The sequence below is a fragment of the Thamnophis elegans genome, chromosome 7 (genome assembly GCF_009769535.1).
Source record: "Thamnophis elegans isolate rThaEle1 chromosome 7, rThaEle1.pri, whole genome shotgun sequence".
Lineage (NCBI taxonomy): Eukaryota > Metazoa > Chordata > Lepidosauria > Squamata > Colubridae > Thamnophis > Thamnophis elegans.
The window spans coordinates 35715028-35843213 of record NC_045547.1 but is presented as its reverse complement, the minus strand read 5'-3'; the positions used below and the strand labels follow the sequence as shown (position 1 = coordinate 35843213).

The 128186-nt window shown below is 38.6% G+C and overlaps 1 protein-coding gene across 1 annotated transcript; it reads left to right on the top strand.

Moving 5' to 3' along the window:
• Positions 1–11096: 11096 nt before the first annotated feature.
• On the top strand, positions 11097–120049 carry ANO4 (anoctamin 4). Its single transcript, XM_032221164.1, is given in 35 exon segments — positions 11097–11214; positions 12932–13009; positions 15242–15475; positions 43038–43226; positions 55158–55268; positions 57038–57058; positions 57061–57173; positions 58567–58725; positions 66909–67006; positions 72325–72369; positions 75836–75906; positions 75909–75969; positions 78335–78359; positions 78361–78396; positions 78398–78439; positions 79183–79242; positions 81690–81741; positions 81744–81811; positions 84490–84601; positions 84604–84622; positions 87643–87739; positions 88781–88841; positions 90388–90470; positions 91694–91834; positions 94467–94631; positions 96292–96328; positions 104130–104241; positions 107080–107137; positions 109099–109196; positions 111775–111917; positions 112519–112671; positions 114265–114412; positions 116696–116815; positions 118776–118881; positions 119858–120049. Coding segments are annotated over 35 exon segments (3426 nt in total).
• The last annotated feature ends 8137 nt before the right edge of the window (positions 120050–128186 follow it).

Sequence of the window (128186 nt, the reverse complement as noted above, 5' to 3'; positions counted from 1 at the left end):
TCATTACAATATAATGGGGTGTGATAGGGTTATGACCCTCTGCATATAAAGTTTGTGAAGCTGAGTGGGGAATGAGATCCTCCTGCTGCATTGACCTTGTATTTTATAGCAGAACAGGAAAATAATTACTGAGAATTTGATTAAATATCTGTCCAGAGTAGAAAATCCAAAGGGATCTCTTACTACTAGATTATTTACACTGGCGTTCTTCAGCCAGAGTTAGCACCCAGAAAAATCAGATGCTGGAATTGTAGACATTGAATGTTGCAGAATATACAAAATGGATGGAGTTCAAAAGCTACATTTAGTCAGGCAAAAAGAAGAAAAACATGCAAACACGCTGCAAGTGATGGAGCAAGAAATATTCTGACTGCCCCGTCATCTGATCCTAGTCTACAGATATTTTATGGTAAATTAATGAAATTGACTACTGCAACGTGCTCTACATGGGGCAGCCCTTGAAGAGCATTCGGAGACTTCAGCTTGTCCAGAATGCAGCCGCGCGAGCGATCGTGGGTGCACCTCGGTTCACCTACGTAACACCTATCCTCCGCGAGCTGCACTGGCTGCTTATTGGTCTTCGGATACGCTTCAAGGCGCTAGTCGTCACTTATAAAGCCCTTCATGGTATTGGGCCTGGGTACTTGAGAGACCGCCTGGTGCCAATTACCTCAAATAGACCAATTAGATCCCACAGATTAGGCCTCCTCCGAATTCCATCCGCCGGCCAATGCCGACTGGCGACTACCTGGAGGAGAGCCTTCTCTGTGGCTGCTCCGACCCTCTGGAACGAGCTCCCCGTGGAGATTCGAACCCTCACCACCCTCCAGGCCTTCCGCAAAGCCCTTAAAACCTGGCTGTTCTGACAGGCCTGGGGCTAAAGAGCTTTCCCCCCCCCCTCGAATGGTATGGTTGTTGTGTGCTTTTAAATTGTGTATTGTTCTGTTCGTCTTTTTTATCCCTTATCTGTACCCCCTTCCCTGACTTGGATTGTGAGCCGCCCTGAGTCCCCTTCGGGGAAAAGGGCGGCATATAAATGCAATAAATTCAATTCAATTCAAATAAAAATATAAATTCAGTAGAATCAGCTTCAAACCTAAATCATAATTTCTAAGAATATCTTTTACATAATTATAAAATGTGTTGTAAAGAGAACAATTGTAACAATATTTATTACCCCAGCAACCACCACCTTGCCCCACATGCATAATCAATGAATTGCTACAAATAACAGTAGCACTTAGACTTATATACTGCATCATGGTGCTTTACAGCTCGCTCTTTACAACGTCAGCATATTGCCCTCAACTATTTGGGTCCTCATTTTACCGACCTCAGAAAGATGGAAGGCTGAGTAAACCATGAGCTGGTGAGAATCGAACTGCCAGCAGTCAGCAGAATTAGTCTGCAATACTGCATTCTAACCACTGCCACCACGGCTCAAATGGTTAGAAAGTTATCCTTCCTTTGTTGTGTTACGGCTAAACAAGTTGAAACTTCTCTGCTACCAATGAGTTCCATGTCCAAAATATGAAGGGAAATAAAGAGGTCCAAATGTTTACATAAGATTTATACGCATGTGCACACAGCCATTGAGTGTGGTATAGTAATTAAGGAGTTGAACAGGAAAATCCAAGTCCTAGTCTACCTTCAAGTATGGAAGAGTTTCTGGTCAAAAGCTATCCTGCCAAAAGCTATCTCATGCCCAAGGAGGGACTAGAATTCATATTTATGTGATGTCTAGCCTAGCACCTTACCCATTACATCAAAGTCTATTGTGATTACCTTAATATTTTTAGAATTTCTGATTATGCAACCAAGTTATTTTAAAGGCAAAATAGAAGAAAAGAACAGGGCATCTTAGGGCATAACTCTATCAGTTTAACAAAGAAGAGTGCATATGGTTAATAGCCACTCTTTGAGATTGCATACATTTTATCAATCTTAAATATAAAACTTTGAAGCAATTTCTACCATGTTAACATAGACTTCCTACATTTCCAAGAAAACATCAAATTATTATAGCTCTGGATCTTGCCTATTTTATGCTATTGTCTGATATTGTTAGAAATTTGACAGCCCTGTATAAATCTATTGTAGGTTGAAGGCACTGCCATTAGAACATTGTGCTATATTTAGAATATCTGTGATAGCTCATTAAAATTTGAAAGTCAGGGACTTACTGAAAAAGGTTTACCATGCAATTCTAGCAAGGTATGAAAGACAAAAGTCCTATATACTTTTAAACAAATCCAATGGAAACTATTCACCAGTTTTATAGGTTTATTTGTAATAACATATTTTTTAAAGTGAATTTAGTCCTGAATAAGTCCTGATATCTATATGATAAAACTATTTAGTGCAAAAGAAAATCTTAACTAATCTTTTGCTTAATTAGTGTTTTGAATAAAGTTCAAAAAAGTTAATGACGCATTCCACTGTGTACCCTAAATAGATTGGCACAATATTATTTTACTAATTTGTTTTAAACCTGAAAACTGATAATAGAATTTACTCCCTTTCCACAATATTGTTGCTTTGTGTAAAGTATGAAAATATATGTATACCAAACATCTATATCGATTCGGCAATGGATCTGAACAATCCTAATTGTTTTACTTTCTTTTTTGCAATCTCATATCAATGTTCTGGTAGAGTAGATGTACTCCAGATAACAATGCTGTCTAGCTGGTCCCCCAAAACATGCCTTCTATTTATGATACCTGTCGTGTGAATTGGCCTTCACCCTGAAATATGAGTGGCCCCTACTCTATAGGCCTTATGCAAGGCCATGAGGACCTGGCTTTTCCATCGGACATTGATGGTGGGATGTTAGTTGGGTGTGGGGAGTTTCTAACAGTTTATGATTTTACTGAGCTTTCTTGATGTGATATCATCTGCCATATTGGGACTTTCCCCCCCATCGCTAAACCAGGTTTGGGCGCAGTCAACACGTGATGCATCCGGCCCATGGGCTATGAGTTTGACAGTCCTGATATAGCAGAATAATTCTTCCCTCAGATTACTGAGCATTTTCCCCATGATTAGAGTATACATGACCTCAAGTGCTTCAGCTGTAGTTACGTACAGAACTTTAATGGTTGTCTGTATCTGTATTCTCAAACGCTTTTCTTGGTGTCACTCAGCTTAGCTCACCCTGGGACTCATCCAGCTGTTCTTTATTTCACAAGCCTTTTGTAACCTTTTGCAAATTCTTTAGCTCACAGACCACAAGCCATTTTCTTAAAGGCCTCAGTATTCAATTATGTGTTATCGCTTTCTGGGCAGCTTGAACTTATCCTATTTTCGGTCTTCAATCTACCCCATTTTTTCCATACAGTTCAGTACAATTCAGTTTACTTGCAACTTTGACTTCACTTATCACTGTTCCCCCTCATGCAAAATTTTCCTATTCATTCCCCATTCATGCTCTAAAATGTTTATATTTTCAGCTATCAGTGAATATAGAAGTTACAGTAATAATATAAATGAATAATTGTGATTACAAAAATTAGAAAAAAAAAACAAAGTAGAAATGTAAATCTAGAGAACGTGTCCCATCTAGTGGTGACCATGCATTAATGTACCTTTATTTACATAATTCTAAGAAACCCTCTGTGAAGAAACAAGGCTGTGCTTTGCGCTAAGAGACATTTATTTAACTATGGTTTTATTGAAGAAGCCTAATTGATCCAGTTGCCCCAGAATACACATTATGGCACTGATGGAACAAGACATCAGACAGTAGTTTTACCCTCTGTTCAGTACAAGTTTTCTTTACAGCAGTTCTATCTCCTGAGCTGCATCTATAGCCATGAAAAATATGAATCAGAGCTATAAAGATCCCAAGTCACAGCTTACTGTATTCTTATTGTAACATAACACATCCCAAATTCTTGCATCTGATTTGTATTATATTGGGTTCCAATATAGGGATAGAAATCAGGTTTCTACAATAGGCTTTAATTAGTTAATAACTTCATAAGCTGCACTGCTTAGAAGTGAGTTTACAGGCAAAAGGTGTGTGTGTGTGTGTGTGTGTGTGTGTGTGTGTGTGTATGTATGTATGTATGTATGTATGTATGTATGTATGTATGTATGTATATTGTATACAGTTTCCACTAAATTTACTACTAAAGTTAAGACTAAAAAAAATAATCTCCAAGCCCTTTTTCAGACTACCATCTTGACGGAAAATGTTTTCTTAGAGATGCAAAAGTGTGCTTTAAAAAAATCCTTTAGTTAGCTTAAAACAGATATTGCCCATAGAAAGATCCTGGCACCCTTCATTCATCCCTACTCTGTGATGCTTGCTTTAGGTCCACTGAGTGCCTCTAAAGATTATATGCTTCTATCTGCTCAGTGCACTAAATTTTAATTTATCATTTGAACATACCTATGTTCTGATCTTACAATTTGAAAGATTTTTCTTGAAGTGACAGAAATATTTTCATACCTCCTTCATTCCTACACAGCCCATGACATACTGCTTAAACATTCAGATACTACCTAAATAATAACGGTAACATTGCAAAACTAGTAATGGACTCTGCTGTCATCTGTTTCTCTTTCTTGCTCACTAAATATCACTAAATATCCAAAGTTTTTTTTAAGTAAAATGACAGCTTCTTGATAGTCTGGGGACCTCTAGTGGACAACACGAGTTATGAAACAATTGGGAAGAATTCTAGAAGTCATATTTAGCATGCTTACTTTTTTTTAAACAGAAGTTGCATATTGTTGGCCATGTGAAGCAAAGCATTTTACTAAGAAGTCTATCTTCACCTGCAACTCTTACTTCTACTGTTACAATTATTATTCATAATAATAAAAAGAATACATAGAAAGAAACACCCTGACATTGCTTAGTAAGAACAAGTTGTAGTTCATGAGCCACTCTTTAGGCTGTCTTCTCTTATCCCTATTTAAAAGTACGTGTAGAAAAAGTTACATTTTCTTTTCTTTTTTGTAAAAAGTTTTTTATTTTTGCTTTCAAATTCATTCCTAAATATACATTCTTATAATTGCTATTTAATATTTGTCAATTCATATCATTTTTTCCGCCTGTATATTTACATTTTCATATTTTTTTTATTTCCCCTCCCCATTTAATCATGTGTCATCTAAGATATTTATTTCATGTTTTGTTCCTTTTTCTATTTATATCTTTTTTCAAGCCACTCATAAAATCGCCCCATGTCCTGTAGTACACTGATTCCTCTTTGTCCTTTATTCTCAATGTCAACCTGTTCATTTCTGCACAATATCTTCTTTATTACCTCCTCTTCCGATGGGATTTTGTCTGCTTTCCAATTTTGTGCAAATACAATTCTAGCTGCTGTTATTATTTGTACAATCAAATATGAATCTTCTTTACAATATTTCTCTGGTAGAATACCCAATAAGAATACCTCTGGCTTAAACTCTATGGGCTGATGTATCATTTTCTTTAACCATGTTTGTATTTTAACCCAACAGCTTTTTGCGTCCCTACACGTCCACCACATATGATAATATGTTCCTGGCAATTGGTAACATTTCGAACATTTAGCTGATTTATCCTTAGTACCACTGTTGCTAAATGAATATGGTTTACCCATTGATTTTGCTTGCCAGAAGGTTGCAAAAGGTGATCATATGATCCCAGTCATAAATACATGCCAGCTGCGAAGCTTCCGAATTTTGATCACATGTCCATGGGAATGCTGCAACGGTGTTGAGTGTAAAAAAATGGTCATAAGCCACTTTTTTCAGTGCTATCGTAACTTTGAATGGTCACTAAATGAACTGTTGTAAGTCAAGCACTACCTGTGGTTACAGGCTATGCTAACATTGACTTTGAATTGTTGCATTTCTTGCTGTTCAAGTGTAGCCACTGAGGAGAAATGCTTGGAGCTGTAATTTAGCAACACTTTGAGGCCAGCAATTATCTAATCCTATCTTGAAGAATGCAGTTATCTAAGAAAATAAAATGAAATACAGTAAAAACAACTGTAAACAATTTAAACCTGATTTATTTGAATGAAGAGAAACTGGAATCTTTTTCTGCCCCAAAGCACCTACTTTGTAAGCAGAACAATCCTTTGAGAGGCATCTTCTGAATATAGCAACATATCTGACCATTTGTCCAGAGTCATCAACGTTTTCTTTAGGAGTTCTACACTGAGGTTATCTTGAGTAAATTCTAGGTTTACACCCTATATCTGTGATGGTGAACCTATGGCACTCAGGCCAGAGGTGGCATGTAGAGCCCTCTCTGTTGGCATGCATGCCATTGTCAGGTGCTCTTCTGGGTTCCGGTGCACACGTGCGCACCGGCCAGCTACTCTCTTCCGGGTTCTGGTGCTCCGGCGCGTGCATGTGCTCCAGTTTCAGCACTCAGTGCCGAAAAGGTTAACCATCACTCCCCTATATGATTTTTGTTTGATATTATTTTTACACTTTCTGGGTATTGATGCTTTGCAAACTATCTTGGAGATTTTAAAAAGTATTAAATATTAAATATTTTAATATTGTAATAATTTAATAAAGATCAATTTCATTTTATCTGCGCATATAATGTTTTATTACAAATCGGTCTATTTGATAGGATGGGGGGTAGGGGAACCCACTTTCTTTCAAGTTGTTTCTACCAATGTAGTCAGAATGATGCAATAATCTTTCTGTACAAAAAACACTATGAGTCATTCTGTATTGGTCCCTATGATGGCCACTGGAAAAATATAATTATTACCAAGTGTTATTCTGATGAATAGTATGCCTAATGGAGCTCTGTTCTGCTGAGTCTAGCATTGAAATAAGGGCATCATAAATTATGTGTACACATTACAGAACTAAAACCTTTGTAATACCTGAAAAGTACTTATTACCGGTGTCAAAACAGCATTGCACCCACAGCGTTTTTAAAAAAAAATAATTATCAGCATTTTTGTTACTTCAAAGACTCCTTGTATTAACTTTGAGAGTGCCATGTAAAAAACACTATGAATGTTACATTTATTTTGCTGGATGCAGACTAGAATTTCCATGAATAAAATATTTGATAATATTCATGGCTGATATCAGGAATGTAAGGTCAGCTTTTTGATTCATTAAATATTACCAACAATGGCAATTTAATAAGTGATCTCAAAATATGAGAGAGACTGAAAAGTCTTTATTAGATGCTGATCTGTCTGCTCAGATAAGAATGATGATGTAGCATGGCTAAGCATGCAGCTTATCAGGAAAAGGTGAGCCAAGAATATATTAAGAACAAGTGTTCAGCTTAGGTGTCAGTCTAGATGACTACTTTTTATACAGATTGTTTTGCCTTAGCAAGGTAGTAGTTTTAATTAAGCTTCAAAGGAGAAACTGAGGGAAAAATTCAGGGATTTTATTAAATGAAACAAATAGTAAGGGTCCCCTCCCTTTATGCCTATCAGAAGGATAATAAGGAATGCAGTACTACAAATTATGTAACTTAAACATGTATACCTTAAACCTAAACAATGTTTTACCAAATAAAACATGACCACCATTTGTTAATCATAAAACTATTCAATACAATTAGTACACATTTTAAAAAAAATGGAGCTCTGAGGGCACTTTTGTGGTCGCCATATTCAATTTTGAATCACAGTCCCCTGTTCATGATCAGACTGGAGTCAGTCAGATCTCCTCTTAAGCAGATATTCAGGGTCAAAGGGACAAAATGCAAGTAGTGAAGATTTTCTTCCCTCCAATAGATACTGTATGCTCCCATGTGCAGACTTCTGCTTGTGGAAGTCTCATATCCGGATCATTTTTTAAAATTCTATTTCCTTTTAGAAATTTTGGAGCAATATGCTTGATTGAACTCTACCAGCTTATCTACATAACAATTCTGTGAGAGAGTAAATTGTACAAGGTCACCTATTGAGCGACAAGGAGGAAACACTGGTTCTCTAAGCCAAAAATAAAGGTTGATTTTCCTTGGTTTCCCTCTTAGGCTGGCTTTCCAGGCCTCTAATTCAAGACCAGACATTGCAGGGGTGCGATCCTACCAGTTTAGCAATTGGTTTGCTGAGTGCACGCTTCACACATGCACACTTGTTACACTTGCACATGCACCTAATGTGCCTGATGTGCACTGCACGTGCATACACAATTCACAGGAAAACAGCTGAGGCGCGGCAATCCATTCTGCCACGCCTATCAGCTGGGTTAAAAAACAAGGAAATATAGGTGAGTATAGCCCAGGGGCAGGCAGGCGGGCCCATCTGAAGGTCAGAGTGAACCGGTTCGCTCTCAGCTGATCTTCGGAGCTACCAGTTCACCCAAACCGGGCCAAACCCGTAGAATCCCACATTTCATTCTCAGGTGGCGTGTTCTGATCACAACAGGCTGCTCTTTGAAGCAAGAGGAATCATATCAATTATTTGAATGTGTAGAGGACCTAGGAGGAGCTATGGAAAAAAAAAACATTTTTTCCTTTAGAAATTTAGGCTACTGGATAATTGCTATTAAAAAATGAACTAATAAAATATCCTTCTTAAATGTCCATTTCTGCTTGTGGAAGTCTCATATCAAATGTGTACAGCCACACTGTACCAAAGAAGGGTATGATCAAAAAGGGCTTTGGTATTTTTTTATTATATTACATGTATCTAAGTGGATTATTTTTCATTCCTTTTCTATTTCAGGGCAGAATGCATGTCTATGTAGAGTGTTGAAACATCTGTGACCTATTTATTCACCCAAAATGAAGAAGATGTATTGGGGAGGGGGGGAGAAAATTAATCTTGTTGACTTGCTTCCAAAAGTTTCTGGCATTGTACTTTTTCTGTTCAGTTCATTGGATACACTTCTTTATGCCCCAGTTTCTTTTAAAGCTTTACATAGGTTTTTCTTTTTAATTAAAACAATCCACACCAAATAAACATGTATTGTGTTAGCAGTTTGGGACTGAAATATTCTTAGTTACCTTTTTCCAATTCTTGGGGAAAAGGAGTATTCATTGGCTACAGCTGCCCAAACAGTTGGGATAGTCTCAGAACAGACAACAGCACTTAGCCAGCTTTAGATAAACTTAGCTGAACCAAGTGAGATAAAAACTAGTTGCTGCTTCTATATTGTTGCAAGATAACTGTGATGACCTGGGGCATGGTACAAAAGCAACACAACCAGAGAACATGTCCAAATCCAAATAGTGAGAGTCAGATTTGAGTTGCAGAAGACTACACCCTTATTCAGGGACATTTATAAATTGGTCAAGAGTATCAAACTGGCAAGCATAACCAGAAGATTTAAAATACATGACACACAAGCAAAAGGGAATTAGCTTTTGATCATTTGGTCATGCCCACAGTTGGCTTGCACTGTTGACCCCATATCCCACATGGATGTTTCAACCTTTATGTTAACATAATAGAAATGAATTATTTCCTTCATGCTCATGGCAATGCCTGTTTTGATATATAATAAAACAGAAGTTTAAAAGAAAACTAGATAAGTGAGGTCAGTGTGTCTAATGTTTGGCCAATGAAAAATCTCCTTTAATAAAAAATTCACAACTAAGCATTTATGATTAGAAATCTCATTATTTACTTAAGAACCACTGTAGGAAAATATTTTTACTGTATTTGAAAGTAAACATGCATGGTTGCATCAGATGTGATGGGAATGGTTGACCGAAATGAATAACCATAGTTCACAGTATATTAACCTTGCCCAAGGTATAATGTTGTACGTTTCAGGGATCTGTGGAATCTCCCATCGTAAATTGCTTAGAATAGTAGCCATCTAAGGATGAGTACTTTTTTTTGAGTACATCATGCAAACAATATTGAAATATTGCTGTTTATACATAACAGCAAAGAATCCATTTGCTATTGCTTGTCTCATTCAGCATTCTACTTAGGACAGCATCATTATTCATAGCATTATATTGTAGATGGCTAGGATATTACTAGGACTCTGAAAAGCAGCCTTGTGTAAATAATGCATCAGAGCTGTTAATAATAGTCATATAAGTTGCCATTTTTATTTTTCATTTTTTCAGGGGGATTTTTTGTCTTATTTGCTTGTGTTTGTACTTTGATGTTTTCTTTTGAAGCTATAAATGGGAACTCTGAATGCTGAAGATTAGCATATAAATGGTTAAATCTTGACAAAAATAAGGAATCTCCTTAAGCCAGCACTTTGAATACCTTAAAAATAAAGGAACACATAAATATCTTATTCCTTTAGTTAGCGTAGACCTTTTTCCTTGATTAACCTTTGTTCTGATAAAGCTACCTTGCCACTTCTAATCTTTGTGGAAACCTATATTCACAAGAAAGAGCTCTACATGGAAACTCTGTAGTGACCATCTTGCAAACAAATCTTGTTTCTAATCCACAGCATCATCATTTTCTTTTTGCATAGGAAAAAAATTGGACACAGTAAAATTATGGCTGAATTCACACTTATTGCTAAACCAGAATATACTGCAGCTTGTTGGATTTTGGCTTAGTGTGTTATGTGACCTTACTAATTGTGATTTATAAGCCATGGTTTATAGATTAGCATGTTGGGTAAACCTGGGCATTTATTCTGTGATCCACATTTAAACAAACCATGTTTTAATGCAACATGCCCTTATCTAGACAAGAAACCACCTTATTTGGCTCACTGAGCTTTGTGCTGGATTTGTTGCTCAAGTGTGTGTTTATTCTGATTATAAAAATGGCCTGAGGGGGGATTTTACATTGGGAATATTGTTTAAGGATACTGCTTACCTTTCTTTCCTAATTGTCCTTCATATATCTATGCAGCTGAAACAGCTAAAAGCCTGCTGTTTCTATTGCTCCCAGGTAGAAATGAGCATTCTGAAGAACTTTGCAAAAATGAATCCACTCTAGTGTCGGTTTCGGAACAGCAGCAGAAGCAGCATGTGGAACAAAAGCAGCCTGTGTGTTAGCTAGCATGCTGGAGGAAGAACAACTTCCAGTTGTTTCAACAGAGAGGGGCAATACCTTTGAGGTGCTTCGCTTAGAATGTGGGCCATCTGCACATTGCCACTTCCAGAAGCAGAGGGGAACTTGCAGAGAAAACTTCAACCAAGCCAATGCACAAGGAATCTGATCTGCTGCAAAATGGGAGCTATTCAGAAAGCAGAACTGCAAACATCACTGAAAGATGTGACTATATTTTGTACCCCTGTCAATAACACCATCGAGAAAGGCAGCAGAAAGGTCTCCCTGCCTGAATACGGTAAAATATATCTTTGTATTATATATTTCATCAGCAGTGAGGATCTTATATTTGTAAAAAAAAATAGGATCGTTATGGTATCTTACTCTGTGTGGAACAAAGTATTAGGTTTCCAGGTTCCTTGCTTCAGTAGGAAGAAGCAGCATTATGGAAAATCACCTTGCTGTCTTTTTATTAACTCCCCCCAAGACTGTATGACTATGTTCATATGAAACATGGCACATTACTATCTAGCCAGTCACATTTTAGCCTAGCATGTTTATGTGCCCAGTTTACTGTGAGTTCACTGTGTAGAGTGACCCCAGAGAATTAGGTTAAAATAGGAAATTAAATGATTTGCCAACTATAAGGTAAGCATGTTGTGTGAAGGAGACCATTGGATGCCTAAGATAGACTCACTTTTGTTGGCTGAAGAGAAAATGCTTCATTGTACTTTTAAGACATTTTTTACAGTTTTGGTTTCAGATGCAGTGAAATGCTAGAACTGAATATGAGAATTCCAGAAAGAATAATTTAGCCTGAACTTTTATACATATTACGACAGAAGTAGTTTTGGATGGAACTGGATTTATTTCTGAGTATTACACGTAGGAACTCTTTGCAAATGTGCATTGGGACTCATGCTTCTATTCTGGTCTCTCTGTTAGTACTGTTAAAAGTTAATCTTAAAATTTACAGCAAACATCTATCACATTTTATCTGCTGCCATTTAAAACATTGGGGTATCACTTGATCTTTTATTTGCAAAGAAAGCATACATTTTTTAAAAAGAATCTCAAAAATAATAATTTATAAACACTAGTGCCATTAATGCAGACTAAAATTACTATCAGTGGTCATTTGGAAGAATTGGAAAGTATGTGTATCTATTGCATAGAAAAGGAAGAACAACATTTCCACAAATCAAGGTTTTATTAATTGCTATTTTCCTTTCTGGCACATACCGGTAAATGTTGATATACTATTTATGAGTGGTAGAGCCACAAGATGTTATTTAAGATGAGATTCTCACCAGTAGAAAAACAAATAACTAATAATCAGTAAAAAAATATAGAGACTAATTATAGCAAAAATTGCATTTGATCCCTACATTTTGAAGTATTTCCCTTTCACAAATGGATTTCTGAACAAATTACTCAGTAATATAATTAATTACAGTAATTGTTGAAATGCATTAGTCCAAATCAGAACCTTCATACCAAAACAGATAGCATGAATCCACACATATCCACACACATATCATATAAGTTGGATTGTCATCATCATAATTCCATTATTTAAAGGGAAAAGTACTGCTGTTTAAAGAATAGAGTAGCTTACCATTCTGAGATAACTATATTAAGTGCAGAAAAAATTATATATTTGCACACACATACACACACACACACGCATATAAACATTTCAACCTATATGTTTGAAGTTTGTCCAATCTTTGTCCTTTTGATTATGCATTTCCACTTTATTGTAGTGTCTAAATGTGCAGCCCAAAGAGGATTTATAGGAATGCTTAAGATTCTAATATTCATAAAGTTTTAATTACAACCATTGTGTTGTATGTGTGTTTGTGTGTGTGTTTATGTGTATGTATGTATGTATGTATGTATGTATGTATGTATGTATGTATGTATATGTATATGTATATGTATATGTATATGTATATGTATATGTATATGTATATGTATATGTATATGTATATTCTCCTGCCTTTTTATTTTAGATAATAATATTTCTCAAGGCAGCAGCAGTCTTTCTGTTGGAACCAGCTACCATAGTTGCATCAGCCAAATTACAGTAGGTAAGAAATTGAATACACTTTGTTTTCCTTTTAGTTTATAGAAAAATTAATGTTGACACTTGTGAGTTCACCAATTTACAGTAGATATTATAACAACGTTATGCACAAGCTTTGCGACAAAAAATGTGCTTATATTCTATAAAAATTGTACAAAGAAGATAAATAAATTTGGAGAGCTGCTACACTAACTTTTCTTCCGAAGCTTGGATTTGATTTCCCATATTAAGCCTAAAACAGTTGCAATTTTTATAGTTAACAATTGTTATGACAAGATGACTGTAGCTCAAGAAAAGTTATTAATCAACTGAATAAGGTATTTTGGATTTAGATAAGGACCAGACACATAATACATTACAATTTGTGTTGATTGTGAGATCAATGATTCTGACTGGTGATGTGGTCTATGTAGATGAGCAATGGATATCCTTGACTCATGCCAAGGGGTCCATGTTGCCCCTTGCAGAGATTCAGAAGTCCTTTGTCTTAATACTGTGGAAATTTAGTGATTTAATATCAAGTTTAAGATCTTTGGCACCACTGGTCAAATGCCTTATATGACCAATACCTGTAAATAGGAATTAGCCAAAAATTGAGGCATGCTTCTCTATCTAGAAAACCAGCAAAAAACTGTCAGTTGATAAATTTTCCATATAAATTTCAAGAAGGTGCAAACATTCCAGTGTGATATAAAAAGACCCTTAAGAAATGAAACATGGGTGGTTTAAGTGATTGGGAGAATAGTAAAGCCACCAAACATTTCCTGCAATCAACCACTTTGAAGAAAGAGCTTCTAGAAGAACCTGAGGCAGAAGGTTGCTTTATATTTGCTACAATAAATTTTGAGGAAGTATCTAATCAAAACTCTATAAATAAGTATATTTAATCTCAAGTCTTTAAGAACCGGATGCTTAAATCATCTTTTTGAATTTTCTGTTTTATAAAGAGTTTTATTTTGTTCATTTTACAACTTTAGTAACTACTCCTGCCTGTGTTTTCACTATAGGTAGTCTTCAACGTATGTGGATTTAAATTGTGCCAAGTGGGTCACCGTGTGATTGTGCCCGATTTTATTATCTTTTTCGTGGTCATTAAGCAAATATGGTGGTTGTAGAATGAACACAGTGGTTATTAAACAATCCACCTTAAGCAATGAGTGGTTTTTTGCTGGAAATTGGAAGTAAATGCCAATTTCTGGCCAAAAAAACCCATCTTAAATTACAATCATATAACCCTAGGATGCTACAAACAGCCATACATGTAATCACATGACTTTGCATGGGACCCATCTGTCAGAACTTCAAATCTGGATTGTGAGTAACTCTGGGGAGGTCTGTTGGAACATTGAATGGTCACTAGGCAGCCAGTCATAAATTGAGGACCATGTATATAGAAGCCAAATAGCCAAGTTTCTATATACCACTAAAGATTAATTTTATTAACAATACCACAATTAGAATCAATATTATTATAACCAGCGTGTTAGAATTATTGGAAAAAAATATTTTCACATTAGAAAGGGAATTCTAAAACTTAATCTTCAGGTCTGTAGGAAACAAGATTCTATTGTTTTTTTAGATTCTGTACATATATTTGCATGATCTTTCATGAGTTTTATACATTCTGAAATTGCTTTGCATAACTGGTTTCAAACTGAATTATTGTAAACGTGACTAGTTTAAAAAAAATCAGTTACTGGGCACACATATGAAGGTGCTCCAAGCTGTATTTAGTGTCATGTGCATATTTCTGTTTACTCAGCAAAAATTTCTCTTACTTTCTTCTAGCCTGGAGCAAATCTGGAAGTGAACATAGAAAAAGGGAGATATCCACTACACATTTCTAAGGGCAAATAAACAATTTTAAATAAGATCAAATAATTATCTAGCTAGCTAGCTGGTTTATTAGAGCCAGTTTGGTCTTCTGTTTAAGTGGGAGACCATGAGTTCTGGTGTTGCTTTCTCTCAGCCCAACTCACTTTACAGAACTGTTATTGTGGGGAAAATAGAAGAAGGAAGGAATATTACTTATGTTTGCCATCTTGAGTTATTTGTAAAAATAGTAAAGGATGTATACAAAAAAATAAATCTCTAAATTTCTCCCTAAACAGAAGAGAGTGGTGAATTATTCCCGATTCCCAAATCTGTTAGTCTTTCAAAGAGAATATTCTGTCAAATAGGGCTGTTTATCCAGTGAGACTCTTCCTATATTAATGCATAGCTTGTTTTATTTCAGGTTTTGATGCTTCTGGCCAGTTCTCAATTGGACTTTCTCATTGGAAAAATTGCTGCTCTCAAGCTTTCCATCCTCTCCCTTTCCCTTTCTATGAAGAGGCTGGCATAAGTCAGTATGATGTCCCACAGGCCAATTTATCTGCTCCTTTGTCCTGTCCAGCTTCACTTTCTGTCACTCCGGTGCCTTCTTACAGTAACAGCAGCAGTGAGGATTCGCTTAATGAAAACCTCACAGGTAAAAGGATTTGGGGAAAGGGATCATAGCTTTTATGTTGGCATTGGGGTTCTTGGCTTAAAGTTTATAGAATAAGTACATAATCTGATGCCTCATATATGAACATTAAAATTTTGGGCGTAGTCTCCTAGGGTCTCTTCAAGAAATACCTAAAATTATTTGTTTTACAAAAGGAGAAAATTATTAAATAACCAGAAATAATTAGTGACATCTAATTGGACTCAATTTTAATTTAATCAAACATCTTTTGTCCTATCCCCATGATGGCCAACCTATGGCACGTGTGCCCAAAGTGGCAGGCAAAGCCATGTTGCCCAACATGCGCGGACCTGCCTGTTTGTCTTCCAGGTTTTTGGTGTGCATGCACACATGATGATCAGCTGTCCTTCGCTCACACGGCAGTGCTGAAAACCAGTGTGTATGCACGCCAGCCAGCTGATTGTTGAGTACACATGCACACCAGATCCCAGAAGTTCAGCTTTTCTGGAGCATGATCCCTTTACATGTGTGGCAGTGCCAAAAACCGGCCAGTACATATGCCCCAGCCAGCTGATCGTTGGGCACACATGCATGCTAGAACCCAGAAGTTCAGCTTTTTCGGCGCATGGCTCCGACCAGTGTGTGCGTGCGACATTTCCGCACCTTTTTGGCACTTGGTGCCAAAAACGTTCACCATCACTGTTCTATTCCATCCATCATTTAGTGTACTATTCCTAACATTCTGCCAAAGGACAGGCATGGTTCTTGATCCACAAAAGATTGCACATCATTGATCAGAGCCACTTTCCAAAGTGTACCCCACATGAAAATTGACCAAATAAAGTGTAGTGTGATGATTATTGGAAAGTGAAAGTTTTATAAGGAATGGACAATGGTTTGTTAAGATGATTTTGAGGCATTGTCAATATCAAAGAGAAAGTAAAAACAAGTGGAATAATAGAGAATGAAAGTTAACAAGCAGGAAGAACTTCATGATTCAGATAGAAAAGCAAACCAAGCCAGATATGAGTTCGTGATCAGGGAAGTGCATACTGGAGAAAAAGGATACAAATACTTTTCTAGAAGCCTTTCTCTTGAAATTCTGCTATTAGTACTTAGTTATCAGGTTTTGCCAAAAATAATAATAATAAGATATTAAAATGAAATTTGTATGCATTAGCAGAGTGCTCTATCAGGTCCTCTATCTTATTCTTGTATGTGTCTAAAGAATAAGTATATTATAAAATGTGAAAATACAGCCCACTGCAGAAAAAGAATAATTGATTCTAAACAGACCAAGCTTCTTTTATTCATGAATTTTCATTTAAAGAAATAATTATCCTAAACCAAAAGGAACCAGATGTTGCAAAACTCCCAGCTAGACAAAGAGGCGGCATTAAGGGGGGAACTAGCCTTGAGACGTTGTGCAGCAATAAGAGACATAAGCCGGACCCCTGGTATTTTCTGTCTTTCAAGGGAAAAAGGGATGCAAATCTATGGACAGTTTTCATCTTACCAAATAAGTTTTGTGAAGGTGCTAAGATTTGTTGGGACAAGTTCTGAGTTTGATGATTATAGTATTCAACCTGTTAGCTTATTATTTCTTATTAGAACAACTAATGAAAACATGAAATAACGATGGTAAATGCAAAAATTCCAAAATAAATGTTTTAATTATGAATAATTATGAACTAAACATTAAATTATCAAGTCCCTTTTCTTGTTCCATGCAGGAATTCAAATTAAAATTTCTAAGATAGATGACTGTTCACCTAAGCTTGAATATAAGCTGGAAATGGGAGGCCATCACTTCTATAGATAATTGATTCCATTATCAAATTCCTCTCACTATTAGGTATTCTTTCTAAAATTAAATTAGAATCTACCTTCCTGTAACATAAATCCATTACTACATAAACTCCACTTTACAATGACAGAAAATCAGTCTTGACCTTCTGGGTGACTGCTTTCAGTTGAAGAGCATTGTTGCCAGAGTTATAGGAACGCTAAAGTCAATATTCTTTCCTTTTCATATCTCATACTGTAGGAATGAGTGGATCTTGTCTCTTTCATTTAGCTGGTATCTTTACAATACTTATCTCCATTATTTAGTATAGCTTATTGTTCTCAGTTGTAAAGGAGAAAATATAACAGGCTTTCTCCTATTAACTTTATTACAGGAGAAAAAACAATATTGGAAGGAAGCCTATAAATCGCTTTTTGCAATCTTTCCTTCCTCTTTGCCCAGTCCTAATGAGAAGCTTAACTGCAAAAAGTTTCTGGAATGTACCATCTTTGTTCTTACCAGCCAGTCCTCTTGTAAATTCCCTAGGCTGGAAAACCAATTGTTTCCTTCATTTTCAATTTCTCTTTTCCCAAATTCCATATACATACATACATACTACATACACACACACACACACACACACACACAAATACATTATATATATATATGTGTGTGTGTGTGTGTGTGTGTGTGTGCGTGTGTATGTGTATGTGTATGTGTATATGTGTATGTATGTATGTATGTATGTATGTATGTATGTTGTATTTGTGCTGATAAATAAATAAAGGGAGACTAGTATAGATCTATTTCAAGCTATTTAGCTCTCATCAGCTAGCCATACCCTTACTGGGATTAGAACCTGTGCTGTATTACATCTTAGGCAGATGTGTTAACCATTAAGCCACAAGGTTCTCCTCCTTATCAGCTGAGCCAGGGAAATAGGTATGTATTTAGAGTCATATATACATACATACATATACATACACACACACACACATACACACACACACACACATACAAATACAAAAACATAGGCATAGTCTACATTTATATGACACACTGGAACTTCATGTTCCTTATAGCAGTTTCAAATCAATACGGACATTCATTATTTGAATTTTACTTTTAATTTTAACCCTCTTGTTATCTTTTACTTATCTATCTAGTATTTTGGCTGTTTGCCTCCATTTATCCTTAACTTGTAATTTTTATCTTTCTTAGGTTCTTATCATTAATCTTTGTTTCTTTCCTCCAACCACCTATACCATTTTTCCCATATCAGATAGTATTCTGTCTCTTCCTTTCCCTGCATTTCTTTTGTTAACTTATCCATCTCGGCACAGTCCCGAATCTTTCTTATTATTTCGTCTTCATTTGGTGTCAGTTTGTTTTTCCATTTCTAGCCATTTTTTTCTCCCCCTTTGCTCTTGCTTCTTCCTTTTCAGATCTAGCTGCTAAATCATCAAAGAAAGGCTGTAAAAATTCACAATTTGCCATTGCCGCATTTTCCTTCCTGTAGTTATATTTCCCCTTCTCTTCTCAAGACTAAATATTTTTTCAGGCACTATAACTAGATCATTGATCATCTTCATTGCCCTTCCCTGACATTCATAGGTAATTAATTTTTCATGCCATTTATAATAAAGGAAAAGAATCCATTTATTTTTTTAAAAAAGTACTGGAAATGCTAATTATTTGGCTCAGTCAGGACTTTTTCTATTTGTATTAGTTGCTGCACTGTACTAAAATAGCTTTCAAATGCAATTGTTCAGTCTTCACCTAGCCAATATTTGGGCTCATTTTCTTTATGTACTTATGGAACAAGCAGCTTTCATTTGATTTCGATAATATGAACAATGTTAAGGAGAAGAACCATTAATGGATTCATTGATTTTCCTATTAAAGCTATTATTTTCTGGGTATGTGATAAGGGAAGAAGCTATTAAACCTTCCTTTAATAGCTTTTATACTGGTTGACATCCTATGATGCTTGTAGAATGGTTCTGTACCTGATTTGACCCCAGTAGGCCCATCCAGTTTCTTATCCTCTGATGAAGCTGAAGCAAATCTAGAAAGGTTTCATGGATTAGAATGGATGCCTGTCCCATTTACAAGCCTTTTGTAGGTTCTGTATAATAAACAAAGCTGAGCTATAATGTTTTCTTTTCTAATATATTTCATATGCAAATTAATTGATGCAATTTATCGCTAAAACGGTATTAAATGCTCATGTAGTTTCTCACAGAACTATCTGGCCATTACAATGTTAATGCAAGAAAACTTCTAGAAGTCTGGTATTCTGATATATCAACCATCAATAGATATATAGAAATAAACTTCATTATAAGTTATTTTTTAAAAAAAAGCAAACTAAAGCCAAGACTGAAGAAGACATTCTGGGACACATCTTCCCCTATCACATACCCAGAAAATAATACATAGATAAGTAAAGCCCAACACAACAGTCAGAAACAATCTTAGATTAATCACTACAACTAATTGAGTCTGGTATGTGAACCATAAACAAGTACCATCAACTACGATCCCTACCAAGATGAGTAGAACAATCTGTCATATGTAAAAGGCAGCAAACCCCATTCTTGCCTATCAGAGTACTGACAATCTTAACTAGTTTGGTAAAGAAATGCTTTCAAGAAAAAAAATCAAGTTTAGTGAATACCAAGATCTCAATGTTTCAACTCTGAGCTACTCTTTTCTATTTTGAACATTTACATGTGAGCTACTACCCTTCGCTCAACCCTACTCAAAGCTGTTCCTTTTGTGGTGGCAATATCACAATGCACAGCAATTAATGTTGTCAAGATGTTTTTCCCAGTGCTCAGAAGCTGTTGAATCTGAATGGGTAAGAACATGCTTTAGCTCAACGTAAGCAAGACTGAATGGCTATGAGTTTTAGTTCCAGGAGTAGGAGGCCTGCCCATGATCTCTCATTCTTGCGCACCTCCCAATTAGACCATTGCAATATATTCTATATGAGGTTGCCTTTGAAGACCATCTGGAACTAGAACTGGTCTAGAATGCAGTTGTACAAATAGATAAATATCCTTTGAGATGTTTTAACATCGTTTTGGGAACTATCACTCTTATAGGTCTTTTCCGATGTGATGACTCCCTTAGTAATTAACTTCAGGCACACCAACATTTCTGTGCTTAAGCAATGAACAAAATAATTTTATTTTCAATTTCTTAATTGCCAAATTATCACAAGTCTGAAAGAAAATCTGCTTCTTGCTTTAAAATGCATTTATGTAATTAAAACTGATAAGGCAGCGTATTTAAAGTAAGCACTGTATTCAACTTTTTAAAATATTATTAGTCTAAATATACTACAAAGGGATGAGTTTATACCATACTTATAGTATTCAAACATTATCATATACTGGAGGCTATCGAGATAATTACATCTGTACACAATTTGTATGGGATCTTTCTTGTTTCTGATCTATATATGTGCAGTTATAACAATCAATTATGCATTTACTCATGATTTGCATGGCATTATTCTTCTTCTATATAGGAAACGCCAACATTATTTATAAAATGACATAGTGACATTCAATCATTATTTTTTTTCTGTCAGTGTTTCTATCAACAGCCTGATAGCACTGTTCCCAAATAACACATTTTCTTAAAAGGCATAAGCTTTTGAGACATTTGCAATCATTTGCCAGGAATGCTCCTCTGCATTATATGTAGAACAAATGGTGCAAACCTTGCACAAAATAGTTAATGGACACAAATTTGATATCACGACTCAAAACAAGGATAAAGTAATCTTCTTGTACCATATTCGCCATTAGATGTTGGCAATCATGTTGGCGATCCTATTTTTACCAACAGCGGCATGAAAAAGTGCTATTATGTTTTGTCCAAACCAGTTCCTTAGATTTTTAAGTGATGATATTCTTCTTCTGTCTGCACTTGTTTGCCTTCAATCTTTCCTTGGAGGATTAAGTGAAGTATGCCGTATTTTTCTGGGTGTCACATCACATGTCCAAAATATTATAACTTTTGCTTTTTTATGGTTTTGATGATTTCCCTTAGCTTTCCCAGGCATCTTAAAGTAATAAAGTGTTTCAACTTCCCAGGACACTTAAAGCAGACCTCAAAGTGACTGTTTAGAAAAGTGGGACTTTAACATTATCATTGAGAAATTGTTGAACTCTTGTTCAACAAGAGTCAAAAGGTTTCTGGAAAGCTCAGAAAGTTTCAACAAACAGAATGGATTAAAAAAGGTGCAGAAATTAGGCTTCATTAGATATTGTGATGTTTGCATTCAGCACTTTTTTGAGGAATGCTAATATAAAAAAACGCAAAACAAAGATTGATTATACATCTGGTTTAGAAAGAATTTATTATAGTCATTGTGATTATGGCACTTTTGCTCCCCATCCTACTCAGCAACTTTTTATTTTGTAATCTACTACTTATCAGGAGTAAAAACACTGTTCTATAGTTTTATATTTATGAAAGTTACTGTAAGTGTTCAACAGTGGAATAGGACCTTCTATCTTAACGTCTACATTATGGCCATCTAAGAGAGCTAGTATACTATTAATCTAAATCAATGTATTTCAAATTGTTACCCTGAAAACTTGCAGTTATGCCTTTAAGTGATTTTTAAAAATAGGATTATTACTTAAAGACAACCATGCAAGTACATTGATTCTAGTAAAAGTCAAGAATATGCATATTTCCAGAATACAGAATGTGCATGCACATGTGTAGGTGTATTATGAATATTCATCTATCTTAGCTTTTCCTGCATGCACTTATTTATAAATTATGTATTTTAATTACTTCTGTATGTAAATATGATGGAATATGCAGCTGCAGGAGCTGAGGGGGAGACTTTTGGCAACATAATAGCTTTTCCTAGAGAGAGAGATCTAGGAGAGATTGTGCTGTCCCAATCTGGAGGTGGGACAAGGGAAGAAGTTCAGGGTAGACAAACCTAGAATTTCTCACGGAAATATTTAGTAGCATAGAAAGTTATAGCTTTTATTTGGCAAGATTTTGTCCAGATGTAAACAAATAAATGACTGAACTCAATTGGATTTCACTGTTTCGTCTCTAGGTTTCGATCTGACGGTAAGAATAATTTCAGATTTTTTACTGAAATATTACAAATATATTTTCTTAAGTGTCAGATCTCTGATTGCAAAATTATTCCATTAGCCTTTGAAACTGATGAATCACTATTTTAGGAATTGCACCTGCAGCAATATGGAAACTATTTTTCATGTGTCAAAACATTCTATTTTAGATTTAAATTCAGATACTTTTGCAAATATTATTAAGTTTATTTTTAAGTGAGTGAAACATACTACTATATTGTAAAAAGTTATTCAGAATCTGAAATTCTAACCTTTTACCCTACACCTGAAAAGCAAGATTCTAGTTATAGTTATATAAATTTTTTAAAGTATCAGATAACTTTAAAAAAATAAATCTATTTTTTAATGATACCAATATACTTTTATTCATGACATGGACTGAAAACATACACGCTTTTCTTATTTTTCCAGTAAAAATAATTTTATTTTGCATGCAAATGTGTAAACCATGTTCTCATTTTAGTTTCCATGGTATATAAAATAAGAATTAAACCGAATCCAGGCTTTCTGGATGAACTCAATTGGAAATACATGCATACATATTGCATCAGGACTGAAGGATGCATAGTTTCTTATGACCCTGGATCTCTGGTTGTGATGTGATTGCAGGAACTGTATTTGCAGGGCAAAAAGAAAAACAAAGCCTAACGTCCCTACTGTAAGGTGTGTATTTATTTCCTGTAAGATATTTAAACGCGCTCATTCTTCTTTTCTGCCTTTAACACTTTGTCCTCTCCGCGACTCCAGGATGACTGTCGCGTGGGGGAGAAATAGTGCGGTTGACACCAAACCGTTCGGACCGCGGGGGCTTCTGATCCCCTCCTCAGATAGAAGGCCAGCAAACGCCTCCGGGAGGCCGCGAAAGCGGCGCCTCAGCAGTCTTCTCACCCCAGCCCGGGAAAGGTGTGCGCGGAGTTTGCTCGCCTCAGTGCCAAGCTTCCACGGCTCTTGGCAACGGCCGGCCGAGCAAGAAGCCCGGTGCTGGCGGGGTCGCTCAAATCACTTTTTTCCCCGCTCCACAGAGGGGGGCGCGCCCCCGCCTCTCCCCTACACTCACACATACATAGAGAAACGCAGGCGCGCGCAAATAGTCGCGAGCTTAGGAAGGCGGCAGGGCAAAGCGAGAATCCCCACAGCGGAGCTTCGGTGTGTGTCCCGGCGAGGGAGGACCCAATTGCCTGCTTTTAGCTGCAGTGCTCCAGGGGCAGAGCCGTGCGCCCCACGTTGGCCGCTGCCGCACCACGAATCGCCCGCTGACAGGTTTGGTAGATAGTGTAAATGCTTCCCTGTTGCCGCGCGGTGTGTGCATGTGCATGTTGAGTCTCGCATCTCGCCCCCTTCGCTTTGCCTCTGTCCTCCAGATGACTATTTGCCGGAGCTTTGCTTGAATCCCGTCCTGTTAAGATCGCCTTTCTAAAGGACGCCTCCTTTCCTATGCTGCTTCCCCCCCCCTCCGATGTTCCGATTCGTGTGGTAAGTGGCGGGTGTGCATAGATGGAGGTGTATTTGCTGCAGTGCTCCCTAGCTCTACCCACCCTTCCTCCTCTTCGCTCTCATCCCTCCAGATCACTTAAGCCTCGCGCCCTTCGTTTGCTGGCCCATTTTCTCCAGGTGCTTGATTGAAGTCGGTGCGGTTTTCTTCTGATTTTTGTTCCTCGCAACCTCGCCGAAGCCCCTTGCCTGAAATCCCGTTTGTCCTTGACGGAGGAGGCATGGAACAGGCGCCGGTTTGTTGTGCTAGAACAATACAGAGAAATCCCGCGGAAATAAAATGGTGTGTTTGGGGGGTTGCTGGTGGTTTCTGTATGCCAGATTACAGCCCATTCCCCAGAGCAAAATAGCCTCGAACTGTAAAAGAACATGCAAGGAAAGCAACTCGCGTAATTCCAAGACATTAAGAAGTGGGGAGGGTGGGAAAATATGCGCGCGCGCGCGCACACACACACGTGTGTTCTGATCGGCACTTGGTCCCTGTCATTAAAGGCAGTTCCTTAACGCGGCTGCAGTACTGCGAGTATCGGGAAAATTTACCAGGCATTTAATGGACGTGTATGCATGTGTGTCTGTGAGTGTGGGTGAAGTCAATATTAAAAAGCAAAGCTTATTTGATGAAGTAGATTTATAATCCTGCGGTTGTTTTGTTTTTAATCTGAAAAGTTGGAATATGTTGCCAGCTCCATGAAGAAAGAAAAGGGTATATAATGGAATGGTAATGGAGAATGTAATTATTTTGACCCTACTTTGTCAGTTGGTACAACTTTAACTTGAATATCAGGGGTGTTTAGTAAAAAGCAGAATTGAATCATTATACAGTATGGAACAGCAACTTTTTGGAATAGTAAACCATCACATTTTCCTTCTTCCTGTTTTAAAAAAATAAACGGGCACATAATTTACTATGAATCATATATCACAATATTTTTTCATTATGTATTAACAATTTCAATGAGATCATTTATCATAAACAGTAATAAATCTTCAAAGTGCCACAAAATAAAAACATGGATATTATGAGTTTAATGTGCAGTACTTGGATCAAATATATGTTGATAGAAATCCATGTGCTTTCTGTCAAAAGTATTTATTGTTTTTCATATGAATAATTCTTCCACCAACATAATTGGCTCCAGGGCAATTGAGGGTCATATTGTACTGGCTGCTTTCCAGAAGACTACAGCTGCAGCTTGGATAGCGTACATCACAGTTAGGAAAAGAAACGCCTACCCATATTTTACCTATATTTGATTTCCTTTTTCTCTTCAGGCTTGAAGGCAGAGTTGCAAGATTTGGTTGCAGACATTCAGACAATCACTAAATTACATCAAAGGGACAGAAAACACCAACTCTTCGTTGCCATTTAGTGATCTCTTGGATTTGTGCTGTGGAAACTCAGTAGCTACACTGTACTGTATGGTAAAAGTAAATATTTCCCCTAGTTAGCATCAACTAGTGGTTATTCATAATCCAAGTCATGTTCTTGGCTCCACTACAAAATGGGTTTGCCCCTGCCGCCTTCCAGATTTTTTGATGGTTAGGTTGAAAAAGCCATGGTTAAATTGTCATGCATACTTAACCATTCCAGGTAAAATGGGAAATTAGTGTTGAATAATTGTAAATAGGATACAAATGTACATTGAAGCAAGGTGTTTTATTAGTCTTGCTATAAGATTGTTTTATTTTTAAGAACATTTCTTCAGAAAAAGATTGTTGCTTGAAAAATGGGATTAGAGATGTTTTAAAATTTGAATTGCAGTAGTAATTTTAACATTAATGTAGAAAGGGGATGGTGGTGTTAGCAAGGCATGTAACAATTTTGCAAAACAAAAAGTAGGATCAGATCTGACCAACAGTTATACTGTTGTGGCAAATTTAAGCGAGCATGTTCATGTACTTCAGAAAAATCACATTTTAAACTATAAATACTATCTAAAATATAACTCCTAAATTGTAGATATGTAGAAACAGCCTTTAGAGTTTGTTTGATAGGATTAGTAGAATTTTAGCTAGTGTATCTCCAATTTACACTAGGTATAGTGTGAAAGCATTATTTTCAGTGTATTTATTTGTCAGAATACTAACAAAATGAATAGTTCATATGCTTCAGGCATGTTTTATATCACAGAAGTCCTCTTTAGTCCCAACAAGAAATGTGTATATGTACTTCACAGTTTGTGCATGGGATGAAAATTGTGTTTTGCTCAGGTGAATTATATCTGTTTTATGTTATACTCAAAGGATTGCTCTGTATCTCTATATTTTATACTCCATTACTGAAACCCAGAGAAATTTAGAACAACCCATCAACATGATCTCTTAAAATAGTAACAGATAAAATTTCATCTAAAGAGCCTATTTTGTATAACTTTTATTAAAACACTATTGAGTTAGAGAAACACCTGCAGGAGATTGTCAAGATCAAATGAAGCATCCTGTCAAAATCAATAAAATTATTTTTATATAATCAAAATGATTTATCATATAATCGTTTACTGAAAGACAGAAAACTATGGCATGTTCTCTTCCTATTGCATGTAGTGACCAGCTAGTAAGTATAATAGCAGCAATATGTATATAAGCAAAAAACTCCTTGTTTCTCTTTTTAACAGCTACCTTTGTTATATTTAAATACAACAAAGCCTTCTCCTGTACAATTAATTTATGTGTTAAACTATGATTCCTATTAACCATAAAACAACATGGGTCATGATGGCTAGAGATTATGGGAACTGTGACCCAAAATGCATGGAGGGCACCAGTTTGGAGAAGAGTCTTCAAATAAAAGAATGCTTTGTCAGGTCAGGCAGATGAGTGGATTGGGAAAAAAACGTGAACAGTGATTCCTTTTGAGTGAAATGAAGTTCATTGTTATTATGGGCACAGTTGACAGCTCTTCGTTCACTATTTATTTGATTAGTATAGCCACTCATCTCACATTTGTGTCTCTGGGCAGTTCATATAATTAAGCAACGAAACAAATAAGAATGGCCATTATAACTCTTCAGCTACTTCAATACTAGCTTGTGTCTAGTTGTACAGACAGTCCTCAACTTACAATAGTTCATTTTTAGTTACTGTTCAAAGTTATGACGCCACTGAAAAAACTCAGTTATAACCATTTTTCACACTTATGATCATTGCAGCATCTCCATGGTCACATGATCAAAATTCAGATGTTTGGGCAACTGACTCATATTTATGATGGTTGCAGTGTTTGGGGGTCATGTGATCACTTTTTTCAATCTTCTGACAAGCAAAGTCAATGGGGAAGCCAGATTCACTTAACAACCAAGTTACTATCTTAACAACTGCAGAGATTGACTTAACAACTGGCAGAAAAAGTCCTAAAATGGGGCAAAATTAACAACTGACCCACTTAACAACATAAATTTTGGTCTCAATTGTGGTTGTAAATCAAAGACTACCTGCACTAAACACAAGCTAGTATTATGTGGTACATTGTTAGCCCAACTCCAGCTCTTTTGAGTATATATTCTTTATTTAATTATTTTAAGTGTTCAAATGCTAGCCTCTAGAAACATGCTACTTAATATACAGTTGTATATGCTTTAAGGGGTGGGAGTGAGGCTGAAGAGAAGGAACAAACTGTAGTCTTTCAGTTATTGTTGGACTCCAGTTCTCTTGAGCTCCATCATATCTGACCAAGTTTAAAAAGATGAAAAAAATATCAACAACACATGGATTTATGTAGATCTTTCATTCCGTATGTATTGCACACATTGTATTCTAGAAAAATGTTGATCAAATAGATCTCTATATGTCAATCCAACTCTAGGTTTTTGTACTCTTTGGTTTTACTATGTTAGGGGACTCTGATCACTAAGTTGTTTTTGGAACTACAAGCTGGAACAAAATGGCTCATCCTCTTTTAAGCTTCTTCCTTAAGTCCACATTTGCCCAGTGAACTAAAACAGAAAGGTGGTATCTAGTGAGGCTAAAAGAAATAGGATCATAATCCAGCAATAACAACAGCAACCAGTTAGGGTTCTGCTTCCATCAGAAGCTCTAGAAGAATGTGTGAGACATGACGATAGAGCGTTTATTTCATAAAATCTGTCCTACAATGGTATTGTAGCTTTTTATGTTGGAAATGCAAAAAGTAAAAACAACATCCATCACAGAGTTTAATGCTTTGTTTGACAATGGCAGAAAAACACTAGTCCAGTCCCTAAACTCAGGGAGATGATAATTCAAGCTGATAACAGATACCATATCTGTAGCAGCGCTCACTGAGAGATAAGCCTTCATTAAATATGAAAGCAAAAGCAAAACCAATGGGGGTTACTATAATAGTATTATTTAAATATTTATTGGCATCAGTGCTTTTAATTGACAGATAGCTTCAGAGGACCTACTGTAGGTTTTAGCTCTCACAACACATAAGGTAGTGATTTGCTGCACAGCATGGTGTTAATTCTTTCTGCAAGTTGCACAGATTGCTGTTACAGAAATAATGAAGAACCTATGTTTTTCTGGGGGAATTTGCAGGATTAGCCAGGATTGTGTATTATGATGTCCAATTGGCCTCAAGACAGAGTTAAAACTGAAGCCATGCCTCTGTGCTCCTTGCTTCTGGTTCCCAGTTTCAACTCTGTCTGGCTGAAGAAGGACGAGTTGCTTTTGGTTCCAGTGATTTCCAAACACAATCCAGTGCCATCCTAAAAATTCCTTCTCCCTGCCTTCCCCCCTTTTGATTCCATCTGCTTCTCAAAAGGGTTTTACAAGTTGTTTGTTGGGGCTATTAGAGGCGGGATGCCATTCCGGTGGCCATTTTGGGCCTCATGTTCCGACGGGCCGCATGGGTTGAGGCAGAGGCTGCTATGGAGCCTCGATCTCATCCCTGCATCCTGGGGGGCCATCCCTTCTACAGTGGCAGTTGCAGCAAGGCCCTGTGGGCCCGGAGCGAGGCCAAGAGGCCCAGAGCGGTGTGGGACGAGGATTGCATGGTGCACCGCGTGGTGCTGCCGGCAGCCGCACAGCTTGAAAAGGGGCCGGAAAGGTCTACCGGCAGCTGAAATCATCGTGTGGAGGCCATGAGTGACTGGGGGGAGCTGTTTTTTGCTACTGGTCGGGTGGGCTGAGCCTGGAGGAGCCCCGACCTGGTACCATAGCGTATGGAGAGGAGAAGCCTGATTCCCCCTCCCATTGTCTCCTGGGGAGAGACCTTCCAGTGGGGCCTGAGAAAGCCTCTGCAAGGCTGCGAAAGACCATGGCTGCTGGGAAGCCTTCCAAGGCCTTACAGAGGGATGAAGAAAGGAGGCACAGGGCCCTGGAAAAGTAGGTGTCCAGGGCTGAACAGAGGGGTAGGTCTAGTTCTCCCCTGAGGTCCAAATCACCTATCAGATCGAGGTCGAGGTCCCCTTCCAGGGGGGATTACCCATTATATGTCAGATAATATGCAGGGGATATTTCTCCTCCCCCCCTCTCCATGGTAGAACAGGGCCCCTATCTGAGGAATCCATTTCAATGCAGGGGGGAAAGTCCCATTAGGCCATCCTTGGCTCCACAGTCTGATGACTGTGAACAGATTGGGGAGGAGGTGGATTCCTTCATCAGGGACATGGAATAGCTTCCTGCAAGCATTCAGAAGTTTATTTCCTCTGCAATTTCATATGAAATTGGTTCTGGTTGGTACTGGTTTAAAGAAGAGGACTGCAAGCCCTGCAACTGGGGCAAAGTCACTGGGGGGGGGGGAAAGCACTGCTCAGGCCAGGCCTAGACCCTCCCCCGCAGAAGTGCACTGGCCAATTTCATCTTCTCTGGCTAGCAAAAGTTCCATTGCTGGGATCAGGTCCAAAGAGAAGTAAGTATGTCCAATGATGAGGACCCCTCAAAGCCTGAAACAACAGCATTCTCAGGATTGTTTCTCCTAGATTTGTTCAAATCTCTGTTACGCAAGGCGAGGGCCGCAGTACAACTGGGTGAGACAGAGAGCACCAAGGAAGGTGCCAAAGAAGGTGGCCCGGAAAAGAAACCAGAAGGCCGGGTTTACTCAGAACCTCCTCCAGAGAAGGAGGAAATCCCTGCCCCTAAGTTATTCTTGTAAGTTGTTAAGAAACAGAGGGAAAAGCCAGGGACTTTTCCTAACCCTAGTAGCAGTGATAGGAGATTCTTTAACATAGAGCCTAGTTTTTCTGAGGCTTTGCAGGTGCCCACAGTTGACCCTCCAGCTTCTACGTCTATGGTCGGGTCCGGCGATGTGGCTGATTACTTGACAACCGATGACAAGAAGGCGGAGCTGACTCTTTGCAAAACATTCCAGTCTTCTGTGTGGATAATCAAGGCAGCTGCCTCAGCGTCGTTCTTCAGCCGCACTGCTATCCTTTGGCTCCAGCAGATGCAGGAACGGATTCCGCCCAGAGGAGGTGCGTACTCATCAGGATCTCAACAAGCTGATTGCTGTCACACAGTTCTCTGCTGATGCCACTCTGCATGCCATGAAGTATGCCTCCCGGGCGTTGGCCTCCTTGGTGACCTCCCGACATCTCCTGTGGCTGCGGGGGTGGCAAGCTGAGAACAAGGCAAAGTGGCATCTGGCCTCATCCCCTTATGCTGGGGGCTCCCTTTTCGGTGCCCCGTTGGACCCGATCCTCGTTGAGGACAAGAATAAGAAGAAGGTCATGCCCACGCCCACGAAGAAGTCGGAGCAAAAGTCTGTACCTTATTTTTGGAAGCAGCCCTATCGTCAGTCAGATCAGAAAGTTCAACAAAGCAGGTATTTTTCAAGATCAGACAGGCAGTCGGATAGACACTACCCGAGGGATAGGACTAGGTTCCAACCCCAGGGGAAGGGGCCTTTTCGGGGGGAGGTGGCTGTCCCTACTGCCGGGGCAGATAGGTCAATAGCGACCTCACCCATAGGCAGCAAACTGATCTTGTTTGCCGACACCTGGGCTGAGCTTACCACAGATGCCTGGGTTCTGAACACCATCAGATTTGGCCTGCGCCTGGAATTCGTTTTCATTCCCCCGAACCACTTTTGGACGTTTTCAGTCACCAAGAGTAGGGATAAATGCTCTCTCATGAGACAGGCCATTCGACATCTCTTAGATATTAGGGTGGTGGAACTGGTTCCACCGGGCCAAGTAGGGTCAGGATTCTATTCTAACCTCTTTGTCGTTCTGAAAAGTTTGGGGGGATGAGGGTGATACTAGATCTAAAACTTCTAAATGTTCATTTGGTCTATAGGAGATTCAAGATGGCATCCCTTAAATCCATCTTGGCGGGGATCAGGCGTAATGACTTCATTGCCTCCATCGATCTGACGGAGGCTTATTTCCATATCCCGATCTTCCCTGGCCATCATAAATACATCAGGTTCTCCTATTTAGGTAGGCATTATCAGTATAGGGCCCTACCATTTGGACTGGCGTCTGCACCTCGGACCTTCACTAAGGTCCTGGCTGTGGTGGCGGCTTCCCTCCGAGAGCACTCCGTCAGGATCCAATGTTATCTTGATGACATCTTGATCCAGGCGGCAGCATTTGAGCGTGTGAGAGAGGATATTTCGTTAGTAGTGTCTCCGCTCCAACAGTTAGAGTTTTCAGTGAACTTGGATTAGAGTTTCCTGGTCCCCAGGACCAGGATTCTTCACCTAGGGACTATCATAGATTCCAGGTTGGGGAAGGTGTTCCTCTTCCACGACCGTAAAGTTAGTTTGTTAGCTTTAGTTAGATAAGTTAGACGTCAGCGTTTTGTTCCTGTAGTGGTGCTTTCCAGCTTACTGGGGAAATTCATTTCTTGCATAGACATGGTGCCTTGGCCTCTGCATGTGAGGCCGCTTCAATGGCGTTTCCTGCCGCATCAGAGGTCCAACTCCAGCAATTCCGAGGCAAAGGTTCCAGTGATGCCGCAGGTGCAGCTGTCATTGAGGTGGTGGCTCTCCCCAGCGCTACACAAGGGCTGCAAGTTCAGGGAGCCGGAGCCCCTCATCCTGACAACGGACGCCAGCTTGTATGGTGGGGAGCTCTCTTGGAGTCCCGGATGGTGCAGGGCCATTGGACCTGGTTGGACCTCCAACACAATATCAACTGGCTGGAGCAGCGAGCGATTCACTTGGCACTGTGGCACTTCAAGAGCCATGTTCGAGACCAGAACGTCTTGGTGCTAACCGACAATGTGGCAGCGAAGGCCCACATCAACCAGCAAGGTGGCACACACTCCATGGTTCTTCGAACCGATCGCTCAGGGTGGAGCACATCATGAGAGTGAACAATCATCAAGCCAACTGGCTCAGTCGGGCCATGGTCAACCACGGAGAGTGGAGCCTTCTCCCAGAACTGTTCCAGATCATCTGCTCCAGGTTCGACCGTCCGGAGGTGGATCTCACTGCAGAACGCTCAGGTGGAACGGTTATGCTCTCGGTTCCCAACTCGGGGGACAGAAGGGGTCGATACTCTTCGGACTCCATAGTCAGAGGGCCTGCTCTATGCTTTCCCTCCCCTTCCCCTTCTCCCTGGCGTAGTTCGGAAGGTGATCTCAGAAAGGGCGAAGCTCATCTTAGTGGCACCTTACTGGCCGCGCCGGGCATGGTTTGTGGACCTCATGTGCCTGTCGGTGTCACATTCGTGGAGGATCCCAGGGAGAGATGTAGACCTCAGGCAGGGGAATCTGGTGCATTCCAAGTCACAGTGGCTGCAACTAGCCCTATGGAGATTGAGCGGGAGCGCCTGAGGGACGCCCAGCTTTCCCAGAGGGTAATCTCCACCATTGAGGCCTCACGCAGGGGTTCCGCCACCAGGATCTATGATTCCACCTGGCGGGTTATTGCAGAGTGGTGCTGGGTCTCAGGAGCGAATCCCCGCGAGATTTCATTACTGCACATCTTGTAGTTCTTCCAAGATGGGTTGGATAAGGGGCTCTCACATGGCACCCTTAGGAGGCAGGTGGCGGCCCTATCGACAATCATTTGGGGAGAAGGGCTCCTTCCACTTTCCCAGCTTCCGTTAGTTAAGAGGTTCCTGAGTGGTGCGGGCAACCTCCACTCCCCGGTAGTCCACAGATTTCCAACATGGAGCCTCACTATGGTTCTCCAAGCCATGACAGGGCACCCTTCGAACCTCTGAGGACGGTTGACCTGAAGTTCGTGACCCTTAAGGTAGTGTTCCTCGTGGTATTACCTCGGCGTGTCGCATCTCCAAACTGGGGTCGTTGTCCTCCAGGTCGGATCTTTGCACATTCCACAATAATTGGATTGTCCTGCGACTGGATCTGACTTTTCTCCCCAAGGTAAACTCCCTTTTTCACAGATCGCAGGTGGTGGTGCCGGATTTTTGCCTGGACCCATCACATGATAGGGAACGTCTTTGGTACAGGTTGATGTCAGGCGTGCCTTGCACATTTACCTGAGGTGCACAGAGAGTCTCAGGAAATCTGAGGCACTTTTCGTTTCCTTCTACTCATCTTCCTTGGGGAAGAGGGTGTCTTCCTCTGCTATAGGGAGGTAGATCAGATTGGCCATTGCACTGGCCTATGAAGTTCAGCACCTACCGGTTCTCCAGGGCATCCCAGCACACTCCACCAGGAGCGTGGCTACCTCAGCGGCCTGGGCTACACAGGCGCCTATTGCAAAGATTTGTAGGGCTGCTACATGGACATCCCCATCTCCCTTTATCAGGCATTACAGGTTAGACACTTTTGCATCGGCTGATGCAGCGTTTGGTCATAGAGTGTTACAACAGGTGGTAGCACATGGGGATCCCAGGACCAATAGTGCCCCCACTGAGGGACATTAACTTGGGTATGTCCCAATCCTGGTTAACCATGCAAATTCCTCCAGAAAATGACAGTTGGTCTTACCTGAACTGTTACTTTGGGAAGTTTGCAGTATTAGCCAGGTTCCTGCCCTAGCATTGGTCCATGGGGTTGGGGAGTTCAGGGGGTAGGGTGTGTCCCCTTATGACTTGTTTTCAGGTGTTTTTCAGTGGACATGACTGTTGAAACTGGGAACCAGGAGCACAGAGGCGTGGCTTCAGTTTTAATTCTGTCTCGAGGCCAATCGGACATTATAATACCCAATCCTGGCTAATCCTGCAAACCTCCCAAAATAACAGTTCAGGTAAGACCAACTGTCATTTACATTTAGTGAGCAAATTGAAATCACTGTAAATAAATAGCCAAGTTTTACTTTAAAAATCAATTTATATTGGTTCATAATTTAGAATCAGAATTCTAAAGACACTGAAAAACAATCAATTGATCCTTGTAGGACTTGCTTTTTAAATGAACACACTTAAATGCCCTTGTAATCATTGTGGGATTTGTGGGATTTGTGCTGATGTTGTCTTCATAGATAAAGCTTTAGTTGTATTTTAGTATAAGCAATTATTTTTGCACTTTAACAGCATTATGTATTTCCAAACTAAACTGTTTGCTTTTTTGATCTGAAATGACATTATGAACAATCAGATTTCATGTCCTCAGACTCTGTCAGATCAGTCCAATTCAGCTTGACTCAACCACACATCCAAAGTAAGATTTGGAAATGAAAGTTTTAATTTCTTATTGACGATCATAATAAATTCATAAAAGACTGATATTTATTAGCCCTAATGGCATTTATCTACCAAATGTCAAAGAAGTATGCATGAGTATTTAGGTGATAGGCTTTTCCACACTTGGATTTATTTTTAAGAGAAAGAATTATAACTTGTGTCCAACCCTCTATAGTTTTGGTATATTATATATTTCTTTCTCCTATTCAATCCTATTTGATTTTCAGAGACTGTCTGGACAAGTCCCTGAAGTTTTATTGGCAAGGTTTTTAAAAGTGGTTTGCCATTGGCTCCTTCCAAGGGCTGAGAGAAAGTGACTGGCCCAAGGGATCCTCCATAAAGAGTTTGTGACTGTAGAAATTGATCTTGGTGGCCACATGCAGCCCATTATCTCCTGCAACAGAGTTTTAAGGAATACCGTAGCTAATTATGCATTTTTTTTTCATTTGGAGGGATTGAAATACGTCTGGTTCATAATTTATCTGAAGCCAATCAGCTCACGTAATAATATTGGGTTTCATCTAAGAAAGATGAAAAACAAAGCTTTTTAAAGGTTTTAGTTTAGAGCATAGATGTAAGATGTTTTATAAAGCCAATTGAGGTGTATAGTGAGAGAGAAGGTTGCTATTTATTATTCAAATAAGGAAACATAACAACTACTAAAAAACTGAATGATTTTTTTCAATATACATCAACAAGCAGAGTAGGCATCAGCAGAAAGAGAAAGTGAAACTTTATTCCCAACAAAAAGGAAAAATTGCAGGACAAAAAATTGAGGGATTCCCAAGAGGAACTTAGTTTGGTATTGGTTATTGCAATTATGAGTTAGTATTCATTAATGCATATAGGATTAAGGTTTTGCAAATAGCCTCTCTTCTTTGGCCGTATTTCCAAAGGTTAAATCCATGCAAATGCATTCAGCCCAATATGACACAAATGCAGCATGGAAATTAAGGATGTAGCCAGAAATTCTACCCTGTTTGCATCTTCAGTGAACATAGGTATTTTTCTGAGAAAAGAAATAGTTTTGTATCAAAATAATCAGGCCCTTAGGATATGTAGCAGCAGCCACAGCTGTGTGTTTTGATTTTGGAGACAAGGCAGGAAATCAGCTCAAATATTTCTTCTTATAGGCTTGGTGCTATTGCTAATATTTAATGTGTGCATTTTTAGTGATTATTATTTATGACCAATATTGGTTCTTTTAATTGGTTCTTTTGTCGCCATAATTATTTTACAGTACTTGAATTAAGGCAAATTCTAAGTTTTATAGAAACGTAAAACTTTTTTAGTTTAAGGTTAAATTTTATCTCTGTGTTGACAGGCACATGAAAATTTATTGCACTCAGTGAAAAAAGTAGGTTGCAAAGATCAGTAAATTTAATGATAATTTTTGTCACTCCATTAAATTATCTAAGTGCTTTAAATTATGTTACAGTTTCAAAAATGTACATATATAAACCTAGGAAAAGAGATTGAAAGTCTTTGCAAAGTATTGCAAAGTATTAATGTGACGATTTAATTTTCATCATTCATATTTTTTTATCATTGAAAGACCTAAGAGAGGTAACAGAGTTCATCAGGAAGAAAATCTCTATAGTCACTACCAATCAATATCAACTTGGTGGCATATGGTAATTAAATTAAATTAAACCTTAATGCATTCATCTCTTTTCAGAAAAGATAATTATAGGTAGTTTTATTATTTGTACTTTTTATCCACAGTTTCATATATCTGTATGTAAGGGATATCTTTATGTGATACCTACCAAAAATGGCAGGCCTTTGTAGATGTGTAAAATATATTTTTAATATATCTTTATTTACAGTCTTATTATTTGTAATTATTCAGCTGAAACAAAACCCCGTAATTAGTGAGGGTTGCTTTCTCAGTCCATGGACTGATAAAAACAACTGATAAAAAACAGCTGAATGTAGTTCTTTTTAACATAATATATTTCCCCCCATTGAAAAATCTGAGCCTTTACCACAAAATGTTTTGACACTAAACGATTAACTTTTAATATTTATTATCAGATACTTTCTACTTGAACAGACTTTAATATTCACAAATCCATCAGTGAAATGGCAATGAAGTATTAAGATTTTAGTACTGTGGAAATAACTTTTCAGTAGACACCTCACCTTTTCCTGTTTAAGTATCTTTATATCATAGTCTGTTGCTCAGATTTAGTATAGCCAATAGCATCCTAAGTACTTATTTATTTTAGTCATTTGTACTGGTCTCTGTACAAAAAAATCCTTGAGGTTCTAGTGTAATGTTAACTTATAATGCCACTTTTTCCTCTTTCTTCATCCATAGTAAAATTGGGGAGAAGAGTATGCATTATTGCAGTACCTTTTCCAAATAATTACACAGTTCTTTTGATTAAGTGGATGTTCACATAAGTTTGCCATAATATGAAATGACTTATTTTGTATACTTGGGTATAATCTCAGGTAATTCTAAACCTTTGCTTAAACTGTTAAGTGATTTTGGAGGGGAAAAAAATTAAAAATGGAGTACAGAAATAATATGCATAGACCTACCGGTAGTACTTCAATCCTGTTCAAGATTATTTGAAATTCCCACTGAACATATGGCACTTAATTGTGACCAAAAAGCACACAGACAAGCTCTTTCAGTAACAGAATGAATTGACAGTTGCTTGTATGCGTGTTATTAAAACTAAACTTTTTATTTATTTCATAAATACAGAATTTTTATTCAATATCTGATTGGAAATGCTTCAATTGAAATAAATCCTTAGAGGATGTATATTGCATATATTGCAATATAATAAAAATTAATGATATAAACTCTTGAATAAATTATGAAGAAAATCAACTGCTGTTATTAGAATGCTGGAATCATCCTGTACAATGACAATTTTGCAAATTGCGTCTTTTTTACCTTTATTATTTATGTATCCAAGTTTTTTTTTGCTTAATTAGCTGAATTTTAGCCCAAATCTAGTTACTTTCAAAGGTCTTAAACAAGCTGAAATGCTATATGTTGCTTATGAGATTACTGTTTAAATTTGATAGCCTTTGAAGCAAATATAAAACCTTATTTCTGATATTCCGGTTTGCTTCTGATTGTGTTAAATTTTTAGTAACTGAACATAAACTGAGTTCTATATTTAATACTGAAGGTTAATTCGGTAGTTTTTCGTTCTAAGTGCTGTAAAAATATTGGGAGAAGTACATCTGAACCCTGGGTTTATACGTCTGCTTTTTTTTACTTAATGTCAAAGATGAAGCATTTCTGGACAGTATCTAGAAACACAACTGAAATTTGGTGGTGTGCTCAAACAGGACTATGGGCTACAAAGCTAAACATAACTTAAATAATATTTACTTTTTAAGGTATTTTTAGAAACTAACTCTTATTTGATTATAATTTTGACAAGATTTCAATATGTAAAAGAGGCAAATAATAACATTTATGGACAACATTGCTATGAGTGTAAGAGAATGGGCAACTTCTGTAATATATAACAATATTCTCTGGGGTTAGAAAAATAGGAAATCCTGCTAGATTTATTTGCAAATCATTTTATTAGTAGACTAAATAATTGTACAGGAGAATAATAATGCTTATAAGTTAACTCATAAGTTGGAAATATACCGGTAATTTATAAGTTGGAAATGCTGATAAATACAAATTCAGATAATAAAATTTGGTTGTTGAAAATAGGAGAAATTGAGAAATTCTCTGAATGTATTTTAATTTAAAAATTCAGAGCATGAGTATAAGCCTTCTATTCATCTTCTGGAAAATTATGGTATATATTCCTTTCCCCAATTTTTGAATCAATTTTACTTTTCAAGGCAGTTAATAAATTAATGGAGTCATAGGCTAATTCTGAGAGAGTAGGTCCCTGAGAAAGAAATCATGTTATAGGTCTAAAGGTGGCTCGGTTAATGGCATACAAGATCCTTTTTTGGAAGAGGTTGTTAATCTTCGAACTCATCTTACGTTTTTACACATATAGTATCCATATTCAATGTAAAAAGGACATAAACTCTGATTTCTAATATATTATTTTACACAAATACAGAGTTATTACAAATTAAATTGAAGTCAGGTAAACAGCAATATAGCAGTAAGAAGGCTTTATAAAGAGTAACAATACATACCTGTGAACATACTTTAACGATAATAAACTTGGTTACTGTATAGCTCAGTTTTCCTAGTCAGCAACTGAACCTGTTTTTGTCTATGCAGGAATTGCATGTAGTTAAAACATTTGTCCCAAAGGTGCTTTTTCAGGAGGCAACTGGACTTCTTGTTTTTTCTTTGAAGACGTTTCGCTTCTCATCAGAAAAAATTGCAGACTACAGGAACCAGGAACACTACTCAGGTGACCCTGAGGACACAGATAAACCTCCAAGTGCTTCAACAAACCTCTAAAAGGATGCAAATGACCAGCTGCAAGGAATATAAATCCTCCCATTCACCACTATCATGTCACAGCTGAAGAAGCTTCTTGGATGAGAAGTGAAATGTCTTCAAAGAATAAACAAGAAAGTCCAGTTGCCTCCTGAAAAAGCACCTTTGGGACAACCATGACCTGGATGACTGAGAATCTCTGTAGACTTTAATAAAAGCATTGTTTTTTGTTTTTTTTAAAGGGAAGCTCCTTAGGCTTACAAAGTTTTATTTATGTTTTGAAGATGATAAAGATAGCATGGCATTTAAAAATCTACACAGATATTAAAGTTAGTCTAGAAAAGTAATAATGTAAAGGGTGCCCTGTTCGATCAGGCCATAGTCCTATCTGGTCCAGCATTTTGTGTTGCACAAAGGACATTTGTATGCATTGGGAAGCCCGGACTAAAGGACACTAAACTTCTTCCAATGTCAATCAGTATTTAAGACAGGTTATGCATAATTTAGAAGGTACTGTAGTAAACAGCTACCAGCATTACTAGATATTTAATCTGGCCAGTATTCATGTTTCTGCAGGGACCAGTCCAGGTAGTGTCCAGGAATTCGACACAATTGAATGGAAGGGAAAAAATATCTCTACCATATATCCTATTACCCTTTCTTTCAAACTAAAGAGCCTTGATTGCTGTAATCTTTCTTCATAAGGGATCTGTTTCAGTTCGCTAAAAAATGTGTTGTTAATTTTTGAATATTTTTAGGTCTGTTATATATCTCATTCAGCCCTCAAACAAGGCAATCTATGTACAAATTTAAGAAACACTAGCCCTTCTCCCCCCCCCCCACCTTCTTTAGTCATTACCCATTAATTTCTCCTTTCCGTTCTGTTTTCTTAGTAATTGCCAGTTCACAAAACACATATCCTTTTATTCCATTATGGTTGAATTTGTTTAGGAGCCTTAAGAGGTCTTTTTAAAAAGTTTTTTTTTAAATCCCAAGCAATATCTATCGGGTTGTCGTTATTTCAGTGAAAAGCATTTACATGCTACATTTGTAACTGCTCTATGAACCAGATGAGCTCAGGTCAAATACATGAAACCAGATATTTCCTATTTATCCCCTAATCATAGGCAGCAATATATTAGAACCAGTTTTGTTATAATTTCTAAAATGCTCAGTTTTGTTCAGATTAACTAGTGCAAATATTTTAAGTGAAGGCTTCATATGATTCTGTTGTTACCAGTTTGCTAGTACCAGTTTCCCTAATCCATAGAGATTTAGTGGGAATAATAGGATTTGTAGTCAAAGACATCTAGCATCTTTACTTTGGGAAGAACTGATATAAAAAGTGAATGGAAGCATAAATTCCATTTTTAATTTACATCTATAGATTCATCGCTCCCTTAAGAAATATTGTAAATTATTTTCCACTATACAATCAGAATAGTTTGTCATTTTTCTTCAAAGCATTAAAATGCTTTAGAAAAATTTAAAGTATTTTCATCCAAGCTGCTGAATTCATTCAAGAGTTGAAAAATGTTTGTCCTTGAATAAATATATCATAAAGTGGAAAGGAAAACTAGTGTTGTGGTCTACTGGCGGCCTGCGGAGCTGACAGCAGAGTCGCACAGTGAGGAGGTTGAGGAGGAACATGGGCCAGTCCTGGAGTCTGGGGAAGGCTCGGATGAGGGTTCTGCATTGGCAGCAGAGAGGGGGGCAGGGCCATCTGGGAGTTATGTGCTGCCCCCGGAGCTGCCAGAGTTGGACATCAGTGAGGCAGAGGAACAGGGGGAGCCTGTTCCCAGTGCGCGTATGCACAGAGCTGCCAGAAGGCAAGAACAGTTAAGACAAGAGAGGCGACTCGGGAGTAAGGCTTGGAGTTGATTGGCCCCTCCCATAAGACATAAAGGAGGAGCAAAGGCATATGAGCCTTTGCAGGAAGCAACTTTGTTCGTTCTGGTTGGTTTAAAGTCTAAAGTTCTGTTTTGACTCTGTGCTCCATGTAGCTTTGCAAAGCTAATTGCCAATTAGGTCTTTCGCAATATTTAAAGGGAGATAAAGGTGGGTGCTTATCAACCTTATCCTGAAGGACTTTGGCAGACGTCTGTCAGACTCTTTACAAACTATTTGTGACTCATTATGCTGTGAATGAACATAATTCACACCTGTTGAAATAAAAAGAGGGTATTTGGGACTAAGTGGGTACTTTTTACTGTCTCAGGAAGCCTTGGTCAGAACAACTAAGCTCACCTTTGTAACTACAGCGGGGCAAAAAAGTATTTAGTCAGCCACCAATTGTGCAAGTTCTCCCACTTAAAAAGATGAGAGAGGCCTGTAATTGACATCATAGGTAGACCTCAACTATGAGAGACAAAAGGAGAAAACAAATCCAGACAATCACATTGTCTGATCTGGAAAGAATTTATTTGCAAATTATGGTGGAAAATAAGCATTTGGTCAATATCAGAAGTTAATCTCAATACTTTGTTATATATCCTTTGTTGGCAATGACAGAGGTCAAACAATGTCTGTAAGTCTTCACAAGGTTGGCACACACTGTTGCTGGTATGTTGGCCCATTCCTCCATGCAGATCTCCTCTAGAGCAGTGGTGTTTTGGGGCTGTCGCTGGGTAACAGACTTTCAAGTCCCTCCAAAGGTTTTCTATGGGGTTGAGATCTGGAGACTGGCTAGGCCACTCCAGGACCTTGAAATGCTTGTTATAAAGCCGCTCCTTCGTTGCCCAGGTGGTGTGTTTGGGATCATTGTCCTGCTGAAAGACCCAGCCACGTTTCATCTTCAATGCTCTTGCTGATGGAAGGAGGTTTGCACTCAAAATCTCACGATACATGGCCACATTCATTCTTTCCTGTACATGGATCAGTTGTCCTGGTCCCTTTGCAGAGAAACAGCCCCAAAGCATGATGTTGCCACCCCCGTGCTTCACAGTAGGTATGGTGTTCTTTGGATGCAACTCAGCATTCTCTTTCGTCCAAACAACGACGAGTTGTGTTTCTACAAAACAGTTCTACTTTGGTTTCATCTGACCATATGACATTCTCCCAATCCTCTTCTCGATCATCCAAATGCTCTCTAGCAAACTTCAGATGGGCCTGGACATGTACTGGCTTAAGCAGGGGGACACGTTTGGCACTGCAGGATCTGAGTCCCTGGCAGGGTAGTGTGTTACTGATGGTAGCCTTTGTTACGTTGGTCCCAGCTGTCTGCAGGTCATTCACTAGGTCCCCCCGTGTGGTTCTGGGATTTTTGCTCACCGTTCTTGTGATCATTTTGACCCCAAAGGGTGAGATCTTGTGTGGAGCCCCAGTCTTCCATTTTCTAATTATTGCTCCCACAGTTGATTTCTTCACACCAAGCTGATTGCCTATTGCAGATTCAGTCTTCCCTGTCTGGTGCAGGTCTACAATTTTGTTTCTGGTGTCCTTCGACAGCTGTTTGGTTTTCACCATAGTAGAGTTTGGAGTGTGACTGTTTAAGGTTGTGGACAGGTGTCTTTTATACTACTACAAGTTCAAACAGGTGCCATTAATACAGGTAATGAATGGACAGAGGAGCCTCTTAAAGGAGAAGTTACAGGTCTATGAGAGCCAGAAATCTTGCTTGTTTGTAGGTGACCAAATGCTTATTTTCCACCATAATTTGCAAATAAATTCTTTCCAAATCAGACAATGTGATTGTCTGGATTTGTTTCCTCATTTTGTCCTCATAGTTGAGGTCTACCTATGATGTCAATTACAGGCCTCTCTCATCTTTTTAAGTGGGAGAACTTGCACAATTGGTGGCTGACTAAATACTTTTTTGCCCCACTGTAGATAAATTATTCCTCTACCATCTCTTAAAACCACTAAGGGGGTAATGATAAGATATAAAAAGATAGGGTCTTGTATCTTTAATATTTGCACAGATGTGGGAATTTTATTAGCTGCGAATAAACTATTATTATTTTGCCAGTTTCCCATCCCCCTTTTTTCATACTGAAGAGAGCCCATTACTTGGTACTATTAGGAACTATTAATCTGGAAGTACCTTAAGAGCCTCCATAACAAGGTGATACTTAATAATATATCGCAATAATAACTCTCAAAACTGGGAAATGTTCAAATTTAAATTGTGAATCCAGATTAGCATAAAATTTAGACATTTCTTTCAACTTTTCATTTCAGATTGTACACCAAAATTTGTACTAGTTATTCAAAGTTTGCCTCCTATGAACTTTTATCTTTTCCTTTTTGATAGGTAAAAGCTTGTGTATTCATGGGGCTGAAAATTGTACACAGGTCTACCACAGGAGAAGTACAGCAAATAATTGGCTATTACAACATCCATCTGTGGTTAGGCATTCTTCATTTCCACAAGTTAGAAAGTCTATAAACATGGAAGCTTCCTCTTCTGGATTTGTTACATCACCAATTTCTCATCCCACAGGTATTTAGTTCTATTGTTTTCCTAAGTGCTTTACAAAGTTATCCCTGCTGTGAAATACTATATTTAGAATATCTATCAACCTCCATAGAATTTCTCTCTATATCAATTAATAGAATGATTTTCTTTTAAAAAAAAAAACTACAGTTATTTGCAATTGTCATAATGATTGATAAGGAGAGCAGGAACAGAGATGGTTGGAAGATCTTAGAAAAACTGAAGTATTTCATTTTGTTTCTAAGATACTCTGTTATCATCATCTAGTATTGTTCTGTCCACTTTTGTATTTAAAGAAAGCCATGCCACAATAGCTACCGTATTTTTCAGAGTATAAGACACACCTTTTTTCCTCAAAAAAGAGGCTGAAAATCTGGGTGTGTCTTATACATCGAATGTAGCATTTTTGCCTCCTGAAGCCCCGCCCTCCTCACCAACATGGCCGTGGATACCCTTATGGAGGCTTTCAGAGAGTTCCTGGGGGCTGGGGAGGGGAGAAATGTTCACAAAATGGCCTGTTTTTTGCCCCCCCCCCCAGCTCCCAGCAGCACTCTATAAGCCTCCATAAGGCTATGCACGCAATTTTGTTTTTTACAAAAAATGGGGGCGTTTTCATGAAAAATGGGCCTTTTTTGGGAGGTTTGCAGAGTGCAAACCTTTTTTTTCCTTTTGGAAAGCTCTTTAACTGATTGATGAGAATTACATTGATCAAGTGCTGTGCCACCAGAAACGAAGTCTTAAGTGCTGCAGATTGTCAGCGATTTCCTTCTCCAGCACATGGATAAATATACCTGGAAACATCTACCTACCTACCTACCTACTATCTGTCTCTCCCTACCTACCTATTGTATTTCTCTCTCTCTCTCTCTCTCTCTCTCTCTCTCTCTCTCTATATATATATATATATATATATATATATATATATATATATATATATATATATACACCTTTATCTACCTACCTACCTACCTACCTACCTACCTACCTACTCTCTCTCCCTACCTACCTACTGTATTTCTCTCTCCCTCTCTATCCCTCTATCTACCTACTTTTTTAAAAAAATTGCCTCTTCAAAACCTTGGTGCGTCTTATACTCCGGTGCGTCTTATACTCCGAAAAATACGAATATTTCTTCTCTGAATACAAACAAATTAGATAATTGTAAGTTTATCTGTATATTATGTTTGAAATATACAGATAAATTCACAATAATCTAATTTATGGGTATAATTGCTTGTTACTTCAAACATGCATCAAAAGGATTTTCACATCAGTGAAACAACAGTAGCTGCTTGAAAACTTTTTTTGAAATATTATTGGGCTTTCTGGCTATTCTGGCGATTCTGAGTTCTTGAGCAGCAAGAGCATTTATTTTTATTTATTTCAAAATCACTTTCAAATTACTGACACTCAAAATATTCATAAGCATCCAATTGTTCTGCAGTTGTTAGAGAGTCACCTCAGTCTAATGTTTTGAATCTATGTAGGAATAATTTAAATTATATTCTCATATACCCAGGTGTATGTATATCAGTGGTGGGTTTAAAAAATTTTTAGAACCTATTCTGTAGTTATGGCCTGTTTTGTGGGAGTGGCTCGGCAGTCATGTGACCAGGTGGGTGTGGCCAACTTGGAAAATGTGATGAAACTCACTTAACAATGCTCTTGCTTAGCAACCAAAATTTTGGGCTCAATTGTAGTCATAAGTTCTCTCTCTCTTTCTCTCTTTCTTTTTCTCTCTCGCTCTTCTTCCTTCTTTTGCCTCTCTCTCCCTTTTTTTCTTTCTTTCATCTCTCTTTCCCACTTTCTTTTTTTCTTCCTTTCTTTCTCTTTCTCTTTCTGTCTCTCTCTCTCTGTGTCTTTCTGTCTGTCTCTGTGTGTGGCTCTTTGTCTCTCCCTCCCTCCCTCTCTCTCTGTCATTCTCTCTCTGTGTCTGTCTGTCTGTCTCTCTCTCTCTCTCTGTGTATCTATCTCTTCCCTCCCTCTGTTTGTGTATGTGTCTGTCTATCTCATCCCCCCTCTCTCTCTGCCTCTTTCTGTCTGTCTGTCTCTCACACTCAGACACAGACACAAAAACAGACACACATACATACTGTGGTCACCATGTTGAGTGTTCCAATCACAATTGAAACACTCAACAACTGGCCTGTATTTATGGTTTTTTGCAGCATTCTGCAGTTATAGGACCAAAATATATGGTTAAAAGTACCTGGCAGCGGCATTTTTACCTGGGGGGCTCCGCAGAACATCCCAAGACCAATGCCACCACATCTGCCCTTTTCGGGGACAAATCCTCTTCAGAAGGATGAGGCCCTGCTGGTCCCCCTTGCGTTCCTCGTCTTCCGGCCGCGGCCCCATGCCGTGGAAAAGAGGGATGGAATCTTCGCTGCAGGACAGTAAAGCTCCATCCTCCAGAGGCAGCAGGACCAAAGCCCCTCTCCCAACTTGCCCTTCCTCCCTCTGAGGGCGAGAGACCCCTCTGCCCCGCTGCCTCTGGCTTCCCTCTGAGAGTCTCCGCTCTCCGGGGCTGTAATTGTGCAGGCTGTTGCGCACAGGCCTATGTTTTCCATGGGGAGTTGCGGATGGGCTCCAGAGTCGCTCCACGCCTTGGAAAACATAGGTGTGTGCGCACAGCCTGCACAATTATAGAGAGTGGAGACTCTTGGAGGGAAGGCAGAGGCAGCAGGGCAGCCAGGACAAGGGAGCGCTACCCGTGTGGCGTGTACAAACAGCAAAAGAAGGAACAGGATGGGAGTTTGGCTGTTTGAAAAACCTCGCGTGTAACTCTTGTCATGTTCCTTCTTTTGCTGTTTGTACGCGCTACGCGGGTCGCACTCCCTTGTCTTTCACAGCTGCCTCGTTTCCAATTGGGGCAGGGATCCATGGAGAGGGACGGAAAAGATGGATTTCTTCCCCCCCCCATTGGAAACGAGGCGGCTATGAAAGACAAGGGAGCGCGACTCACACAGCTTTTCAAACAGCAGAAGAAGGAACAGGAGGGGAGGATTCGTTGGACAAGCCCACGGGCACACGCTGCTCTCTCCTCTGACAGCTGCCTCGTTTCCAACGAAGGGGGTGGGGAATCCATGCAATTTTCTCCCTCTGTTTCCCTACCCTCCTTCGGTGCGTCCGCCAGCCAAAACCTCCCGGAAGGCTTCTGCTGGTGGGCGAGCGGGGGGAGGCAGGCCAGGGGAGGGACTGTTCCGGTACCGGGCTCCTGGAAGCCCCAGTATGGGAAGGCACGCTAAATTCTTTCAACCAGTATGCGCATACTGGATAGGATAGGACCGGCCTTAAACCCACCTCTGATCTATATAGGTTCAAAAAAGTAAAGAACATTGCCTATCTTTGTTATATCACTTCACTTTGTGATTGTTGTCCAGTTGATTTGAGGACTACCAGGCATGCAGAGCCAATCAAAGATGTAGCCAAGAGGCATTAAAACATTAACAATATTTATAAGTTGCCATTTGGCCTAGAAAGGGCTCATAGTGTAATTCAGTTTCAAAATTATTAAAGACATTAAAGGACATGATTCCCCAACTGAGGGCAATGAATTAGAGCTACAAATAATACTAAGTTTTAAAAAAATTAACCATTAAAATCATAGTTCCAGTATTTATAAATGTCTAAATTTGTGAAGAGGACAGTGGTTCTACCTACCTTTACTTATGAAGCATGTGGTATTTTCTAGAAGTATGTTTTGTATTCATCCAACAAATTTCTGAATCAAAATGAGCCTTGTCCAAAATCAAAATCAGTTAAATCTAAATCTGAAACCTCCTGAAATCTCATAATCCTGTTTCCAATAACTGGTACATTTATTTCTAAACATGCTGTTTATCACCAATACCAAACTGGGAAGAGGAGGCTAGACATAAGAAAGTTTTGAAATGTGTTCGAATATTAGTACCTTGGGTTGGTAGTTAAGCTGTTGGTTTGAGCTCCGAGCTTGGCAATTTGGTTGCAGATGTTTCATCACTATTTGATTTGATTTTGGACTGTTTGATTGGATAGCTGTTGTTGCTGGGCTAAAGTACTGCAGATTAGGATTAGAGTTGTTTATCTGGATGCATCTGAGTCATGGTCTGGTTTCGACTTGTTTGATAAGTGGCTGGCTGTTGTTACTGAGACATGGTCTGATTTCTTTTGAGACGATGGGTTATAATTTTGTTGCTATGTTAGTGGGGTGCCTATTTGTTCGTTTTTTAAATGCTATCTTCGGCATCATGGTTGATGCAGTTCTTTCATTCTCAGCGATTGGTAGACTGAGTTGATATCAATGTGTCTGTTTATTGACTTATTGGTAGAAAACCAGGCTTCAAGGAATTCTCTCTCTGGTTGATTTTGCCTGGGTTAGAAATGTGGTCCCGGTTAGATCAAATCTATGACCTTTTGAATCATCATGGATTGACATGAGGGATAGTAGGGGATAGTAAGAAAGTTTTGTTTTGTAAATGGTAGTTTCTAGTCATAATCAGAAAGCTTTTTCTGATATTTGTATGGAAATGCTGAATGTTAAGTTCTTTTGCTACTATTTATTTCCTATACATTACCTACTTAATATTTATATTACATTTTCTGTTATTTTGGCTTCAGTAGAAGAAATTTGGTGACGTCATCGTGCTTAGAGTGGAGGAAAGGGAGCTCTCCTAACCTCTCACTCTAACTTCTTCGTTTGGGCTCATTTTTGAGCGCTGTTGATCCTGAAGGGACCAGCAGATTAAGGGGAATACTCTGTAGATGCTGGGGTGATAAGGCAAATCCCCCAGCGGATAGGAGAAACCCTCTAAATGGATGAGGAAATATCCTGCCATTTGGTTAGGACCGGAGCGATGGCGACCGCATAAGAAGGAAGAGAGAGAGAGAAAGCAGTTGAAATTGGGATATTTGTTACTAATGCTGACAACCCAAAGAGGAGGACAACACGAAATTGGCAGAGAGGGTGAGCTGAAAAGAAGAAGGCACTGGGAAGGAGCCTGTTTTTGTAGTTCAATTTTGCCAAAAAGAAATGAAGCAGGAGACGCTGAGTTGGAAGGGACAGCCTGAATAAGTTGAAGGAATTGGCCACAGTGAGAACGAAAACCCAGCATGGACAACAGGGGTAGAAAATAATATCTGCCGAGAGCTCAGATTGTTTAACAGTCGGGTTGGTAGTTGAGTTGTTTTTTTTTCTTCTCGCTCTTCCTTCTGCTGTTTTGTTTTTCCCAAAGAATAGTTGAACTTATAAGTACTGGATATTTATTTGCCTCGGAACTTGGAACACTTTCAGAAACAGTAGAAAGAGGACTGTTTTGGAAGGAGACCTTCATCCAGACAGAAACCCAATATTTTTACTGTTGCCTTTGTTACATTTGTGTTGTATTTGTGCTGATAGGCTCCCTTTATTTATTTATCAGCACAAATACAACACACACACACACACACACACACACACATATATACACATACATACAGAGAGAGAGAGAGAGAGAGAGAGAAAGAGAGAGAAACTAATTATTAGAATTGAATACCTGTATAATTGATAAAATTGAGAGACATCTATTGGTATAAGATAATAGTGTGGTATATAAATCTATGATATATATTAATTAAGGACCAAAAATAGAATTGATACCACATAGGAACGTTTAGGTATTGAAACGTAATATTAAGGAAGGTTAATTATTGTTAAATATTGAAATATACAATTACTTATATTATTGATATTACTGATAAAGTAGAAGTAAAGTAAAACTTATATGCAATTGTGGGCAAGGATAAATAGGGGGATAAAAATGGCAACTTCAGTAAAATTAGTGAAAAAAACTACACCCAATGTGATTTCAGCAACATCCCCCTCCTCAAATCAAAGATCAATTGAGAGTGCGTTGGGGTTGGAGAAAGGTGAAAAGATGGCAGGAACAATGGGGCCAGCTCCAACGATGCAGAGTATGCAATTGATCCTCCAGATGATACAAGGGACATTGGCGAAAAGCCAAGAAGTGACAACTACTAATCATGAAGAGACAAGGAGGAATCATGAAGAAATGAAAAATGAAATGGGAGAATTGAAAGGAACTATCAAAAATGTAGATGACAAAATTGATAGGATACAGAATGCCTTAGCAATCAATGAACAGAAAATCCAGTGTATAGAAGAAAAAATAGAACAAGCAGATCAGAAGATGGGAAAAATGGAATTGGAATATAAACAACTTAATAAAGAATTAGAAATATCAATAACCCAACTTGAAAATGAAAGAGCTGCACTCTACTTAAGATTCCAAAACATACCGGAAGAGAAGGAGGAAGACCTGAAAGGAAAAATGATTGAAATCTTCACTGAAATTCTCCAAAGAAAAGAACAAGAGTTGAGATGAGACGTCGATGAAGCTTACCGGGTGCATACTAACTATGCCAGAAGACATAGACTCCTGAGAGAAGTGCATGCAAGATTTGCAAAAAAAAGAAACAAGAGATGAAGTGTACAAAAAACCAGAGAATAGACGATTACATTACAGGGAAAAGAGTTGATCACGCTTAAACAGATTCCACGGAGAATTTGGGAACAACATAGGCAGTACCAATTTTTAAGAAATCAGTTAAATAAAAACAGAATAATGTATAGATGGTTGGTACCAGAAGGGGTTCTGGTATCTTGGCAAGGAAAAAGACATAAGATAGAGAATATAGAAGCAGCACAGAAATTCTATGAAGAATACCACAAAGGGAAAGAAGAACAAAGAAGTAAAGAGGACCTAGAAAGTAGGTGTCGAGAGGAAGAAACATTAGGAGACAAGGAAAGAAACAGGAGAGAAGAACAGAGGCAAGAAAGAAAGAGAGCAGAGAACGAAGGCGCGAGAGGGAAAAGTCAGATACAAACTAGAAGTAAAAAAAAAATCCAGCTAAAGATGGATCAAGAAATAACAATTACCTCGATAAACTTGGACTGAATGCACCAAAAAAAGAGCCCAGATGTTTAATAAACTTAACAAATTGAGAGTAGATATAGCTTGTATACAGGAAGTAAGAATCGATAGGGCTTGGATTTCATCTGGGCTATGTAATCAAGTAGACAAAATTGAAATAGAACCAAATGAGTGGGCAGATCAATTTAATAACTCAAAGGGAATTAGCACAGAAAATTAAAATAGTCAGACAGAATTACTTTGAACAAGCCAACAAACCAGGACAATGGCTGGCATATAGACTGTAGAACGAAAGAGAAAAAAGGAAATGATACGAAACTATATCTGGGTTTGTGGAAATACCATCCCCAAGAAAACATAAACTGAGATTTGAAAGAGATACCTATAACAACAGAAAAAGAAAGGGAGAGAGGAGGAGAGGATGAGAGGAAGAGGAAGGAGGGAAGAAGGAAGGAGGGAGAGGAGGGTGGAAGGGAGAGGAAGAGGGTAGGAAGGGGAAGAGGAAGAGCAAGGAAGAGGTAAGGGAAGAAGGAAGGAGAGGAGGAAGGAAGTGGAGAAGGGAGGGAAGAAGGAAGGGAAAGGAGAGGAGGGTGAAAGGGAGAGAAAGAGAAGGAGAGATAATAGGAAGGGAAGAGGAAGAGTGGAAGAGAGGTAAGGGAAGAAGAAAGAGGTACGGTTAGGAGGGTGGAAGGGAGAGAAAGAAGGAGAGGAGGGTGGAAGGGAGAGAAAGAGAAGGAGAGAGGGCAGGAAGGGGAAGAGAGAGGGTAGGAGTAGGGGAGAGGTAAGGGAAGAAGGAAGGGGAAGGAGAGGAGGAAGGAAAGAAGTAGAGAAGGAAGGGAGGGAGGGAGAAAAGAAAGGGAAAATAAGGTGGTGTTACAACAGGTGCTAGGGATGGTAAACAAAGCAACCCAAACTGTATATTATAACCTTTTAAATGGAATAACAAAAGTATAAGAATGGCAAAGAAAAAGAATAACTATGTGAATGTATACCTATAATTGTATGTAAGAGAATAAATGATAGTAAGAATATAAAGCATAATATAGGTAAACAATATTTTGTTATAAATAGCTGTATAAATAAATATAGAATAGTACATAAAAATGGATAACGAATAAGGGGACCATGAATGCAAGATAGAAATGTATAGAAGGGAAAACATTAACTGTAAAGAAACCGATATGGAACTGCTGTATGATTTATGATGGAACTTCTTATTCCTATGTTGTTTTAAGTCGTGTATTTGTTTTTGTTGATGTGTTTATGTGTTTAAAATAAAAAAAAATTTAAAAAAGAAGATTTTTTTTAAAAAACCCTCATAAATGCCATTGCCCTTATCTTTCAGACATATTCTAAGTTGTCTGCCTAAATAATGGCCTATGATTTCACCTTTTTCATGCATGTAGTCTCACCCCATCCTAAAATGTGTAAGGGTTAGGGAAAAATACTTCCTTTATGCCAAATTTGAATTTCCCATAACCTTTTTATACAGATTCTTTTGCCATTTTAACCAATTATACATTTGCCACTGTTCAGCTGTTTCTGACTCATAATAACTTGATGGGCATCATTTCACAAGGATTGTCCGTCAGTAACTACTTCTTTGAGCTCTTATACATTCGTGCTTTTGTCATCATTGATAATATTCTATCAATCTCTTTTTCAACTGGCCTGGATTTTCCCAAGAATCTTCTCCAATGACTCTTACTTCCCTGCACATTAGGTTCCCTAAATGTATAATTAGTATTTTCATTGGTTGGTCTGATTTTACTTCATTTAATATTTAATTATTCACACTTTTTATCCAATATATTCTCTACTGTTTTCTACAGTACCATAGTCCAAAGGCATTTTTTTTAAAAATTCAGCCTTTGGATGGTCCTGCTTTCAGAGCTATATGTTACAACCGGAAATCCTTTATTTTCTATGACATTTTCATAATGGTGCCCATAATAACATAAGGGATAAGGAGAAGGGGGGAAGCTCTCAAGCTCAATAGGTTTATTGAAAAGACCTTGAATGTACTTAAATCACACCTGGAGGAAGGGTCAGCTGATTTCATCCAACGTTGACATATTCCATAATGCTATTATGATTGAGGAGTTTTTTGTGCTCTCTGTTTTCTTGCTGACCCAAATTATTGCACTGATGATATTACCTAGTTTGAATAATGAACCATCTACAAGAAAACAACCAAGCTTAGAGAGTATCAATAACTCCTCATTTCAGTGCTGAGGTACAAATATTCTCCTCTATCATGATTTGAAACATTAAATGTGAAAGATTTTTAATTTAAGAATGTAGGCAGCATTCCCATTGCCCAAATTTTGCATAGAGGTAATGGAGGCTAAAGCCCTGGGGGAAATTCACCTCTTCAATTGCTAGGAGATATGCTGCTGGTATGAACTGTAAAGGAGAAAGAAAAAGGAAAGAAATCGAAATGTTGCCTTATTTAGCCCATTTGATAAAATGTGCATTTTCAGCTGTGTTGAAAGTTTGGCTGGGACTAAACACTGCTGTAAGAATACTGGAAAGTCAAGTATGCAGTTATAAGGAAGCATATTTTAGTTGTGCGTCTAAATATGGAAAGTATGTTACTTTCAGTGTGGAATTTGGATTCAGCATTTGGATGGAATGCCTGTTTCAAATGTTGCTATAGTTTAACTCACTGAAAAAGTACATTTCTTTGTTTTTAGCAATTAATAATTTCTCATCCTATGTCCACATCATATGCAAAACAGTGATACCATATTGAAACACTTCTAAAAAGTAAAAATTATTAAAGGACAGCATGTTTTCAATACTCTCAACAAGTAGAACAACTGCTAATAACTAATAATAAAATACAAATGTGACTGAGTTACATAATTCTATAAGAGTCAGATCAAAAGTTCTTTATTTCTTTTTCATTTTTCAGTAGCTATTGAACTGTTATCATAAACTGTTTATAAATAATGAAGAGTATTTCTTGCAGTGGAAATTATATAAAAATAATTTATTAATTTTTCAATATAAATGAATAGAACATAAATCAATCTATTGCATTACATTATCTATACAGTTTTCTTTTAGAACGCCCTAATGTCTTAGAAGATAAAAAGCACTGTAACAATGAAAGTGATAGCTGTCTCTCATCCCATGTATCTGCTTCAGAGGTGGTATTCAGCCAGTTCACATCGGTTCGCCGGAATCGGTGGCGGAAATTTTGACTGTATTAGTTTGCCTTAATTTCTCAGTGTACTTGTACATTTTATACAAGTATTAGTACATTATTTGTGATACAATTTATAAACCTAATTATACATAATTTTGCAATCACAAAATGAATTCTCATAATGCTTCATGGAACACAATCACTTAATATGGAGAATATAAAATGCCAATGCCAATGCCAAAGCTTTATTATGATTTATATTTAAATAAGAATTCTAAACTTCTGAAAAGCTTCTGTGACTCTGGAACCCTTAGACCTTCAGTTTCACTCCCCTAGCCGCACTCTAAAGGCAGAAAGGTCCAGAAGCCTTCAAGTTAATTCTTGACTCTTAAATGAGTGGCCTATCAGAACGCGAAGAGTCTTACATCATAATTCTAAGCTCCTGCCCTCCTTCAATAAGAGAGAGAACGGAGAACTGGAAAGGAGAGGAAGTTAGAGGGTTTTTTGACACCAGGAAATCTTGGTTTAAAGTTCTCATAGAAACAAGGAGAACAAAATACAGATTTTGTCTGATTGATCCTAAAATTCAGGCTCTGTATCCAAAAAAATCAGAAAACTGGAATCAGATCAATAGCATTGGCAAAGAAATCGGAGAACAGTTATGCCAGCATAGTTTACTTATCTGCAGTGCTGCCTTTACAATTATGTGTCCTCATTCTTTATCCCTTTATTTTTGTTTGAACAAATAAGTGCCAGTTTTGTATGTGGATGTCAACCTCATGTAATATTACAACTTACCATTCTTTATTGTCTTTCTTCTTCTGCTTGCTATTATTTTAATGTTAAATTAGCACTAGAGTTATACAACTTCTAGTAATGTCTGGAGATCCAGGGATAAATTTGACAAGCTTGATAGTATGGTGATGATCAAGACACCTCACTTCTTTGCCAGCAGTTTCCATAGAATTAAAGGGGCGAAATTATCAGACGCATATAATGTTATCATCACACAAATATCATTATGACATACTTGCAAAATATGCATAGCAGCATTTGTGGGATGACATCATTATGCTTGTGTCATCATATATTATACACACAGACACCTTGTTCTTGCTACCTTCTCTGCTACAAATATATACGTATTAGGAATATATCAGTCTTCAGTTTCCAGAGCTTTGGCAGGCAACATATTTATCACTAATTTAGATCCTGATTACATCTATTGGTATTGCAGTATATGTGCAAAAATAACTCTTTTTAACATAAATTGTTAAAACCACACATGTGAAAAGATGATTTATCAATAATAAATTTTGGAAAATGGATAATTTAGCCTCTCTTATGTTTTGCAAAATTTTGTTAAGTAGTACAATTTTTACTGGTTCAAAATAATTTCTGTACTGTATATTGTAATGCTACATTTTGTATACTTTTGGCAAACAAAAGCTAAACAATATTCCCTGGCTAAAGGGATGTGCTTTAAAACCGCAATTTAATTTGCAAATGCAATTAGTAAAATATTTTGTCTTTTTCTAAGTAGCCAGTAAGAACCTCTATGGAGAGGTAAGAAGGGCAAATAATAACATGTATGTAATTACTTCAAAGAGATTCCAACAAAATATATTATGACACAAATTGATAATCATGATATTTGTGTTATGACATGTTGTTTTGATTCATGTATGCTGCTGGGAATAAGAAATACATTGTAATTTGATTGTTTGTTGGGCTGATATTTCCCTGCACTGTTATATACAGAAAAATAAATACACGATAGTAGTTGCTGCTATGGTATCTTTTCCATTCATTGCTGTTGCAGTCACTACTAAATTGTTGCAATCCCTACCCAATTCTCTTCAATTTCTTTAGATAGAAGAGAGCAATATCATGGTTGTGATCTGGAAACACAAATACCAATAAGGCCTGATGTTCAGAAGACACATGTGGACTTTTCAGAGATTCTTAATGCAATACAAGAAAGTAAGTTATTTTGTGAGTCTTAATTATATAATGTGTTTATATATGTAATTTGAAAAATGAGTTAGAGTGGTTATAATTACGAGAATTGAAGGTTGCTTCTTATATTTAATTTTGATGAAAAATGAATGTCTGGAAAAGACTTCTAGAGGTAAGACACTTGAAATGTCGATATAGGTGACAAACCTTCCACCTTATCTTCTAAGCATAAAGACATAAACCAAATTGAAAACAAATGTGTGATGTTTGAGGGGGGAAATCCAATGAGTCAGACCTTTACCAGAACCAGTGCTTGAAAAAGTAATCAGAACTTTAATAGCTTCTGAAAGATAAGCAGGCAGTCTCAGAACCAGACAAATCTCAGGGGAATGTTGTTCCAAAGGCCACTAGGACAATGGAGAAGGCATGTTTCCTGCTTCACAGGCATGGCCTAAGGAATGGAACATGCCAACCCTGTCCATTCTTATGCATCTGTGACGCACTGTGCTTGTGCACACTTTTACATCACATGTTTCACCCCAAATTCTTGTAAACTGAGGTGAAGTGAGCTTCCTGTCAGCCATCGAAATGCATTGCAAAGCCCGATCTTGCCATTTTGTCAACTTTCTTGGTCTTCCGGAGTAAAGCCTGTCATCCATTGAACCAGTTATTTGGTATTTTTCAACCACTCTGCTCACTGTGGTGTCATGGCATTTCACTCTCTTGGCTATTTCTGTACAGGAGTAACCCTCTTTATGAAGCATAATGATACAATGCCGCTGCTCAGTACTGGTGAAAGCAAAGGCCTTCATCCTTGCCCGCAGCCAGAGCTAAATTAAATTTCTCTATGCTTTTCATGCTTATTTATAGTCAGAGAGTATGACAACATTGATTGGCTCATAGATATAGCCTCTGTGCATTTTGATTGGTCAGCCAAAGCTCGCTGCTGATTGGTTACTTTCGATCCTAACATTCTTGAAAATTCAAGTTGTATTTGTTTTAGCACATAAACTTACTCAAAACCTTAAAAAGATTTTGGTTATATTAATAAAAATTATGCATCTCAATCCGACTACAGAAATTTTCATCAAAGTACTAATTTTGCGTGGTTTCTATGAGTGAAAAGTTGATTAAACATGTAAATACAGCTTAAAACTGAAAGCATGCAGGACTTTTTCAAAAGGTGTATATATAGTGTGTACAGGTGTATATACCTGTATTATATGTGTGTGTGATATAAATGGTATATAGATATAGATATAGCAATAGCAGTTAGACTTATATACCGCTTCATAGGGCTTTCAGCCCTCTCTAAGCGGTTTACAGAGTCAGCATATCACCCCCACAATCTGGGTCCTCATTTTACCCACCTCGGAAGGATGGAACGCTGAGTCAACCTTGAGCCGGTGAGATTTGAACCACCGAACTGCAGATAGCAGTCAGCTGAAGTGGCCTGCAGTACTGCACTCTACCCACTGCGCCACCTCGGCTCATTCATATCTAGATATATAGATATAGATTTGCTGATGCTTCATTTAAACTTATATCGCTATTTGTATATCAGTGATTGCATGACTTCTGTAGATACCATACGCTAAATAAATAAATTCTGTTATAATAGATACACATTACATACTTATTTTACATTATATAATTATAGCAGAGGCCAGACTGATCTTGTTCCTACCAGATGTGCTGAGCTCATCCATGCCAGTTTTAAAAAGATTTCTAATATTTTTGACTTTTTATTATTTAAAGCACTAATGTTTTAATTCTTTGTCATTGCTTTTTAGTAGCCAAGGATGTCAATATTATCTTGATGAATTAGAAGAAATAACAAACTCTTCCAAAGATGATGACTCTTTGCTTCACCATGGGAACCTGACTAGTACTTCAGATAATACTAGCAGATTGGTATCTATTGAAGAGGTAAGACATTTTATACAAATATTTATTTATGGATTTCCTTTAGGTGGCTCTGAGCTACTTCTCAATTTACTTTCCAGATAGAGCTGTGTGTTCAATGTACTGTAAAATCACAGTGTTTTCATCATTCTTGTATTTTGAAGATTATTTGAAGATTATTTTGCTAAATTACACCCCCCGGATTCCCCTAACAGCATAGCTCATTCTTGTGTGGAAAATAAACATTGCTTTGTCATATGAGTGACAGAAAGTCAAACAAGCATATTAAAATAGTGCACTATTTTAATATGCTTGTTTGACTTTTTGTCACTCATATGACAAAGCAATGTTTATTTTCCACACAAGAATGAGCTATGCTGTTAGGGGAATCCGGGGGTATATTTACTTGTTTCTGAAACAAACATTGAGGGAGAAATTGTATCTTCATGGAAAAAGAATTCCAAAGGATTACAGAGGGACTTGCCTCTGTGTTAACCATCTCCTCATGTATCCATGCAGAAGGAACAATTACTGTGTTTCCCCGAAAATACGGCAGGGTCTTATTTTCTTTTTACCTACAAAATATTGCTTGGGCTTTATTATGGGGGGAGGGTTTATTGTTTTGGGGTTGCTGGGCAGCTGCTCTCTTGCGAGCGTGCTCCCAAAGAGCCAGGCACAGCCTCATGGGCGAATGGCTGTGTTGCGCTGTCGCAGCAGCACAACACAACAGCCATGAAGCGACCTCGAGCGACAACAAGCAGCCACCTGGCAAACTCCCTTTGCAGCCAGGCTCAGTGCCATTCACTGACCTAGGGGTATCGCCAAGCCATGGGAGCACCTGTTCTCCGCCACCTGGCTCCCGCAGCTTGGTGCCTTCCAAATGCCGGTAAATGGCACTGTGCACGGCTGGAGTGGGGGGGGGTGGTGCGTGAGCGGCTGTTCCGTTCTCTCTCACCCGCCTCCCAGCCTCACAATGCATGGCCCAGCTCTCATTACGGAGCCAGGGCAGCTCCGCCACCATCCCAGCCTGGCTTTTTCTGCGGCTTCCAACCCAAGTGTTTTGGCAGTGGTCACTCTGGGCGCAGACTCTATGGTTGTGGGCCAGCTGCCTACAACCATAGAGCGTGCGCCCAGAGCGGCCACTACCGAAAGACTCAGGTTGGAAGCCTCAGAAAAAGCCAGGCTGGGATGGTGGCGGAGGTGCCCTGGCTCCGTAATGAGATAGAAAATTATTAATATGTCTTGTTTCAGTGTTATGTTGTTTTGTTATGCTATGCTATTATGCTATGTTATGAATATATGTTCTGTAGTAGTTTTCAGATATTTTGTTCTGAATCCTTTTCTTATCAAAACTGTTGAAGCCACCAGTGGTTTTGTTGGGGTTTTTATTTGACAACTATACTGACTGTCCTTACAGGATATTCCAGAAAAAAATAAATCCAGTGGACTATACTTCAGAGATGGAGAATGTCGCATTGACTATATCTTGGTGTACAGAAAATCTAACCTGCAAGCTGAGAAAAGAGAAGTATTTGAAAGAAATATTCGAGCGGAAGGACTTCAGATGGAGAAAGAGGTAGGGGATCTAGAAGCAAGAGTATTTCATTGCAATTTATAATTTACAGCTGATTTGAAGAGGGTTACTAAAATGTCCATTGACCTACATAATTGATTAAATACATTCTCCAAAGTTGGTGGAGACAGCGGTCATGCATGGGTTAACTCAGCCAGTAACCAATAGAACTGAGTCTACCAAACTGATGTCATCGCCTCTGAGGAGTGTCCTCCCACTTTTTTAGATGCAGTTCGATCGGAACTGGCTGTGCTAATTGCTCTCTCCTCAACTTTCTATTTAAAATTGCTAATTGACTAACTTAATTGGATCTAATTGGATTTTCTTCTCAAAATGACTTCTAATTTTTTGGTGGAGAACTAATTTGGCGTGGAGAGCTCCCCTCAGAACCAGGCTCTTTCTTAGCCCCAGAGCTCCTCACGAGGGTTTGCTAGGTCGTCTTCAAGGCTTCAGCCTCCTGACCTTACCAGTGGCTTGCAAAGACATCCTGGACTGAAGCACTGCCCAGCACTGGCCGTTGGAGACTCCACTCAGCGCTGCCACCTCTGCTGGCTCTCCCTCTCCACCAAATACCACCAAACGCCGCCGCCCGCCTCTGGGACAGCACCACTGCTGCACGCCTCTGCCGCTATTTAGCGCTCCTTCCACCACCGGATCGCCACAACTGCCCCTCTCTCTGCAGCTGCTCTGCAGGGCCACCAACGTCCTTACTTCTCCTGCGGCCTCGGCTACCTCGTGGTGCCCGGCCGATAGGCTCTGTAGCCTCAGTGGCCATTTTGTTTTGGCACGAAGAAGCTCTGGTGGCCATTTTGAATACCTTCACCAAGTCATGAGTACAGAGCCATGGCTTCCTCTCCTGACCATGAGCCACAAGTGCTTCCAACTGCCAGGGCCCCTGCTCCCACCACCGAGCCCCCTTCCTCCAGGACCCATAAGCGCAGGCCTGCCCCAGAGGCTCCCATCTCTGAGCCCCCATCCAAGACTCCCAGGTCTAGTCACAGGAATTCAGCCAATCTACCTTCTCAGGAAGATGGCAATGCCACTCAGGTTCCTCTCAGAAAGGCCAGAAGTAAAACCAAGTGCACAGAATCCCATCTGTTTCAGCCCCAGAGGCCTGTTCCTCCTAGTCCTCTGACCTGTCTTCTGATTCGGAGGATGATCTCTCCCCTGCTGCTTCCATTATCCAATCTGAAGAAGCCAGGGGCACAGGCAATCTGGCTTGCAGTGGGGATGAATCTGAGAGTGGCAGGAGCATCATGCCTGATGAGGAGTCCCTCTACCAGGAGGTCATCTCTCCTCCTTCCCGTTGCCGTTCGTACTCACTTGGCATAGCGAATATGATATCTGAGGCCATCAAATGAGGCATAGCAACAGGACTTAAACACAGGTCTTCTAACCATTCTACTCCTCGCAGGTGTGGCTTTTCTTCTGGTTCCAGACACAGGGATGGCGAGCTTTCGGCCTCTTCATCACATGAACTTCTTGGCACATCCAGTCAACCGTCGGTTTTTGGAGAGGAGGAACGCCCTGCAAGAGATTCAGATCTCTCAGAAGACGAAGGCCTTCCCGCCCACCCACCTATATTTGTCGGTCTCTTTAAACATGTCTTTCGATCTCTTCTCTTTAAAGCCAAGAAGATCACGGGCATCCCTTCACCCAAGACACCTCAGGGAACGGAAGGAGATAGGATTGACACCACTGACCCCCTCTTCATCCAACTTAAGGTGGAAAAGAGGTGATTCCATCACCCAGACTCTTCATTGATGTGGTCCACAACCAGTGGGCATCACCAGGTACAGGACCCCTCCCCAATACCTTGGTCAAGCGGCTGTATAATGTGGGACCAGACCTCACCAAAGTTTTAGAGGTACCTTCTATTAACTTACCTATTGTTAGCCTCTCTTCTCCTAACGGCAGCCTCGGCTGCTCCTGAGGAAGCTCTTCGCCCTGAAGACAAGAAAATGGAACAAACTCTAGTCAAGGGCACCAGGCCTCGGCCTGGGCCGTCAGGGCAACTACCTCTGCTTCCTTCTTTAGTTTCTCAGCTCTCCTATGATTAAGGCAACTCCAGGCGAGGCTTCTGGCCCAGGATTCTAGGGCTCGCAGGGCTATTAACAAATTGAAGGTGGCCCTGGAATACACCGCAAATGCGTCCTTGGACACGGCCCATTCACGTCCAAGGCCATAGCATCCTCTATCACCACCCGTCGGCTCCTTTGGCTAAAGCAGTGGCAGGCGGAGGCCCGAGCCAAGTGGAGGCTTGCCTCCTCTCCCTATTCTTCCTCCTTCTCTTTGGTCCTCCCTTGGAGCCTCCACTAATAGAGTCCAAGGATAAGCAGAAGGTCCTACAACCGGCCACCAAGAAACAGGAGGGTCGGAGTCAGCCTTTTTACCGTAGACAGCCTTTCGTGGTCAGGACGGGGGTTCCTCCAACTCCCGTCCGCAACGCCAGGCTCCTCCCAGACAGGGCCCCTCCTTCTCCAACAGATCAGGCAGGAACAATCAGAGATTCCAGCCCAGAAAGTCATTCAGGGACAACAATAACCGCTCCTATAAGAGGCAGAAGTGACTGCCTGGAGGATCTCCCAATCGGGGGACACTGGCGTCCTTCGCGGATCGTTGGGACGACATCACCAACGACACATCCACCATCAGATTCGGCCTTCTCTTGGACTTGCGCTCCAGCCCTCCACACCACTTTGTCATGTGCCCAATCTCCGTGGATCTTCACAAGAGGCTCCTCGTAGAGCAGGCCATCCATCATCTGCTCCACATACGGGCCATTCAACCTGTGCCTCAGGGCCAGGTGGGACGGGTTTTTACTCTCATCTCTTTATCGTGCCAAAGTCTTCAGGGGGCTGGAGAGCAATTCTCGGTCTCAAATTTCTCAATCTGTTCATCAGGTACAAGAGATTCAAAATGCACTCTCTCCTATCAATCCTACAGAGTGTATGCAAACACAAGGCTTACCTCCACATGCTTATTCACAGTCAACACAGATGGTTCCTACGCTTTGTCTATGTGGGCTGTCACTTTCAATATTGGGCCCTCCCCTTCGGGCTATCATCAGCCCCGAGGGTTTTCACCAAACTCCTGGCAGTCGTAACAGCCCACTTGCGAGCCGGACCCATTCGGATCATGTGCTACCTGGATGATATCCTCTTATTGTCCAGGTCACACAACCAGGCCTCTTTGGGATCTCCAGGACACCTTACAGGTGCTTCAGGGGGTGAGATTCTCCATCAATCAGGAGAAGAGTCATCTGGTTCCCACCTCACATCTAGTGCACTTAGGAGCCCGAATCGACTCTTCACAGGGAACAGTCTTCCTGTCTCGGGAACGCCAGGTCAGCCTCAGGGACTTGGCCAAAGAGGTGTGGAGGAGACAGCTGGTCCCTCTTCTCCAGCTGTCTCAACTGCTGGCGAAGATGGTCTCATGCTTCTCCATCGTTCCTCAGGCACAGATTCACAGCCGCGGCTGGTTTCTTCTGCCATTTCAGAAAACCAACAGCAGCTGTTCCCTAGTGAAAGTCAGGTTGACTCCAAAGGTACTTCAATCTCTAGGACTGGTGGATATCCCCGGCCATATCTCGGAGATCCCTCTTCAGAGAACCTCCTTGTCTTGTAATCATGATGGAAGCAAGCTTAACGGGATGTGGCGCCCACCTGGAGAATCAAGTAGCTCAGGATCTCTGGTCCGATTCTGACCTCTCCCACAGTATGAATTGGCTAGAGTTGAGGGCCATTCATCTGCACTTCCAATCCTTGCTCTGCAACACACATATGCTGATTCTGACAGACAATACAACAGCCAAGGCACACGTCAATCGCCAAGGGGGGGGGGGAAGAGGGCAGTATCTCTCATGGAGTCTGCCTTTCACCTAGGGATCTGGCAGAAGCCAACCTTCTCTCTCCATGCCGAACACATCTCAGGCACCGATAACACCAGGGCAGACTGGCTGAGCCGCACAACAATCGATCCTGCGGAATGGAGTCTGAACCATTGCATCTTCAAACAGCTGTTGTCCAGGTTCGGGACTCCAGTTCTAGATCTCTTCGCAAAAGCATCCAACAAGCAGCTGCCCAGGTACATGTCTCGTTACCCGACACCAGGCGCGGAAGGGACGGATGCCTTAAGGTGCAGGTGGCCTCATGGTCTCCTGTTTGCCTTTCCTCCCTTCCCCTAATACAGAGGGTGATTCGGAAAATGATAGAGGAAGAGACCGAGGTCATCCTAATCGCCATCATTGGCCGCCCACCCTGGTATGCGGACCTGGTCAGTCTCTTAGTAGCCCAGAGTGGCATCTTCCAATGATACATCCCTTCTTCATCAGGGATTCATCCACCATCCCGACCTGCCCTGGCTCCGCCTAACCATATGGAGGATGAGTGGGCGGTGTTGAGGGTGGCTAACCTTTCTGAGACTGTAATTCAAAACTATTCAGGCTTCCCGACACCCAGCCACTAACAGAATCTACGAATCTACGTGGCAGACTTTCATCACTTGGTGCCTTTCTCGAGATGTTACTCCCTTGGAGGCCTCAGTTCCCCAGTGTTGGAGTTCTTGCAGCAGGTGCTTGATAGAGGGCTCTTGCCTAACACACTTCGGTGGCAGGTGTTGGCCCTCTCTTCGGTTCTCTCTCTTCACCAGGATGAACCTCTCTCCTTGCACCCTCCGTCTGCCATTTCCTTAAGGGCGTGTCTATCACTGCCCTCCTGTTATGCACCGTTTCCCCCTCGTGGGATCTCGCCAAGTACTTGACTTTCTCACTCAACCGCCTTCTGAGCCTCTCAGGTCAGCCTCATTGCATCACCTTACTCTGAAGACAGCCTTTCTGGTGGCAATCACGTCGGCATGACAGGTCCTGGAATTGGTGGCCCTTTCCATCAGATCTGATCTGTGTGTATTTCACCTGGACAGCTGTTGTCCTTTGCCTTGATTCCACTTTTGTTTCAAAGATAAAGTCGACGTTCATCGATCTCTAGACCTCACTCTTCCAAATTTGTCCTAATCTTCTCACAGACTTGAGCACAAGTGGCACAGATTAGACGTGCGGCGTGCTCTTAAGATCTATATTGCTACAATGGCCACCTCCAGGCGCACCAAAGCTCTCTTCGTGTCTTTCCATCCCACAAATAAAGGACTAAAGGCTTCTCCATCAATGGTCGGACGCTAGATCCGCTCTGCTATTTCAAGGGCCTACCTGGCGCATCACCTTACTCCTCCATCCAACATCACGGCACATTCCACGCGCATGCGGCTACATCAGCGGCGTGGACTCGGCAGGCCTCGGTGGAGGAGATCTGCAAGGTGGTTACCTGGACTACTCCTGCCCCTTTATCCGCCATTATAAAGTGGATAGATACGCATCGGTGGATGTGGCATTCGGGCGTCAGGTCCCCCAAGGGGTTCTTCCTTCTCCAGCTCCTAGGCCAGCCTTTTCCCACCCGGGGTCTGGCCTAGCTTTGATACATTCCATGTATGACCGCTGTCTCCACCAGCTTTGGAGAATGGGTGTTGGTTCTTACCTGATACGCCCCTTCTCTGGGCAGGTGGAGACACCGGTCATCCCCATCCTTTCTGGTCCTGGCCTAGTTTGCAGGGGGGGTTCTGGGAGAAATATTGAATCACTGTGGGATTGAGAGCAATCGAATAGCGCACAGCAGTCTACTTATCTCCATCAAGAAAAGCGGGAGGACACTCCTCAGAGGCGATGACATCACTTTGGTAGACTTAGTTCTATTGGTTACTGGCTGAGTTAACCCATGCATGACCATTATCTCCACCTGCCCAGAGAAGGTAAGAACCAACGCCCCAATCTATTGATTTAGGCAATGACCTGATTAATCTCAGTCTAATTCAGTGGCTTCCGGATTTGACTTAAAACTTGATCCAAAATGAGGTTTGAAAAGCCACATCTTTGAAACTGAATATAATAACATGACATAAAATCTGATAGGCAACAGAAACAAATCAAAAGAAAGTATTGCATATCAGCCTTTGTAAATTTTCTCAAGTCATACTTTAAGTTTTAAGACGAAAGCTGTTATGAGCTTGGACTAGAGGACTTCTGAGGTCCCTTCCAGGCCTATGATTCTACATTTGTACCACATCTTTTTCTCCATCACTTTTATAATCCAGGTTTTGAAAGCAGTCTCAATTTCTGTTTATTCAATAAAATATGTTGTTCTTCTATATTCCCTGCTATATTAAACAATCTTGAAAGTAACTTCTGAGTGCATTGTTCCCAAACAGCCTTAATTTTTTTAAAAATCTAATAGTGTTGGTTCATTGTAATAAAGGACCTGTCCTCCTTCAAGAGTAATCCTTTGCTCTTTTGGTTCTCTATAACCAGTCTTCCATTCTCTTCTTATCATCTTGTTTATTTTCCGGTCAACATTTTTTTTCATAGAAGGGTTTCTTACAACTGATTTCAAAGACTTCATGTATTGTTTTATTATTTTTAAGCACCCATAGGAAATTCTTTCAAGTCCATCTAGCCAAAAAATATGTTAGTCCCCCTTTGGCTGTTTTCCAGATATTAAAGCTTGTCATTTTTCAAAAGTCAGAGTCTTTCTTTAAAGATTGCTTTGAAACTGCAATTTGCTGTACACAGCAACCTGGCTTAGATTGTTCCCTTCTTGGAAAGGGTCTAATTCCTCATCTGTATTCCATTAAAGGCTCTAAAATATGCTGACCACACTTGTCTAATTGTGGTCTTCATAAATAGAGTATGAATTAAAATACATTAGAAAGAAGTGTAGTTAGTGCTTGATTCTCTTTCTGACTAGAGCTTGCATGAATTTAATGTACAGTACTATAAAAAGCACACGAACACAAAACCAATACCTTTGTTGTTCATGTAGGTAATATGCACTTTAAACTGAATCAATGAACACCAAATTTATGGTTTTGTGTTTTGCTTTATAAATAATTTCTGTAAGACTTATGGCTGTGCACTTAACAAACTTGAATATTTCTATAACCCCAGATAACTAGATAATTCAACAGTAAATCTCATCAGTTGAAAAGCAATTAAACTTTCAATCAGTTTTTCTTGTTCCATTTAGGAGACTTGAAGCAAATGCAAAGGAAGCCAGTATGCCTAAGAGTTAGTGGACTCAATGTTTTATGAAGCACCTTTGAAAGATGTTTCATACAAACTTCCAACACAGGCATATTGAATATGTAATAATTTCAATAGTGTTCTGCGATCAAGTTATGAAAGAATTGTGAATTTACAAGTTGGGAAGCATAAAAATAGTTTTACTATGCTAAAACTGATTTACAAGCATCATCACAAACTCTTCTGTATTCTACAACTTGCATCTCTAACCTTACAGAAAGGCAGTTCTGAATGGGATTTTCATACATTTCATTAATGTGTCTGTGAATGAAACACTTGAAGTAGATTCGTCTTGGGTCTTAAATGATAATTCATATTTTGTGGCCTTCTACACTCTTAATTACTTAACCATTTATATTAAGAAATATTAGAGTAATTTTTCAAATATTCTGTGATTTTTAAACAATATATTAATTTTTTCATTTAGTTTATTTTGATGGATACTTTCAAAATATCCTGTTTAATTTTTCCAGAGTCATCATATTCCTACTTTCTAAATGGTTTCTGCACTAAAACAGACCCTTTCCCTGTTCAGACTGTTACATATGTAAATAGAAAGTCAAGCCTTTGGACAGAGGCTTCACTCAGGTCCATCTAGTAAATAGGAATTACTATACTCAAAGATCATTTATCCATTTGAACAGCAGGAAAATAGAGCGATCTCAGTGGCTGGGTTGCCTTGACAGGTCTCTTTAAAAGAAATATCAATAACAGAAAGCTGTAAAAGTGTAATTGTGATTTTAATGTTTGGAAAATGTCAAATATTTTTTTAATAAAATAAAATAAAATAAAAGAGAGAGCTTTCAGAGAGCCACTTCACTTTGGATACCTACTCAATAAAGAGCTGAAAATGCTAGCCCTGCCTCTTCATTCAACCCCAATTTAACACAACCTTTTCCTTGTGCTTCGGAATAATTTATCCTATTAGTAATAGCTAAAATGGTATTACCCACGAAATAAAAAGCATCAGAAGAAATTCCCAAGGTTTGCAGAGGTTTTAAAATAAAATTTACATTTTTTACACGTAGGAATTTAACTTGTTATCTTTTATCTGTTGCAGTCATCGTTATCAAACAGTGATATCATCTTTGTGAAGTTGCACCCTTGGGAAGTCTTGGGAAAATTTGCAGAACTTATGAATGTAAGAATGCCTTTCAGGTAGGTTTAATTACAATCGTGGAGAATGTAACATGACATGGTGTTGCAATTTTGATTCAGTTTTGACTTTGACTTAATATGATATATTCTGCAGTGCTGCTAGTTTCACGGGGCATTCTATCCTTTAGCCCAGTGGTCCCCAACCTTTTTATCGCCGCGGACCAGTCAGCCTTTGATAATTTTACCGTGGCCCGCTGAGCGCACACAGGGGTGGGGGGCGAAAATGGGGGAATACAAACATACTTTTTAAATCCACCTTCCCAATTCAACACCTGAATCATATCCCACCTTCCATTTTGTATGTAGATTTTAAGGAATAAACAGCTGAATTAATCAAGGTCAAAGATAAAAAGAGCAAGGGCAAAATTAAATAAGCCAGAGGACAGCAATGTAAAAAGAATACAGTATTAAGCCCATTCACTCTATCTAAGCCCCCCCACCTCACAAGGTTGTCGTGGGGGAAATAGGGGGGGAGTATTAGGTATCTTCACTACCATATATAAAAGGAGATACTATCTTAAATAACAAAGTGGGCCCCCACCTCCAAAATATACTAAAAGAAAAAAGATTCCATGTGCTCAACTAATTTTTTTTTAAATCATCACTATATTATGGACTACAGATATATTATATATTATATATTATATATATATATATATATATATATATATAATATATATATACATACACATACACACACATACATGCATATATACATACCGTACGTATGTACGTATGTATATATAATGTCCAAATAACAGGAAAAGCGCTTCAACGACCAAAGTATATTCCTTTTTGCAGCCTTAAGAGAACTCTCGTTTTTTGAGGCTCAGAACCAGGCATTCTCGGGCTGCAAAAAGGAAACGCGACCCGGGAGCGCAGCCTCCAAGAGTCCATATCGCCAATAACTACGCGTGGGGGGAAAGGAAATGTGTTTTGTGAGGAAGAGAAAGAGCGCGCTTCACCGATGCCCATTGGCGAAATTTTGGAAGAGAGGCAAGAGACTTCAGGCACCGAGCCCCCACCCCTGGCTGCGGCAACTGGAGCGGGCGGGAGGCAGGGAAGGGGTGGGCAAGACCGCCGCTTTTCCACCGTGCGCTGCAATAGCGGCAGCGGCGGCCTGAATCTGGCGCCAAAATTGCGCACCCCCATCTCCCCTCAAAAGACCCCCCCCGCCCTCGGCTGCCCGACGTTCTCTCTCTCTCTCTCTCTACCTCTCCCGCCGTTCCTTTCACAAGCCAAGGCCGGGCGGGAAAAAGAAGAGAGCGGCCTCCAAGGGCTGCTTCCAGCGCATGGTCCGCCCCTCCTCGCCTCGCTTCCAGGCGAGCCGACTGAGGCGAGAAAGGAGAAAGAGGCGGAGGCGTTCACTGAGGGGACGGCTGACTCGGGGAGGGGGCGGAGGTGGTGGTGTGTAGTAGCGGGGGATCTTCCTCCTCGCCTCACTTGCTCCTGTGCTTCCGCGCAGCTCCCCCTCCGGTGACGGCGCTGCATGAGTGAAGAGTCGGCCGTTGCATGGCCCCCGGCCGCTGCGCGGCCGGTGCCAGGTACTCCACGGCCCGGCACCGGTCCGCGGACCGGGGGTTGGGGACCACTGCTTTAGCCCCTTCATTACTAGAGGCCAAATCATGCCCTGCTGTTTTTTAAAGGGGCTTTTTGCAGTCAATGAAAGCAAACAAACTTCCAAGTGCCAGTCTGTCAGAAGAACCATGTGGCATATTTAGCGGCTGAGTTCAGCTATGATGTAACTGCATTATTAGAAACAAAGTTAACCTAAACATTCAAGAATGCACATGGGAGAAATTAAATATTTATTGTTTTATTGAAGAAGAATTGTTAAAAGGTGATGTGATAATAATCCACAATTAACAATGTATCATTATAATTTTGATATATTTAACTATTTTTTCTAAAATTAAATATTACAAGAATTGTAATTGACTAAAATTGATTCCTATATCACATTGTTAGAAATTTGAAGATACATTAGGCATATGTTACATTAGCAAAGTGGTTAATAGTAACATAACATAGTTCATCTGTCCTCTAGACGTGTCCTAAAAGACATTGATTAATCTAAATTTTACAGAGGATATTCTACATAAATGAAAACTAAATTCTTACTATGTTTTATTTGCAAAGACATGATTTTTAAAATGTTAATTCCCTTCTGTAAACATACAATATTGGAATTAAAACTAATAATTCAGCATTGACTGAATTTCATTGTAAGTGTAAACTTAATTCTAAAAAAGTTTAGGTAATAAAAGTATATACGTCTATAAATTTAATGCTGACCAAAATACTTTTATGGCTAGCATTCTGTTACCAACATTCTTTAACAAAAGGGAAATGATCTGAAATCAGCAGAATATGCTTTGGAAACTTTATGAAAATGATATAAAAGTGGTCAATTTTCTACTGCTTTTTTCTTGGTAATTTAGTTGCTGAATGATGGTGCATATATTCATGAATACAGGCATATATAGTCCCTATGGGACACTAAGTTAGTTCTTAGTTCTACCAACTTCCCCAAATGATAAGATCTTATGATACAACACTAGATTAGAAAAGCCAAGTAATGTGTTGAAATTGAACAGGCCAAACAAATATGAGACCTCTCTGCTCAATCTTGTCCTCCAATTGGTTTTGTTCTGCAAATTATTCTCCTGCATAGGACCTACTGAAGTAGGGTTCCACCACAAAACCGCGTAGCTGACGTCAAACAGGGCGACAACAGCGTGGAGACAGAAGCACGCTGTAAATGCTAAACCTAAAATTAACCCCTAAACCTAACCCCCTAAACCTAATCCTAAACCTAACCCTAACCCTACCCAACCTAACCCTAAATTTAACCCTTAACCTAACCCTAAACCTAATTCTAACCCTTAACCTAACCCTAACCCTAAACCTAAACCTAAACCTAAACCTAAACCTAACCCTTACCTTAAGTTGAATCGGCTGCTTTCAAAGCGCTATTTAAAGCGCCTTCTTCTCCATGCGGCTGTTGTCGCCCTGTTGATGACATCAGTGACGCGGTTTAATCGGGCGCGGCTTAGTCGAGCGCGGTTTTGACAGGTCACGCTGAAGTAGCTCATCTCTATTATTGGAGTGAATTTCATAAATGCAGCTTTTCCTTTCCATTGGCAATTCTGACATCCAAAAGGAAAAGACATTTCTACTTCTAATAATCAAATTCTTAGCTAAGTTAAGCATGTAATAATTCTTAAACCCTATGAAAAAATTCATTTCAATTTTCTTAATAATACTTCCCTTAAAGCAGTGAGGTAATTTTTTTTAAGATTAAGCCCTATTGTTAATATAGTAGGACCATTTTCAATTTTATAATTCTGTTTTTATTTTAAATTAAATCTTAATTGAGCAGGATTCCATGTCATCTCTGCAACAGGAACAGAGAAGTTCTTTCACTGTGTTCCTAAAGCAACTTTCTTCAGTCTAGCTATACAACCTAAATGTGTTGGACTATAGCTGCCAATAAACTTACAGTATAAGAAGATGATAACTTTAATCTCAATACAGCTAGAAAGAATTTGTAATGCCAGTTGTTTGGGGGCATATGCATACTGTTTCTAGCCTGTTCATCTTTACTCTAGATCAGCTTATGAATATTCTGGCGAACTGACATCCTTTGACATGCCAGTTTATCTTGATTGCAGACTGCCATTGGACAATTGTTATGCTGCTGAGCTCTCCTAACTGTACCAGAAAAGCAATTGCCAATCATTTTCCATGCATAGAATACTAAACTGAAAGTATATAACTCCAGTTCTTGTTTAGTGACCGCATTTTATTCCAATGACCATGTCCTTCATTAAATTGGTTGCTAAGTGAACATGTGACAGAGAGGGGGAGAGAGACTCCAGCATGTATTGTTGTCAGATACACACATTTTAGTTGTAAATGCACACATTGTTGAAAAATGAATTTTGTTATACCATTTATTACAATCATATTTGTGATCACAGTCACATGAGTAAGATGGTTGTTTAATGAGGACTGGCTGTCTATATACATGCACATGCATACACATACACACACATATGTACAGATACAATAATCAACACTGAAATAAAAACTATATTGCCACAATGTAGATTTCTAACTCCAGTAGTTTCAGAACTATTACTAGTAATAATGCAAAAAACCCAACTTGGATGAGATATAGATGGTTGCTGGTTCATAACAGAAATGTTTTTTAAATGACTTTTTTCCCTGAGTGATTTTTCCACTGGACTTTATTTTTGTTTTTAATAAATGTCTAAATGTACCAGTGCACTTTTTCATCATCTTTCTGCTATAGCTCCAAAATGCATCCAAGGCAATAAACATTTACCCACTTGATAGGATGATCCTGTCACTGCAAGGCAGTTAATCAAAATTAAACATTGGTCTAGAATAAATTAAAGCACAATGAGCAAACTAGACAGCAATGTTTGAGTTGAAAGAAGCAGGCAACAAGGAGCAAGAAGGGAAAAGAGCAAGAAGACATGCCCAGAGATTGCATTGCGAAGTGATGGGGAAGAAGGGTAGGGAGAGTACAAAGCAATGTCCTTTATTTGTGCCCTCAGTATGGTTACGGGCCATATGGTCACTGGGCAAGATGGCAATGTGAATAAGCCCCTACTATGCTGCTTTTTGCTCTTGATTGAGTTAAACCCATAACATCAATTGTGTTACTTTCTCTTCAGAACAAAAAAAAAATACACCTAATGTTAATTTGAATTAGTAGCATTGTCCCATGAATCTCTTACATCACATTCCTAATGGAGAATGCAAAAGCCATTCTAAATTATATAATCTCATGCTTGTATCACAGATATAGGAAATATAAAAAATGGTAGAGAAAACACATACTAAATGCTTCAGTATCATACTTTGTGCATGAATATAATCTTTTCAAAACTGCATCACTAGCACCAACACCTGATCATGTATTGCATGTATAACTATAACAATGTTCTTTTATAAGGTCATATTTAAAGCATTTTATTATCAGTATAAAAGCTTGGCATTTTATTTCATTTCAGGTTCATGATTCATTGAACAAAAAAATATTTCAAGGCGCATGACTTAATTGGAAAAAAGAAAGTAATGAACATACATGCATGTATACACACATACAGAGAAAGTGAAAGGGAGAAGAGGATGTTTTTGATGGTTCTAATTGTTAATCTCTTTTTAGTTTCTTCTTCACCTCTTACAGGATTCTATCTTCAATCTCCTTTCCTTCCTTGCTAGTTCATACTGTAACTGACGATGGGTTTTCTTCTCGACTGGCTTCATTTTTGCTGTTCTTCCAGGAGAAAAATCTATTACCTGCATCGACGATACAAGATCCTGAACAGGTTAGTGGGTTTTGTTTTATTTTTTGGAAATTCAGTTTAATCAAAAAGTTAAATCACCAGAAAAAAATCCTAAACTGTTGATGTGTTCCAAAAAAAAAGTACAAAAATAATTTTTAATTGAGCTCTTCCAGGCATTATCACTTATTTCACAAATATGGTGATAATATTTATATAACATTTCATTAACTTAACATAACAAGGCTATGAAGGCTTCCCAGTGCTATAAAATCCCAGTTAAGGGATGGATTCTTGATGAAGTGGGCAAGAAGGGGCTATGTTCATGCTCTTGCATGCATTGAAGTCGTTTTTTGGTGTCAAATCCAAAGTAACTGCACCAATCAAATGGAAATTCCCCTGGGTGCATTCCTTTGAAGAGAAATAGTATATGATACCATTCATGAAATTAACATTTAAATTATTTTTTTAGAGTAAACAGGGTCTCTAATAGAAATTAAAGCCTGGAAGAGTAAGGTGTTAATTGCTTGATGATTTGTTGATTGATTGATATATGCCACAAGTCAGTGTTAACTCTTAGTTAACTTTTCTCCATGAAGAACTGCCCCCAATATGGTCTTTCATATCTTCTAATTGTGCACTCAATACTACTGTAACTGGGTCTATCCATATTACAACTGGTTAGTCCTTCTTCTCTTTACTCCTCTTTCAAGATCCTTAGAACCTTCTCCAGGGAACTAGACTTCAGCATAATGTATTCAAAATAGGATAATTTGATCTTGGTCATTTCTGCCTAAAATGAGAACTATGGATTGATCTGTTTCATAATTCGTTTTCTTGGCTATGCATGGTATTCTCAAGTCTTCTCCAATACTAATGTTCAAAAGAGTCAACAAAGGAATTTCTTGACTCACAACCACAACTGGGACAGGAATTTCCATCACTAAGTGATGTGGTCTTTAAATGAATCATCATATGACTGCACCCTATTTTATGACTTTTTGTCATGGACATTAAGCAAACACATGGTTGTTCAGCAATCATGTGGTTGTTATGCAAATGTATCTTCCCTCATTAATTTTGCTTGTTGGAACCCAGTTGGAAAAATCACAAATAGTGACCACATGATCCCAGGAAACTGTGTATTATAAATACATGCTGATTGCCATGTACCAAAATTGTAATCACATGACTGCAGGGACTCCATCATAAGTGCAAGGACTGATAAGTCAATTTTCACTGGCATCATAACTTCGAGCAGTTGCTAAGTAAATGGTCATAAGGTGAGGGCTATCTGTACTTTTTGTATCCTGCATTTTCAAAATCCAACTTTCACTTCAATGGCTTGTCACAGGGAATACAGTTGCTTGCACTGCTCACAACTTTGTAGGTAGAGGTTTAGGAGTTATTAACTTTTTCTTCCACCTGATTCCTAAGATAAAATGAAGCTTTTCACTTTTAGCAAAATAACTTCCATCTTCCGTGCATCTTTATTTTGTTATTACGTGGAGGAGAGCCTTCTCAGTAGCAGCTCCGACCCTTTGGAACGACCTCCCTGTGGAGATTCGCACCCTCACCACCGTCCAGACCTTCCGCACAGCCCTTAGGATCTGGCTATCCCGTCAGGCCTGGGGATAAGATTCTAATTCGCCCCACCCGAATGTTGAATGAAAGTTGCGTTTTATTGTTTTATTTTTATTTATGCACTGTCTTATGTTTTTGTTTTGCACCCCCTTCCCATATATTGTAAGCCGCCCTGAGTCCCCTCAGGGAAAAGGGCGGCCTATAAATCATAAATAAAATCCTAAAAAATAAATTTTGTTCCTTCTCTAAGAAACCAAAGTTTTATGATTGAAAGTGTAGATAAAGCAGTATAAAATTTGAAGGAAACAATTTGTTAAAGAATTTACCTCAGAGAGTCACTGAATATAGTCAGCCCAAACAAGACACAGACTTATTTGTAAAATAAATTATGATGAAAGTAAATATATTTCACAGAATATTCTCCAAATAATAATATGAAATATCCTATAAAACAACGATAAATAAGAATAATGATAGGACATTTCAGCTAGGAATAAATATTCAGACAACCACAATATGTTCTAGATTTTTTTGGTTTTTTCTTTCACCTTTCACCAGATCATATGCCTCTTATATTAATGCCATTACTTTTCAGTACAATGTAACGAAAAAAAATTTAACATTAGCTATTTATTTTTTTCTATAGTCATCCTTCTCAACCGAGTGACTCTGGATGGCTTTAGTTCTAAAACAATAAAACATTTAAAACCAATAAAAACAATCCAAAACTAAATATATAACTGAGATAATTAATCAATTAATAGTAAAGCCAAGAAATGGGGCCCTTTACAAATTCAGACCCTGGTTACACAGCCAAGTTTTTAAGGCCTTGGGGCCCTTCTAAACTCCAAAGGGAGGATATTTGACTGAGCAGGATCTATAAAAAAAAAAGAGGCCCGTCTTCTGAGCCCTCTCAGTCAACACTCTGGAGGGATCTTCGGGACCAATTGAATGGGTAGGAGACTCTTGGCAAAAGATGGTCCTTCAGGTAACCCAATCCCAAGCCATGTAGTCATGTTGCTTGTGTATGCTATTTGTCAGTTGCAATCTGATGGAACAATACAATATATAGGGACTGATTACTCTCCTGGTAACTGTTTGCTTTTATTAAAAAAACAAATTCAGATTGGGGAATGAAACACCAGGTGCATGATATCTTCTAACAGTTGATCCATAAAACTCAGCACTTGGTGTCTATATTGATACATTCAGGAAGTTTTCTTGGAATTGATTTGGGATTGTGTTCTTTCACATTTCCTTCCTAGACTAGCCTATTATTCTCAATTCTTAGCCAAATACTTACCAGACATTATCCTGATTAGCTTTTCATAATCACCTAGCTGGACCAAAACAGTACTTTTGAAACAAACTCAGATAGCAGGCTTTTCAAAAAGTTCTCTTTGTGATACATGAGTGGGAAGAAAATGGCAGCAAAATCATTTCCCTAAAGTGTCTGCTGCCAGATAATGATTTCTAGGAAGTGTTTATTTTTATTTTGTGCTGTTTTCAGATAAGATTACATTTTTAATCAAAAGTTAAACCTTTTGAAAATAAAGTTGCTAATAAATGATCCATATTGAAAATTTGTGCTAAAAATATGGATAAAGCATCCTGAGATTATTGCAGTAGCATCTTTCTTATTTGCTACAATTTTAAAAGATCTACCATCTTTTTGAACTGAGACATGTAAAAGGAAGAGAATCTAAGCTTCATTACTTTGCTTTTTCCTTCTCAAAATCTTTGTCAAAGCAAAAATGTGATTCTAAGAGATATATCTGAGAATTCACCCATGCTACCTATTGTGAAACAAGCTAAGATTGACAGTTAATATCCCTTGCATCCATAAACTGTTTATGCATAGAAAGTGCTTATTCTCACTTAAATGTATTGGTATTGTTAAGTTTGCCTTCCCTTTCATCTCCTGCAGAATTGAGAAGCAATTAAGCAGGTTTCGAGGATGGGTACCTAGAAAGCCAATGAGTTTGGACAAGGAAAGGCTGCAGATTTGGAAGAAAATGACTGCTACACGGCTCCATTCAGTCAACAAGAATCATTCAGTGAGTTTTATTTAAAAGGCAAATGTGAAAGAAGAAATATTTATATTTAAATGAAAAATGGGATATAATGCTTGATAATTTTTCAAATGCTGAATTCTGAATCCTCCTTCACATATGCTAAAAAAAGTCCACGTATCCTTTACCATCTAAGTATTTGCTGGGTACATAATACCTAAATAAAAACACTGGGTAGCAATGTATTAGTTCTGTTTGATTCCTCTACACTTGATTCAACTTCTCCATATAAAATATAGCCTATGCAGCATATAACATTAATACATCAATTATGAAGTAAAGACCAAAATATTAAAATAAAAAGGTGAGATAGCTGATCTACTTAAATGCTTATAATCTTCTGCATATAATTCATAATTCTTTTTTTTAGAATAGAATTCTTTATTGGCCAAGTGTGATTGGACACACAAGGATTTATCTTTGGTGCATATGTTCTCAGTGTACATAAAGGAAAAGAAAAGGAAAAAAATACATTAATCAAGAATCATAAGATACAATACTTAGTGATAGTCATAGGTTACTAAAAAATCAAACAATTCACACTCGGAAACAAAAAAAACCCCAAAACAACAACAACAAAATTGTAAAAATATAAGCAACATGGTTATAGTCATAAGTGGGAGGAGATAGATAATAGGAAGGGTTGAAAGAATAATAGTAATACAATCTTAGTAAATAGTTTGACAGTATTGTGGGAATTAGTTGTTGAGCAGAGTGATGGCATTCGGGGGGATGGCATTCAAATATATATTATATATATATTGTAATCTATTTTACAAAGCATCTTATATAACAATTTAAACAGCAATAACAAATGCATCTATGGATTTCCATTAAATCTATCAAATGAACAAATAGCTTTCTGACATAAAGAGGTCCTTAACTTGATCCAGATATATATCTTATTCTATTTGATATAAATGTTTACTTTTCTATCACCTCTAAAAATAAAAAGTTGGAGAATTAGTGTAGTACAGTGGTTGGGATTTTAGTCTAGGCCTAAAGAGATCAAGGATCAAGTTCACCATCAGCCTCAGAAATTTACATTTGCCCAGAGATGGCATCATTATTATTTTACCAATATTAGGGTGTACATAAATGGAAAATGAAAAAAATAGTGCTTGAATTAATTATAGCAAATAAATATATTTGAAAGAAATAGATGTTTTAATATGAAAATAAATTTTGAATTATCTTACCTTTGGAAATTTCATGTTGAATTCTATACTAACTATTACCACCACAATAGGAAAAGAAAATTAGTTAAGCACCTTTCTGGTCCATATAGTACATGGGTGATTTTTAAAACTGGCTATTTTTTTGATATACATCTTAGTATTCTGAAAGAATTATAGCAAAGTAAAGCAAGCTCAACCTATCTTTGAATGTCTTGCAGTAGATAAAAATGTGTGCCTAAATTTTCTTACAGGAAATCAGTATATTTGACCCAAATCCATGGTTTGTAAACTAATCTAGATAATCAAATTAATTAATTGACTGATTTCCTGCCGGCTGCACTCAAATTTATCTTTATTGAACGTGTGCTGCACATCTATACCGCTTTTTTATGTCACTTTGAGAGCACTTTCAGATATCTAACAACCACTATCTTAGTCTACCTATGACAAATGAAAATATTTCTAGTATTCAATATTTTTAAAAGGACTGTGTCCAAAAAGTGAATAAATGCATTTTGTAATCCCAAGTTACATTATTCAGTTGGCCTCCCATAATTAACTTGGGTTATGCTAGCATTTCAGTTGTTTCCTGTCTTGCAGGTACCTTTGGTTATATACTAACTGGTGTGAGGTTTCAAGACTCTGAAATGTTTCTAACCCAAAGCATTTTGGATTTGAAGGCAAAAAGGTATTTCAGTATGTGTATTAGATACAATTCTTAAAGTCAGCTGTAGCTTTTCCTGTGTTTGGAACACCTTTTGCCTTTGTATCTAAGCACAGCCTTAATGTTGACTGTCATATCTGGTAAGGAACACATACTTTTCATTCAAGTGTTGGTATGATTTAAGATTCAGTGGCCAATTTGGTTAGCATAGAATTGGTAAGGGAACTCATTGTTTGCGTCACAATATAAATTGTGTTTATGATCCTTTCATTTTACAAGGCATATCACTGAAGTTGATTTACCTCTTTGTGACTATATATCCTACAAGTCTAATAAGCAATAGCTTTAATTTACAATATTTTTAAAAATAACTGCAGATGATTTGAACTTTATTAGAAATTCATTTATTTATATTTTTTATATTTTAGTGTTAGTACCTCAGAATATTTAGTGAGACCTTTTCAGTTGTCAGAAACAATAACTGCATTTTCTTGCTTGTATTTTCAAAACAGCTTTATCATTCACAATAAGGACACATTTTTTTAACAATGCTATAAGAAGTAGAATTGTTCATTCATATTTTACAAAGAGTGAAATATGAAGAAGGAAAAAATAAATTGGTAAGCATGGGATTTCTGCAAATTTACTCCCTTTCAACCTTCCTATTACACAGAATAGAGGTAAAAGAAGCTGCAATATAGATAGTCTTCAGCTTACAACAGTTCATTTATTGATCTTCAAGTTATAACAGCACTGAAAAAAGTGACATGACCGTTTTTCACAGTTGCAACCTTTAAAGCATCTCCATGATCATGTGATCAAAATTTCAGAGATGCTTGGCAACGGTTCATATTTATGACCATTGCTATGTCCCAAGGTCAGTGATCCCACTTTGCGACCTTCTGAGAAGCAAAATCCATGGGGAGTCAGATTCATTTAACACCTGGGTTACTAATTTATCAATTGCAGTGATTCACTTAACAACAGTGGCCAGAACGGTCATAAAATCAGGCAAAACTCACTTAACAAATGTCTTACTTAACCAAAATTTTGGGCTCAATTATGGTTGTAAGTTGAGGACTATTGATACTAGTATATATTCTTGATAAAATTATTAGCTATCAAAATCATTCCTTTTTGTACCTTGTAATTCAATAATAATTTCAGGAAAAATACTAAAATATGTGTGTACCTTTGTAAGTTGTATCTTCTCATGCTTACACCTACTGCCACTCTTTGAATACACAGTCAGATTGATTGATTTATTCAATGTAAGCACACATGACTCTAGATTAATGCTAGATGCCATATATTATATTCATTCCAACTTTTTCTGTTATATGTTAAATATTTTCTATTTCTAGGTCTCAATCGGTTGCTTACTAATGGTTCCTATGAAGCTGCATTTCCCCTTCATGAGGTATTCCTTCTTTTTATGTTTTTAAAATCCAATTACTTCCCATCATTATTGTTGGGCCACTAATTCTGATTTTCTCTATATTAAGGGTAGAAACCATTTAGGTCAGTGGTCCCCAACCTTTTTATCGCCGCGGACCAGTCAGCCTTTGATAATTTTACCGTGGCCCGCTGAGCGCACACAGGGGTGGGGGCGAAAATGGGGGAATACAAACATACTTTTTAAATCCACCTTCCAATTCAACACCTGAATCATATCCCACCTTCCATTTTGTATGTAGATTTTAAGGAATAAACAGCTGAATTAATCAAGGTCAAAGATAAAAAGGAAGGGCAAAATTAAATAAGCCAGAGGACAGCAATGTAAAAAGAATACAGTATTAAGCCATTCACTCTATCTAAGCCCCCCCACCTCACAGGTTGTCGTGGGGGAAATAGGGGTGGGAGATTAGGTATCTTCACTACCATTATAAAAGGAGATACTATCTTAAATAACAAAGTGGGCCCCCACCTCCAAAATATACTAAAAGAAAAAAGATTCATGTGCTCAACTAATTTTTTTTAATATTCCTATAATGGACTACAGATATATATACTATTATTATATATATAGATATATATATATAATATATATATATCACAGACACCACACATACATGCATATAACATACCGTACGTAGGTACGTATGTATATATTAATGTCCAAATAACAGGAAAAGCGCTTCAACGACCAAAGTATATTCCTTTTTTGCAGCCTTAAGAGAACTCTCGTTTTTGAGGCTCAGAACCAGGCATTCTCGTGGGCCTGCAAAAAGGAAACGCGACCCGGGAGCGCAGCCTCCAAGAGTCCATATCGCCAATAACTACGCGTGGGGGGAAAGGAAATGTGTTTTTGTGAGGAAGAGAAAGAGCGCGCTTCACCGATGCCCATTGGGCGAAATTTTGGAAGAGAGGCAAGAGACTTCAGGCACCGAGCCCCCACCCCTGGCTGCGGCAACTGGAGCGGGCGGGAGGCAGGGAAGGGGTGGGCAAGACCGCCGCTTTTTCCACCGTGCGCTGCAATAGCGGCAGCGGCGGCCTGAATCTGGCGCCAAAATTGCGCACCCCCCCATCTCCCCTCAAAAGACCCCCCCCCCGACCTCGGCTGCCCGCGTTCTCTCTCTCTCTCCTCTCTCTACCTCTCCCGCCGTTCCTTCTCACAAGCCAAGGCCGGGCGGAAAAAGAAGAGAGCGGCCTCCAAGGGCTCTGCTTCCAGCGCATGGTCCGCCCCCTCCTCGCCTCGCTTCCAGGCGAGCCGACTGAGGCGAGAAAGGAGAAAGAGGCGGAGGCGTTCACTGAGGGACGGCTGACTCGGGAGGGGGCGGAGGTGGTGTAGTAGCGGGGGATTCTTCCTCCTCGCCTCACTTGCTCCTGTGCTTCCGCGCAGCTCCCCCCCTCCGGTGACGGCGCTGCATGAGTGAAGAGTCGGCCGTTGCATGGCCCCCGGCCGCTGCGCGGCCCGGTGCCAGGTACTCCACAGCCCGGCACCGGTCCGCGGACCGGGGGTTGGGGACCACTGATTTAGGTCATCTCATTTGGCAATGAAACAAAATACAATTGTCAGAGTCTTTTTTTTAGAAAGATATGCCTTTGAAGTCCAACTAATAATAACCAAAACAGGCAAAGAGTAATTTAAAGGTTTGATGTTTAAATTCATATTAAGGAAATGTGTCTGAAAATGATGTTCATAAAAGGTGACCTACAGCTTTTTAAATCAACAATGAATGATGGACTGAAAGGATATAAATTCAGGACCATCTGTGGAAATTTCAGTGCACTTAACAACTATGTTAATAACTTAACAACTGTGGCAAGAAATGTCATAAAATGGGACAAAATTAACTTAACAAATGTCTCACTTAGCAACATAAATGTTGGGTTCAGTATGTGGTCGTAAGACAAAGACTTACCTGTAATCATTGGGCAAATTACATATTTTAAGAGAAACGGAAGTTTGGAAAACGGTTTCTACACATACGTAATAACTAGATTTTCTCTTTTGGTTAACTTTATAAATATGCATAGCGTTACTACAAAATATCAAATTCAGTATTTCATTATGAACACTGCACTTATTTTAAATTGAGTTAAGATCTGGAACTAAAAAGAACCTTCATTCTTACAAAGCAAACTTCAAAAATTATGGATGTGTCTTTGAAATATGGGGTCTAACTCAAGCATGAGCTCCATTGTGTTCAGTAAGGTTATTCTCAGAAAAATTGTATACAGATGTATAACTTCATTCTTAAGTTTCTGAGATGGTATAGATCACAAGCTAATAATAATTTCAATTATAACAGATAATTTTAGTGATAAAATGTTAATCTAGATTTATGAATTTAATACTCTAAAATATTATTCATAGATATTTATAATATCTAGTAATGAATTCTTTATTTGTTTGTATTTTAGGGTAGTTACAAAAGTAAAAATTCATAAGAGTCATGGGCAGAACACCACAGGCACTACTTTATGAATGCTGGGCCTCATGGAGAGCTTGGTATAAATACCAACCTTTGGATCTTATACGGTAAGTTTTTTTAAAAAAATCCATTTGTATTGAGAATATATAGGTAACCTAAAATACTGAGATATATTTTTGAGGTTTTATTTGTGGCAATTCACAATATGTATTGAAATTCTTAAGAACTCTTGTGAGTGCCAGGAGACTAACCTGCCTCTTACTTTTCACTGTTAAACTGAAAAATATGTCTTATTGCTGCTTTCTTTGGAATGAAACAGTGTTATAATCTGCATATTAACATCATATCAAAAATGGTATAATATATCATTACACATTTTTCTGATTTAGCAAAGTGATAGTTAACATGGTAAACCATTTAGGAAGGTCTCCTCTGACAGATGTTCTTGTAAAAACTGTGGCACTAAGAGAGAATATGACAAATGATTCCTGAAAGCCTTTAGCACCTACTATATTAGTAGAATGAAGAATTTCAAACAGGTTAAAGTGGGTTTACAGCAGAAGCACAGGAACTGATGCATGTTCAATTAAATATACAGAAGGTATATTTATATGGAGTGGAGATCTTTCTCTAGCCTTTTGGGGGAAAATTTTACTTGTTTCCCTTTGTACATTTATTTGTTAACTGGTTAAATGATCCTTCTACTGTTAAATAATTCTACCAGGGCTAACCAAGTGAAAAAACAGCCCAAGGATACTTTGCTTGTGTCCATTCCATCCATCTCTGCAGAGGCTTATTTGGGGATTCTCAAGGTTTCTACATCTAGGATCTAGTTACTGTATTTTTCAGAGTATAAGACGCACTGGAGTATAAGATGCACCTTAATTTTGGGGGAGCAAAATAGTGGGGGAATCTGCCTACAAAGTATTCATCTGGCTAGCATCCTTAGTCTGGTCAGCTTCAGCACATAGGTTTGCTGGTTTTGAGCACACACACCAGGGTGGGTTCCTCCCAATATGGTATTATACGTACGGCCAGAGGAGGTAGTGGATGTCTGGCGTACCAAACAGGACCAATAGTGGCCTAGCCATTCCCCCATACTGGCAAAAGAAAAGAAACAACTGAGGAAGGAAGAGGAGCGAGGCCTCGGCTATTGGAAGAAGTGCTTTGCTGCTGTGGGGATAAATCGGGGAGAGAGGGAGGATAAAGCCAAGCAGAAGCTAGGGATGACCTTCTCCTCCCTCTCTCCCCCTGATTTCTCACCACGGCAAGCAAGGCAGCTGTCAAAGAGAATGAAGTGTGGGCGCTTCTTCCACAGCCAGGAAGGAAGAGGAGCGGAGGCCTCGGCTGTTGGAAGAAGCGCCCACACTTCATTCTCTTTGACAGCTGTTATCTCGGCCAGGAGATAACAGGATGACTAACCGTATTCGGTTAACCCCCAGAGTGGGAAGAGGCTGAATTGGGGGCTTGTGAGTTGATTTGTAGGACACAGATGGCTGTGATCATAGGATTTGTTGGGTGCCAGTTTTAGTTCATAAAATATATCTACGAATATAACTGGAAGGGATGTGCGTGAGAGAGGCGGGGGGAGAATGAGAGAGACAGAGAAAGAGTAAGAGAAAGAAAGAGAAAGGAAGGAAGAGAGAAAAAAAGAGAGAGAGACAAAGATAGATAGAGAAAGAAAGAAAGAAAGAAAGAAAGAAAGAAAGAAGAAAGAAAGAAAGAAAGAAAGGGGAAAAAAAAGAAAATTTATGATCACAATTGAGCCCAAAATTTTGGTTGCTAAGCAAGAATGTTGTTAAGTGAGTTTCATCACATTTTACAATTGGCCACGCCTACCTGTCACATGACCACCAAGCCATGACCACAAAATAGGCCACGCCCCATAGAATAGGTAGTAAAAAAATTTGAAACCCAACCCTGGTGCACACGTGCTTTTTTCCCCTGTTCGGGATAAAAAATTATTCTAAAGCACAGCTTATCATCGGACGGAGCAGCAATGAGAAAAGCAACCAAAGCACAGAAGATCACTTCACTTGTTAGTGCCTCATTAGAGCTGAAAAAAGTTTCAAAAAAGCTACATTTGGAGTGTAAGATGCACCCAAATTTTCAGCCTCTTTTAGGGAGGAAAAAGTGTGTCTTATATTCCGACAAATACAGTAAATTTCTAAAATCACATGCCATAAAATGGCAAATTCTGACAATGGCAGTAGTAGGATGCAATAACACTATAAAATCAGTCTGGAACAATATTGAGATTGAAAGGGGCTTCTGTGCCCATAGAAATCTTATTTTATATAACCAATTTTGCTATGTAAATTATTTCTAAAGATCCTGGGTGAAAAACTCAGAAGCAGTGTTGCCAAAACTTTCATGGAAATTGAAATTATGTCATGAAATGAATTTTTCTTTGTTTTTAATACTTTGAGCATAGAGTGGCAAAACTCAAATCTGTCAAAATTAATAGCAAACATTTCTAACAAGGTTAAATGAATGAAGATGTGGGACTATTGGTCTAATTGTGTATAAGGAATAATCTGACTAACTAATGATAATCAGTTTTGGAAATCAGTGGTAATAGGATATTCAGTATTGCTTATCTGTACTGATACATACATCTGCATCAATAAAATATATTTTTTTTAAAAATATGGGTGAAAGATGTGGACATGTGATCTTATTCATATATGGGAAGTCCATAAATTTCTGGATCATTTATATTAAGAACCACTAATAAATTCTACTTCAAACATGTTAATAAAATTGTTTATTTTTGTATTTTTGAACAGACGGTATTTGGTGAAAAAATTGGTTTATATTTTGCCTGGTTAGGCTGGTATACAGGAATGCTATTTCCAGCTGCCTTCATTGGACTGTTTGTCTTTTTATATGGAGTAGCCACACTGACTACTGCCAAGTCAGGTGAAGTCAACATGCTTATTTCTAAAATAGTTACATTGATTGTAACTTTTTGGTTTTTTAATTATGTCTATTTTTTTCTTTTGGCACAGAAGATGGTAGAGAATATGCTTATGAGTAGTCTGGAAGGTGGTAGCATTGCTAAAGGTCTTGACATTCTGAGATACATTTATTTTTCTCTTTATATGATTTTTTTATAACCTGTATTTACCTCACTTCCCCTTTTTAACCTATTATATATTGCTGTTATGCTCCTGCAATATGGAAATTTCCTTTTTTTTTCTTGCTGTACAAATGAATCCTAAATTACTTTCAATGAGCAACTGTTCTGACCCGCCCCCTCCCCCTCCCGGCCTGTGAGTAACACAGACACAGGCTTGGCTATTTGCCACTGTTTAATCACAGGAATTACAACTCCGTTGGCTGAAAGCCCAGACAACACTCTCATGCAAAAAGGGTTGGCAGCAACCCAAACCAAACAGAACAGAAATACAAAACAGACCAGACAAGAGTTCCTTAAGACTGTTACGAACGGTTGTGTCCTGCAAAAGGACCCCTCCCAATTTCTCACTTATATACCCTCTTGGGAGGGGCCAAGCCACAACCACCTGGGCTTTATTATCTCTTATGAGTCTGCCTCCGGAGCTGCTGCTTCCATTTCTCTGCCCTTCTTAACCTTGCGTCAGGGACAAACTGCCTTTGATCTTCCCCACTGCTCCATGCCTCAAGCGCCTCCTGGTGACCAACCAGCCTCTGGTCCCTGCTCTGAACCCTGCCCAGGGTCCTCCACATCTTCCATAGCAGACTCATAGGGTTCCTCGCTATCCGAGTCCATCAGCAGCTCAAACAGATCCTGCTGGGCCACAACAGGCAACCCTATAGTATTTTGCATTTGCGGACAAACCTTGTTATCTTTATATCAGAAAAATCCTATTATTTGTTTAACGGGTCATAATCCAATTCAATACTGTACAGTAATTACTGAATCACTCAAACACTGATTTATTGTGAATAAAGGTGGATATGTATGTTCCAGGAAAATGTTACTGGATCCAATCTGGGTCAGTCACTGGAACCAGAGGTTTTGTCTTCCGAGCTTTTGGACTCATGCTGGAGCTCATCTTCAGGAAAGTACTTTCTCTAGATCAAACTACAGAGAAGTTTCCTGAAGATGGGCTCCAGCACAAATCTGAAAGCTTGTAAGACAAAACCTCTGGTCCCAGTGACTGACCCAGATTGGATACTGATTTATTGATTTAAGTTCATGAGTTTGATCATAGATTCCATATGTTCTATTTTTAAAAAAACCAGGCAGCTATTTCTGTTCCAAATTAAAATAACAATATGATTAAGAAAATTAGTCAGATTTTTTTTCTCTCCTTCTCTTCTCATATCTTACTCTCTGTCCTTGTTCCTTTATCCTACTTATATCTTCCCATACACTCTATCATTTTCTCAGATGTTTTAATTGATTTAGGTTGTTCCTTTATCAGCCAAAATTATTATCAGTCAAATGGGGAAAAGATTTTCCAGAATATTCTACAAATATTCTGTAAATATTCTGCAAATGAGTAATTCCTTGTCAGTCAGCAATCAAAATGCATTACATAGTATATATTAATTCATTTGTTTCATTGTCTTGAGTTATTTATTCTGTATGCAGGGTTTTTGTTGTTGTTGTAAAATAAGAGTTTTGTCCTACTCTGACTGGTAAAGATGCTTATATTTGTTACAAGCTTTGACTTTCCAAAGTTCCACTTGTACTGGGATGAAACACTAAAGGTTATTATATAGGCCAGTGATGGAGAACCTTTTTTGGCTCGCGTGCCAAAAGCAGGGGGGTCATGCGTGGGCTTGCCACACCCATAATGCTATGCGTGCAACCAGAGCATGCATGCGTGCACGACCAGTGCTTCCCCCCATTTTTGGTGTGCTTTTTTCGCCCTCCCCCGTGCCCCCAGAGGCCCTCCAGAGGCTTCAGGAGCTCCCCTGAAGCCTCCGGAGTGTGAAAAACCAGCCCTATGGGCAAACCGGAACTTCGGGAATGGACTTCCAGTTTGCTCATAGGGCCGGTTTTAGCCCTCTGGAGCTTTCATGGGCCTCCAGGAGGCTTGCTTCCCTGAAGGCTCCGGAGGGCAAAAAACAACCGTACCAGCAACCCAGAAGTGATTTCCAGTTTGTCCGTAGGGCCATTTTCCGTCCTCTAGAGCCTTCAGGGAAGCCTCCTGAAAGCTCCTGAACACTCTGGAGGGCTAAAACCGGCCCTTTGAGCACCCTGGAAGTCTGTTCCTGATTTGCCCCTAGGGCCTGTTTTTCACGCTCTGGAGGCTTCAGGGAAGTCTCCAGAAGGTGAAAAATGGCCTCAAAAGAAGGCCGAAGTCAGCTGGCCAGCGGACGCATGCGCACTGGCTAGCTGACAGGGCAACACCTTGTGTGCCCTGACAAATGGCCCCGCGTGCCATAGGTTCGCCATCAAAGATATAGGCTAATGTAGTCTAAAAATTCTAAATAACGAAACAGTTAACCATCCCAGGAGAATTTATTACAATAATTTCAATGAAACACACAAAATAACTATTGGGAAGCAAAATTTAACACTAGTGCTTCTTGTCACAGTAAAGAAGGCAGGAAATTTAGAGATACGGCAAGCCCTTATTCCTGTCTGTGGCATAAGGAAGCATCACAGGGTTTTACAAAATAAATATATATTTATGGAACTAGTCAATGAGTGAACAGTATCAAGTGATATGTAGTGCACAGATTGGAATTGGTACATAAATGTGGAGAAAAATTGTACATATGTTGAATTTAATGTTCTGAACTATTGGTGATGTGTCTTTAAATTAATTTTAAGCCAAAAAGAAAACATTTTATTGGTGCAGTTTTTACAGAAAAAAAACACATTTTCTTTACAACTCCAATAGTGTCTAAATAAAGGGAGGGTTTTTTTTAAGTAAAACAGATAGATAGTTAGACAATAGTTCGAATTTGGGTTAGTAATAATTATCTCTTCTCTTTTGCAGTAAAGAAATCTGCCAGGCTACAGATATTATTATGTGCCCTATATGTGATAAATATTGTCCCTTCATGAGGTTGTCAGATAGCTGCATTTATGCCAAGGTACAAATAAATGCTACTTTTCTTTTTCTACCAATAGTTTTATCTATGTGTGTGAGTGTGTTTGTGTGTATTCTAAATAAAGACATTGCATTTAAAAATGCTAGATATTTAAGTCTGTAGATTCGAATGCAACAACTTCAAAGAGCTTGCTTCTTAAGGTATTAAAATATTAAGCATACTTAGTTTTTTTTTAAAGGATTTGCTGATAGATAAATATAATGAGTGAGGAATAAGGACAGAACAGCAAGTTTTTAATGTCTGTAGGTCATTAAAGGTTACACAAAATTATTACTGTTTTATATTGCCTTTATTATTGAAAGTCATGAGCCTCTTGATGAGGACAGGGAGACTGTTTATGATCTTTCATAAACTGTTAAAACCTTTCAGTGAGGTTTTGAAGGCAATTGATGAACAGAGACTAGGAGTTGTGCTGCGCTTAAGAAATAATTTGGAAAATATCTTTCACAGTTTGTGAGTGTTTAAATGCAACACTTTGCATTTGCCCCATGATCCTGGGAAAGATACAGCTGTTTTAAAGAGTTTCAGACAGATGTTACATTTGAGCCCTCATGTGCTGTGAAGCCCATTTTTTACCTGCATTGTCCAACAAAATACAGGTGAAACTCCAAAAATTAGAATATCGTGCAAAAGTTCATTTATTTCAGTATTCATGATATTCTAATTTTTCGAGCTTCACCTGTAGTCCTTGATTTAATCTCATTAGCAAAGATCCTCTTCTGTTCCCATGAGAACCTCACAAGTAGAATCTAGTGAAAACATTTTAGAACTATGAAAAATTACCTAACAATTCCTTCCAATAAAATAAATAACATTTAGTTTTAAACTTCAGTAAGGTATTTATTTACCATTCTTTGTAGAAGTTCACTTACTGGTACATAGAAAATGTAGGCGATGACCAGGATGAGCCCAAGGGAGGGGTAGAAATAAAAATTGATTTAGGCTATGTCTAGTTTAGAAATCACAAACCAATGTGAATTAAGAAAAATTAAATGAATTTAAGTTAAAATTATTTTTCTCCAGGTATCACATCTTTTTGACAATGGAGCAACTGTTTTTTTTGCTGTTTTCATGGCAGTATGGGGTAAGTGATGATAAGGGAATAATACTAATGTAATTGTGTTTAAAATAACTACATGGAGGACTTCAGCAGACTTAGTTCAATGATATGAAATTCTTGAGGTACTTCTACTCCTCTGTTCTGTCCTTTAAAAGTGAACGCTTCTATTTTTATCTGCCCTCATCTTTGCAAACTAAATAGGAACAGTATACAAGAACAAGAAATTTATCTTATTTTTTAAAAGAAATTAAAACAGAAGTGTTTCCCACAGCGAGGCTTCTTTATAATTAATTCTAAAATCTTATTTCAAATTTTTCCGTACCCTTAGTTTGTCTGTAGCTTTCTAAAAATCAAATATCTAATCACCCTTTTGCTGTTTATTCCATAAAAAAAAATAAGTCCTTAAATTTGTATTTAAAACTTCATTTGTTATTTGGATTGAAGGAAACTCACCTGGTTTCCTCAAACTCAAATATCAAATCATCCCTAACAAGCAATTTCCAAAAGTGATTAGAAAAGGAAGTATGCAAGTCCAGTAAACTTTCAAAGGCACTGACCACAGTTTAAACAAGATGGCTTTTGCTGATCTCACAGGGCTCTAAACCTACCAGAGGCCACTGTCTTGCAGTCTCCTCAGAAAAGAAAGTGTCTGAAGCACTTTTAGGTGATCTCAAGTTCTCTTCTTGTGCAGAGCAGAATTATTCATTTATTTTATCTATTTGTTTATAGGTCACCCATCTTACTTCAAAGTAACTCTGGGCTACTTACAATCATTAAAAAAGCCCCACTATATGGCTAAAAACATAAATAAGCTTGTATAAAATCCAGAACTTCATGGCCCAGTTAAAAGATTGGGGGTAGGGGGGGAGCAGGATGGGGGGGGCAGGTGGTATCTATTGTTAATTGATCAATCACCTCCATTGTTATATTCCCCCATTGGAGCTCCAAGCCAACTGGCAGAGCCAGGTCTTTGGGCTCTTCATATTATCAGGAGGATCAGGGCTGACCACACAGATCTATGAAGAACTGTTCTACTCACTGGTATTAATTTCACTACCATCTTTAGCTTTTCATGGAGCTGTCTTCAGTTCACCATTTGTTCCCTTGAAGTCCATATAGCACAACAAGATAACTGTAGGTTTCTTCTGTTAATAAGGGACATATTGAATTATCCCAGATAATTAAACTAGAAATCGGAAAGAAATGATACTTTCTGATTGTATCCTAAAGCAGATTGGCAACAATGAACAGAATGCATTATCAACTGTCATTATCCACCTTAATTCTGCTGACTGCCAGCAGTTTGATTCTCACCAGCTCAAGATTGATTCAGCCTTCTAGGTATCCCTCTTTCTGTGATTTTTCCATTATACATTACACCAGAGACTTGCCATTTTCATAACATAGTAACCACATTTATCAGAGGAATTGTTTTTACACACACACACACACATACACACACACACATTTTCTGGTTGCAAGGGTGGGGGGGGGGAATACAGAGCTCTCTTGCAAATTTCCATTCAATAATATGACCAGACATATTTTTCCTTCTATTTTTCTGCTGTAGCCACTGTTTTTTTGGAATTTTGGAAAAGAAGACGAGCAGTAATTGCTTATGACTGGGACTTAATTGACTGGGAGGAAGAGGAGGTTTGTATGGATAATATGTCACAATTTAAACTAATATTAATGTACTATTAACAGACTCGGTTATAATATTAAACAGAAAATACTGAAGAAGATTGCCTGCTACATAGAGCTTAAGTTGTTTCATGATGTATCTGTTTTAGCTATTGTAGTCTGTGTCATTTTAGCTGAGTCACTGTCTTGCAGAAGATGCAAATCAGTCAACAGTCTGACCAATGTGAAACAGTGAACAGAAAATAATGGGCGACTGTAAAAAAAAAAAACAACGCCAAGCAATGTTAAGGAATCTTATATCCATTTCTTGCAGAGAAGAAACTCATATAACGGATTAGTCATCAACTATTCTATAGTTCTAATTTGGAGAAAACTGGCAGCAAATCATACATTTTTTTTCAAAGAAAATAAAGACCTAATTACACAAAGTGTCAGTTGTTTAGTTTTTAGATAAATGAAGGGATGTGTAAAATTAAATTATGTGTTCATTTGGAATTCTTTTGGTATAATAAGCATGTATAAAAGAAATACTGAACTCTTCAATCCCCACATAAGAACCAGGTCAGCACTCTGCTTGTAGCAGTAATCGCCAATATGTTAATTTGCCCAGAGGCAAACACCAAACATCAGTGTTATCTTAGGCCATCTAAGGTCACTGTTATTACAGAATCAAGCAAAGCATCACTTCAGAATCAACTTTTGAGTAAAATGGACCTGCCATTGAAAGAAATGAGTGCAATTAATGAACTAATGGCAAAAAGTAGCAGTAGGGCCATGATGTTTATCTTATGAGATCAAGCAGGCCAGACAGCTGAGGATAGCTCATAAAGGGTCCTTTTTTATTTTTGATTCTCTGATGCTGCCCCAACCTCATTAATTCTTTGGCATTGCTGCAAGAAACTTAGTTAAAATATCATAATTAACCTTCAATTGCTATGTTTTTATTGTAAAAGGCAACAAGATGGAAGAAACAGTAATTTTCCTGAACTTTGAAGAATTTTCCTGTACTGTATTGTCAAAAACTAAATAATCCTTTAGCTTTGTAAAGATATATCTATCTCTTTCTGAAGGATTACAATAGTATTTTATTAGTTTCTTAGCAATTCTTTTAAATATTTTTAACATCTTGTCCTACTGGCTTGGCTGAATGTAATGTATTAGCAAAAGCTTCATAAAATTAAAAGCTTCTACACAATTACATCTAATTCTTTTTAAATTTTTGTATTCTTTAGGAAGAAATACGCCCCCAGTTTGAAGCCAAGTACTCCAAGAAAGAGAGAATGAATCCTATATCCGGAAAACCAGAGCCTTATCAAGCATTTGCAGATAAATGCAGCAGAATGATTGTTTCTGCATCTGGAATATTTTTTATGGTTGAAAATTTTAATTCATTGTTTTTCCTGAAAACTAGATTTTTAAAATATCAACAAAATGGAGATTGATTATATATATATATATATATATATATATATATATATATATATATATATATATATATATATATATATATATATATTAAAGTAGCATTAAGCCATCTTGACTTTTTTAGTTTTGTTTTCCTGTTTTAAAATCATTTGTGTCACATAATTTTCTTATATTCTGAAAATATAAAGGAATTTAATATTCAGTAATATTATTCCTAAAACATTTACTTGCTATCATATTTAATAAAAATGAAATCCAGGAGTGATCAATTTAAACAATGAAAATAAAACTCTAGCATGTTTTTAGGGAAATTTAGCAAAGGAAATTGCTCTTATCTAATATTAGTGCAGATTAATTCAAGTTATTGTGTGATGTTTCCCTCCATGTATACACACTATAGATTTATATATTTTTTTAAAAATTAAAGACTAATTCTCAATTCAAGCTAATATTGAATGTAAAATGTAGATCTACTTTTTCTTAGAGTAGGATTATATATATTCTGTAAACTGGCTATCAGCTTAACTCTAAACGTTAATATGAATGAGTGTTGGCTGGGATGAGGGGCAGGATGGGATAGGTTGAAATAAATGAAAACACATGGATAATGGCATAATGATTATGGTTTTGTATCAGGGTATCTGATACAAATAATAACAGTATTCAAGCCATGACATTATGACATGCATATCATTTGGTGTTGCTGGAAGTAAAATCCGGTCCGGTTCCAAGCTGGGAGAAAGATGCTGAAAATAAAATGGAGGCAGACTGCAGGAAAGTAAGTCTCTGTTTATTTGGTAGCTAGAAACAAGTGACAGCAACATGTTCCTGGGGTGAAATGGGGTTGGGGTTGAGAGTAGGTGGGTTTTTATACATTCTATGGGGTTTTGTGATTGAGATGCCTATTCTTGTGCAATGTACTTTGGCCTGTGCTTGAGTGTGCTATTCTAATTTTTTCTAATTATTGTTGCCTGCCTCCCATTGTGGCTGGGAGGTTATGCCCTGTCCTTGGAGCTAGGTAGGGAATGTAGATTTTAGGATTTGCTTTTCTGCTTTTAATCCCATCAGCTTCAACCTTCTGTGGGAGCTGTAGCTGAAGACATTTTGTTTATGAATGGAGCTGTCTGGCTTTCTGTAAATGGATAATGAATGGAATGCTCCAGTTTTCTCAGTAGATACAAAAGTATCTCATTCATAAAACCTAAATATTGGAGGGACTGCCTGGAGTGTTTTCCTGGTAATGGAGAGAAATGCATGATTTGTTTGTAGGAAAGCCTCCTTTCTGTGGGGCGGGTGGGGGAGTTGTGCTGACTTCCTACAGTGTCATCATAGCTTCCTGCAGATCCCACTGCTTGCGTAAAGTGATTGTAGTGGTTGTGATATAGAGGTCTCCTCGCTCTTGAATGTGCTTATGTGAAGTGGAAGAAAACTTACGCCTAAATAACTTTAGCTTTCAAAACAATAAACTATTATTTTATAGGTTTTTTATTTTGACTGTTATTTATATCAGCTTAACTTTAACTATGTAATAAAAATAATTGATAGCCTGAAACTGATCCTTTAGCATTTGATTCAAAGTTAATGAAATGTTTAATTAATTTAAAACATTATTTGTTGAAATGTGTTCTTCAAATATTGAAAATATCTGTTTCAAACAGATGAACTTCATTTTATAGGTGTCATTTAATATTAAAATAAATGGAGCCAGCATTTATTTTACAGTAGAGGGAATTGAATGTTACTATGTTGTAACTAAGTGCTTTTCAAAAGTCGAGAGATTATCAAAGCAGTTATTAGCCTGTTTTCATTTGACTTTTGCTTGCTGCTTCTTATCTCCTTGCTTTTATTCATTATCTCCTTTATTTTCAATAGCTTCTATCAAATAAGTGCTTCAATATCTAGAGGTCCCAAAGAATTCCATAATTATTCTATACTGAGACTACTCCAAGATTTGCATATCCATATTTATTGTAATGGTCATTACTTCCTTCTCTCAGTTCTCATCTAAGACTTGGTTTTAGGGTTTGTGTTTTTTTACTATTGCAGATCAGTGTTAATTGACTTTTCTGAGAGAAAAGGTTCATCATAATAGGCTCTGTTCTTGTAATAAAATCTCTCTTCAATAGAGCAATTAAGCAAATTTCTTTATCTCTTTTAATCAGAGCAGCAATTAACAAACTATTAGTTTAATTGCTTCTCTGAATCTCACCCTGACTGAATCCTTCAGAAAAAATTGCCAGCCCTTGGATATGAGGCAAGGTGAAGTAATTTCACTGGGAAATGAAAACTCACAGAATACAAAATCCTACAAGCATGAAATTTTATCTTCAGAAAATTAAATTGCATAATTGACCCTGTTAATCTGACACTTGAGTGCTTGAACATTATTTCTTGCCATGACACTAATAATAGGAAGAGATCACATTGAAATGCGGAAGAAAATCGGACCCACAAATGTCCCATTTAAGAAAAACAGAGTACATTTATAGATTACTTACTGGACTTCTTATTCAGTTGTTGAGAGCTACTGTACTGGTTCTAAGATATACTGTATGTTCTTTCTATCACTTCTTTCTCTAGATTTGTGTAGTGATCGCCGCTGTTTTTGGCATTGTTATTTATCGTGTTGTGACTGTCAGCACTTTTGCTGCCTTTAAATGGGCTTTAATCAAGAATAACTCTCAGGTTGCAACAACTGGGACTGCAGTATGCATCAACTTTTGCATCATCATGCTGCTGAATGTTGTAAGGAAATTTTTTCACACCTTGATTAATTTCAATCTGTGTTTAGGTTGTTTCTTAGTTGTACTCAGATTTCTGTAATAAGAAATAGTCTCATCAGAACTATTGCACAACTTGTAGTATATGGTGGTTTAGCCAAAGTTTGTTTATATTTTAAAAGTTTATTGATATAGAGTTATTTTAGATGAATCATAAAATGTTTTATAAATGCACACACACTACAGGATCACACTGATTATATCAATACTGCTTTTCATGCATATTTCTGGCATAACAGAGATCCACTGTGGACATTTAAAAATAAACAATAGCAAAATTCAATTGCAGATTGAATATCTCAAATGTGTTAAAGGCTCAGTAAACATTTGAGAAATCCAAGAGGAATATCTCAACAAAAATGACATATGTATGATCCAAATCTTGGGAAGCTCCTGGGGGTAGAGCAGAGTATTACATGGATGGATAGATATAGATGCAGCATTCAGCAAAATCTTACTGACTTTCTTTTTAAAATGCCTACAGAGCTAGTTAGAGCATTTTGAATCCCACTTGTTTCCCTATTCAATATTGGTTTGCATTTGTACAAATCTATGTTTCAAATCAACCGAGACAGTACTTTGAGAACGGTATATTTGAGACTTGATTGTTTTGTATTTATTATAAATGCAAATAAGATAGATAGGTAGGTAGGTGATGGATGGATGGAATAACACTTCAACATTTTTACAATGCGAACAAACTATTTTTTTGCCTGCTTATTTTATTTAAAAAATTGAGACATTAAATATTCAACTAAAGATAGAGTAATGATTGAAAATTGTTTAAAATATAAAATCAGAGCCCACCATTCCATTTACCTTGGTTTGGAAATACAATTTGGAAAAATAGTGTTCTTCACTTTGATTTTTTAAGCACAGTTTATAGTAAAATAGATAAAAAAGCAGTCCCATTGTTGAAAAGTCAGTTAATGGCATCTCTTTTTTAAGTATGTAAAAAATTAGATACTAGCAGTACAAATCCTATGTGAATCTAATAAATACATTATTGATTATATGCCATCAAATTGGTGTCAACTCCTAATGACTGCATAGACTTTCTTTATACAATAAATATTAGATAAATGCTAAATTACTTGGAGAAACCAATATGGAAAAATGGGCCTTTTTATAATCTGTCTGGTAATCAGAAGAAATTGAAAAAAATTAATGCATTTACTTATTTTTGGAGGAAAAGAGTTTCTTCTCACACCAAGGCCATACAAATATTAGAACAGGAATAAATTGCCCTTCTTTTCTATTCCAGCTTTTCCTCCAACGATCAGAGTTTTAACTTTAAAAGAAAGTGCTTATTTGCATTTATAATAAATATAAAACATAAATAATTCATCTCAAATATTCTTTCTCAAAGCACTGTCTTAGTTGATTCAAAATATAGATTTTTACAATTCAAACCAATATTGAATATCCAAACTCAGTGGATATTCAAAATGCTCTAACTCCATAGGCATTTTTAAAAGAAAGGTCAGTAAGATTTTGCCTCTAAAGCTATCATTATCACTGCTAGAATAGAGAAATAAGGAGTGAAGGTGGTAAGCACATAATGTTAATCAAATGTGATTTATATAGTGCATTAAAATTATATGCCATGTTTTCATTTTTTGCAGTTGCATGAAAAGGTTGCTCTTTTTCTGACAAATTTAGGTAAGTAATGAAAAATATGTTTCATGGTTATCATGCACCTTCATTTCCTGCATAAATGGAGCTAACAGTATGCTTATTATTTGTTTCTCTGAGTCACTATATGTATGCATGTGTATTTGTATGTGTTCATGTTTCCACAAATATACTTACTTTTCTATATATGCCAGTTTTCCCATTCACACGGTCTTCCATCCTACACAGCTAGGATGCAAAGAAATAAGACCTGGAACAATTCTTGTATAATAGACAATACTAAGCAAAAGAGGTAACTAGTTGAACCCCTATGTGGTACAGTTGCATATGTTACTTATCCTAAACAGCATAAAATGGACTGTCAGAGCTAGTTCTAAACTTGCACAATCTATTTAAGAGCCATCAGTTTGAGACAGACTTTGTATAAAAGCTGGAGTTATTTTTGCTATGTCAAAAAGAGGTCTTTGATTCCAGATTGAACTTTCCCCTTCACTGCATTTAACAATACACATGCTGCTTTATTTCTCAGAGTTTGCTTATAATCAAGTGTTTATGTGGCATGCCTTACTTAATTAAGTGCTTGAATTTTTCAACTAGCATCTTTAAGATGTTTTAGTGTTGTTTTTTAAGGCATTATTAATATGCAGTAGGAAGGAAAGTTCCTCCAAACAACTCCCTTTGATACCTATTGTCCAGCATTTTAGAATGTGTTCTGTCAGACTTTGGTACAAGACAGAGGTGGTATTCAGCAGGTTCTGACCAGTTCTTGAGAACCGGTAGTGGAAATTTTGAGTAGTTTGGAGAACTAGTAAATACTACCTCTGACTGGTCCCACCCCCATCTATTCTCTGCCTCCTGAGTCCCAGTTTGATCGGGAGGGATTTTGCAGCAACTTTCCCCTAGAGTGGGATGGGAATGGAAATTTTACAGCATTCTTCCCCTGCCATGCCTACCAAGCCATGCCACGCCCACAGAACCGGTAGTAAAAAAAATTGAATCCCAATACTGGTACAAGAGGACCAATTTTATTTCTGTAAAACAATATTTGTTAGAACTCAGCAACAAGTCATCTGAGTAGAATGTTTATAACCTTAGTAGTTTTGCAAATGAAGGTAAATCTACATGTTCCAGGATAATGTTGCAGGATGCAATCAGATTTACCACCAGCCATCAACACTCTCATTAACAACTAAAAGCTACACACTACCAGGCATCATATAAATAAAATGCATAGAATAGCCCAGTGCACATATTCTTGAGAGAGAGAAGTTCCCTGAAGATGGGCTGCAGCACAAGCCCAGAAGCTTAGAAGAATAAACCTTTGGTCCCAGTGACTGACGCAGATAGGATCGTTAGTACTGGTAGTTTTTCTTCCAGCTACTGTATCTAGTTGCAACTAACATTTGTACTAGCTCCTATTTTCTAAAATTAGATCATATGGCCAAGTATGTGAGAGTCCTATAGGACACCAGTTCCTCCCACATCATAATATTTTTCTCTCCACAAAATAACAGAAAATTTAAAGTTGGCCTCTTTGGGTCCTAAATACAATTGAGCTGCTGAGAATACATCACGAGTCAATCCACTCACTTCCCATTTGATGTCCATTGAGTAATGAGTTCATGCATTATTCACACTTATAAAGGCCAGAAATGGTTCCAGGTCCAGATCTCTCTGTGTTGAGTTACAAGCATCTCCAACTGGAAAACTGAAAGCTAGAAACTTTCGCTATAGAGAGCAGGCAGAACCTGTGAGTTCCTGCTGGTGGATACTGTCTGCCTGCACTACGTATACTACTTACCTTGTAGTGTTTCTCAACCATGACAATGTTAAGATGTGTGAGTTCAACATTAATAATTCCCCAGCAAGCCTTTCTCCAAAGTTGGTGGAGACAGCAGCCATGCATGCGTTAACTCAGCCAGTAACCAATAGGACTGAGTCTACTAAATTAATGCCATAGCCTCTGAGGATCATCCTCCCACTTTTTTAGACTCAGTAGAATCTGGACTGGCTATGTTAATTGCTCTCTCCTCCAATTTTTGGCTAAAAACTTAATCAATTGGCTATTTTTTCAACAAAATTATAATTGGCTATTTCAAAAAAACAAAAATACTTCCAAATTGATTGCAGAAGGCAGGATCTGATGCAGGGCTCTAGCCTCTCTTTGAGGCTCTGAAGAGATGCCACAAGGATTTCCCGGGCTTTCAGCTTCCAGATCTTGCTGTGACCACAGATGGGCTTAAGGGCTCCCATTGCCCCTTTGCTGCCTGGCACTGGCCATTGGAGGCCGCCGCCTTATCGCAGATTTGCTGCAAGCCTCAGCAGCCCCTGTGAAGATTGCCGCAACCGCTGCCAGTGTGGAAGCCACCACAGCTTCCTCCTCCACCCCAAAGCCAGCGCCGCAAGCCTCAAAGGCGCTGCAAACCCTTTGCCACCGCCACAGGCGCCGGCGCCCGCCCTACAGGGCTGATTCATCACCCTCCCAGCAGCCACTGTCTTCTCAGCCTTGTAGACCTTGGCCCATAGGCTTTTAAGCCTTGGTGGCCATTTTGTTTGGTCAGGAAGCCTCCCAGCAGCCATTTTGACTCAACGGTCGTAAGTACTATGGCCACTACTCCCCCTCAAGATCCATAGGCCCATCCAGCGCCTCAGGCCCTGAGCCCTCCAACTGCACCTCCACAGCCCAGGCCAAGCAAGCGTAGGCCTGCCTCAGAGGCATCACCTACTGGGCCTCCTTCTAAGGCCCCCAGGTCTAGCCACAAGACCGCGGTTAATGCTTCTTTGGAGGAGAGTGGAAGGGCACCACAAGCTCCCCCCAGAAAGTCCAAGGGGAAGACTAAGCACTCGGAGCCCCATCCCAGAGGCCTGTGGAGTCTAGTCCACCTTCTGAGTTATCTTCCGACTCAGATGACGAGTTGTCTCCGGCGGCCTCCATTATCCAACCTGAGGAAGCCAGGGATACAGGCGAGGATCTCAGCAGTGGGCAGGAGTCGGATGATGGCAGGAGCATAACTCCAGATGGGGAAGTCCTGTCCCAGATTGATGACACTCCTCCATTTAGGCCACAGCCTTACACCCCTGACATGGCTACTATCATCTCCGATGCCATCGAACGGGGCATTGCAGTGGGTCTCAAACAGAAGTCTTCTTCCCATTCTACTTCACGCAGGTCTTCCTTTTCCAGTTCCAGATGCTTCTTCAATGCATGACATACCTGGCATCTCCAGCCAACCCTCGGTCTTTGGAGAAGAGGAGCGTCCCACCCATGATTCAGATCTTTCCAAGGACGAGGGTCTTCCTCCTGATCCTCCTACGTTTGTTGCCTTCTTTAAACCAGCTATTTTTCAATCTCTTCTTTTTAAGGCAAAGAAAATTGCGGGTATTTCTGCTCCAAAGGCCCCCCAAAGTACGGATGCGGACAAGACGGACACCACCGATACTCTCTTCATCCAAGGTGGAAAAGGAGGTGATTCCATCTCCAAGACTATTCACTGATGTGGTCCAGAACCAGTGGGTCTCTCCAGGTACAGATCCTCTTCCCAACACCTTGAATAAACGCCTATACAACATGGGACCTGAGCTTTCCAAAGCTCTAGAGGTACCATCCATTGACTTGCCAGTGGTCAGTTTGTCTTCCCCCATTGCAGCCTTGGCTGCCCCGAGGAAGCACTTCGTGCTGAGCACAAGAGGCTTGAACAAACGCTCGTTAAAGGGTATCAGGCCTCAGCATGGGCTGTCCATGCTGCTACGTCGGCCTCATTTTCAGTCGCTCGGTTCCCCTTTGGCTGAGACAGCTGCAAGAGAGACTTCCTTCTAAGGACTCTAGGGCACGCAGAGACATTAACAAACTAAAGGCGGCTCTAGAATACACGGCCGATGCATCCCTGGACGCAGCCGGCTTCGCTTCCAAGGCCATCGCTTCTTCTGTCACTTCCCATCGGCTTCTCTGGCTCAAGCAATGGCAGGCAGATGCCCATGCTAAGTGGAGACTCGCTTCCTCTTCTTATTCCTCCAAACTTCTCTTCAGGCCACCTCTAGAACCTCTATTGGTAGAATCCAAAGATAAGCGTGAAGTTCTTCAGGCTGCCACCAAGAAGCAGGATAATAGACACCAGTCCTTTTATCACAGGCAGCCCTTTCGCGGGCAGGACGGGGGATTCTCCAACCCCCGTCCGCAGCGCCGGGCCCCCTCCAGGCAGGGTCCCTCCTTCTCCAACAGATCAGGCAGGAATAATCAACAATTCCCCCCCCCCCCCCCGGAAGTCCTTCAGGGATAATTCCAGCCACTCCTTCAAAAGGCAGAAGTGACTGCCTGGACTCCCTCCCAATTGGGGGACGTCTGGCAGCCTTCGCGGATCGTTGGAATGACATCCGCAATGATGCGTAGGTCAGGTCCACGGTCAGATTCGGCTTAACCTTGGACTTGCGCTCCAGCCCTCTGGACCACTTTGTCATGTGCCCGATCTCCAGAGACCCTCACAAGAGGTTCCTGGTAGAGCAGGCCATCCATCACCTGCTCCTCATTCGGGCCATTTAACCTGTGCCTCCAGGCCAGGTAGGGCGGGGATTTTACTCTCGTCTCTTTATCGTGCCAAAGTCTTCGGGGGTTGGAGAGCGATCCTCGATCACAAATTTCTTAACCGACAGGAGATTCAAAATGCACTCTCTCCTGTCAATTCTGTAGAGTGTGCACAAAAACGATCTCCTCACCTCAGTGGACCTCCCAGAGGCTTACCCCAAATGCCCATTCTCAAATGACTCAGAAGGTTCCTGAGGTTTGTCTATGCAGGCAGTCATTTCCAGTATCGGGCCCTCCCTTTCGGGCTGTCATCAGCCCCAAGGGCTTTTACCAAGCTGCTTGCGGTAGTAGCGGCCCACCTCCGAGCCAGACCCATTCGGATATTGTGCTACCTGGATGACATTCTCTTGCTCTCCAGGTCACACAATCATGCTCTCCAGGATCTCCAAACCACCATTCGGTGTTGCAGGAACAGGGTTTCTCCATAAATTGAGAAAAGAGCCACCTAGTTCCCACCTCCCGGCTAGTCCACCTGGGAGCCCTGATAGATTCTATGCAGGGGAAAATCTTTCTGTCCCTAGAATGACAGGTCATCCTCAAGGACCTAGCCAAGGAAGTGCGGATAAAACTACAGGTTCCACTGATTCAACTGTCACAATTATTAGGGAAAATGGTCTCTTGCTTCTCCATTGTTCCGTGGGCACAGCTTCACAGCCACTGCCTCCAGTGGTTCTTGTTACCGTACCAAAAGACTAACAGCAGTTGCTCCCTAGTGAAGGTCAGATTGATACCAGAGGTGATCTGCTCCCTAGAATGGTGGGTCTCTCCAGCCATCTCCCGGGGTCCCTCTTCAGGGAGCCTCCACGGCTCATAGCCCCAACAGATGCCAGTCTCACCGGGTGGGGCGCTCACCTAGATGATCAGGTGGCCCAAGGCTTGTGGTCCAATTCCGACCTCACCCACAGCATGAATTGGCTGGAGTTGAGGACTATCCATCTGGCCCTCCTCCACTTCCAGTCATCAGTACGCAACTCCCACATACTGATTCTCACAGACAACACGACGGCCAAGGTGCATGTCAACCGCCAAGGGAGACGAGGGCCATATCACTCATGGAATCTGCCTTTCGCCTAGGGACTTGGGCAGAAATCAACCTGCTCTCTCTCCATACCCAACATATTTCAGGCACTGACAACACACAGGCAGACTGGTTAAGTCGCACAAAGATTAACCCTACGCAATGGAGCCTGAACCGTCGCATCTTCAGACAGTTGACCACAAGGTATGGGATTCCTGTTCTGGATCTCTTCACAACGAGATCCAACAATCAACTTCCAAGGTACTTCACTCACTACACGATACCAGGGGCGGAAGTACGCCCTAAGGTGCAGATGGCCAACTGGCCTGCTGTACGCCTTCACTCCCTTCCCCCTGATACAGAGGGTAATCAGCAAGATGATAGAGGAAGAGGCGGAACTCATCCTTATTGCTCCCCATTGGCTGCGCTGACTGTGATATAAGGACCTAGTCAATCTATCAGTAGGTCCGCCATGGCGACTCCCATGTTCAAGTCTCTTCTTTTGCAGGGGTCCATTCACCACCCCAACCTCCAATGGCTTCATCTAACCACCTGGAGGTTGAGCGTGCAGCCTTGACAGCGGCTAACCTTTCTGTCAGTGTAATCAGGACTATTCAGGCATCTCGACACCCATCTACTAACAGAATTTATGAATCCTCTTGGCAAACTTTCACTGCATGGTGCCGTTCCCAGAATATTACTTCTCCCGAGGCCTCGGTAGCTGAGGTTTTAGAATTCTTGCAACAGGGTCTTGACAAGGGACTCTCGCCTAACACCCTAAGATGGCAGGTGGCGGCTCTTTCTTCGGTTCTCTCGCTACATCGATCTGAACCGCTTTCCTTGCACCCTCACGTTTGATGCTTCCTCAGGGGCGCTTCTAACAGTCCTCCAGTCACCCATAGATTCCCTACGTGGGACCTCGCCAAGGTCCTTGACTTCCTCACCGAACCACCATTTGAACAGTTGAGGTCTGCCTCATTACAACACCTCATGCTAAAAGCAGTTTTTCTTGTTGCCGTCACATCAGCATGGCGGGTCTCGGAATTGGCGGCGCTGTCCATCAGATTTGATCTGTGCATGTTCCATCCGGACCAAGTGGTTCTTCGGCTCAACCCCACCTTTGTCCTAAGGTAAATTTGGCCTTCCATTGGGCTCAAGATCTGACCCTTCCTAACTTTTGTCCCAAGAAAAATGACAGGTTCGAACACAAGTGGCTCACAGTAGATGTGTGTCGGGCCCTGAAGATCTATATCAGCAGAACGGCCAACTTCAGGCGTACCGAGGCCCTCTTTGTCTCTTTTCATTCCACCAAGAAGGGACTTAAAACCTCTTCTTTGATGATAGGATGCTGGATCAGGTATGCCATCTCGAGGGCATATCAAGCTCACCACATCACTCCACCATCCAACATCATAGGACATTCAACACGCAGTGTGGCTACGTTCACGGCGTGGTCTACGCAAGCCTTGGTGGAGGAAATCTGCAAGGTGGCCACATGGACTACTACTACTCCGTTTATTCACCACTACAGGGTGGATAGATATGCCTCTGCAGACACAGCTTTCGGCGGGAGGGTACTTCAACAAGTGCTTCCCTCATCAGATTCCTAGGCCATCACACTCCCACCCCTGGACAGTCCAAGCTTTGGTACATCCCATGCATGGCTGCTGACTCCACCAACTTTGAAGAATGGGGCGTTGGTTTCTTACCTGATACGCCCCTTCTCTGGGCAGGTGGAGACAGCAGCCATCCCCATCCTTTCTCTGTGCAGGCCTAGTTCGCTGAGGGGCAGTAATGCTGAACTCTACAGAACTCAGATATTGAGAACAATCTAATAGAACAAGCAATCTACTTATCTCCTTCGTCAAGATGATCCTCAGAAGCTATGTCGTTAATTTAGTAAACTCAGTCTTATTGGTTACTGGCTAAGTGAACCCATGCATAGTTGTTGTCTTCACCTGACCAGAGAAGGGGCATATCAGGTAAGAAACCAACTACCCATTCTAGCTGAAGAATTCTGGAAGTTGAAGTCCACACATCTTAACATTGCATAAGTTGAGAAGTACTGTCTCAGAAACTAGGACTTTCCCTGAATATGGGCAGCATTGTAAGCAAGATCTGTAACTAAGATTACTGAGACATTTCTAGACTTGTATGGTGCATGCAGTTTCCCCAAATCTAGCGTTCAAATTTCAATAAATATTAAAATTCCCTTTTTTTCCTCATTACAGAGCAGCCTCGTACTGAATCTGAGTGGGAAAACAGCTTCACTTTGAAAATGTTTCTTTTTCAGTTTGTTAATCTGAACAGTTCTACCTTTTATATAGCATTTTTCCTTGGAAGGTAAGATTAATTAATATGATATCTGCATCTTTGTAAAATTATTGTTTGTTTTGAATTAATGCTAAGTATGCCTTAAGTAGTAGAATATAGTATGTCCCTCAAAGTTCCTAAATGTAGATTAACTGTGATCACTAAAGGCACTTTTGGGGAGTCACATTAACATTCTGTATTTTTGTCTGTAATACCACTTACATAAGAACATGCTATTCCCTTGTGGTTAAGCAATGTTACAGCAAGTGCAGAAGAACAGTAAGAAAGAATAATGAAAAATAGAACATAGGAGAAATATTCCCACCCCCATACACTATATCTCTCCTTAAATTCTATCTTTCTTTCACTATGTCCATACATTAACTCATACATTGCCTCATACATTGCTTTTTATTCTTTAAATTTCACAGCTTAGTTCCACCCAAAACCACTTTTTCTATCTTCCTCTTACTATCAACCCATTCAATCTTCTCTGTGTGATTTAATAATTCATTCTCTACATAAAACCAAGCCCTTTCAACACATTTCTTTTGTACTGTATCCATAAAAATGTTAAACAAATAAATACATATTATCTTACTCTGTTCAATCATTAATTAAGCATTTCAATTATTCCCATGCATCCTTTACTTCCATCACCTCATTGTTCATCATTGTTCATCAGTAAGATAAGCAGCATATAAATTTAATAAATAAATAAATAAAGCATACCATTTTTGTATTTCACAGTATCACCCATTTTTCAGTATTCAGTCCACATTCATTAAGCATTTATTCATTCTTGACACTATCTGTTCTAAATTTATCACATATTTCTTGATTAAGTCTTTCCCACTGCATTGGCCTTCCTTTTTACATTTCTCCTCATAATGGATGAAAATACAAGCAGCCATTTTAGCTTCTTTTAATAAATGTAAATTCCTTGCATACATATTAACGGTATGCATTGCCATCATGTGCAAAACCTAAATCTCTCTGTCGATTTTTTCCCCATCTTTAATAAATACTAGACAATGTATAACCCTTCAGGTCATCATTTCAGAGATATTTACTTACCAAATTCCTCAGTGCCTTCAATAATGGCAAAGCTTCTAATGCACTGCCTTCACTGGAAAAGTTGGGATGCATTCATGTTGGGATGTATAGCACTGTCAAACATCAGCACAGGGAACCTTATATGACATTTTCTATTATATCATAACTATTTTAAAGTAGTTTTATGTCATAATGCCATAATTTATACCATAATTTATGTCAAAATTTACCAAATTTTAATTCCATATGAATCATGGATCCCAGATTTTGGACTCATTTTATAAATTAATTCATTTACCCGACTACGCTCTATAGCATTTTCCCACGGCACTCACCTCCATACAGTCTGTACCACAATTCCCTGCCTCCCCACTCATGCATGTTCTGTAGTGCCTGCCTCTGATACCCTCCCACATACTGTAGTCATCTCCCAAAGCACCCTCCCACTTGTCCTTAGCTCTCACCTGCCAACCTATTTGCCTGATTTCCCATCTTACCACATGACAGTCTATGCTTAATGACCCATGCGGTTTTTGAGTTATGGCAACAACTAGAATTACAAGGACTATGATTACTAAGTAATGTGGTCATGTGGTGCTTTACAATGGCATCACTTCCATTCCCAGTTGCCATCATAACCAAGAGCTACCTATATTTGGGACAATATGTCACAAGCATAACTAAAGCCCAGTTTTATTCCAAGTGTGCTGAGGCTATTCTACACAAGATAAGATCTCTATCAGCAGTTTAAATGCTATGTTGCAAACTAACTCCACCAATATAGGTGAATGAAAAGACATATCTAGGTGTCTGAGTGCACCACTGCTTAAGTATGAGTCAGCAGTAGACTGCAACTGTGAAGACCCTATTGTCTTTTAATACATCAATGTATAAAATAATCATTTGGAAGGTTTCACTTTTTTAATAAAATATTTTGGGGATGTTCACCAACACCTGAAAACTAATTTATCATTTGTTTGAAAGATTAGTATGTGTTTTATCATAAATATTACGATATGGCTAAGCTGAAATAGTTATCTGTGGTATGAATCAAAACCAAGAACATAATTATTATTGTAAGCCAACATCTTGTTTTTATGGTTAGGAAAAATAACTTTTATGTTTCATCTAGATCAGAGGTGTCAACCTCAATGCCCGTAAGCTGGATCCGGCCCATTGGGTACTTAGATCTGGCCCGCAGTACTACCCTGGAAATAGCAAAGGATTGGCCCGTGGTGCCTCTGCCAGAAAAAAAACAGAGTTTGGGGCAGGGGGCACGTGCAGCCTCCCAAGCTCTGTTTTCACTGGCAGAGGGCTGCAGGAGGCCATCACAGCCAAAAACGGAGTCCAGGGGCACGCACACACACACACACACACACACACACACACACACACACCCTTCAAGCTCCATTTTTGCTGGCAGAGTACTAGCAAAACAAACTACTAGGAAAAGTGGATTCCCCAGCCCCACCTGGGCCACCACAGATACCCCTGACATGAGTGATGTTAAGCTGGCCATGCCTACCTGGCCACACCCATCTAGCCCCCCGAGGTCAAACACAATCTTGATGCAGCCCTCAATGATATCAAGTTTGACACCCCTGATTTAGATTCTTATATAAACCACAAAAATACTTTAAAAAAGCAATTGGTACGTTGTACATTAAAATACTAACATTAATGCAAATTAAATGCCCTTTTCCATGGAAAAATACAATTGTGCCTCTCGTCTTTGATCTTCTCCTCTTACATTCCTATTGTTTTGATCAAAAACGTACCTGCAAAGAGATGATGACCTCTCCTATATTGAAGGTTTACAGGTCACCCTGGTGCCTACCTCAGGCTGATAAACAGATGGAGACTAGAAGAAGTAAGTGTTTTATGTTAATATTGAAGCATATTGTACAAAGTTTCAACACATACATTCTTAGGGTTGAAATAAGCTATTCAAAAGTATCTGGAAGTATATCATAATTTATAGTATCTAAAATATATCTAATGTACTAAAAATAATGTATGAAGTAATTAACAGTGCAATTTATTGGAAGTACCATATTTTTCGGACTATAAAATACACTGGATTATAAGACGCACCAAGATTTTGAAGTGGTAAATTTTTAAAAAACGTTTTTGTCCTCCCTGGCCCCCCAGTTACACTCTGCAGGCCTCCTAAATCCTCTGCATGACCCACTTTTTGTGAAAAACGGGACATGCAGAGAGTTTATGAGGCCTCCAAAGTGCTCCTGGGGGCTTGGGAGGGCAACAACTCGACACATGGGGGGTTTGGGAGATGAAAAACAGGTGCATTTTTTGCAAAAATGGGCCCATTTTTTTCCAAAAACAGGGAATGCAGAGTGTTTGGAAGGCCTGCAGAGTACTCCTGGGGGCTTAGGAGGGCAGAAATACCCCCATTTTGTGAAAAATAGGCCCATTTTCACTCGTTTTTGCCCCCCCCCCCCCAGCCTCCAGGAGCACTCTACAGGCTTCCCAAATCCTCTGCGCATCCATATTTGTGAAAAATGGGATGTGCGAGGCGGGGTTTTGGGAGGCCAAGAATGCTGTATTCAGTGTATAAGACACACCCAGATTATTACCCTCTTTTTGGGGGGGGGAGGTGCGTCTTATGCTCCGAAAAATACAGTAATTGCTATTGCGTTAATGTGGCCTACTCCTATATAAATATCTATGGAATGGTAGTAAAAGGATCCATTGTAGTTTAAATCCAATTACTATACACATTTGTTAAGAAAATAATCTAGTTTACCTCCATTTGACTGACTGCTACTGTTCAAGCTTTTTCTGGCTTTGTATTGTCCATGGCAGGAGGCAGATGTCAGTAAAGCTTAGGTTTTGATCACTCCCAGACTGACCAGTCTGTAGACCTCATTGCCCATGCTTCAGAAATCATTTTCCTAGCAGATGAAAATGTGTGCCTGTACAGCTAATCATTAATAGATCTGGGAAAGTTTTCATACTTTACAGCCAATCAGTCATACAGATAAAAACTGATTTCCTTGATTCCCCACTTCAATCCTTGTAGCTTCTGTTATTAATGCCAATGCAAGACATCACCTAAAACTGGTATTCCCAGGGACCAAAGCTCCTGAAGCCTCCAGAGGGCGAAAAACTGCCCAATGCACAAACCGAAAGTTTGGGAACGGACTTCCAGTTTGCCCTTTGGTTTGTTTTTTTCTTTAAGGAGGCTTCAGGGAAGCTTCCTGAAGCCTCCGGAGGAGAAGACCAGCCCAATGGGCAACCCGGATGTCCATTCCTGAAGTTCTGGTTTGCATGTTGGACCATTTTTTCCCCTCTCCAGGCTGCTAGAAAGCCTCTGGAGCCTGGGAGGGCGAAAAAACGGACCTAATGGGCCCACCGGAAGTCGGAAAATGGGCCATTTCCGGCCTGCGTGGGAGACCGTTTTTGCCCTCCCTAGGCTCTAAGAAAGCCGTGCACATATGTGTGTGGTAGTGGAGGTGTGGGGATGTGCTTTTGGCACCCGAGGCAAAAAAGGTTCACTGCTCTATGGGTTATGAATTGCCCAACCTAGTATAAGCACTTATGGACAAATTTAAACAGCAGTTTGTAAATTCTTCCTCCATAAATTCTTCCTCCATAAATCCATAAAAAGCAGTATGTAAATTCTTCCTCCAAGGTACAAGGAAGTGTTTGAAAGATGTACATAAGAACGATACAATACAATACAAGGCTGAGTTCTGTGAACTATGTATTGCCAGTATTCCTCAGTATGAATGCTGGTGTTTCCTTCCAATAATTCCCAGTCAGCGTGGCTTAAAATTCCCTTTGTTCCCTTACTGCCTGCTTCTTCTGCAGTGCCACCCTAGTGGATGCCTTATTGATCTCTGTATGCAGATGGGTATTATAATGGTGCTAAAGCAGACTTGGAGCAACTTCATGGAATTAGGCTACCCGTACGTATGTCCTTTTTAAAAATATACATATTATTGCCTGCTTATTGTAACATGTACAGAATACTTGCTGACAGATATCTACTGGGCAGTGTAACCTGTTCATTCTGCTTTTAGAGATAACATTCTATTTATTGTGAGGAGATGTCAGAATCCTTTATATCAGTGGTCCCTAACCTTTGAAGCTTGGCAGCCCGGCTCTGAGGGGTTGGGGGGGAATGGAACCAGGCCGCACAAGTGGTGGGCCAGCATGTGTGCAGCTCGACTCATGTGAGGGGCCAATGCAGATGCAGATGCAGCCCGACTCGCATGTACAGTCCAGCCTGCCACTCATGCTCGTCAAATTGTACATGCGCCAGCCCATCACTTGCACAGTCCAGTTGCAAATAGAGTACAGCCCATCAGTGGGTCATAGTCCTGGGGTTGGCCCCCTGCTTTATATAAATTGGAATAGTAATAATGAAAGGTTTCTGTATTGCCAAATTATTTGTGTCATCCTCCTGGAGTTTCAAAATCATCTTCTCTTTTTCATTCCTTAATGTATAGGCCAAAAACTTCAGTTTATTTGCATGTTCAACGTTATTTTGTTTAAGGGTGTTCAATTTTTTTCTCTAATTATCTAAACACATAGATAATAAATTTAGTATAGAAGGTTTATTTTTGTAGGTGATATCCTTAATTCTTCTTTACTTTTAATTTCTTGTAAGATCTCCCAGATTTTTCCTGGGCTTTCTTTTTCAATTTGCTTGCATCCCATATTCTTTTTATGTCTATACCTTTGGTTAGGTTTTTGTCAAATAATTCTGCTAACTTCTCTTTGACATCTTTACTATTCACTCTTTCTGTAATAAAGTTTCATTAAGTGTCCATCTAAAGTTTACTGATTTATTTCTTAAAGTAAGTTCAACTGGATTGTGATCAAAGAAAGCCTTTGAGGCCAGAGTAACTTTTTTTTTTTAAATTCTTATCATGTTTATTTTGAAAATGATTTGGTGAAAAATAGGTGTATTCTCTAGAATTACCATTTTTTAATCTGTAGATGTTGGTTAATGTTAAATTTTCTGCAAGAAGCACTTTGGCAATTTTCCTTGGGTAGTTTTGATTATTTTTTCAAATGTTCTATCCAGTTGTGGAAACACCATAGCATTCCAGTCGCCTATCAGACACCAACTTTGGTATGGTAGATTTAACACTAAGTCCATCATATGTTTGTAGATAGTATTTATAGTGTTCAGTGCATAAATCCCCAGCACACAAGTTTTTTTGGCCATCTAGTTCTGTTTCTACCCTTACATATTTACCATCCTGAACAGTTGTTATTAATTATGGTTTTAATTGGGGGTTGATATATGGAATACTGCCATTAGTTTTATTTGATTCTGCTGAGCTAAATTCATCTAATTTTTTGTAAATTAAGTATTTTTTTTTTCTAATATATGTTTCCTGAAGACACATTATATCCTTTTTTTAAAGTGGTGAAATAGGGTTTTTTTTCCTTTTCGGGGACGAGTTGGCACCATATATGTTCCAGATTAAGCATCTTCTTACATAGTTAATGAACTGTTTTTGAAAAGTCTGTGTCCATAGCCCTCAACTCATCATTTGTTCTTATTTCTTGCTGGTCATATATTTGTCTCTCAATTTGTTTGGGTGTTTTCTCCTCAATGCCTTTCTGGGTCTGTTGTAATTCATTTTTTTTTTATTTCTCTAGAAATTCTCTGGCCTTTTACACAGTATTTAGTCTAAATCTAAGGATCTTTTATCTTTTGTTCCAAGATAAAATCTATGTCTTCTAACTTTTCCCAACAAAATGAGTAGTTTTAATATTTCGGTCAGGAAAGAGTAGTATTTTCTCATACATAGGATTCTAATAGGAATTTCTTTCAAAATAACTACATCTACATTGTTGAGCTTCAATTTGGATTTGAAATGGCATTGAAGGATTTGTTCTCGTTACTTTCCTTTAAAAAATGCACCAACGAATCTTTTGGAACCTTTCTTATTGTCATATAAAAAGAGTTAATTCTATATATTTTGCCATATATGGATTTTTGGGGGGAAATCTACTTGCCAAGCAATCACCCAGGACTTGGATCACCTTTTCCTGGATATCTTCATCTGGGTCCTCCAGAATAGCTCTAAGTATTAAACAATACTCATTTTGATGAAGTTCCAACAGTGATGAGTTATAAAGCTCTCTCAAACTATATGCCCATGGCGTGGATATGTTCTTATTCCATCCAAAGGAATTTTCAGCATCCCACCAGCCTTTCAATAGGCGCTAAGAGCCAAAGTGTCATCTTGCTGAGAAGAGATTCAGCTTCAGACATTCACAGCTATGTCCACCACAGCCGAACTTAGCATTTTTGGCAATCAGATTATTAGTACATTGGTTATTCCAATTTTTATTTTATTCTTTAAGGTGCTTATTTTAATTATGTTTTTGTTAGGTGGTTATTTTTATTGGGATTGTGTAAAAATGAGTACCTCTATTAAAAAAAAAAACAAATGTATGGCAAAAATGAAAACTTCAAATTTACGTGATCTGAAAAATATATAAAAATAATATTCACATATGCAGGATAATTCAGAACTGGTGGACCAGACGAAGACTGCGACAAGAGTATGGTTCACAGCAAAAAACAACTTTACCACAATGGGAAAAAGACTACAACTTGCTGCCTTTGAATGCCTATGGACTCTTTGATGAATACCTCGAAATGAGTATAAACAATTCTTTCTTTGTTGCCTGATTCTGGTGTTGTTTATATATTACCCATGGTCTGATATAATGTTTTTTTTAAAAAAAATAAAAACTTCCAGGAGAGTGTTGCATCCATGACTCTTAAGAGTAAATACTATGCCTTCTAGCATTTCAAACTATAGCATTGATAAAGAGGGGGTACTGAAAAAATAAACTGATTTAATCTAGAAGCTTAGATTCTTTTAATTATTTTGGAGATGATAAAGCATTGTATATTTTGATTTGATTTGATTTGATTTGTACCTTGGCATTTTAAGCAGCAATGTTTAAGCAGCAGATTTACAGTCTGCAAATCTATAGGTGCACTGTTTATTCTGGGGTAGACTGATTCCAATCTGTATAGAAAGAATATCTACTCTTATGAATATGCCATTGTTAGTATTTAATGTTGTGGGTTGCAAAAGCAATGTTTATTTCTATATAGAAATCATAAGCTTTGTATTTGTCCCTTATTCTGAATTTAATTTTTAGTGTACACTTTTATTGGCCTTTGATCATACACAATATGCGTTAAATATAAGTGGCTAAATATGACATTCCTTCTCTCATTTTCCTTCTCAGTCCTCCAGTTTGGATTCACAACCATATTTGTAGCAGCTTTTCCACTTGCTCCACTTCTGGCTTTATTGAATAATATCATTGAAATACGCGTTGATGCATACAAATTTGTCACCCAGTGGAGACGGCCATTAGCTTCCAAAGCAAAAGATATTGGTAAACAGAATATTTAATGGGTGCAAAGTGTTGGTACGATAGCAAATTGAAGTCTAAATTTGTAATCTAAGATTATCTAGTCGTCTTCTGGGATGTTTTTCAGACTAATTTATCAGATCCTGTCTCATCCAAGAAGTGACAGAGTCCAATCTTGCTTAGCTTTGTTTCAAGATCAGCCAAGATCATCTGCTAGTGATTACTTGGATAATAAGTAAGAGCCATAATCCAATTGTGCTAGCTCATTACTGGTATAAAGCCTTTCTTTAACAATATAGACTATTCTATATACACATACACATATCCTCCCAGCTGCAATTTCCAGAAATATTGTTCAAGGAATGGCTTATTTCTGAGACAATTTTATTTGCTCATTTTCACTTTAAAAAAAAATCAAAAGTGAATTAAGTATCAGGTAGCTAATAAAGTAACAGCCAATAAAGTATCAGTAGGTAATACCACAAGGTGTTTCATACTTTGAAGAGACCATTTTTAATAAGCTTGCTATCTTGGACCTTGCCTTTTCAAATTCTCCCATACTTGTAGCATTGAATTATAGTGATGTGAAAAATGTTTGAGGCAAACAAAGCAAGGGTAATTTCCAGTTATTTCTATCCAAATCAAAACAAGTATTTAGCCCATGTCTGGAATAGATAGTGTGTACCAGGCAGAAACTGGGAGGGAGAGGAGCCAAATGAGGATACAGTGGTATCATAGTGGAGGTGGTGAGAGAAAGATGTTGGAAAGGTAAGAAGATTGGTTGAACCCATTCATTCATTTCATTCCCTTGATGCCACCTTTCATTAGCTTGCCTGTCTCTGAACTTTTCAAAGACTCTTCTCTCCCTGCTTCCCCTTAGCTGCTATCAATGTCCTTAGCTTCAAACTTTGTTATAAGAAAAGGAAAAGAAGACACTGTAAAGATCAGCAGGCAGGCTAATGCACAGCCCATGGGAAGGACAAAGAAAAAAGCTTACCCAGATTTTATCTTGGTTGAAACCCCAAACAACCAAGATGTTGCGTTTCCAGAATGTTCCAACAGAAATTCCGAAACAATATGTACATATCCACTTCACAAAACACATTCTGTATTTCAAGCTTCTTAAATAGCAGAGTTGTGCTACCATCATTATAGATCATAATTATAGTCCAATGTTAGAATATTTTGATATACCAAGCTGGATCCCGTAAATCAGATTTCCTTTGGTGCTTTCCAGATTTGGTGAGTTGTAGATGTCAGACTCAGGGTGGCAAGCTTTTAGTTTTAATACATTTATAGATACCATAGGAGAATAACAACTTAGTCTACAGTAGTAAACATTAATAGGAGCCTGGGAGCACCTTTTCCAACTAGCACATTGCAAAAACTTATTAATAGGATTATCAATGGGTACTAACAGATTCTGATTTTTTTAATTCATTTGAAAAAACATCTAATGGGGAAATCTTTGGTATTGACATTTTGTAGGCATACGTCTGGTAGACCTATCTAGAACTGGGCCATAAATAATGTTGATTAAAGTAGTGCATAAATGCTACAATTTAGCTAATAATTTCAGAAGCTGAAACTGACATGCCTCTTCTTTTCTTTTGTTAGGAATCTGGTATGGAATTCTTGAAGGCATTGGAATTCTTTCTGTCATCACAAATGCGTTTGTTATTGCTGTGACTTCAGATTTCATTCCACGGCTTGTTTATGCTTACAAATATGGACCATGTGCAGGTCAAGGAGAGGCTGGACAAAAGTAATTTTTTAAGAAATATGCCACAAAATAATCCAAATATCTTTTGCAGTTTCAGTTTTAGAACCTCATAGTAACATGTCTAAGACCTCATTCAGTTTTCCGTAGGTAGGACTATGAATTTTTTCATGAGATATTTAAAAAGAAATATCATTGTTAACCTTCTTCTTTGCATCCAAATTATTCTGCTGCTTGACTCTACTGCAAAAATAATAAAAATAATTTGAGGGAGACTAAATCACCAATAATACAACCAACTTTTATTAGCTATTTATGAGAAAGCAGGCCACAAAGTTTTTTAGAAAGAACAAGTATTCTGATGCTAATAACTAAACAAATATATTTGTGATTGTCATATTAAAGATAACTGTACTTTAAAAAATATTAAATAATGCCACCACATAAAACAATATGTTCCTCTGTGACCAATAAGATCTATTATTTCTATTTTGATATTTCTTTTCTATGAAATAAACCTCTCAGTAATATATAGGCTTTTGAATGACCACAGATGGCATATCTATATATCTGAATCATAATAAGCTAGGCAGCATTTGTTTCATTAACAATTTAGATGTGTTATATTTTGCATTCCTGCTATACAGAAAGCTATTTTGGAAATTTGAATTTTCTTATGAGTGAATATATTTGGATGTTATTGCTGCTTTGTCACAGAAGGATAAAAGACACAAAGTTATAATTTTGGGTATGCATTTCTGCTCATTCATTAATGAGTCAAGGATTGACTTAATTTCAGACAGAGGGAAAGCCTACAGTATATTCTCTTGCTTTAATTTCTATAAAAAATTCCTGTAAAGGTGAGTGTGAGGAGCTGAACTATTGATTATTCTTTCTAGCAATGTATAGCTGCATTGCTTTTTCTGAGGAAATACATTTTAAGCTGCATTATATGTAGTTTTTCATCTTAAGCTGCTAGTATTAAGAACAGTGGTGAGAACTGGAAGAAACGTAGCAGTTTAAACAACCCATTTTATAAGAAAGTCAATAAAGTTATGTATTTAATCCATCATAGTGACCAGTAGAAAGTGCTTGAACTCCACTCCAGTTGTAGCTGTCAACCGATCACTGTCAAAAGATTGCCGTATCCGGGGGCTTTTTCAAAGCTGCCCTTCTTCCTATGATGGGCTCCCCAGAGCTTGAGTTGTTTGTATCCCATTTAGGTTCAGAAAGGGGCTTTATTAGGGGTGGAATGACATATTTTTTTTTAAATCTTGGAAGTAATGAAGTCTCATGTAGCTAATGATGTGATCATATGCTATATCTGAGGACAAATAAAGGTAATTCTAAGACAAGGCAATTCTACAATATTGTCATTTGTATTTAATGACATTTCATTGTTATATGTTATTTTTTTCCCTAGGATTAATAAACTGATTTGAAGTTTAAAAAATTCATACGTGTGTTGAGCCAATTGAAGTTGAAAATACAAAAAAAAAATCAGCATGAGAGAAGTATATATTTAGCATACTCACAAATAAATATTTAACTAATATATATTATAATAGTTTGAAAATAAAAGTATTATTTAGGAATAATATAGTAACATAAAAATGGTTGGATCCATACTGCATTCGGTGTGTCCTATTCCACTTCATCCCATTCATTTCAACTGAATCAGTATCATCTAAGTTTGCTTTTATTAAGATTCCATTGAACCCAATGGATATTCTGTAGTTTTAATTTTGTTAAGTTTGTTCTTCATTCCAACTGTGAAAAAAGTATCTTTTCCTTATAGGCCTTTGGCTCAGTATTAAAAATAGATTAACTAAAAATTGATTAATGACTAAAATAAAGTATATTCATTTGCTGAATTACTAACTAGAACCCCATGTGCAGTTCTCCATTGACTGGGATTTCTTTTTAAATAATTTTATATAACGTGATTGCAGAACAAATATTTTAATTGAGAATCAGTATTTTTCTCTTGAAGTTATGAAATCCTAAGCCCTTTAAAAAACTGAATAATTTTGTGTTTTTTCCAGATAATAAAATCCTCGGTGTATATTTATCTCAACATACAAATAACCAGACTAATGCTTTGGGAGAGATGTTTACTCTTATTTTCTCAATTATAAATGATCAGAAGCTTGGCATATAATTTCTGTATTATTTTCGTCAATCCAGAATTAAATCCAACAGCTCCTCCTAGGATGTTCATTGTTAGCAAATGATCTAAGTAACATGGACCTGAGTTTTTGTGAGTACTTACTACAGAATCTGGTGTAAGAAGGCTGACTTCTGACTAAAATCATTCTTTCTTTCTAGGTGTATGGTTGGCTATCTTAATGCAAGTTTATCACTATTTCTGGTGTCTGATTTTGAACATCGTTCAGAGGCATCATCAAATGGAAGTGAGTTTTCTGATGCATCTTTAAAATATTGCAGGTAAAGAAATATGTGTGAAAATGCTGCATGTTTATCAGAATTTTTACTGCTTTACCATCATTAGTTTTATTCAAAACAGTAGACATCTTTTTTTTAAAAATAACATTGACCTAAAGACAGGTGTCAAACTTGCGGTGTCACATTGCTTTCATGTAACGTTTTGTGATGTTTTCCCCCTTCATGGAGCTGGAGTGGGCATGGCCCGGGTGTACACATCCATCCTGCGGGCCACCAGTTTGACAATCCTGACCTAAAGCAATAGTAGCTACAAAAATCCATTTTCAGAAATAGAAAACTTTAAATGATTGCCCAAGTAAAATAAAAACTTTTTATGCCATATGAAATCAAATCAGGATTTTCCTGATTTTTTAGGTCTTCATCACAACTTCCATTAGCAATATGGGATGGTAAAAATACTAATTTATCCAATGTAGTGCATATGAAGCAAAGGACTAAGATGCTTATTATAGAAAAAGCTAGAACATTATCCACTCACATCCACAGGGAGGGGACAAACAGGCAAGGTAGCTGTAGCATGATAAAAACCGATATGCATGACATTGAATCATGTACAAACTGGTAGAGCCTCAATCATACCACAATCACCATCTTGCCTGTTCTGACATCCTCCCACAGATACAAGAGACATTAGTAGCTATGGAGACCATTGGTATCTGCCTTTAAGTTGTGACTTGTACAGGTAGTTCAGATCATGACTATTCATTCAGTGACTGTTGTTACATCGGCATTGAATAAGGGAGACCTAGGATAAGTCCTCAGAATTTCGGATTTTGCAGTGTCCTGCTGGTCACATGAGCATAATTTCCAACATTCCTTGCTGACTTCCCACAAGCAAAGAAAATGGGTAAGCAGCAGGAAGTCAGAAGTCACAATGTCAGCCTTACTAGGTAGACCCAATAAGAAACATAAGTTATTTCTACTTCATTGTAAAACTACCGGTATATTAACAGAATCCTATAAGTGTGAAAGTACAGTTCTCTCTGCCATCAGCTTAAGAAAAGTCCTTCCTAAGCTTTTTTTTACGCATTATGCAGCTATGGGCTATGCTGTCCCTTATCTGACTGTTCCCTAGACAGCATCATTTTGCCTATTTTCCCAAAGACATTTTACCATACTATTGCAGTTAATAATAGGAGGCCCCCACTTAACAATCCGTGTGCTCTTCATTTAACAATGGCAATTGGAACTGCCAGAATTGGCATCACTAAATGGCATGATCATGTGATGACACACTTTACAACCATGTTGCTTACTGATGGAGTTCCCAATTCCAATTGCCATTGTAACCTGAGGATTATCTGTAGTCACATCAAACCTGTTATGAAAATATAACAGCTCTTAAATGTAATGCAGAAGCTATGTTTGAATTTTAATACCAAAAGATGAAGAGCAAGATATAGATAGAAGAGGGAAAGAAACACAAGAAATAGGTAAGAAGCACAAGTAGTAAAGTAAAAACCAGAGATTTACGTAGATAAATGTGACAACCTGTGACATATGATGACTTAACCCATTGATTTCCATGGTTGATCTGATTGGTTTCACTAGCTTGTCAGGTGTCCCCTTTCTTCCTCATCATTCCATGTGTCCCTCACAAAGATACGTACTTAGTGGAATGGGATGTCAATGACAGATAGGATTGGTATGTCATTCTTCTTCATATTATTACCTATATTTACAACTGTCATACTATTCTCTTTAATGGCAAACGAATTATGCAAATATAAATGGTTTAAATCATCTTCTTGTTTGTCTAGAAGCTCAGTATGTTGGGAATTTCCATAATCTTTTCAATACCTTTGGTTTCAGTTATTAATGGGCTCAATGGTGAACAAAGGCTTCACGAAAGACTTAATTTCATAGTAGTGTTGATATATATTCGGTAGATATTTTGAATTTTAATAGACAAAATTTATCCTTTTTTTGCTTGTCGTTTCAGGTACAGAGACTATCGTGATCCCCCTCATTCTCCAGTGCCCTATGGTTACACACTACAATTCTGGCATGTCTTAGCTGCACGGTTAGCATTTATTATTGTTTTTGAGGTAAGTTTCAGTTTTGCAGCCTTCCAAATGTAAAACCTAAAAATGACTGAACTGCAGAAGTGGTATTCAGCAGGTTCTGACCAGTTCTGGAGAACTGGTAGCGAAACTTTTGAGTAGTTCGTAGAACCGGCAGTACCACCTCTGGTTGGCCTCACCCCCATCTCTTCTCTGTCTCCTGTCCCAGCTGATCGGGAGGAAATTGAGATTTTGCAGTTACCTTTCCCTGGAGTGGGGAGGGAATGGAGATTTTATGGTATCCTTTCCCTGCCCCACCCACCAAGCCACGCCACGCCCACCAAACCATGCCCACATAACCGGTAGTAAAAAAATTTGAAACCCATCACTGTTGAACTGCTACTTAGTTGTTCAATGTCAAGGTATAAAATGCTGATACTATTAACACTGGGTATAATAAATTCTGGTTTCCTAATAATGGCCTGTGCTCACTTTTTTTCTCTTCCACTATCTATTGAAAGGTTGCTGAAATGTAAAAAAAAAAATTTTTTTTACAACACTATTCATATAAATTCACAGTATAAGATCTTCCTATGTGAATCTATTAATTCAAAATAGCTCTTGTTTTTATGTAGGATGGCTCATAGTACCAGGGAGGTACAGAACATATTAAAATTTAATTTAAATAGTACTAAAAATAAAAAAACAAAAAAAAATTCTTAAATGTATCTGGATTGTTTCCTCCTCCTATCTATTTCTTTATTGTAGTGAACTAAATACACTGACACTTGCTATTTGAGTACAATAAGAAATAGATACCGGTAGTTGTTCTTGGTCTCTTTGGGATGTGAGGATGTTAATAGAAATGAAGTGATTCTTTTAAAAAAGGAAATACAGAAATATAAAGAGTGTGTGGAGACGACTGTATTTTTCCCATTACATTTATTAATAATAAAGATTACTGTAAGTGTTCATGTTTTTATGCTAGTAAACTCACATGCTGTTAAAACTTACTTCACAGCACCTTGTGTTTTGCATAAAACACTTGATTTCCTATTTAATCCCAGATCTTCCTAAAGATCTAAGGGATCGTATGAGAAGAGAAAAATATCTGATTCAGGAAATGATGTATGAAGCCGAACTTGAGCGCCTCCAGAAAGAACAAAAGGAGAAGAAGAAAAATGGAAAATCTTACCACAAGGAATGGCCATAACTAATGGAGTGAGCGTTTCTAAATACAGGTGTAAAGTAAATTCTCAATTAGACTGTAATTTTTCAAATAAATCAAAGTTCAGATGAGTATTTTATGAGGACATTGAATAGGGGTACCGAACACAAATCAGTAACCTGCATGTTTTCCACAGTTAGTGTATTTTCATTAAAGGATACAGTATAACATACTTATATCCAGCTATGGATAGGTTTTAGCAATATATTTTTCAGAGCTGTGCAAAGCATCCATAGAAGGCAGTTAATGTTCCTTGAAGCATTAAAGTGGCTCTATTCTGCAAAAGGATAAGCATACTAAAGGTAATCCTTTTTTAAAAAAAGAGAATGCCTCATTTAGCAACTATCCAAAGTTATAATGGAAAAAGTAACTTTATAAACAATCATTGCATTTGCAGGTCTGTAAAGTACAGGAATGCTGAAATATAAGCAACGTTGTAGTTTAACTTACCAATTGCTTTGCGCTTAACTACCAATTGGTTGGTGCCAATTGTGATTACTAAACAAGAGGTACCTGTACTTTGAAGACTTTTTACTGGCTGCCTGTCCACCATGTGTGCATGCCCAGGCCACACTTCTGCTGGAAATGCAGGAACACACACAGGTAGCCATTTCTTCTAGAGGAAGTGGATTCTTTAATATTTCAAGAATGTATTTTCACCAACATTACTTCATGTGGCTCCAGGATAATTTATAGATATTAGCATTTCTCTTCTCTTTCTTTGACATATAGACTGCTCAAAAAAATAAAGGGAACACAAAAATAAGACATCCTAGATCTGAATGGATGAAATATTCTTATTAAATACTTTGTTCATTACATAGTTGAATGTGCTGACAACAAAATCACACAAAAATTATCAATGGAAATCAAATTTAGCAACCCATGGAGGGCTGGATTTGGAGTTACACTCAAAATTAAAGTGGAAAAAAAACACTACAGGCTGATCCAACTTTGATGTAATGTCCTTAAAACAAGTCAAAATGAGGCTCAGTAGTGTGTGTGGGCTCCACATGCCTGTTTGATCTCCCTACAATGCCTGGGCATGATCCTGATGAGGTGGCGTATGGTCTCCTGAGGGATCTCCTCCCACACCTGGACTAAAGCATCCCCCAACTCCTGGACAGTCTGTGGTACAACGTGGCGTTGGTGGATGGAGCGAGACATGATGTCCCAGATGTGCTCAATTGGATTCAGGTCTGGGGAACGGGCAGGCCAGTCCATAGCATCAATGCCTTCGTCTTGCAGGAACTGCTGGCACACTCCAGCCACATGAGGTCTAGCATTTTCTTGCATTAGGAGGAACCCAGGGCCAACCGCACCAGCATATGGTCTCACAAGGGGTCTGAGGATCTCATCTCGGTACCTAATGGCAGTCAGGCTACCTCTGGCGAGCACATGGAGGGCTGTGCGGCCCCCTAAAGAAATGGCATCCCACACCATCCCACACTTACCCACTGCCAAACTGGTCACGTTGGAGGATGTTGCAGGCAGCAGAACGTTCTCCACGGCGTCTCCAGACCCTGTCACATCTGTCACATGTGCTCAGTGAATCTCCTTTCATCTGTGAAGAGCACAGGGCGCCAGTGGCGAATTTGCCAATCTTGGTGTTCTCTGACAAATGCCAAACGTCCTGCACGGTGTTGGGCTGTAAGCACAACCCCCACCTGTGGACATCGGGCCCTCACACCACCCTCATGGAGTGTTTCTGACCGTTTGAGCAGCCACATGCACATTTGTGGCCCGCTGGAGGTCAGGGCTCTGGCAGTGCTCCTCCTGTCCCTTGCACAAAGGCGGAGGTAGCGGTCCTGATGCTGGGTTGTTGCCCTCCTACGGCCTCCTCCATATCTCCTGATGTACTGGCCTGTCTCCTGGTAGTGCCTCCATGCTCTGGACACTATGCTGACAGACACAGCAAACCACCTTGCCACAGCTCGCATTGATGTGCCATCCTGAATGAACTGCACTACCTGAGCCACTTGTGTGGGTTGTAGACTCTGTCTCATGCTACCACTAGAGTGAAAGCATCCTCAGCATTCAAAAGTGACCATCAGCCAGAAAGCATAGGAACTGAGAAGTGGTCTGTGGTCACCACCTGCAGATCCACTCCTTTAATGGGGATGTCTTGCTAACTGCCTATGCTTTCTACTTGTTGTCTATTCCATGTGCACAACAGCATGTGAAATTGATTGTCAATTAGTGTTGCTACCTAAGTGGACAGTTTGATTTCACAGAAGTGTGATTGACTTGGAGTTACATTGTGTTGTTTAAGTGTTCCCTTTATTTTTTGAGCAGTGTATGCCATCTTTCTGCCAACACGTTTTGGGTCTGGAAATATGACCTGTTTGCTGTATATGCATGGATCTCCTCTTCCAAAGATAGAGAGGAAGAGGGGAATGCCATGCATACTCAGTAGTATCTGATACCTACCTCCAAGATATTCATTTGCAATCTGATTATGTCTCCTAGACTGCAAAAAAAAGCTGAAAGAAAAAAACTAGAGAAATATATATTGCAAAAACTATCCAGTTTTAAATTAAATTGAAACTTATTTTTAGCGTTCTAGTAACCATATTACAATCATAGTACAATTTTAAGGATTCAGGATTAATTACTGTAATATACATTTAATATAGAAAAGGCACATGCACCCTAATAATTTAACAGGAAAAGAAAGTGGAAATAAAAACTATTAACGCATAAAAGTTTTAATGAGAGCTCAGCTGATTTTTGTTTATGTTGTGTAGAGCTGGGAAGGATTACTTTTTTTTATTGTTAAATTCCTTGTGAAAAACAAAAATTCTATGAATGAAAGTCCCCATAAAAAGAAAGAGCAACTCTTTTTTTCCATATTGATACTGCTCAAGCCTGGGGACAAGTGATATATATTCAAGATTCACTTCAGATTAGGGATACAATGCAGTATTCTGACAATCTAAAATAATGTTTAGATATTGTGTTGTTCATATCTGCACATAGCAGATCTATAGTCTTTTCCTTTTTTTAAGTGGAAATGATGCAATGTCAATTGAAAGTGAAAATGATGCAATGTCAATTCATGGGCAATTTTAAAACAGCAAATGGGGCAAAATATTTCCAGGAGTTTATTATTTGAAATAATGAGGTACCCTGCATATGATTACTTTTGAATCTAGAAAAAAAAGTTTAACATACAAACAAACAAGTAAACCTAATGGATCATTTTTCAGCCTGATTGCTCTTTTCTGTGTTATGTTTCATCTGACACATTTGAGTTTGGAAATAGAAATATATATAATATTACCACTGATTAATGTAATATATATTAGCAAAGCATATTATAGTAGCATTTTTTACTGTTATGTACATTAGACATACTGTTTGCATTGCAATTTTTAAAGGAAATGCTATATATCATTGATGAATATGTACTGTATATATTGTTTATTTGTAAATACCAAAAAATAACATGAAAATCAATTTTACACACTTATAGAATACCATTATCATAAAGCTATATTTAGCATTCCTACAATTATATAATAAATTTTAAAACATGTTATGAATTAATTTTTTGCTTTTATGTTTATTTTTCAAAGAATAAAAAACATATTTTATAAAAGTGTTATGATTTTGTCTTTTAAAAATATTACTCATTTAAATCCACATTATATTAAGAAATTGGTTGCTCCCAAAATTATAAGGTACCCATTCTCTGACACCTTAAAAAATTCCCAAGTGAGCACAAAACCACAGTGTTTTCCTATGTAGAATGTTAGCACACATCCATCTCCTTGAAGAATGAAATATTCTAGGAAATATTTAAAAGGCAGAATATTTCCCCTAAAAAAGAAATAAAAATCTTAAGAGACACAGAAATTCTGCCCCAGCAGATATTTTGGAGCCAGTTTATCTACAAGACAAAAGACCTCCAGCTCCATAGTGGTAGGATTAGCCCTCACTCAAGATCCAAACTGTACAAAGCCATTAAGCCATCATAGGAATTGTCCAAAGCCCCTTCATTAAATCACCCAGCAAGATTCAACAAAGCCTGGGACTCAAGACAATCTACAAAGTTACCCCTTATGGCCCCATGGGAGTCTGACAACCAATCAGAATACCTGTCCTGCAATCTGATGGTCATTCCAGCATGTGTTTCCAGTGTGAATCTTCCAGTCTTCGTTAGTGTCATTTCTCTTGGTGATTTTTAAAAAAACTTAATTGCAATAGTTATTGACAGATTTATGGCACTTTATTTTTCTCCTATTAATTTCCTTATGTACTATTTATAAGAATGGTATATGATGTTTACTATTCCTTTTCTAAATTGTATTTTATTGATTATATGATCTTACAATTTTGCTATGCAGGATGATTGAAAAGATATTGAGTCTTCAGTTTTTTAGTCTTTATCCAGCTGAAAATATTTCTAGTGGATGACCCTTTCCATTCCCAAGCAGTAAAAACAGCTTGAAGAAGCTTTCTCCCAGGTGATTAGCCCATCTCAAAGGATTAGCCCATCTCAAAGGTTAACTGTGAGTTGCTACTTTGAAGTACTCCAGTGACATTTCTTATATCAGCCATGGCTTTTCCCTGCTTAAAAAGAATTAGTAATAAAAGCCATTCTTTGGAAATTATCGCTTCAAGTACTAGTTGTTAGTCTGTGCATCAATATTTAATTTAGAATTTGCAGAATAGCTGCCAAAGAATGAGAACATCAAGGGAGATGCCAGGCTAGCAACAGACCCTTAATAAAATTTATTCAGAAATACATCCAACAGCACCAGGGGATCCTTCCTCAATCTGCCTTGGTGAGTCCAAGTGGGAAGGGCTGCCTCCAGAATTAGGGTCATAAGAAAGTTGGGATTGCCAGGCAGATCTTAACAGATTTTCCCTGCCCTTTGGACTGCTCACCCCAGCACTGAGTTGATTAACAAGAAGGAACTTGTGTTTACATTCATTGGAAAGGAAGAAATAATAAGCAAGGTGAGTAATATGGAATTAACATTAAAAGAAAGTGATAAGGCTGGTTGTTTGCCTATTATACACTCACGAGGCAAAACTTATCAGCTATTGACTTATTAAGGTCAAGGCAGGGATCTTATTAATTTCAGGCAACAGTGCCAACTGTAGGAAACAATTAATTAAGGTCACGGAGTAGAGCTTAACTTGCCATTAGCACTTATTAGGGAAATGTTGCACTGCAGAGAAAAGTTCCTCAGGAAGTTAGAAGAAAATGGCTCAGGCACAGGATACAAGTTCTCTGAAACAGAAACTCCACAAACCTAGTGGAGAAGAGTGAGTGGATCTCTTCAGTGCTTACCCACTGAAGACACTAATCCAAAGTAACCAGTCCTCCAAAAGGGTCATTTGCCCTCTAACTGCATACTTCCTACTTTTACAAAGTTCCTCTTATTTGTTATTATTAATACTCTGAAATATAGAGGACTTTCTCAAAAAGTGGAAAGGGTTCTAAGTATCTATTAACTTGTTAAAAATGAAAAACAGATGAAAATGTTCCTCAGTTTTGATATTTCAAGAGAGTATCACTGAGTAAAAACCAAAGATTGCTATATGCTCTACATTACTGTATTCCATGGGTTTCATTTACAGAAGTTTGTTTTTTATAGAAATGCTCTTCTTTTCTGTTTTGTCCTCTGAATCAGCCTTGTTCAGGAGAAATCTGTAATACAAATTAAAAACAACACAACCTTTATTCAAAGGAAACTTTGTTTCTTTACCAAGGCCACATTATTATTTATTTATCAATTTGATCTATGTGGCCGCCCATCTTACAAACAGATTCTGATCAGTTAATAAAATAATAAAACCAAAAGCAAAATTGATAATGAAAAAATAGCAGGAAACAGATGTAAAGGAACTGAGAACAATTTTGTTTGTACAATTTCCATCATTACAATAAAGCCCAATACTCAAGTGAAAAGTCAATTCTTCAAGGACTTATAGAAGTCAAACAAGGTTCTAGCATTTAAAATATATGGATAGAATATGTATTATTTCAGATTTGATTCCAAATATCAAGGTATATAAAAGCAGAAATGTTGTACTTTTCTGGAACTTTTTAAAGCAGCTACTATGCTTTTCTTGAGCAGAGGCTGAACTCTGCAAGCACCCTGTGATCCCAGGGAAAAAATTGTGACATCGACTTCTGTCTGTTGCTGTCAATTGCTATATTTTCATTCCTTTGTTCGTCAAATAGTCTTACTGAAATCAAATCTGCACAGCTCTATTAATATATACTCTTAAATTCCACTGAAACAAATAAGGTTGGGGAGTTGGGTATTCCCCAAATACCCAAAATCCACTGGCTCTAATTCATTGTGATCTAATTGTAAAAAGGTCATTTAAATTGCCTTGTGATCTGATCATGAAGTTCAGTAGAGTGATATAGTTTAGATAAGCATCTTGAATCTGACACCTATATATTTAGTAAACGTTACCCAGTCACTGATAATTTAATACTTGGAAAAAAGATACTGAATTGCCCTGTAAATTTTGATTTGTACCAGAAATCTAATATCAAACTTTGAAATTTAAAGCTACAAATATTCTATTAGCATACTATCAAACAGGAAATAGGTACATCAATAGCACTCTTAAACCATACTTACAAATGTATCTTTCCAATACTGAATATTCATCATAAAATTCATTTTTGTTGTTGAGGATTAATAAAATCCTCCAGTTACAACCAGGAGGCCAGCAACAGCCTATGCTGAGCCCTGATTGGTCAAGGCGCAGCATAGACTGTTGCTAGCCAGCCAAACCGTTCTGATTGGCCAGGGTACTGCGTCAACAGTTGCTGGCTGCTACCCAGCCTCCCATTGGTTCCTGGTTAAACAAATGTAGTATAAATACCTTGGCGCAGTTTCTGACCTTTTGAATCGCTGTCACTGCTCTGTTTTAAATAAACCTTGTATTCTTTGGAAGTCCTGGCTCTCACGTCTTCCCTTCAACCCTCGATCTTCAAAATTTGTAAACACAAGTCTTTGGTCTATCTCTTTATTTAAACTGTTACATACTGACAATCAGTATAGTAGTTTCCACCAAGGTCCTCTGTTCCGGTGGGAACAGTATTCAAATCTGATTGGTCGAAGGGTCTGACAGCTCCCTATAAAAGGGCTGCTGCCAGACAGAGCCTTTGCTGGATTGTACATAGTTGTCACTTAATAAAGAGCTGTTGCTACTAAAGCCTGAGTCTGCCTCATCCATTCACCCGATCTAACACTGGCGATGAAGATGGGATTGGAAGGCAACTAGGCACCAAAAAGAGCGGAAGCAATCCAGCAAGTCAATCCAGCCCGGAGTGAAGCATGGCAGAGAACAGCCATCTTAGCAACTAATTCAAATTCGCTTGCCAGAACAAGATGACGATGCACACCCCACCAGCTCCGTATGATCCAGCCACCGAGCATTGGGACTCCTACATGATGAGGTACGAATGCTTCCTCGAAGCCAATGACCTGGACCTGTCAGATGGCCAGAAAAAAATCAATGTTCCTGAGCTATTGTGAACCAGAAGTGTTCGAGACGGTAAAAGATTTGTCTGAACCAATGCCACTCCATTCGATTACTTGGTCGGTCCTACAACAGACGCTGCAGACACACTACGCTCCCAGACCATTTAAATAGAGACAAGGGGCATGGCAACCACGACCAAAGCTTTCTATCATTTTAAACATTCCAAACATAACATGCTGAAACAAAAATGAAAGTTGGAAATGTTTTTGGAAGTAATGCCATACAAAATAGAAACTTTACCCCTGGAATTTGTTTCTAGTTGCCAAACATACTATCTTGGCATTAGCAGATAATAGTCTGTCACACATCTGCTAATGCCAAATATGGACTTTTGAGGAAATGAATATGGAAAAAAGGAAATAAGTTTCATTAGGCTTTTAATTGTTTAAATAAAAAAAATAGTTTAAACCTTTTATTTTAACATTGTTAGCCATTTTAAGCACATGTTCCTACTTGATTTATAAATCAAGTATATCAGCAATTACTAATTTGCATCTTAGTCAAGAAAATTGATAAATAGCTTTTTATACTACATAAGAATTCTAACACACAAATAATGTATAAGAATACATAATTTTGTGTTACAATATCACTGATATAA